Below are 121,896 nucleotides of genomic sequence, written 5' to 3'. Positions count from 1 at the left end.
ACTAAGAAATGGCATCCCCGAGCTAGTTTTCATACATTACATAAATGGCCGTCAGTGTATGCTACAAGTGAATAAATTTTTGAAGAGCTGACTCCTAATTATATGCTTGACTTCTCAAATAATAAATGGATTTAATTTTCATTTCTGTCCCTAAAATATACAATGCTTATCTGTATAACTAGGCATGAAAGATGCCATGAGACGTGTATAAAAGGACTGGAGGTTACGGTAAGTATCCATTGCATTGTGGCTTAGAAATTTGGATCATTGGTGAATAGCTAAAAGTTTTAGGGATGAAGAGCAGGCAGTTTGTTTTGTTGTTGTGTTTAGTTGGTTTCTGTTTAATTAGGGTCTGCCAAGCAGGTAATCTAAGGAAGAAATTCTACAAGGACACATGCAGTCGTGCTGAGGACATAATCAAGATTAAGACCTGGCAACATGTCTCTGCCAATCTCCAGTTGCCCGCGAAGCTCCTGAGACTGCATTTTCATGACTGCTTTGTTAGGGTAAGCTTAAATCATATGTACTTTCTTACGCTTTCATTTCAAGTATAATTTTTACTTAAATGTGGTGTGCATAACTTAATTGAAAATTATATTTTCAGGGTTGCGATGCCTCTGTTTTGATAAACTCAACAATAAATAACACTGCAGAGAAGGACGCAATTCCAAACCTCTCTTTGTCAGGATATGACGTTATCGAAGATATAAAAGCAGAGCTTGAGGCTGAATGTCCAGGAGTTGTATCTTGTGCCGATATTCTGGCTTTGTCCGCGAGAGACTCGGTTTCATTTCAAGTAACTTAACCAATCTAACTTTCTAAAATGATATTATTTATCTGCAAATAGAGCACATAACTATGGATCATATCTCATATATAAGTTGCATGTAATAACAATTGCAGTTCAACCATACAATGTGGGAAGTGCTTACTGGTAGAAGAGATGGCAGAGTATCCCTAGGTTCAGAGGTCTTGACTAATATTCCTGCACCTTTCTTCAACTTCACTCAGCTTAAGCAGAACTTTCAAAACAAAGGTCTCACTGTCCATGACCTTGTTGTCCTATCAGGTATATAATTATTTACATCATTAATTACTCAAACTTAATTTGTAATGCAATGGAGCTAGCCAAAATTTGACATTATATATTTAGGTGGACACACAATCGGAGTAGGCCACTGCAACCTCTTCAGCAGCAGGCTGTACAATTTCACTGGAAGAGGAGATCAAGACCCTTCACTGGACCCAACTTATGCTGCATTCTTGAAAACTAAATGCCAAAGCCTTAGCGATACAACAACTACAGTAGAGATGGATCCTGGCAGTTCTCTAGACTTCGATACCGATTACTATGCTATTCTGAAAGGGAATAAAGGTCTCTTCCAATCCGATGCTGCCCTTCTAACCAATAAAGGTGCAAATAACATCGTCTCAGAGTTAACTAATCAAACCAAGTTCTTCACTGAGTTTGCACAATCAATGAAGAGAATGGGTGCCATCGAGGTTCTTACAGGCGAAGTCGGGGAAGTTAGGAAGAAGTGTGGCGTTATCAATTAATTCTTTATTATTATTTTGTTAATTTATGAATTTTGTTTGTGTATCGATTAAATTGAAGATAGAAACCTTATTTTCGATTAAGGTTTCTATAAGGGTGTGTCTGGATCGGGGTCATATAAGATAACAGGGTAATCTTTGTTTATTTTGCAAGATTCCGTTGTTTGATTTGCAAGTAATAAAATATTATGGATATCTTTTATTGCAAATAGTGTTTACTATATGAGTTAAATAGGGGTAATCACATACCCTCCCTAAGTGATGTTATTAAAAGATTACCAGTTAATATGATTTTTATACATATTTTGCCCTTAATTAATTACCATTTCGGATACAATTGCCTGCAAATGTCTACCAAATAACCATTAGCGAGCCCCTCTACATTTGAGAATTTAGCTAAAACACCTCAGTCACAAAAAAGTTTAAAAGTTAACAAAATACCACGAACTATCCAAGACCACTGCTAGCTAGCACTGCCAACCGCTGTCGGCAGTTGTCGTAATGTCGCACAACCGACGGGATTTGGTCGGTCATGCGCCGATAAGGCCATTTCTGGATTGCAAGATCTGGCCGTTTCTATGGCCATGGATCTATAATCCATGGCCGAAAATGGCTTTGCCGGTACACGACTGGCCATATATGATTGGTCTTGCACCATTCCGTCAATTGTCAGCGGTGGCCAACGGTGGTGGCTCGTTGTAGGCAGTGGCTTGGCGTGGGAGAGAGTGATTTTACTACAAATTAAAGTTCTATATGACTAGGGTGTTTTAGCAAAATTTCAAATGTAGGGGTTAAAAGAAATGATTCAAAAAATAATATTATATTGATATTTAAAAAGGAGAGCAATTTAGTAATCTACATAATATACCCACTCATTTATCCTCTCAATCAAACGTATAAATATAACATACTCACCAATTTATTTAAACCAACTAAACATATTTCTCTAAATATTCTCAATAATTTTTAAAATAATTTATCTTTTCATTAATATAACATCCCCTATAATAAAATATTATACTATGTAAATGCAACTTAATTGTAACTGTAAATTAGCTTTGTTATTGAAGAATTAACGTGGCGTGTAGTGAGTTGAAAATTGAAATTATATGTCCGTCCAGTTTTTTAATATAGATCATCTTAATTTATTCACCCAAGGATTTAGATTCTTCAGCTTTACTTCACCAACCAATATAGATCATGTCAATTAATCATAATATTTTATTAAAGTATAAATCCTTTTACTATTTATGACTCTATGTTATAAAACTTCATCTAAATTGATGAAAAAGAAAAATTATGAAGGCAATTATCTTCCAAATTATGAAGGCAATTAGCTTTACTCGAAAAGGCTAATGTACCGTGTACACAGTACACCCACCTCCTGTTTCTCGAATTGCTCATAAGTTGATTTGTTTACGACCCCATTGTCAATACTAATTTATTACTGCTAGTAATTATCATACACCGTGCTTATGACGTTAAACCTCTACACAAAACTATCAAATGTGTGTATCCAATAAATATAAACGAGCAGTCAACTTAAAATTTATTTTGAGAAATATCAAAATCAAAAATCATGTTTTCATCTAGTAATTCCTTGGCATATGAGAATGCATGGTGTAGGATAAGTTTGAGTTAAATATTATAGATTATACTTTGAGGTGGTTCCATTGCTTTAATTATTTCAGTAATATATGTTGGCATTACTTTTTCACAAGTCTTATAATCAATGCCATTTGCGTACTGTTCTATTTTTTTAAAAGATAATAAAACATGTGAAAAAACAAATCAAAACAGCAGGTAGCACTGCAGAGAAAGATGCAATTCCAAACCTATCTTTGTCAGGATATGATGTTATTGAAGAAATTAAAATAAGAGCTTGAGGATGAATGTCCAGTGAGTTGTATCTTGTGCCGATATTCTGGCCTTCTCCGCTAGAGACTCGGTTTCAATTCACGTAACTTAACAAATCTAACTTTCTAAAATCATAATATTTTTTTTATGCCAATACGGCACATAACCATCGATCATATTCATAAATTGCATGTAAAAACATTTGCGGTTCAAAAAACCAATTTGGGAAGTGCTTACTGATAGAAGAGATGGCAGGGAGTCCCTAGCTTCAGAGGTCCGCACTAATATTCCTGCACCTTTCTTCAACTTCACTCAGCTTAAGCAAAATTTAAAAAACAAAGGTCTTGGCTACGTTTGGTTCAAGATTGGGAATACTTCTCTTAGTATTCCCAAAAAAGTTAAACAGTAAAATACCTAAAAACTCTCATTTTTTGGAATACTATTTTTAATATTATTCAATTTTTTTTTAAACCCTCTAAATTTGTTAATTTAATTAAATACCCCTAAATATTTTTTTTTAAATTACAAAAACACTACAATAATCCACATTTACCAGATTCCGGCTACCACCATCGGAAAATGGCCGAAATCTGGTAGGATGGCACACTACCGGCTGAATCTGGCCGGTAGTGCGCCGATCTAGTCTTTTCCGGCCAGATCCACGGTGGATCTGGCCAGAAAAGGCCAGATCTTTGGCCGTAACAGTCGGTCACGATGGCCAACAAACGGTCGTTGTTGAGATCTGGTCCGTTGTTGAGAGCAAATACGGCCAGATCTGGCGGTTGACGGCCAGATCTGGCCGTAGATCTGGCCATAGATCTGGCCTTTGCCGGCCAGATCCACCGTAGATCTGGCCGAAAAAGGCCATATCGACGCATGACCGGCAAGATCCAGCCGGTCATGCGCCCATAAGGCGACTCCAGCCACCTCCGGTGGTGGTGGCCGACTGGGGGTGTTTGAGGGTGGGTTAGGGGTATTTTTGTTAACTTTTAATGTTTTATTATAGGGGGTATTTTGTAAAAAAACAAATATATGGGGTATTCTATTAATTTATAAATCCTACATCGTAATACCTGCCCAATTCAACTTTTTTTTAACTTTTTTCAAAAAACTTTTTCCAAAACCCCCAAATTTTGAACCAAACGGAGCCCTTATTGTTTATGACCTAGTTATATGTGCAATGCTAGTCTTACAAAGACAAATACAAAGAGGGCATACAAAGACAATTGTTACTCTTCATCTTCATGATTTCTCTCTCTCTCTCTCTCTCTCTCTCTCTCTTTTTCTGTTCTTTCTTTGTTTTTTCCTTCTTACTGATGTCACTTTATACCTTTTTGAATTGTCTTTATAAGGATAGCATTTTTCTAGTTTTATATACTGACAGGTATATAATTATTTACTTTAACTTACTTTGCAATGAAAAATTTGACATAATTATTATGGCATGACATTTAATTAGGTGGACACACAGTCGGATTAGACCACTGCAACCTCTTCACCGGGAGGCTGTATAATTTCACAGGAAGAGGAGATCAAGACCCTTCACTGGACCCAACTTATGCTGCATTCTTGAAAACTAAATGCCAGAGCCTTGTCATTGTCCTGGCGAACAACGGCGTAGATTAAAAAGGCGGAGAAATCTAGTTGTTGTGAGGCCGAGTCATTGTCAAATGGCCATGTGTGGCTCAAGGTTCATTCGCTGGCCATTTGAAATTTTTTTTTTTTTGGTTAATTTGTTTCTGTTACATTTGGGAGGCTTGTGAGTAGTAAGAGAGGTTAGTTATTTAGGTTTACCAGGCGTAGAAATTTTTTAAAGCTTAATATATGTTGGGTAAAAGGAAATAAATGCCGTTTTACAGTTAAGTTAATGTTTGAGATTAATAAAAATGGGTGGAATATTGATGGTTTATATATATATATATATATATATCCCATTAATATATATTATCAATTAGATATTAATATATTAATTGTAGGTTTGAAGGCTTTATACGAAAAGGGAAATATATAACTACCCTGGTTTCTGGAATTGATAATTGGTTTGTTTATTTGCGATGGAACATTCGGCCCCATTTGTCAATACTAATTTATTACTAGTAGTAATTATCATAGGTCATGCCATAATTCATTAAAATATGATAAAGCAAGTAAAAAACAAATAAAAATATACAGATACTGGAGAGCCGTTAATTAACTTTTATTATAAAATAAATAAAATGTCTTGATGCAGGGGGCTTCAAGTTAGCTGTTGGTTTTATGTAATTAAATATGAAGGTGACATTAGCACCAATTCTGCTAAACAATAACACTATGGACACCAAAATATTAGCACCGAATTTCTGTACCGACTGACGTGGAATGCGTTCTCCCATTTCTTTATAATTTTTTTCTAGTGAACGGCCATCCATAAAATTTGGACGCCCGTCCATATTACATGAACGCCCGTCCATATTATATGGACGGGCGTCCATATGCAAGGGACGGCCGTCCATATAATATGGATGCCCGTCCCTACTAAAATAAAATAAAAAAATTTGTAAAAGTTTAGGGACGCCCGTCCATATAATATGGACGCCCGTCCCTATTAAAATAAAATAAAAAAATTTGTAAAAGCTTAGGGACAGCCGTCCATCCATTATGGACGGCCGTCCATTAATTTTGGACGGGTGTCCACAAATAATGGACGCCTGTCCTTTACCCAAATATGAAAAAAAAAATTTCCATTATGGATGGCCGTCCATAAATTTTGGATGGGCGTCCGTAAGTAATGGAGGCCCGTCCAAAAGTAATTCGTAAAAAAAATTTAATTTTTAACACTGGACGGCCGTCCTTAACTTGTGGACGGCCGTCCATTCATTGTGGACGGGCGTCCATATTGAATGGACGCCCGTCCATTAATTATGGACGGCCGTCCTCCATAAGGGTTGGACGGCCGTCCAACCATTATGGACGGCTGTCCATACTTAATGGACGGGCGTCCATTAATTATGGACGGCCGTCCTCCATAATGTTATTAAAATTTTTTTTTAAAAAAAAAAATTTCGCGTTTTAGGTTAAAACATTTGGGGAAGTTTAAAGTTTTTTAACACCCAGGCAACCATTACCATCTTCTTCGTCTTCCATCTGCGTTACTGCGTCTTCGCGGTGTTTTTCTTCTGGACTCCTGTTCTGCGCTTGTTCTTCGTCTTGGTAATTAAACACTTTCCTTTTTCAAGTTTTTTTTTGAATTTTTTTTTTTTTTGTTTTTGTGGATGAATGTGTTGAATGGAGTTGAGTTGATGAGATAAAATCCAGTCAATTTGGTGGGATGGTTTGTGTGATTGATGAATAGAAGTGTTCTGTATTGATAAAGATAATGTAGTTTATTTTACATGCTGTTTGTGGGAACTACCGTGAAAGAAAAAATGATTTAGGCATATTTTAGGAAAATTGGTTGTGGAATTCTGGAATTTTAGATTAAATGTAACATCAAGTATAACACACAGATATTAATTGAGAAAATTTAAGATTAATAAACAGATTCAGATTCTCATCCGCTAATATATGAGATGTAATTTAAAGTCTCAATTATATACCTGAATGCCTCACACACTCAACCAGAGTTTCATCAACTTTTCCTCAGTTGAGTCAATTTCAGACTTAGTTTTCTGAATTTCTTCTTTGAGGTGACGTTTCTGAATTATAAGCTCCTTCTCTTTCTTTTCGGCTCAGCTTCAGCTTCAGTCTTCAACTGTTCAGCAGTGAGAGAGAGATTAGTTGCAATTGCTTTAGCCTTTTTCAGCTGCAGAAACAGCTTCCAACTTAGATTTTGTCTGATTTGATCTGGGGAAATTTACCCTATGATTTGATATTGAAGTGATCGTGATCGTGATTGTGATTGTGAGCAAGCAATTGTTATTCAATTAAATATTACAGCATTATGGGAGAGGTTAGGTTTAAAGTGCTTACACAATGTCAATTAAATAACATGATTTGGAGTAATAGTATAGACTTAGTGTATTAATTTGAGTGAAGATGTAAATAAACCAAACAAATCCTGTATTCGAGTGGAAAGAAAGCCTTATCCTTCATGAATCACCCTCCATTCACATGTCTACACTTTGTTATATAATTTCTCTGTTTCAGCTGACACACCCACTCATTTCACCGTTTCTTATTAAGCTCACCAGCTCTTGCTTTGATGCAACTACAAAAGCCCCTGCACTTTCCAAGTCACTCTGCCCATCTAAACCCTTTATAAATCTTACCTGTAAATACTTACTACTGGAAATGAAATCAACCCTTTTTGCTCGGCTGCTTCAAATCAACCCTTTCTTATTTATGACAAGAAAAATAAATATTGGCCACAGTTTTACTATAGTGCTTAGAAAGTTACACTATTTTCAGGAGAGAAGTCTTAAACAGTTAAAATGAATTTTAAACCTTCAAGTTTGAAACTACCTGATGTTGAATATGAATATTCTGGCCGCCTGACAAATTGAACAAGTTCTTGTGCTTGAAGAAGAATCATTACCTTCTAAATTTTGGACTTGTTGAATGATTCTGATACCTTTCTTTGTTAAAGTTATATACTTTTTCATCTCAATACCAGAAGAAGAAGAAGATAAAGTAAGAGTAGAAAGGTGCAAATAAAGTAGAAGCCTTTAAATATTCGATTCTCTTTTCACCTTCAATTCCATTATACCAGAGAAGGATATTAAATTAATTTAATTAAGTAGTGTTATACCCCTTGATGACTATATTTTCTTCTTAGCTTCAATAATTCTGGCTGCCTACTTATAATGGGAATAAAAAAAGCAAAGAGATATGAAAGAATATCTACATATAAAAAATCATCTCACCTATCTAACTGTTTGAATATTTTCATATTGCTATTGTTTTTTTTAGCAAGTGGAAATGTTGGTAGCCCACTTTTGAGCTGTGTTTGACATCTCTTAAGGTACTATTCAACCTAACAAAAAAATCAGCAGCCAAATTGTAAAATGATGAATATACTGTATCAATCCTTATCTATTGCACATAGAATAACTGTCGGAGCTATAAAATGGATAATTCGGAAGCAAACTGTGTTGTGATTGTTATGAGTAATTTAAGATTATCCCAGTTGTATGTTTTTCAGATAATCCTGTTCAGAGAACCAAGAAAACATATTTTTTAGAATGTTGTACAAATTTTACGACTGTTATTGAAAAATACTTTTCATTTTCAGTAGTAAGCTTTCTGGCATTCATCACAGGATTTTATTTGAACAACAAGCTTAATTTGGCTATGTGTCTTTGGCAGATTATGATGACGATTTTTATGTATACAGGTTTTAGAAGAAAGCAAAAAACGGTGAGGGCAAAAAATACAACCATTCCTCAGGAAGGCACATCCTCATCTGCACTTCAATTTCGAGACTAGCGACATAAAAAACAATACGAGGACGTGTCGAAAAGAGATGCCTTGGAAGAAGTTTGGTTTAGGACTTCTAACAAGTTTAGGTTAGGTGATGAAATCAAGGGTGGATATCATTTGAAATGGGACCGTTTAGTCAGTATGAGATATGATGGATATAGGCATTTGATATAGAGTTTTTTGGTAGTTTGGAAGTTAGAGACAGACAGTGATGAGTTTCAAGTGTAACAATGTTCTTTAAATAAAGATCAGAACTTTGTAGTGACACTACAAGATTTAGCAAATGGATAGGATTTGATTGTGAAGGTTTGGAAAACGTACCTAGAAACTGGGATTTCAAACAAGCTTGGATTGATGCTTCCGAAATAGGGACTTACCATCCACTAGGTGTAAATCTACAAGTTACAGAATCCTGCTATGAGAGTATTTCACAGAAATTGACTTTCACATTTAATGATAGGAAAGAGACAAATGAAATGTGACGGTTAAGGATTTATTGTTCATGGAACCAGCAGTAGCAAGGGGCAAGTTAATTCAGCAAAGTTATTGATAGAAGTTGGGAGAGATCTCTACAGAGAAAGGAGAAATATATTGGGGGATGCTGGTTACGTAATATGTGAGAAGTTGAATATTGATATCACCCTGATGATGCAACAAAAAGATTACATTTTCTACAACTAATGTGTTGGGGATGTGACATTGAATAGAATGGGTTTGATAAAAAGAATGTGACAGGACAATGGTATCTTATAGGGATGAAATGGAGGGAGATGCAACGGTTCAAGAAGGTCAGTATTCCAGAAGGGGTTATCGAGGACAAGTATGTGTGCAAAAGAAGAAGAACGGGTACTGAACCTGGACCATCGAGAATGTAGAAGATATGGCTTCTCATACTTTACAGAAATAGAAAACAGATTTGAGCGGATAGAAAAGTTTCAAGAAGAGCGTTCACATAGTGAGAGGCAAATGCAAGAACGCAAAGTGATTTCAACACGTTTGCATCAAGAATTGAAGAAACAGTTGACCTCATTGGAGACTGCATGACAGAGATTTTCAACATGATGAAGAACTTCTCAACAGCCTCCTACTCCTCTAGTCAACCCACCCCCTGCACCATGATGAAGAATTTTTCCCTTTTGTTTATAAATAGATTGATTTGAGCGGATGTTGTTAATAAAGATTGTAGTTTGTTTATAAATAAAGTTTTCTTTTGTTTATAAATAGATTTGTCTTTTGTTTATATATGCTACACTCTTTTCAATGTATATGTAATACTAGACATACCCAAAGACATAAAAATCACACTGAAAAGAAATGCATATCCAAAATGCCATATACATTAAGTCATTATCATGAATTCACTATCACACAATCAATGACGAAAATACAAAAAATAAAACAACTGTATAAGCATACACAATCAATGCATTCGGTAGAAATTAACCAAACATGAAAAATTTCTACCAAATACAATTCTATATGCTTAACTTGGCAAAAATATCAAACATCTCCAACGAGACATGTTCATCATTTACAAACTCCTGTCAGTATAGAAACTACTTTGTCCTACGAGATTTGGAACCGGACCAGTTGGCATCTGTCATTGTTTAACAACACAATTTAGCACACAGTATAGAAAACTTAAGGCAATTACAATTATACAAGATATATAACACATACTTGTGTAGTAACTACATCATGGACAACACTTGAGTTTCCGCATCGGTCAAGGAAGTACACGAAAGAAACTATTCTTGTTGTCGCCTGTACCGATGCTTTTCTTAAAAAGTATCATAACACAAATAATCAAGTCGATATTATTCTAAACTTCAAATAAGTAAATAAGTTTCAAAAAAACTATTGAAATAATGTATATTTCTGTAATTTTTTCTTTTTAACCCTACGTACAATTTCTTCAATCTTCGATGCTTTCTCTACATGGAGGACGACCTTGTACGACTGCCTAGGACTAATGATTAGGGTATTCCCCTCTTTAGGAGGACTGTTCCATCTTGACTAGTCAAACTGGTTTCAGAAGAGATGTTCACTGTTGTACCAAGCCTCCCTCACTTTCCTTTTGCTCCAACTGTTTCCTCAGTCAATCATAAACTTGTCATATATTATAATCTTCCTCATTGTTGATGCCAGATCACTACTGTCGAATTAATAGACAACTATCAAAACGTGTCCTTCAATGTTGGTGCTCCACCTATTATAACTGACCTTAATTTTCATATGACATCTGTTCACATTCTTCCTCCAACGCCGTAAGTACTTTTTCGGAACGTGTGAAACCCTTTTATGAATCAACACCATAATGACATGTCTGCATAAATCCCCTGAACTCAAACAAATGACAGTAACAACGAATATCACAACGAACTTCATCAAAGTATAAACATGAGGAACACAGCGACTATTATCTCCAAACACAACATCTTCCCAAACTTGAAACTCCTGCATGAATCACATTTTTCAGAAAAGATAACTCACAATAAATCTTCCGGCAATCTCATCTTGAGCTCTTTAAATTTGCAGTTGTGTATGCACTTTGAAATTGTCTCAATGGGGTAATTAGTTATGCATGGTATCCAAGATTTAAAAGATCTAAAATCAGCCTCCCTTTCTTTTTCCACTTTGGCTCGCAATGCATTATCATATGTTCCACAATTGTTTCAAAATGGTTTTGGATGACATACTCATCAAAAAATGCATGCATCCTTTCACTACGTTGGGTAGTAGACATACTGCCCAGAAAGTACCTTTAGAATGCAGGACCACGTACTCTTCTTTATACAATCCACTAACCATGCATTATCGTGAAGGTTGTGCACATCAACAAATGGTTCCACGCGCTCTTCGAACTCTTCACGCGTAAAGGAATACTACCAACATTTTGCAACTTAAACTTGATAGTTTCATATTCCTTATACCCCCTTAACTTTCAGGTAGTTTCTTCATTTAATGCCACAAACACACCCTATGTCTTGTACCAGGGAAAACAATCTCATTGCATTTTGCATGCCTTATCTTGATCAGTGATTATTCTACAGGAGTGACATCCATGATTCAAGCCAAGAATGAAATAGCCATACAAGTCTCAGTGTCTTCATGAGAAATTAACCACAACCTAACAACGTTGAATGTCCATGATGATCACCCCCCACAAAAGCAGCAAATGGCATGTCATACTGTTCGTCAGATACGTTGTGTCAAGGTGATAACATTACCGAATTCTTTATATGACCCCTACATCTAGCATCAACCCATAAAATTCTGTAATCGACTCTCTCATCTACATCAATCATGTACCAGAAAATTGAATTTCCTTTGCATTTTCTAAAATACTCAAGTACTGCAAAAGCATCTCCAACTCCAAGTTGTAACTTTCTCACTTTTTCAATGTAGTTCCTACAATCTTTTTCTAGAACGTCAAATTCTCTACACCTCTGCTCAAATGAACGTGACTGAAAATTCTTACACGGTCTAATCCCAGCCCTATCATTAACTTCAAGTCGCCTTCACATAGAGTGTATCGTCCGGTTAACCTTGAAATATCTCTTTTTGTCGGACTGTGAAGATCATGGTTATGTTCAAGTACAACTGATTTAATCCCATTTGCATTCACCATTCAAAGCTGCACTATCGACTCTTACAATCTGTTTTGGCAACAGGTTATTTTTTCAAGGTATTTGGACTTACATCTCTCCTTTCAGAACAAGAACATGCCACTGTCACATATCTCATCTCCCATCTTCGCTTTCTTTGATGTATCATTGCTTCAAATCATTTTGTACCATACCGTTTAATACTTCACCGGACTATCAACTGAATCAAAAACCATTCCAATATGAGGCTCTACTTCCCTCTGCACATCCCATATCTTCTAATTCACGTTCATTTTCCTGATTTAATAGTTTTATAATACATAAATAGAGTACTAATACAACTCAAAATAAATAAACAATACGATACAATAAATTTACCAATATCATTGAAATGAGGAAACTGGACTCTTCCATATTTGAGGCAAACTGGACTTCCATATCTTGAGGCAAACTGGACTCTTTCATATTCTGAGCCAAACTGGACTCTTCCATATTCTGTAATTAGCAATCCAATACTAGTGTTCACGTTCACGAAACTGATTCAAAAATCCGCAACAAATTTTCTGTATCAGTGTTTTTCTATTGTAACATATATTCAATCCAAAATATAATACAAAACTAAATAAATGGATAAGTTATATAAAAATGTTCACGGTAAAAAACTAAATAAATGTAAAATTATATAAAAATGTTTATGACCTGCACAAATCTCTCTAATCTCCCTTTCCTGTAAAAAATGGATCTCTCTTTCGACGTAAAAATGGCTATGGTTTGATGAAATGAACAGATGATAGCTTTCGTATTCACACGGTAGTTGGAAAATGAGGAGAAAACGTTTGTTGCGGGAATAATGGCTGAGGAATGCAGACGCAACACTGAGACGAAGAACAGACGGCAACGATGAAGCAGAAGGGGACGACGAATTTTGGCACTGGTTTTCTTTCGCTCGGAGAATTTTAGCGCTTGTTAGAGGAAGCGTTTGGAGAAGCTAATGTAAACAAAAAACAATATTATTACTAAAACGCGAAAATGTTTTTTTTTTTTTTTAAATTTTAATAACATTATGGACAGGCGTCATAAATAATAGATGACCGTCCATTAGTAGGACGGTCGTCCATAATTAATGCCCGTCCATAATGGATGGACGGCCGTCCCTAAACTTTTACAAATTTTTTATTTTATTTTAATAGGGAGGGTGTCCTATTATATGAACGGCCGTCCTCGCATATGGACGCTGTCCATATAACATGGACGGGCGTCCATGTGAGTGAACGGGTCCAAATTTGATGGACGGCCGTTCACTAGAAAAAAATTATAAAGAAATGGGAGAACGCGTTCCACGTCGGCCGGTACAGAAATTCGGTGCTAATATTTCGATCCCGTAGTGTTATTGTTCTACTAAATACAATGTTTCCCTAAAATATGTACAAAGGAGTTATGTTTTACAACCTTTGCTTTTACTCCATGGGTCCTATTTTATTTTTATATATTTACACTGCAAACCATGAAACCAAAAAGCTGAGTATTTGCCAATGAAAAAAAAAAAAGACTTTTAATTCTAAATTGCATGATATTTACAACATTTTAATAATTTATAACAGTAGCTTAGGCAGGATTTTATCTCATATTTTTGTATTGTTTTTTCCTTCATCAACATCAATGTTTTAAGAAGCTACGACTGATCGCATTGCCAGGAATGGATCAACCCATGCATTGAAATAAGAGGCAAGGGTAGGTTCAAGAGTAAACTGGTCATGAAATTTGTACGATCTATTCATTTAATCAACAAATGCGCTCTCTATATATCCACCACCTCTCTATTGTTAATCCATATAACTCTCACTCCAGTCTTTCCTTCCTATTTACACTGTCTGTCTTTCTCTTCAACCTTTTCTTGAAAGCTATTTAAGTTTCATAGTTTTTTCGTTGATTTGCTCCAAGAATGGATAGTTCTGCATGTTACGACAAGGCGGGTCTGAGGAAAGGGCCGTGGACAGCTGAAGAAGATCAAAAACTCTTGGACTACATTAAACAACATGGCCATGGAATCTGGCCTTTGTTGCCTGCAAAAGCTGGTAACCTTCAAGGGATTTTAACGGAGAATGATCAAAGCTACGTAGCTCAGTTTTATAAACTCTTTATTCATTTGGTTTTTTCTCTTTTGGCCTATTACAGGACTCCAAAGATGCGGGAAGAGCTGTAGATTAAGGTGGATTAATTACCTAAGCCCCCATATGAAGAGAGGAAAGTTCAGCATGCGGGAAGAACAGACCATCATTCAACTCCATGCCCTTCTTGGAAACAAGTAAACACTTTAAATAATTGCTTTGTTAGAATTTAGTACCTTTGAAAAGTTGCTGAGCTATGAACTTGTCATGATAATGTGTAGAGCTTACAAACATTTCTTCTTGTTATAGTAGAGTATCTTTTGGTTGAGTTGTCAGAGCACACCCACAGAAGGAATAATGGATTGCGTTACCCTACAGTTTACTTCTGTTAATGGAAAACTGAGCCTAATAAATACTTTATTTGTTTTGTGACTTTTGTCATCGTGCAATTGATGTACATGTAGTATCATAGCATGTTAATATGTAAAGTATATAAGAGTAATTAGAAACGGGTCTCGCATTACTATTGTTACGTTTTTTAGGTGATGATAGGTCTATTTATCATTATTAGGTGATTTTTAAAAAAAAAAAAAAATGCTCATTTATATCTTTGTCTGTTATTGAGAAAATGATCGATTTCTAATCATGAATGGAATACTTTCGTTCAGGTGGTCCGCCATAGCAAGTCAGTTACCAAAACGAACTGACAATCAAATAAAAAACCACTGGAACACACATCTTAAGAAGAGACTAACCAAGATGGGAATCGATCCTGTGACCCATAAGCCCAAAACCGACGCACTCGGTTCGGTCATTGATCAGTCCAATAAGCACGCCTCGAACCTTGGCCACATGGCTCAGTGGGAGAGTGCAAGGGTTGAAGCCGAAGCTCGATTTGTCAGAGAGATGAAATCAGTGTCAAAGCCTCCATTAGACTCTTCGCCAACTCAGCTAACGAACAAAAGCAGGGTTGGACAAGCTAGACAAGAGTGTCCTGATGTCCTTAAAGCATGGCAAGGAGTGGCTTCCGGCATGTTTGGGATAACTAAAGACAGCCTTGAGTCGCCAGCCTCAACATTCACTATCCAGGAAACAAGCCAATAAACCCAACTTTTGGATTAATAGGCGATAATGTTGTCGTAAATTTAACTCCATGCTTTGAGGAACCGAACCATATGCAAGGATGGAAAGAAAATATGAGTAAGTCAATGGCATTGCATGAAATGATGTACTCCACGGATCAAGCATCGATGGCTGAGAATTTCATCTTCGGAGGTTTGTCAGACATAATGGATTGTGATTCTGGTGCACAGAGTTCGTCTTTGAATGGAGAGTGCTCCAATGCTGCACCTGCATACAATGGAAGTTTTGAGGACGACAAGAATTACTGGAATAGTTCATCTAAGGCCCCAAAAAACTTTTTTAAATTTATATAGTAGTTTATCAATTTCAGAATTTAAATTTAGTTTGAGTGCAATATTGTTTGAAATGAAAGATAAATTATGATGGTAGGACTATTGAACCATTTTTTTTTTTTTTAAATTTTACAAAGAGTAATGTTATATATATAAACTATTTCTCACGAACTGATGTCCCAACCTTACATATTTGATATACATTTATCCTAATTGATTGTTAAGTTTATCTCTAATGCAAGTCACCAATTCACATTAAAATCTGCCAGTTTATATAGACGAGTTTGTATTATTTAGGAGATTTTATCCTTTTACAAGACAAAAAAATATTATAACCTAGGTTCTCTTTTTGTATCGTTTTCTTTCTACATTTTATCACGCCTGTATGAGATATATATGTTTATCTATCTTTATAATGTCTAATAGAAATGTATTACTATAATCCAAAGTGTTTCCAGTTTCATATTCATCAAAAGGGCGGATGTTAAATATTCCATTCCAAACATGAGAGAATAAATAGACCCTTTGGTTGTTTAATTCAATTAAGCAGTAAATATATTAATTAATGTGGATTTTTTTTCATAATTATATAGCTTGGTTAATTAAATCCAAGATGCATTAATTGATGGACCTCACTAAATAAAAGGCACTTGTCTCAATCTCTGCTTTATTTTAATCAATGCCCCAGCTGGATAAAGAAAACCCTAGTGTGTGTGTGCATTAACAATCAAAATTGTAAGTAACAGAATATAGGATTTACAAGATCAAAATTGTAAAAAAGAAGATGAGCTCATTAATTTTAATTTCCTATATACTAATTTAGTACTGAATATAACAGATTGTTACTGTGTTGTCGGAATCAGTGACGAAATAAAAGCTGAAATTGGAAGAGGCATTAATTGATGAATCTAAGTGAAGTGAATTACTTGTCCTAATCCTACTTCTTAGAATGCTCTGCCCATGACAAAATAGAGCAATGTTAACCTTATTCACGAACTTACTAACCACCTTACTCACTTTTATAAATATAAAGTATAGTACAGGTACCATAATCATAGTATGTGTACCATATGTAATTTTAACAAAAGTGAGTAATGTGGTTAGTAAGTTCGTGAGTAAAGATAGTATTTTTGTGACAAAATAATATCTACAAGGGATTCTCGCTAACCTAGTTAACTGTCATGTTTCTCACACACGTGCAAAGAGAATGTCTGAAAAACTTGTAAGTAGGCATTTGAAAGTGTGAAACTACCATTAACATTGATGTATACTTACGTCTGGCCATTTTCGGTCAAATCTCTGGCGGAAAATGGCCATACGACGCACAGAGGTCATTTCTTGTCTTCTGTGCATCGTTAGGTTGTCGACTGCCGGCTGCCGACGATGGTTGCCAGCAGTCGGTTGTGGTTGGGTTGGTGGAGGTGCTTTGTTGATTTTCCAAACTTTTATTATGGGATTATTTTTGCTAAATTTTTAAATGGAGGGGGTTATAATAATCCAAATAATAATCAGTATTAAAAAATAAGATAATAATAATATTTAATTAGAGGACAATTTAGTAATTTAAATAACATACTCACCAATTTATTCCTCCCAACCAAACATATTAATATAACATACCCACCAATTAACCAAACACATTTTTCTAAATATTCTCAATAATCTTTAAGATAATTTAACTTTTCAGTAATCCAACATCCCCTAAATCAAACGTCCCCTTAATAAACAAAAGTAAAAGTACAAAACCCCTTAATTAATAACTAATTCTATCTATAATTAACTATTAGCATATATAAAAGTAAAAGTTGTGAGACAGACAGAGGGATCAAGCACACAGGAAATGAGAATATGGGTATTTTGTTTATGCATCATATATATTTGATAAGAATGGAGTGGTGCTACTGCTGTCAACGAATTCCTGATTATTATTTAATTCATGGTGTCATAATAATGCTGACAGGTATTTTGTTTATGCATCATATATATTTGATAAGAATGGAGTGGTGCTACTGCTGTCAACGAATTCCTGATTATTATTTAATCCATGGTGTCATAATAATGCTGACATGGGTTTGTGTGTTTGTAATGAATACGTTTATTAATAAGCTGAAGATAGAAAACTATTTTTGCCAGTTAAGGTTTTCTATCAATTTTATTATAAATTAATTAATGACAATAGCTTTGTTATTGAAGAATTTTCATGGTATGTAATAACTTGGGAGTATATGTCCGTCAGATTTTTTTATAAACATTCTCCTATCTTATCGACAAATTTAGATTCTCATAATTTAATTTTTACTTTTCCATAATGCCATTGCTTAAATGGATCTGACTTTACACGAGTATAAAAGAAGGGCTTGTGAATCAAGTGCAGTATGAGTAAGAGATTCGGAGTAGGGTTGCATTTCCTTATTAGGAAATTGTTGATGCGTGATTTTAGACACCAACCAACCGACACGTGTACAACGTTGATTGATCAAGAGGCACACGTGATTGTGAGTAAAAAAAGAAATAAATGCAATAAAAGCGTTTTAAAGTGGTTCGGATGCTAAGGTAGTAAGTCCTACATCCACTGATTTGTATTAATAAAGTCGGTCAGGTCGCAGCAGTGGACTGACTTACAAAATGATTGACAAGAAAAATAAATACAATGTTGACCGAGTGAGAGAGAGCTAATTCCAAGTGTAAAATAGCCGAATCCCTTTAATGAATGGGTCTTCCTCTTTTTATAGTGAGGTTAGTGTAAGTAACCATCAGTAAATCCATGGGTTGGTGCGAATGTCAGGAGTAAATCCGGCTTTATGTCACATTTCCCACCTTCCAAACTGATTTTACGCGATTTGGAGCAGAGAAAAGGACGCGTGGGAGCTCCATGACTGCTGGCAGGCCTGACGTGGGTTTACCGTTCTGACAGGAGCAGGTCACCCTCCCATCACATGATCTCTTACGTCAGCCCTTGATTTTCCAGTAATAACAAAAGTCCCCTAGTTTTTAAGGTTTGAGGATTGAACCTTGGAAACTAAACCATTCCGGGATTGGAAATCTGGGTAGCTTTGACCTGAAGAACAGGAGCTCGGGTCAAAGCCTTTTGCGAATACATCCTTGCGCGAACTTCGCCTAAGCGACCTGAAAATCATCCTTAGGCGAGCTAGCCTCATCGGGCACCCCTGACTGCTTTAGCGATGAACCAAATGAGGTTATCTCTGCACTGACAGGTGCTCTGCGCGTGTCAGGTGCGTGTCAGGCGCATTAAACGAATTGTGTGCTGGCCCATAATTGCTTTGACAAAGCATTAATTGTGCAATAAATTCGAAACGACAACTCTCATCTCAGCATTGAATGCAGCGTGGGGCGCATTTAATGCGGGGAGAGAGAGGCGCGTCGCTTCGACTCTAGGGTGGTAATCGTCGTTTCGGAATCCATATAAAAAGTTGAATTTTTCAGATGGTACCACTAGTATCTTTTTGTCTTCGAGTGAGAGACTTTTGCAAAACGGAGACTTTCTTTTTACGATCGGCGTTTTTCCGATATCTGAAGCAGGGATTATCCTCGGTCACGCGACCCAGAAGGTAAAATCTTTTTCCTTTCCCCCCTTTTTGTTTATTTTGGTGTTGCAATGGCGTTGGGTCTTTTGATGTTTCATCAGAGACGTGACGCCGGAATCAGGTTCGGGTCGTGAATGGCGGCTCGAGCTACTGTTAGGGTTTAAGGACTATTCCACGCCGCCGTGCTAGGCGACATCCGATGGCTAAAATGACCTTGTCTGTCGGTATTGCAGACCTTTGGAATGGAACCCTCAACATCTCGACCTGAGGAAGGAGCTGGTTCGTCTTCGCGGGATGTCCCCGCGAACGTATCCCTCGATGTCTTCTTGGTTCTCACCTGAGAAGAGTTCGATTAGATAAAGAGGCAGTTCGACATCCGAGCAGAGGTGTTCCTCGACGCCATCAGGTCGTCGCGACATCCTGCCGACGGCCTAGCTGCGATCTCCGAAGAGATCTTCAAGGGTGGGGGAACGATTCCTTTCCACCCTTTTGTTAGGTCGGTCTTGGACCACTTCGGGATTGCACCGATGCAGTTGATGCCAAACGCGTATGTCATCGCAGTCGCGATGTACATCGCGTGCCGCGAGTGCGGCTTGGGCGAGCTAACTGCAGTGGAGCTCGGCGTCGCGTACTTCCTCAAGAAAAGCAAGGACACGGATTCTTACTACCTGTCCCGGCGACCTACCATCGCTGCAGGGATACATAGCTATCCCAGCAACGCGGGGGCCTACGAGATGAAGTTCTTCTTCTTCTGCTACGACGGCCACTGCCACTTTCAAAACCCGAGTAGGTTTCTCTTCGCTAGGTTTATTGGCTGTAAGCCTCTTTTGCTCTAACGACCTGTATTATTTTGCAGTTAACAAGACGACCAGCCAGGACTTGCTCTCCGACCCGGACAGGCTCGTCTCATTTGGAGTTCTTCCCGAAGAGAGCCGGGACGCGAGGAAGCTTGTAACAACTGCGAACTTGCGGAAATACGGCTTTCTTAGTGAGAGGGCATCTTTAGAGTCCCTAGAAGGTAAGTTACGCTGATACTCCTGGTCGCAGAATAGTTTTCGTTCGATTACTAACATATTCTCATGCAGCGACCATGCCTCCGAGAGAGTCCGGGCAGACCCGACGAGCACCGTTCAAATTCCCCCGCTCGAGGAGAGAGAGGGAGGCCGAAGCTGCTCGCCCCTCAGTGGTTCAACCGACGCGACCTGCCGTGCCTCCCCAGACCCGTCCCGAGCAAGAAACGACCATATCAAAACAGGTCGCTCAACCTTCTGCTCGCACAAAGCAGAAGGCCCAGCGATCGAAGAAGAAACAGATTCAGGCCGAAGAGTCTGGGACTGAAACTGAAGAAGAGCCACTGAGGTGGAGGCGAGAGGTTAGGAGGAGGTCGGGCAAAGAACCCGAAGAGGAGGTGGTGGCCGCCGATAAGGCGAAGGACACACTGGTGCTGGACGAACTTGGGGACCTGCCTGAGTACCTGCAGCCGGTAGTCTACTCTCTGCTCGAGTGTGGGCTATCGGAGTTGTACGATCAGTTAGCAGATTCGGGCGACGTTGACCTGATGACCACGTCGTTTCAGCACATGAGCAAGGTAAACGACTTCTTTCTTTTCTTTTCTTCTCTTTTTTTTTTTTTTTTTTTTTTTTTTTTTTGTGTGCTAACTCTTTTTGCTCGTAGGCTCTGCTCGCTATGAGGATGTCCCTGGAAAAGGCCCGGCTGGGGGCCGTGAAGGGAGAAAACGACCTCAAAGATGAGGTTACGAAGCTCAAACAGAGCCTGAGCGACGCTGAATCTGAAAGAGCTTCGTCCGCTGAGGCAGCGAACAAACACCTGAATGAGAAGTTGGCTGCCATGAGGACAGTCGACTTTCAGAAAGCAGAGCTTGAGCGACGTGCGGAGGAGATAAGAGAGCTCTAGAGGACAACAGCTAGGCTCTCTAAGGAGGTCGGGGAGAAAGAACAGGAGCTCCAAACGACCTTCATACGAGCTCAGGAAGCGGAGCAGGAGAGAGAGGCCTTTCAAAACGAAAAGATAGCTCTCGAGGTCGAACTCCAGGAGAGTCAAGGGAAAATTGCTTCCCTGACTGAGGAGATCCAGAACCAGTCCGAGGAGATTGAGGACAAGGCCGCCGACTGGGCGATCGGGTCTATTTACACGCTGCGACCAAAGAACCCAAATCTGGACATGTCCGACCTCCCACTGGGTTGGCAAGAGACCTTGCGGATCTTGGCAGAGGAAGACGACGAAGCAGCAGCAGCAGCCGCCAGGGGGTCCGACCAGGCAGAGGGTTCGGGTGTTGCTTCGAAGGATCCCCCCACCGACCAGGCCTAATGTAATGAGGCCCCCTTTTTTTGAATTAACAGGGTCCTTAACTTTTGTTGTAAATAAATGACAATACATTTCTTTCAATTGTTGTTCGCTTTATCATATATGAGTGCTATTCGCAATTTCAGTTCGATTACATAGGCAATATTACACATGAATTAAAAGCGAACAGGGTAAACTTGAACTGTTAAGCGAACAGGATAATACTTTACAATTACAGGGAACTTAACAAAATCGAACTAATTTATAACAAGGGTTGAGTTCGGGATTACTGATAGTATGGTCGAAGATGCTCGGCATTCCAAGCTCGGGGTACTTTGGAACCATTCAACCTTTTGAGGTGGTAAGTCCCCGGTCTGATCACCCTGTCGACCCGGTATGGACCTTCCCAGTTAGGTCCTAGTACCCATGTATTTGGTTCCCTGGTTCCGAGGAGAACTTCCTTCAGCACAAGGTCCCCGACCTGGAAGTCTTTTCGCTTGACCTTTGAGTCGAAGAATCTTTTCGCACGTTGCTGGTAGGCTGCTATCCTTAGCGAAGCCTTGGTGCGGTGTTCTTCAATAAGATCCAGGCTCACCCTCATAAGTGCTTCGTTTTCAACTTCATCGTACAAGTCTCTCCGAAGAGAACCAGTTCCCACTTCCACGGGAATCATTGCTTCGCAGCCATAGGCTAGCGAAAAGGGCGTCTCTAAGGTGGAGGTTCTTGGAGCTGTCCTGTATGCCCATAGGACTTCGGGGAGATTGTCGGCCCAATTTCCCTTGGCCGCCCCGAGCTTGGCTTTTAGAGTGTGCTTGATGGTCTTGTTGACAGCTTCAACTTGACCATTTGCTTGCGGCCTGGCGACTGAGGCGAATTTTTTGTGAATGCCTAGCTCGTCGCAGAAGAGCTTGAACTCCTCGTTGTCGAATTGTTTCCCATTGTCTGAAATGAGGGTGTGAGGAATTCCGTAGCGGCACACTATGTTCTTGAAAACGAAGTCTTTCAGCTTCCTGGTCGTGATTGCGGCCAGTGGTTCAGCTTCCACCCATTTCGTGAAATAATCTACCGCTACCGCGACCACGGCATATTTAACTCCTCCCTTTCCGACCGGCATGGGGCCGATGAGGTCGATCCCCCACATAGAGAATGGCCAGGGACTAGACATCGTTACCAGCTTGTGAGAGGGGGCTCGTGCAATGCTCGCGAACCTCTGACACTTGTCACACTTCTTGACAAAATTCTGTGTAGCTTCCTGGATCCGGGGCCAATAATATCCCTGGCGAACCACCTTGTTCGCTAGAGACCGTGCGGCGGTGTGATTTCCGCATATCCCTTCATGGATTTCTCTCATGATATAATCTGCCTCTTCGCTGGTCACACATCGGAGGAGAGGGGCACTGAATCCCCTTCTGTACAGTTGATCCCCGATGAGCGTGTAACGAACAGATCTTATTCGCAGGACCCGTGCCTCGACCTTGTCATCGGGCAAGATCCCATTTTTAAGATACCTATAAACGGGCGTCATCCAGGAGTCCGATTGTGTTACATTCACGGCCTGTTCGGTTGCACTAGTGCTCGGGATCTCGATAAACCGAACCGGAATGCTATCAGGTGCCCTAGAGTCCAACGACAAGGCTATTTTTGCCAAGGCGTCGGCCACAGAGTTGCTATCTCTGGGGATCTAAGTGATTGTGAAATGCTTGAACTGTTCCAGCGCGGCCTTGACTTCTTTTAGGTAACAGACCATGTTATCTTCCTTGGCTTGGTATTCCCCTAGGATTTGGTTGACGACTAGCATAGAGTCGCTGTGAACACATATTGCGGTTGCGCCCATTTCTCTGGCCAACCGTAGTCCGACGAGCAGAGCTTCTTACTCAGCTTCGTTGTTGGTCGCCTTAAATCCAAACCTCAGGATGCCGTGGATACGAGCCCCTTTGGGGCTCAACAGGAGGAGACCTGCTCCTGCCCTTTTTCGGGTCGATGATCCGTCGACATAGAGATTCCAGGTCGATAGGTTCTGAATGTTCCCTTCGATGACTTTGTCGGGCTGTTGGTCCGACTCATTTGGGAGGTAGGAGAATTCTGAAATAAAGTCGGCGATAGCTTGCCCTTTGATGGTTGACCTAGGCTTGTACTTTAGGTCAAACTGGCTTAATTCCATTGTCCATTTGAGCAGTTTACCTGAGGCTTCCGACTTCTGGAGGACCTGCCTGAGGGGGTAATTGGTCATTACATGGATTGTATGGGCGTGGAAGTAAGGTCGTAACTTTCTAGAGGCGATCAACAGAGCATAAGCCAACCGTTCCATTTCAGGATACCGCATCTCGACATCCGACAGACGCTTGCTCGCGTAATAAACAGGCCATTGAACTTTCTCTTCCTCTCGAACTAGAGCTGCACTGACCGCGAACTGCGAGACGGACAGGTACAGGGGCAAAATCTCTTGTGGGTGAGGTTTAGAGAGGATAGGCGGTTTCCCGAGATGCTCTTTTATACTCTGGAACGCCTGTTCACATTTGGGAGTCCATTCGAATTTCTTATTGGCCTTCAAGACATTGAAGAAAGGCAAACAACGATCTGTTAGTCTCGATATGAAGCGGCTTAGTGCCGCTATTCGCCCATTTAGGCTCATGACCTGCTTTTTGCTGGTCGGGCTCTGCATATCAAGCAGGGCTTGAACCTTCTCGGGATTTATTTCTATCCTTCGCTGATTAACCATGTATCCCAGAAACTTTCCTGATGATACCCCGAATGAACACTTGAGAGGATTCAATTTCATTCTGTAGAATCGGAGGATGTCAAACATCTCAGCGAGATGTCCTATGTGTTCTGAGGCGACCTGGGATTTGACCAGCATGTCGTCCACATAGACCTCCATTGTTCTTCCGATCTGGTCAGCGAACATCCGATTAACCAGTCGCTGGTAGGTTGCGCCAGCATTCTTGAGGCCGAAAGGCATAACTTTGTAACAGTATAGCCCCCAGTCTGTAATGAAGGACGTGTGCTCCTCGTCTGGGCCATACATAGGGATCTGATTGTACCCCGAGTATGCGTCCATGAAACTTAGCAGCTCGTGCCCCGAGGTGGCGTCCACGAGCTGGTCAATTCTTGGTAGAGGGAAGCTGTCTTTCGGGCAGGCCTCATTGAGGTCGCTAAAATCAACGCACGTCCGCCATTTTCCGTTTGGCTTCTTTACTAAGACCGGGTTGGCAACCCACGTCGGGTACAATGCCTCTCGGATGGATTCGCTTCGGAGGAGGTTTTCCACTTCTGACTTCAATGCAGTATACCGTTCCGGATCCATTGCTCTTCTTTTTTGGTGAACTGGCTTGGCTTCACTGTCGATATTTAACGCATGGCAAATAACGTCCGGGTTGATCCCGACCATATCTACATGCGACTAGGCAAATACGTCGATGTTTTCCCTGAGAAAACCTTTTAGTTCGTTAGCGAGTTGGGAGTTGAGATTTTTACCGACTCTTAACACCCTGCTCGGCTCTTTCTGGTCGACCTGGACTTCAGTCAGGTCTTCAACTAGCCCACTGGAGGGGCAGTCTTGAATGCGAGGGTCTAGGCTATCCTCAACCGGGCCAGGTCGTGGATCGATCCTGTTGATCGTCATGGCCTGGCGAGGTGCATCTCGCGGAATGCCCTTCCCCTTGTGCGCCATCTGGACTGCTTTTACATAGCAGTCGCGCGATGCGCGCTGAGAGCCACTGACTTCCCCGATCCCCGTCGGGGTGGGGAACTTCATTTTCAGATGATAGATCGAAGTGACCGCCTTGAACTGTCTCAGCAGAGGTCGCCCAAGGATCCCGTTGAAGGCTGACGGGCAGTCCACCACCAAGAATTCAACCATTCTGGTCACTTCGTCAGAATCGCCCAGCGTGACCGGGAGTGAGATTGTTCCCTTAGGGAGTAGATGATCTCCCGTGAATCTGTATAGCCGGAACGAGGCAGGCTTCAGGTCGGCCTCGTCCAAATTCATCCTCTCAAAGGTAGATGCGAACAGGATATTCACAGCACTCCCGTTATCCACCAGCATTCTCTGAGTGTTAAAGCGCCCTATCAGGGGAGTGATTACAAGGGCGTCATCGTGGGGATGGTGCAACCTGGTTGCATCCTATTCGGAGAAGGAAGTTTCTTCCTCCCGGCGAATCTTTTGAGGTCGCTGATCCGCACTCATTACTCTAATGGGGTCCTGATGAGCTTCACGAGCATACCTTTCTTGGGCACCTCGTGAATTTTCAGCAAAATGTAGTCCCCCGAAAATCAAATTGAGACCGAGCACCCCTTTCTGATCGCGACGCTTCCTACTTGGCTCCCCCCGATCTTTTTCTTTCGAGGGAGCAGAGTCATCGATGTACACCTTGAAATGCCCCTTCTTGATAAGTTCTTCGATTGCTTGTTTCAGGGCTCGGCACTCATCAGTATGGTGCCCATTGTCCCTATGATAGCGACAGTACTTTTTATTATTTCTAGCTGTCGCAGGGGTTTTCATGGGTTCAGGTTCTCCGAGCAGACTGGCTTCTTCGGACTTATCAAGGATGACTGATACAGAGGCGTTTAGCTGGGTGTACTGGGGCCTGTCGCGGTCACGACGAGGAATCGGGGCATAAGACTTCTTGTACTCGTAGCGGGGTTTCTTTCCTTTTCACTGGTCGTCACTATCTCCTTTGCGATCAGCTCTTCTACCTTCTCCCCGACCAGACATACTGCTCGAAGCTCCGTGATCGCGATGTCGCAGTGCCGCCAATGAATTCTCTATGCGGAGGTACTTTTCCGCGAGGTTATAGAATCTGGTGAGGGAAACATCGTCCTCAGCCTGTAATTCTTTCCACAGGTCAGTTTGCGGGCGAACTCCGGCTATGATGAGAGTTCGTATGGACCCTTCGGGGGCATGAGCCACCTTGTTGAGTTCCCTGTGGAAATGGTCGATATAGGATTATAGGGACTCGTCCCTTTCTTGTCTTATATTGCTGAGATAACTCAAAGGCATCGAGAACTTTCGATTTGCTTGGAAATGCTGCATGAACGTCGTGCTCATCTGAGGCCATGAACTGATCGTTCCCGCTGGGAGCGACCTTAACCACCTTTTGGCATGAGAAGTTAGCGTCACAGCCAGGCAACAACATTTTGCAAGATTCGAAACCTGGTGGAGCTCCATCAGGTCATTGAACTCATACAAGTGGTCTTGCGGGTCATGGTTCCCATCGAACGGCCGCATGTCAGGCATTCTAAAACCTGGCGGGAGTGGAGCAGCTAACACTTCGGGAGAGAAGGGGGATGCAGAGGCGACTTGGGCCTGTTCGCTCTGCTGCTCTCTCAGCCTGTCCAGAGCTCGCTGCAACTCCTCAATTTGTGGTAACGGAGCCAGTTGGGGATTACTTTCCCCCACGCGAGTCCGACCCTCGCGATTACGATTTAGGAGAGTCCGGAGGTCCCACTCCTCTTCGCCCTGGCCGGCGTTTCCGGCCGCTCTCGACACACTCTGGTTGGAGGCGTGCGAAGGCGATGGATGGTGTGGGGTATTTTCACAACCCTCGCGGTGGTACGAACCGCCCCGCGAGGTGTGAGGAACATCCTGACGATAGCGATCAGGATCGTTCCGCTGGCGGTGATAAGAATCACCCCGTCTAGCACTTCTGTTCGGGTTCACATGCGACGTGGCATGGGACAACTCGAGATTTATCTTTTCGCCGAGTCTCAGTTTTACTAGAACCCTGCTCGGGGCACGGTTTGTGTTCGCTGGCCCTCTAGAGCCTGTATGCTTGCTTTTTGCCACTTGCTTACCCTTGCGTCTACGCGCTGCAGTGCTCGCGGCATGAGCTATTTCCCTTTGCCTCGCTTTCGCGCGACCTGCAGGCGTTTTTGGCGGTTGCACCGCCCCAACTGTTCTAGAGGGCACGCCTTGGTCCAGACGATCCAACCTTTGGTTGACCGTCTGGAGAGTATTGTCGAACCTCTCCAGGTAACCTCTGATGGTGGAGTCAAGTTGCGAAGTTGCTGGGATATCCATCGCAGCAATTTGTAGGGATGGAGGTACTCTGGAAGGGGTATCCCCTTGGGTCTGGGGAACTCCCTCAACGCGCTAGTTAGCTTGTTCAGGTTCAGATTGGCGGGCCATCTGTTGCTGTAGGACCAGTAGGTTAGAGATTCTCCTGATGAAGGATGAACACTAAATCTGGCCCTCCTTCTAGCGCCAAACTGTTGATGCGTGATTTTAGACACCAACCAACCGACACGTGTACAACGTTGATTGATCAAGAGGCACACGTGATTGTGAGTAAAAAGAGAAATAAATGCAATAAAAGCCTTTTAAAGTGGTTCGGATGCTAAGGTAGCAAGTCCTACATCCACTGATTTGTATTAATAAAGTCGGTCAGGTCGCAGCAGCGGACTGACTTATAAAATGATTGACAAGAAAAATAAATACAATGTTGACCGAGTGAGAGAGAGCTAATTCCAAGTGTAAAATAGCCGAATCCCTTTAATGAAGGGGTCTTCCTCTTTTTATAGTGAGGTTAGTGTAAGTAACCATCAGTAAATCCATAGGTTGGTGCGAATGTCAGGAGTAAATCCGGCTTTATGTCACATTTCCCACCTTCCAAACTGATTTTACGCGATTTGGAGCAGAGAAAAGGACGCGTGGGAGCTCCATGACTGCTGGCAGGCCTGACGTGGGTTTACCGTTCTGACAAGAGCAGGTCACCCTCCCATCACATGATCTCTTACGTCAGCCCTTAATTTTCCAGTAATAACAGAAATAGTTTTAGATTGAGAGTTAGTGAGTGAAGTTTTATAGAGATGAAAGTGAAGGGTGAGTTTGTTCTCTTGGTGTGTGTAATTGCCTTTTGTTTTAATGGTGTTTGCCAAGGAGGCAGTCTAAGGAAGAGACTCTACAAGAAAACGTGTCTTCGTGCTGAGGACATCGTGAGGGATATGACCTGAAAACATGTTTCAACCAACCCCAAGTTGCCGGCAAAACTTCTCAGATTGCATTTTCATGATTGCTTTGTTCGGGTATAATTCAGCCATCTCATGATTTTAGTTATATATAGAAGCAAAAATAAATCAATACGCTAATTCAACTTGCAGCTTAATTTCAGGTTCTGATGCACACACACATGTACATATATGCTTACTTTCGAATCATTTTGCATCTAACTTCTTATATATTATTTTTATTACTTAAATAAGCTATCTTACTACTCAAAACATTTCAGGGTTGCGACGCCTCAATTTTGATAAACTCAACCGCAAACAACACTGCAGAGAAGGATACATTTCCTAATGCCATTTTGTCAGGTTTTGATGTCATCGAAGACATAAAGGCAGAGCTGGAGAAGGAATGTCCAGGAATTGTATCTTGTGCCGATATCGTGGCTTTGGCCGCAAGGGACTCGGTTTCATATCAAGTAATCACTTAAACTGTTAACAACACTAAATATTTATGTACATCTCTCTGTGTGTAAACAGTACACATATGTCTGCATATCACTGCTTTAGAGAATCAAACCCTTTATGTGTGTAATAACAACATTACTTAAATTTGCAGTTTAAAAAACCAATGTGGAAAGTGCTTACTGGTAGAAGAGATGGCCGAGTGTCCTTAGCTTCCGAGTTCTTAGATAATATTCCTTCACCTTTTTTCAACTTCACCGAGCTCAAACAAAATTTTAAAAGCAGAGGTCTCACCATCCATGACCTGGTGGTACTATCAGGTATACAACATACATATATAATTATAAGTTTAGTTAAGCTGTCCAACTTTGCATTTCAACATATTATTACTCGGTTAAGCGTTTTAGACGAACATGAGAGCTGACATGTTTGGCATCAGGTGCACACACATTCGGTATAGGGCGGTGCAAACTCTTCAGCAACAAGCTCTACAATTTCACAGGAAAAGGGTTAAAAGGAGATCAAGACCCTTCACTGGACCCAGTGTATGCGGATTTCTTGAAAACCAAATGTCGGAGCCTGAGCGACACAACCACCACTGTCAAGATGGACCCTGGAAGTTCTCTAGATTTTGATACTAATTACTACGTTACTCTTAAACAGAACAAAGGTCTCTTCCAATCTGATGCCGCCGTTTTAACAAATAAGGGCGCATCAAATATCGTTTCGGAGCTGATGAATCAAAACAAGTTCTTCACTGAGTTTGCGCAATCGATGAAGCGAATGGGTGCCATTGGGGTCCTTACAGGCACCAAGGGGGAGATTAGAAAAAAGTGTAGTGTTGTTAATTAAATAATTAATTCATTAATATTATTAACGTCGAAACAATGATAGATTGATGAGTTTTAGGTTTTTGGGATTTTTCATGATTGTATTATTGGTTTACATCCGAATAAGTTGTAGTAGACGTGTTACTGCTGCCGGTTAATAATACTTTCTATTTCTAAGCTATCCTCGTGATTGTAAATGTTGATTAATAATTAATTTACATGACCTGATTGAGTTGGGATTATGTCCATTCCATTTATGAGTTTAGATTGTTATATTTATTTTACCAATGAAAATAAATATGCCAAACTGAAAGGTGTTTAACTTTGACATGTATTCATTGACAAAGTGTAAATAAACAAGTTAGATTTAAAGTAAAATTGTGTAATTCATTGTTGAGAAGGATAATTATTCAAAGGATTAAAGTATAATGGTAAGAGCATTTCCAAATGACTCTTTATATGACCTAAACTCTTTATTATAAAGAATTTATCCATAAAAACAAGAGTTTTATCTTTAAAATATAAATTAAAGAGTGAGTTTAACTCTCCACATTTAGAGAGTCAAATTTCACTTTCTATCCTAATTTTAATTAATAAACTAAAAATTCTTATGTATTTTATTTATTAATTCTTTCTCTCATTAGGTTTCTTTTTTAAAAATAAATAGCATCTTCGTTAAATTTAAAGAATCTATTGGATTTGAATAAAAATTATATTTTTTATATTTTAAAATAAATGAAGACGCTCTTTATTTATATGAAAGATACTCTTCAAAATAAAGAGTATCGTTAAAGATGCTGTAACAATACTATCATTAAGAGATCATTAATCCATAATCCTTATATACATTAAACACAATTTAATTTTGACTATAAGATAATGTTAATCAACCATAAAAGTTACGGCGTGGAAGCCCAAATGAACAAGGAGTCCATTATCTAAATGAACAAGGAGTCCAATCCATTATCTAAACGAAGTGTTTCATTACGATACACTGAAGACTCTTCACCTGACTGTAAATGGGAATCCGCATCCCAAACGACGACGTATGCTTATAGATGGCAGTAGTATAAAATTTTTGTGTCCCTTCCACCTTCTTCCAGTCTTTCTTCCCAAGAAATCCCAAAAGCTTCTCTCACCAAATTCCCACTCTTCACTCCAAGCACTTGTTCTCCCAAGAGTTGTTAAATTCCCACACAATTTTCAATCTGATCGATCACCTCTAATTCTCGAGCAAACATGCTGCTTCGTATACGCAGCAGAGATGGCCTTGAGCGCGTCACAATCGACAGCGCAAACATCACAGTATCCCAGCTCAAAACCCTAATCCAATCCCAGCTTCAAATCCCCGTTCAAAACCAAACCCTTTCAACTAATCAAAACCTATTGTTAGCCAAATCACCGTCCGATCTCCAAAAATTCACCGATATGTCTAACTCAAACACGCCCTTATCTTCTCTCAATATCTCCCACGGCTCAATAATTTTCTTGTCTTACGAAGGAGAACGCAGCATCAAGGGCCCTGCTATCCAGCCGGCCGGATCTTTCGGCCGCAAGATGACCATGGACGACCTGATTGCCAAACAGATGCGAGTCACGCGGCAGGAGAATCCGCATTGTGACTCTGTCTCTTTCGACCGCGATTGTGCCGACGCTTTTCAGCATTACGTCAACGAATCACTGGCGTTCGCGGTCAAACGCGGGGGATTCATGTATGGAACGGTGTCGGAAGATAAAAAGGTGGAGGTGAATTTCATCTACGAGCCGCCGCAGCAGGGGACAGAGGAGATGCTTTGTCTGTTGCGTGATCCGGAGGAGGAGAAATTGGTGGATGGCATTGCTGCTGGATTGGGGATGAAGAAAGTAGGGTTTATTTTCACACAAACGATAATGCAGAATAAAAAGGATTACACTTTATCGACCAGGGAGGTTTTGCAGGCCGTTGAGTATCACGCGGAGAGCAATATGGAGGAGTGGGTAACGACGGTGGTTAAGTTGGAGGTGAGTGAGGATGGAACTGCCGCAATTCATTTTGAAGCGTTTCAAATGAGTGATATGTGCGTCAGGTTGTTTAAGGAGGGATGGTTTGAGACTGAGATTTCGGAAGGTGATGATCCCAAATTATCGAAGATGAAGAAGGAAGTGGTTGTTGGTGTGAAGGATGTTAAGGAAGTTGATAATGATTTTTTCTTGGTGGTGGTTAAAATTTTGGATCACCAGGTGCGCTTTTGTTAACTGAATTACTTTTGACTTGATGATTGCAGATATTTTAAATTGTGTAGTAACATAATTGACAACTTATATGTGCATATGATAGGGCAATTTTTATTATATAGATAACAAGGTAAATGGAAGAATTAAGGCTTGAGATTAAATTAGAGGCCATAGTTGAGGTTTGTTTCATCTCCACTTAGAATGCTCAGTGCCGCTTAGTAAGTTTTAGCATGGCTCTTTTGAGAATTCTGAGTCATTGTTCTAGCTTATGGTCTCTGACATGCTGCTCATGAATCTTTTTTGCCAATAAAGCTGTTATCTGTTGTTCATTGCAGTGGGTCCATTTAAGTTTTATTTGAGTCGCGTTTTCAGTTCTATTTCTCTTTGAAACGCAATTGTTCAATAACTTATTTAAGAATCAAAGAATGAGCATCTAAACATCAAATATTGTTGCTCTTTTTCTCTTATGAGTGAGGACATGAACCATACACTATAATTTTCCAATTTGAAGAGTTGACGTTTGGTTTAGTTTCTAAAGTCAATATTTTATCAGCAACTTGTGGTGTTCTGGTGCCTGAATATTGATAGGCATCTGTAGATTAGTTATAAGTATAATAATAGAGATGTTATTTCCTACCTAAGGTAGGCCAAAAAGGCAGGCGGTCCCTTAGTGGAGAAACCTAGTATGACACTGTATATGAGGTTATAAGTCATCCTTAGGTTTAGGTTAGGGTTGCTTCTCGGGTAATTTTTTTTTATAACTATTTCTAGAGTAACTTGAAGAGCCTCCTGGTTTAATATGTCGGTGTTGATTTATGTATTTATACAGCCCAGGCTTGCATGGGTGGTTACATATTTAGTTTTTTTAGAGATGGAACTGATATGTTGCAAATTGAGATATAGGTGTAATTTGACACATGCACTAAAAAGATGAAATTATTTTTAATGGTTGGGGAGCTCTTTTCTGCTAGTCTTACTTTGGTTGAGAAGCTTTCTGATTTTATTATTTACTGGATCATTGTTAACTTCTTTTTACGACATCCTAAATGTTCATGTGCTTCACTACTTAATGCTGCCATTGCACTAACTTTTTATTTTGGTACAGGGCCCTCTTTCATCTACTTTTCCCATTGAGAACCGGAACACCCAATTAACAATGAGGGCACTTAAGAGTCATCTGGACCGCTCACCGAATCTTCCACTAGTCAAGCGAATTTCAGATTTTCATTTGTTGCTATTTCTGGCAAGGTTTCTTGACCTAAATTCTGATGTCCCTGCATTGACACAATGTGTGCTGACACAGGCAGCAGTACCAGAAGGTTATAAGCTCCTAATTAACTCGATGGCTGAAACTGCATGATATCAAGATTGTGATTTGGCTTTGCTCAGTTGTGCGCAGTTGGTGGCTGTGTGAACAATTTTATTGCTTTTCAACACCATGGGTGAAGGGGCCCTAAGTCTCATTGAAGTTACAAATGGTTATGTGCACCATCACTTTGACCTTGTGCCATAAATTAAACTGTTATATTTATCAATTGGTCTGCTTTTCATGTCTGGCTGTAACAAGGCTGTGTTTATAATTAAATGTGTTTTAGTACTTTAGGCATCTGGAATCGTTGGCTTTGCATATTAGGAGGTAAATTATATTGCATACTTTATTGTATTTTCAGACGAATAAAAATCTCACTTTTACAGCTTTGAAAAGTGTTGGAATGTTTAATAACTGAATACTCCTGAATTTAATAGTCTGTCTAATAAAACTGAAGAAACAGTGACTGTTTGTTAGGGTCTGTGTAACCTTTCCGAGGAACAGGAGTTGAACAAACGATGTTCAACACGGCTTCAGCTCAGCTCAAGCACATTTCCTCCGTTTATGTTGGGTATTCAGGCTAAGATATCAATGGCTAAATAATTTGAAAAATGATGCCATTTATGATTGTATTTAGTGAAATTTACTTAAACAACCCTTTTAAAATTTGTTATCACTAAACAATTGCATTAAAAAAAAAATAAAAAAAAGTAAAACTTTATAACTCAAAACTTGTTGACGGCTACGGTTCTAAGATTGGCGTTTTGACTTAGAAGTCACCCAATTTCAGGTATTGCATGTATTGTTCGGTGGTAGTTTATAGTCAAAGTGAATATATTCTAAATAAGGTAAATGTTGAGTATATTATTATGAATAATATTACACTTATAAATAAATTTTACAAATATCACTATATAAAGTGATGTGACAAAAAATAAATGAAAGAATGAATTTAATAAGTTTAACTTTTTGTTTCATTCTTCTATTAATTTTTTGTCACCTTACTTTATATGAAAATCTTTGTAAGATTTTTTTATAAGTATAATATTATTGTATTATTATTAATAACCAGTAAAATTATATTAAATAAAAAATGAGTATATATGTATATTCGAAATGCCGATCTGTGATATGTTTTTGCAATTATTTAGGCTTTTACTGCCGCCCCAACTTTTTAAAACATTATATCAGTGTTGTATATCGTAAAACATGAAAGCATGTAATAGAATGCAACACTGTACATATTGCAAGTATTACAATATAACAACAAGGTTTTCTAATGAATGTTCTTAATGTCACGAATAAAATTAAGTAAATAATACCCTTTTCTAGAATACTGTATATGGGTATATAATTTTGAAATAAAAAGGCGATATTTATTATATAAAATTTGAATTAATATTATGCGACGAAACTCCCTTGCACGAGTGGTCTAGCGAGTGAACAGCGTTGAAGTTAAAAGAGGCTAGTTGCCCAGTTAAAAAAATGATTTTTATTTTAGTGTGAAGAGAGGATCTAGTGCATCAAGAAACGCGGTCAGCGGCTATAAAACGCCGAATTTTCACTTGGCGGGAGAGTCATTAATTCCCCCTTTCTCTCTCTGAGTGTCTCTCATTTCCTTCGCAAATCTAGGGCAAAAATACTTCTTCAATTCTTCTTCTATACTCTTCCTCCGTGTAAAATTTCACTGCAACTTCTCCGTTTACGTAAACCCTAGGTCGTGGTGGCCCACCTATGGCCCCCGGAACTACAGTACGCCGCTCAGTGAGTCTCTACTTTCTCTCTCGTTCTCTCTTTCTGTCACTTTACGTTTATAATATTTTGGCCTGTACAGAAAAGGAAGGGAAATGGTGCCACTGTGGAGGACCATGACCGGACCAGTGATGCAAGTGACCAGAGCCCCAACCGAGTGGACCCAGAGGGTTCGCCCGACGATCTTGACGAAATTCGTCCTAGAACTAAGCGCAGTCGTGCTTCGGAAGGGACTTCGGGTTCAGCTCAGAGAGGTCAACTAAGTTTGATGGGTAAATAAACCAAAATCTTGCGCTTAGAATCTTTGTATATATTTATGTCATTTACTCGCTGAATATGCGTATGCGATCTTGATAACGTGTTTAGTTTTGAAAATACTGTTGAATTTTAACGAGAGATCACAAGCTGATTATATTGCTAACTGAATTTGGCCGTTACAGAATTGTTTAAGGGGACTTATTTAAGTTCGATGTTAGTTATATTAATAATGTTTTTTTTTTAATTTAATTTTTTTTATCAATGTAATTATTTTATGGATGAATATCTTCTACTCTATAATCGGAATATTTTAATTAAGGTGGAGAATATACTCTGTATGCACAACTGTCTGTAAACCTTATAATTTTGTACAATTTTACTGACTACATTAGTATGTGGCTCCTTAGTAATATAGAAATGTACTAAAAACTGAGGAGCAATCTTTTATTTTTCTCCTTTTATTAGGCGAGGTTTTTCAGTTCGTTGATGTCACTCCACAATGTGTTATAATGAATGAGAAAAGGGGAACTGAATTGATTGAGATAATTTTTTTCCTATGAGATTAGGAATATTTTACTACCAAATCCACTGGGTGGACTTGTTTGAAGCATTCAGCTCCATTGGTACACTACAATAGATTTTTAAGTTTTAGGTTCGGGTTTAGGACTGGGCAGTGGTAGCCTTGAGAGATCTGTGAGCTACTTGTGGAGATCTTTTGTATGCTATTGTTTGTTTGTGGACTGCTAGTACTTATCAACCGTATCATTGCAACACATTCCTACCATTAGATAGGTCAAGAAAGGTTCTTATAGAACTGTGTTGATTTTGCTTTGAGATGTTAAATTATGAAGCTTATTTAGCTGACATGATACTTTGTCTGGAAAGTGACTTTACAAATTTGACTATTCTCAGACTTGTTATCTAGATATCAGTTCATTCATTCTTTAATTGATCTTTGTTATGTATGTCATAGATGGCCTAATCCTTTATTAGGATCTGTTTTTATGTCGTATGATCTTCTGCAGAGCTTATCAAAGGAAATGGAAAAATTATTCCTCAAGTGGTCAAGCTTTGGGTTGAGCAGTATGAAAAGGATGCAAAACCTGCTATGGCTGAACTCTTGACGATGCTGTTTGAGGTATATGAAAATTAAAAAAAATGAAATGCTAAAGAAACTTGGAGAGAAGCAAAGTATGAATCAATAAAATGACTGGATGTCATAAAAAATTCACTCAGAGAACATCCTGAAGACATAAGATGTTGAGTTGATTTTGTACTCACTGTTTCTTTAAGTTTTTGAACCATTACAGCAAAATATTGCAAGTGCATCTGAGTTATTATGAAACTTTTGGATCTTGAAGTTGTTTCTAATGAAAGTACAATTGTATAGGCGTGTGGAGCTAAATATTATATTCAGGGAGAGTCGCTGGATGAGATTGATGTGGATGATGTAGTGATTGCTCTTGTGAATCTTGCTAGAAGAGTATCCTTTTCTTGATTCCCTTTTTGCAGCTACTTCTTCTATTGAGCTAACTATCATTTTGAGTGATTTTTCATAGAATTCTTATGTAGTAATCAATATAATTTATGTTAACTAACCTTCATGCATCAAGATTTTGTGCCCAAAGTGTTTACTTAACTCTTGTGGAATCTTAGGGAGAAGTTGAAGATTATCAAAGTTCGAAGAAAAAGGAATTCAAAAACTTTAAGGATAATCTTATTTCATTTTGGGACAACTTAGTTGTTGAGTGCCAAAATGGACCATTGTTTGATAAGGTTTTATTTGACAAATGCATGGACTACATTATTGCTCTGTCATGGTTAGTACTCCATTATTATGAGGATATAAAATTGCAGAATTTCGTAAAGTTACTTGCTTTAATTAAAATTTACCTGGTGTCAAAACTAAACAGCACTCCTCCGAGAGTTTACCGTCAAGTTGCTTCATTGATGGGCCTTCAACTTGTAACATCTTTTATATCTGTTGCAAAAACGCTTGGTGCACAGCGAGAAACCACTCAGAGACAGTTGAATGCTGAAAAGAAGAAACGAGTTGAGGGGCCTCGTTTGGAGTCTCTAAATAAAAGGTTGTCAATGACTCATAAGAATATAACAAACCTAGAGGATATGATGCGGAAAATATTCACTGGGTATGACCTATGACCATATTATTATCATGGATTAGAGAAGTATTATCATCTTTTCTTCTTTCTTATGCTGTATATTTCTTTTGAAGGTTATTTGTGCATCGGTACCGAGATATTGATCCCAATATTCGAATGGCATGCATACAATCACTTGGTGTGTGGATTTTGTCATATCCTTCATTCTTCTTGCAGGATCTGTACTTAAAGTATCTTGGGTGGACTCTGAATGATAAAGTAAATTTTTTTACCAAATAATACTGTATTTGTTTCTGCTTATGCACTATTCCAATCTAACGTTTGCTTTTGATTCTGATGCATCTGAAGAGTGCTAGTGTACGAAAAGCATCTGTCCTTGCATTACAAAATCTTTATGAGGTGGATGATAATGTGCCAACTCTAGGTCTATTTTCTGAAAGGTTTTCCAATCGCATGATTGAACTTGCTGATGATATAGATGTTTCAGTGGCTGTATGTGCCATTGGGCTTGTGAAACAATTACTCAGGTACTTGCCTCTTAAATGTTTTTCCCAGTCTTAATATGTTATTGCTGAATTTATGTATAATGGCTGGAGCATTAAAGTGGATCATGTTGCTTCTTGCAGACATCAGCTTCTACCTGATGATGACTTGGGCCCTTTATATGATTTGCTCATTGATGATCCACCAGAAATTCGGCGTGCCATTGGGGAATTAGTGTTTGATCACCTGATTGCTCAAAAATTTAATAGCTCCCAGTCTGGCTCAAAAGGTTCTGATCCTTGGGACTCTGTCACACTATGTGTGTTATGGTCATGTCAAGTAAAGCACTTAGCTGATAACAATACTTTTTCCAGGAAAAGAAAGTGAGTCTTCTGAGGTCCATCTGGGCAGAATGTTGCAAATATTAAGAGAGTTTTCAGCAGATCCAATTTTAAGTGTCTATGTTATTGATGATGTTTGGGAGTACATGAAGGCCATGAAGGTATGTTATAACTCTGAAACATGGAAACGTGTCTTGGCTTTGATAGAATGAAAGGTGGATTTGCCCAACAATGCCAGTTGGTTGGCTCTGACTTATGTTTTAACATGCAGTTGGGATGTTACAAAATTTTTGTTTGAGCTAAGGTTGAATGGGACTAGGGACCATGCCTTAGTATCCTAGTCCAACCAACCTGGCTTAATTGAAGGTGATGCATTGATGTTAATCAGAAAAACTGTTTGAATAGTGGGTTAGGAAAAAGTTCCTGTGAATTTCTGACATAATTGAAGAAGAGACTGCAAAAATATTTATATCATCATCAACAAGAACTCTAAAATGATTTTAGATGGAAGTTAGGTACTAATTTCTCTGCATGTAAGATATGTTTAATTGATTAAGATGAAAACTCTTACTTGCAGGATTGGAAGTGTATAATCTCTGTGCTCTTGGATGAGAACCCACTGATCGAGCTTAATGATGACGACGGAACAAACTTGATTAGACTTCTTTTTGCATCAGTCAGAAAGGCTGTTGGGGAGAGGATTGTTCCTGCTTCTGATAACCGAAAGCAATATTACAATAAAGCTCAAAAGGTGTGTTATCTATAATTGTTTCTGTTTTGGCCAAATGAAATTTCTGAATTCTAATAGTTTAATTTTCTTTTTGTAAGTTCTGATCGTTTAAAAAAAAAGAATAGTTTGTAGGTAAAAGTGCTTGTGAATGCTGGAAAAAATATTCAAATTGTGTATGATTGTAGGTTTTAGGCTTCTTTGGGAAAAAATATTTCAAGGAGAACTGTGCTTTCTCGAATGAATTTTCTTACTCGAATTCTTTTTTCAGCAAATATTTTTGGATTTGATATTGAAAGATTGTTTATGCTCAAAATTTTAATGTGCTTATGTATATTTATTAATCCGTCTGTGCCTGCTCCAGTAAATTGTCTTCTCTGAAAATAACCCTTCTTTTGGTGCCACTTTAAAGAATATTACAAATCAAATTTTGTTTCAAATTTTTAGGAAGTATTTGACAACAACAGACGGGACATAACTCTTGCCATGATGAAGAACTATCCTCTTCTATTACGCAAATTTATGGCTGACAAGGCAAAGGTGCCATCACTAGTTGAGATTATTGCATATATGAATCTTGAGATTTATTCCCTGAAGAGACAGGAGCAGGTTTGTGACAGAATTTCTTGCCAGTTCAAGTTATTTAATTTTTACAACCTTGTGTATAGGGAATGCTGATCTAATTGTTCTTGCAGAATTTCAAAACCATTCTTCAGCTCATCAAAGATGCATTTTTTAAACATGGTGAAAAGGAGGCGCTGAGATCCTGTGTAAAAGCTATAATGTTTTGTTCTAGCGAGAGTCAAGGAGAGTTGCAAGACTTTGCCCGCAATAAATTAAAGGATATTGAAGATGAGCTTATTGCTAAGCTTAAATCTGCACTTAAAGCAGTAGCGGTAATCTCTGCCTTGACCATTTTTTATTTCATTGTGGGCCTAATATATAAATGTAATGTGGTTCAAACATGCAGGGTGGTGATGATGAATATTCTCTTCTTGTAAATTTGAAAAGGTTATATGAGCTTCAGTTGTCCAAGGCTGTGCCAATTGGAAGCTTGTATGAAGATCTTGTCATGATTCTCCGTAGTTTCAAAAACATGGATGATGAGGTGTGTAAAATAAACCCTTGATAAAAGATTTGTGTTATGTCTTCCCCCCCTCTTCATTATATTTCTTTGTGCATGCTCATGCTGGCAGGTAGTCAGTTTTCTGCTTCTCAATATGTATTTGCATATAGCATGGTCTCTGCACTCCATTGTAAATTCTGAAACAGTGTCTGAAGCATCCTTATCTTCTCTACTGCTGAAACGTAACACCTTATTTGAGGAACTTGAGTACTTCCTGAATACCACTTCTGGAGTTAATGAAGAGAGTAAACTTGGAAATCAGCTGGCTTGCAGAGTGAGCACTTTTTACTCTGATAAATGAATTTTCACTATAGTTCTGTTATATTTCTGCTGAATTTTTCTTGTCCCGTTTGATCTGCTGATGGCTGTTGTCTACCCCAGGTTTGTGTTATACTTGTAGATATGTGGTGCTTGTTTAGAATGACAATTTTTTCATCAACAAAGCTGGAAAAGTTAGGATATTGTCCCGATGCACATGTTCTCCAAAAGTTTTGGAAACTTTGTGAACAGCAGCTAAATATCTCAGGTGTCTATTTTCTTTATGCCCCCTAAGGTTTATAATCTTTGATATTTTAAACTATTTCTGAGTGAAAGATAATGACAGCATCTGCAGAAATTCAAATTTTGACGAACTCGCATGATTTACCCTTAGTTTCATTCTAATGTTTCATGTTGAGTGCTCTTTTAGGTATCATTTTTAAAAGGAAAATTTTATGTTATTCTTCCAATATGTACATTGCAGATGAGACAGAAGATGAAGATGTGAACAAAGAGTATGCTGAGGAGACCAATAGAGATGCAGTCATGATTGCTGCTGCAAAGTTGGTTGCCACTGATACTGTACCTAAGGTGAAAAAGCATGAAATTGCAATCTTTTACCTGTTGGAAACCTAATGAGAATTTTTTATCCAGAGGGACCTATTGTAGTTTTCCAAACAGTTTGATCAAGTAATTTTTGTTTTTAGCTTTTTACCCTTCTACTTGTTGGCTGTGGAATCTTTTTGGCTTTGGTTTACATCTCTCAATTTTGGGTATTACTTATAGTTTTGTTTCTATTTCCTCTAAAGATATTTACATGATACAATTGTCAATGCAGGAGTATCTTGGTCCTGAAATCATTTCTCATTTTGTGATGCATGGAACAAATGTAGCAGAGATTGTTAAGCATCTGATCACTGTTCTGAAGAAAAAAGAAGATGACATCCCCACTATCTTTCTAGAAGCTATGAAAAGGGTAGGGCTCAAGTTCTGGGTGGGTGGGGGAATGGGAAGCTGAGGAATTGTGTCTGGTCAAATATGCTGTGTTTTTTGTACTACTTGTTTATCACCTTTTAATCTGCTTCCTTATGATATTCATTTACTTATTATATACATCAAACATAGTGAAGGTTATCCTGTGATTCATAGGAAACAATCAAATGCCTGGGTAGTTAGTTCTTTTTTTGCAGTTTACTACGTTTGCTTTGATGCTTAACTCAGCCTTCCAAATGCTCTATAGTGTTATATATTCTTTATTTTATATTATTATCATTATCAGCTGTTCTTATAAGGATAAAATATTTAAGTTGAAGTTATACCTGATAAGGAAATTTCTCTTGGATTTAATATATTTAAATCCGCTTGTAGATGGACATCTGTCATCAAAATTTCTTAGGAAATAGAAAGCACAATTGTCCTTCATGATTTTCAGTCTTTCAAGTTGGGTATGTGTCTGCGTTTTGAAATCTTTGACATGTAAAACTTTTTCCTCATGTTGAATTTAACTAGGCCTATAATCGGTATGCGGTGGAACTTTCCAGAAGCGTTGATAAATCCTTGACAGACAAGTCTTTCGAAGAATGTAAGGACCTGGCTATTCGACTTTCAGGAATATTTATCGGTTCTGCTCGGAATAAGCATAGATCAGACATCTTAAAAATTGTCAAGGAAGGAATTGAATATGCATTTGAAGATGCTCCAAAACAGCTTCCTTTTCTGGAAAGTGCTGTGCTGCATTTTGTCTCCAAACTTCCTACTCCTGATGTCCTGGACATGTAAGAGTTATTTTCTGATATCGTCATTGATTTCTAAGTTGCACCTTAACTTATTGTTTTATTGATCAATCAGCCTTTTGGCACCATTTAATACTTTTGTACTTTGCATGTAGACTAAAGGATGTCCAAAAACGAACAGAGAATATAAACACAGATGAAGATCCCAGTGGCTGGCGTCCCTATAGCTTGTTTGTTGAAAGCTTGCGTGAAAAATATGTAAAGAACGAAGGCATAATAGGTACCACTGTCTTGTCAATTTCATTAGACTTTTTAACTTCTGTGGATCTGAATGAGAGCCATTATTTCCTTAATTCCCTGGCCCCTTCTTGTGGCTTTTCTAGTACGCATTGTACATTTCACTCTTCTCAAGTTCAAATGCCTCTTTGTGGGAGCAAACCATAGGCTTGACCATCTGGTATTTACCCCCTCATGGGTATCTACATATGGCCAATGGCCATTGTTTTCCACTTTCCAAAGATTGTAGGTTTGGAGAGGGCTCCAGTTTTAAACTTGGGTTTGCAAAGCGAGTTTGGGAGATTTCTAGGTTATCTATGTTATATTAAAATCCCTTTTGTCACTCTCCCTGTTTGTGCCTGTGCATGCATGCCTGTGTGCAAACAAATGTGATATGGTGTGTCTCCTTTTGTGTGTTTTTCTTTTTGCTTCTTTTTGGATGGAAAGTGTTTTCTGTAAAAAAATTCTGTAGTCAGGCTTCTGTGCAAGAATCCAATCATACTTTTGCTGTGACAATTCTTAGTTTTTCCTCTGGATGTTGTGATGAAATCCAAATTTTATTTAGGATTTATTTCATAAAACCATCCCAGAGTTCTGCTTCCTCATGGCCTGTTTTTATCGGAGTTGCTTTCTCATTGCCTGTTTTTCTTGGATTTTTCTTTTTTTCATTTTGTTCTTTTCTTTTTGCCCCCATTTTGTCTGGACCAGAACGCAGAACTTGAGACACTTTTTTACAACGATAACAATTTAAGAACTATCAAGTAAATAGTCCTTTATGTTGGGTGATGATCAAAATTGATAAATTTTTATGTAGCATGGGAGATAGTTATGGGCTCTTGCAACACCACGAAAACCTTAAAAAACTTTCTTGAATGGCAATTTCTGGATTTGATTTGAAGGTGTTTAAAAAAATAGTTTATCTTTTGGTGTTTCATAAGCACCTGGATATTTGGATCATGGCTGGCCAACTTGCCATCTTTTCATTTATTGGTCATGTCATCATTAATGTGTCTGATAGGAACCCACTCCAATAACTCAACAATTTGGGATGGGCCATGGGTCTTTCATGGGCTTGGGTAGAATTCTCCTTGGAAAACCGGCTTGCCAAGGGAGGGTGCCTAAGCTTTTATAATCCACATGCCCACCCTTTTCTCTTTCAATGTGGGATCTTAACATTCCATCACACTTCCGCAACGGACGTCCACGTCGGCCTCCCCCGTCGGCCTCTTTACCCCTTGGGTGACTACGCAGATCCCCTTTTCCTCGGGCCTCCATGCCCTTTCTCGGGGTAGCAGCTCGAGCCCGAGGTCAGTCTGTCACGCGTGCGCTGCCACATAGGCACAAGATCATGCTCTGATACCAATTGATAGGAACTCACTCCAATAATTCAACAATTTGGGATAGGCCATGGGTCTTTCATGGGCTTGGGTAGAACTCTCCTTGGAAAACCAGCTTGCCAAGGGAGGGTGCCCAAGCCTTTATAACCCACATGCCCACCCTTTTCCCTTTCAATGTGGGATCCTAACAGTGTCACTTGTCCTTAAGCCCCGTATTTGAGAACTAATATGTTTACCTTTTTGCAGATGAGAAAGAAGGGGCTACTGTAAAACGCAGGGGACGTCCACGAAAACGGCAAAATATTGAGGGAAAGAGACTCTTTGAGGAACACAGTTCTAGTGAAGAAGAAGATTCAATTAGTGCATCAGACCAGGAAGTTGCTCGAGAAGAAGAGAAGCAAGATGATGACGAAGAAGAAAATGCTCCTTTGATACACTCAATTAGGTCTTCAGCCAAATTAAGGCAATTGAAAATTTCAAGAGAGGAAAAAAGAGTCCAAACAAAGTCTGGAACCTCCAGAAGAGCTACAGATAATTAACCTGCTTCCGGAACATCAGGTATGAACTTCGAGATTCCTGTTTCTTCATTCATTTAAATTAGGAGGGAGTTTTGGGCCACGTTTATCTTTCGATTGTTGGGAGCTCCTGGCTGATTTTTTTTAATCATTTTTTGATGTTCGTCATTTTTGGGCTGCCAGGATTAACTTGAATATATATAGAATCTGGGGAATGCATGTCGTGACTTTGAATTAGGGATTTGCATTCTTTCAGAAATATGACAATCCATTCGACTCTATTTCAGAGTAGAACCATCTGCAAATGTCAGTATGAATTGAGAACTCACTGAAAACTGTCTGCCCCAAATGTTATGGTGTGTTTCTAATATGAGACCCTATTCAGTGCCTCTAGGTGATTGCACTTAACTAGAGTGGACAAGCTTGACATGAGACCTAACAGGGTTCTGTAGGCACTAAATGTGCAGGGTACTCTTAACTACATATGGAGTTATCTAACTATATATCATTGACATGGTACAATTTTGTAGTTGAATATCCAGAGTATATCTTTATCCTGTTAACTTCACCCTTTTTCTTTTGCTAAGACCTGATTCTTGTGATCTTGGTCTGATTTGGGAATTGAAACTGGCCTGTCTTTTACTGGTTCTTTCAGCTGGAAACTTCCATGAATGGATTTTATATTGGGAAATGGGTTGCTTGCTGCAAGATGTTACTCTGTACACAATATATATATATATATTATTCAGATGTAGTTAGTGATACACTAAGCAAAGCCTTAATTAATATGAGAAAGCTTATATCTTTTCAGGGCATTTGACGATTTAATTTTTCACTTTGCAGGGGCATCTAGCTAGTGATTGTTAATCATCTGCATAACTGTACATTTTTATGGCAGGAGGGCATTGCTCATATGTGGTGGCAAAGGTTTTTGGCACTATATTGTTTATCTCATTGTACATGTACTGTCTTCTTCAATTCAGCCAAATCCAGTTGGAAGTTTCTTGGCTCTGTTGTAGTTCCTGTTAGGTTCTGTCCAATCCTTGCGCTCTGTACAGTTGATCACTGGTTTAAATGAAGCAGCAAAAGACTATCCATAAGCATTGAATCTTTTATTAATTAACATCTTGTTATAGACTCTGGCCTATTTCGTAGCTGTAGATGGTGAATATTCTGATTAGGGATTTCATTGGCTTATGCTATGCAAATATGTAATTGAGGCATGAAGCAGCCCTGTGTTTTGGTTCTGTAGTTGCAGGTCAGACCATTTAAGCTAACCAGTGATGTCTGTTGCCTTCTAGAATGTTAATGATCCAACTGAGCAGTAGAACAGAGATTGGACTATGATCTAGATATAATCCTTATACATTCTGCATTTCAAATTCTTACAAATACTGTTTACCACATACCAATGTCCCGTATGTGCAATTAGAAGAAGATTGCTGGAAGTTTTATGTACTTGGATTTTCAACCCTTGGAAGTTTTAAGTTCTAAATCTCTTAGGTTGAAGAAAATTTAATTGTTTAAAGTAATTTCACCAGCGGTCAAAAATGAAAAAACAAAGACGGCCATATTTACATTTTAATATACAAAGATATTACGTTGAGGTTATCGAACTGAAATTTTTGTGAACAGGATATGCCACCATTTGTAACACTCACTCACTCATTGCCCACTGTCGGCAACGTTTGTTACACCATTTGCTTGATTGTCAAATACTATACAATCCAATAGGCCTTGTCTGAAAATCAGTCAGATAAAATATAAACTTGGTTGGCATTTTTTACCTGATTATTCCATAATTAAATAAATAAAATAAAACAGCATTTAACCATATTTATCATAGACCAATAGAATAGCTTACTTCCACTAAACTCATGTTTAAAATAACCAATCTGAAAACATACATTTCTTTCTGATTAAACAAAATTGCAAAACTTTCATCTATCATGCAGAGCTCGTTAAAAAAAATAAGAAAAGTACCTGATAAATAAGAAAAAAAAAGCTATTAATTCATTTTCTTCCAGCAATTCTCAATAAAGGGGATATTATACCCTGTATCTCTTGCAATGACTGTTGTATCCTTATCTCTTCTTCCACCGAACGCTTCAAATTTCTAATATGACTCTTCAATATATCAGAAGCTTTAATATCTTCAGCCCGCATTTCAAGAACCTTCTTCATTAACCCCATCAACAACCCTGAGTATCTTGGAATTGTGGAGTGCTTCTGCAAGAAACTCAAAAGCAACCCAAGCTCTTCATTATCCAAATTTGAAACACATTTCAATAACTTCCTCCTAGCCACCAACTCCTCCATTACAGCCACGACATTTTCTGGATTCTTACCACTTAACACACACACCAACGCTTCCTTATGCCTAAACTTCTTCAACAACTTATCATGCTCTCCCAATTTCAACTTCTTTGGTCTCACAACCAAAAAATCACTTTCACTTGGCTTCTCAATCTGCCCTCTCTGAAAATACCTAAAATAAGTAGGCCTCAACAACCTCTTTTGAGGCTCCTCTACTCTCCCTAGACTCCAAAAATTCACTAATCCACTCTCCACATTTTCCCTCTTCTTCCTACCAGCAAATATGCTCCCATTTGATGTCCCGATAACTCTAGTCATACCATCAGGTGAAAAAGCAACAGACATAAGAGGAGCTGGAAACCTCATAGAATGAGTAACCTTCATATTAACATAATCAAATACCTTCATATACCCATCTAAAGCCACACTTAAAATCCTATACTGCATTGCCTCCTCTCCACTTTCATTCCCAAATCTCCCCAAACAAACGGAGGTAACAGTCTTATTATGACTTTCCATGGAATACAACAACTTCCCTCCTCCAATCAAATCCCAAATCTTCACACTGTTCCCACCCGCAGTCGCCGCCAATCCACCTGAAGGTAAAAACATTACATCCTCTATTGGTTTCCCATGATTGACTTCCATCACTGACTTCGAATTCTCAACTCTCACATCCCACAATTTTACAGTATGATCATAAGAACCCGTAACGAACATCTCAGCATTCACAGGAGAACAATCTCCGCATCTAACGTAATCCTTGTGTCCAAACAAATCCAAAACCACATTCTCACTAGAAACATCCCAGTACTTAACTATACCATCATCACCACCCGACACAACATGTAACTTATCAAGAAATGGGTACTGAACAAAATGTACCGGACGAGAATGAGACCTCAAGCGACGAAGTGGGGTCCGCGTTTTGACGTCAAATACTTGAATGAGTCCGGAGAGATCAGAGGCGGCAAGGAGGGCGCCATCGGAGCGAAACGAAGAGCAGGAAACGACGTCTTTGAAGGAGGAAATAACGGAGTGTTGAGAGAGGGTTTGGGAGGAGAAGAGAGTGAGAGAAGCAGAATGAGCGGCGGCAAAGAGGTGAGGTGGGATTTGAGAGAAAGAAATAGAATTAATGGAGGAGATGAGGTTCTGGATTTGTTGGGTTTTGAAGGAGGACCAGTATTTTGATTCCGGGGTTTGAGAAAGGGTTCTGGCTTTGGGTTTCAATTTAGGTTTTACTGGAAAGCTTTTGCCCAGAGTTGTTTTCGGTTGAAGCTCTTCTGCCATTGAATTTGGTTCTGGTTCTAGAGGAGGGGAGACTGGAGAGGGTATGATTAGTACTCACAACAAATGAGCTTTAGGTTAGGGTTTCTCAGAGGTTTTGTTAGAAGGCTATAATGTGGTAATGAAGGAGAATACGGTGTCGTTTAAATGGCGTCACTCAAGGGCGCACAAACTGTACTGAATTATATTTAAAATGAATTTTCTTTATTTTAAATATTAAACAAATACATGATGTCCACAATGATAATTTAATCGATTCATTAATATTTTCATGAAAAATTTGTCAAACTAAATGGTAAAAAATAAAAACTTTGAAAGGAAAAAAATTAATTTAGTTTGTGGGTATATTCATTAGTAATAATTTAAAAAATTCATATTTACATTAATAAAAGAATAATTATAATTGACAAATGTATTTGGCCAGCAATTAGAGCACTGAACTAAACTCACTTTTCATTCAGTCTAAAAATAAACATTTTTTCATGAAATTATATGTAATCTTCTATTAATGATAAGCTAATAATTTATCTTTTAAAGTTTTAATCACATCATATTTATTAACTCATAAAAGTGTATCCGAAAATTAAATTTATAAATCATTTATATAATGTTATATATAAACTTTAGTTTGCAACCTGAGGTTTTAGATTATGAAAAAATATATATATACCTATCATAAATTTTAAACATTTTTTATATAGGTTTTTGAAATTAAAATTAATGAACATATATATATTTGTAAAGATAGAAGCGACGTGGATGTAGCTGGAGAGGTGGAAGTAAAAGATTAGGCAAAGCCCAAAGGTCCACGAAAGCACGGTCGTCAGTGTCAAAAAGCAAGGCTATATTTTATTATTAAAAACGCTCAACACAACACCGTATTTCGCACCAACGTAGTCTTCCTTCAATCATGTATTTACATTTCTATAAATTCGATTTTAGACGTGTACATTAAACTCCCAAATAAAGAAAATAAAAATTAAAAGACCCGCGAAATTATTCCTCTTTTTTTTTTTTTTTTCATTTTCTTTTTGGCGCTTACATTTTTCTTTGGTAGCTCAGCGATACAGTTTCCAGGTCAGTTTTACCACTTTGATTTAACAGTCACATAAGCTTTTTATTTTTTATTTTTTATTTTTTATTTTCATTTTATTTTTTCAGTATATGATTAATGTGTTGTATCTGGAACGCTCTGTGATTTTAGGGTTTCAATGTCTAATTTACTCTGTTTTCATGAAATCTAGGGTTTTTATGTTGGAAGACATTAAAACCGTGCAACGATAATCCAAATTGATTTGTATACATATATACATGCAAATGTATTTGTACATTGATGGCTGTGTTAAATTCAATTCAATAAGAGAGTTATCAACTTATGAGTGGTGCTTGTAGGTCTATTTGCATCAGTTCATGTAATTGTTTGAAAATCATGCAGATGTATAGGGATGGTTGTGTTTGATTGTTAGAGCGTTTGTGTTAAGGAGTAAATTGAAAATTAAAAAGGCAAAAAACTGGAGGTGCTGTCTACTCTGGTGGTAACTGGTAAATCTATGTCAGCATCCTATTAGAGAACTCATTTTATTTTTATTTTATAACCGACTAATATTTACCAGTTTTTGAGCTAAAGAAGAAAAGGATATGATAAATCTTGAAAATGAAGAGAAGTTGATACTTCATTTTCCAAAAGGTCTTTAGTACATAATTAGTAAAACTTGGAATTGGATAGTGCCTCTCTGCATTTTTTTTTTTTTAAATAATGTCATCTCATTTCTTTATTTTTATTTTGAGTGGGTAGTGTCTCTCGTACAAGGTGTATTTTATTTGATTCTGTTGGCTGTTACTTGTTTCAGTTGTCTCCTCTCACCTTCTTGCTCCAAAAGAGCTTTACTTTATTCAATTATTGCCAGCATTCAGTCTCTTAGCTTTCTTGAAGGTTTTTATTGGTAGTTATTTGTTCTCATGAACTCTTGTGCAGTTGTGTTGTTTTGCAATGCTATCTCAGTAGCACTATATATTCCTGCATAAACATTTTCCTTTTTGTTCTAGATCCTCAAAAATGAAAAATGATAAGGAAGAGCCATCATCTAGTGCTGAACAAGTAAGAACTTTCAACTCTAATAAAGCTGTATGTGGAAATTATTTACTTCTAATCTCTGTTTGCGAATTTGATTTAAAGGATTTCTTTTCTCTTTTATGGGTGGTGTAAGTAACTTGATTAAATTTATGTTTATATAAATAGAAACAGGCGATTGACTTGATTTCAGCAGTGAAGGAGTTGCATGGGTTTAGCTCTCAGGAGCTTAATAAATTACTAAAAGACACTGAAAATTTTATCATTCAATGCCATACTGAGAAAGGATCACCAATAAAGGTACATGGGCAGCATTACCGTCATTATCATTGTGACACTATCTTATTTTTCTAAGTTATACATTTCTCTGCTATTAAGACATTTTATATTAATTTGTGTTGTGTTTCAGATTGATATGGAAAAAGTTGCTAGCTTTCTTCCCTTGCACCTTATTGCAGTGCTCATATCATCTGATAGAGATGAAGAGCTATTCAGATATATATTACGTGGTATTCGGCTTATGTATTCCTTGTGTGATCTTGCGCCTCGGCACGTTAAACTTGAGCAGGTTACTTATAGTACTCCTTGCTAAAAGTTCTGTTTTATTCAGTATCTATTACATATTTTTTTCTTCAGTTTTTTAGGCATGATAACAAAGCTTAGCTCACCCGAGAATTTTAACTTATATCTGGAATTAAAGATTTGGGGTCTTAAAACCAAACACAGGGTTTTTATTTGGATTCTTATTGAAATCGGAAATGTAAGACACTAGAAGCCATCTTATGGTTTGGGGGTAGGAGTGGCAAAGTCTGCATGCTTGTATTTAAGCCTATTGCTTTCCAAAATGATTCAGAAGTCTTACCAGCTTCTCTCAACTAGAAACCCCCTCCTCCATTTTTGGGGAACACCATTTTGGTTACCTGACCCATTTGCATGGAGGAGGAACCATTGCTGTTTGAACTTTGAACTGAACAAAAGGTTTTTCTTGCTTTGGTTCCTGGCCATTGTTATTGTGGTTTACCACAGATTATTATTTTGAACCAATTTTTTGACTCACACAGGGCCACTCATGCAAGCCTATGCCCTATATTGGATGTTTGGTGGGGATTTTTTCTACTATTCTATTTCCTATGCACTTTTATACATGTATGTATGCTCTGATAAGGGGTGACAGGCTTGGGTTGCTTTACATAGTTTTTGTCAGTTGATTGAATTTATCCTTATTCCATCACCAGTCTTGCTTGCTCATGGGCATCTTTATGAATTTGGATGTTTCTCTCTCTCTCTCTCTCTCTCTCTCTCTCTCCAATAGGTTGAATGCTATTTAGGATTAAGAAAATTTTGGGAATTTTATATACTGCACTTGTCTACTAATACTTCAGTTTCTTGATAATGTTTACAGATTTTGCTTGATGATGTAAAAGTTTCTGAGCAGCTACTTGACTTGGTGTTTTATATGCTGATTGTTCTTGGTCGTTGTAGTCAGGTTCTTTTTTTATTCACTTTTTGTTTAATCTTCCACGCTATTTTTTTTGGGTAAAAAAAAAAAAAAATACATAAAAACAATAAATTCACCATTGTTGGGGATCGAACCCAGGTCGCCCGTATGACAGTTGGGAATACTCACCACTATACTGCAACAACTTGTTAATGATCTTCCATGCTATTTGTCTGTACTAAGATTGGTTTTCCTTGTTCCAAATGTAGGAGTACCACAATTCAAACACCATTCTCCTCATGCAATCAACATTGGTTGCATGCAGTCTATGTTTACTAACAGGATGTCTATCTTCACAATGGCAAGATCTTGTTCAAGTATTACTTGCACATCCTAAGGTACAGTAAGAGAATCAAGGTCTGGCTAATTGCATGTTATGTATTTTTTTACTAGATCTATGAGTTAAACTCTTTTTTCTTGACAATTTATGCTCTACAATCATTCAAAAGTTTTGAGTTCCTCCTGCCAAGCCATAAACGTACTTATGTGATTATGAATTTTATGTTGCAGGTTGACATATTTATGGATGCAGCTTTTGGAGCAGTTCATGTGATTGTCATGTTTCTCCAGATGAAGCTGTCTGATCAACTTACTGATGAACAAGTGGTTAACTATATCTGCCAGCAATGCGAGGCTTCTTTACAGTTTCTTCAGTCATTGTGCCAACAGAAAAATTTTAGGGAGCGGCTACTCAGGAATAAGGTTTTTGAATTAGAATTCTTCTCATATAGATGTTTGAGAATACATATGAATATAGTGGATTGATATCTTGACCTAAAATTTCAGCTATTTGATCCAATGGTTAAATTCAAATTCAAAAAGTCACATTTAATGTTACCGACTGATCAAGTCTTGGCACCAATAATGATATCACTGAATGATTGAAAATTGAAAGTCAAAATGTTAATTTGAAAATTCCTGCCCTATATATGTTTGAAACAATATGAGATACCAAGTTTATAATTTTAGTGTCCAAGAAAGGTAGATATTCTCCAATTCTCAGTATTTTGATTGTCCAGAAAAATCTTGCTTATATTTGTTGCAAACTAGCAATTATGGCTAACGTGTAACGTCATCATTAGTTGTTATCTTGCGGATATGTGCATGGAAGATCTCTTTGGTCCATTCTCTTGATTTTGCTGATTGCCTGTGCTGGGATATATCATCAGATATTCTTACAAAGATAGGTTACTTTATTTAACAAAATCTCTGATTGTGGTGCCATCTTCAGGAATTATGCAGCCAGGGTGGTGTTCTTTTTCTCGCACAATCCATCTTGAAATTAAACATCTTGCCACCTTTTGTAGAGTCTTCTACAGTTGTGGCTTCTGTTTCCAGGCTGAAAGCTAAAGTCCTATCTATTGTAAGTCCTGGTACTGAAAATAATCATGTGTACTTTAGGGCTTTAGCTGCTTTTTAAAGGGCATCAGCTATGTTCTGTATCGTACGCCATTGTCTGTTCATCCATCATGACTACCTTTATGCAGCTGTTGCACTTATGTGAAGCAGAAAGCATTTCTTACCTGGATGAGGTTGCCAGCTCCCCTGGAAGCCTGGATTTAGCAAAATCTGTTGCTTTGGAGGTTGGTTTTTTGAAATCTGTTAGATTTTACAAAATGCATGCTTTCCCCCAGAAAATCAATAGTGACACTGCCAGCTTGTTTACTTGTTCTGTGGAGGCTGGCAGATAAGACCTGCCACTTTAATTGTTATTTCTTGAAGTTGTTTTGATGAATTATTGTTGCCATCGGTTTTGTTTCCTCGGTGGTGTTGTAGGCTTGCCTGGTGTTAGATGCCTTTTTAGATTTTCAATGTGATAAGCCTACTACTCCTAGATTCCTCCTTCTAAATGTGAAGGGCTCTCTTACTGTCAAATGTGCTTGCAAATAAATTTTTTATTTTTTTTTTGTCATGATGTAGGTGCTTGACTTATTAAAGACTGCACTTATTAAAGATCCAAAACACACCAGCTCTTGTTCAGAAAGAACCTATCCAATGGGGCTTTTGCAACTTAATGCAATGCGTCTAGCCGATATTTTCTCAGATGATTCAAATTTTCGTTCGTACATTACAATGTGCTTTGTAAGCTATTACTCCAAACTACCTCCTGTTTTAAAATTGTTATAATACTTCTTGAAACTATCTTCTTATGTATCATAAATGACCACAAACATTATATTTTCTTGATTTGTGTACATTCTCATGATTAATTAGGAACCATGCTGTATTTTATGTTAATATTTGTGAAGTCTCTGCTGGATTGACAAGTAATTTAAATATGTATATACATTATCTATTACGGGTTTGGGGCATCTGCCATGGCAAGACTTGTGACTATGTCTCTTCATATGTAACGACAGACTGAGGTTCTGAGTGCAATATTTTCACTATCTCACGGAGATTTTCTACTTGTTTGGTGTTCTTCTGAATTCCCCGTAAGAGAAGAAGATGCTAGTGTGGAGTATGAGCCATTTGCAGCAACTGGATGGGTTTTGGATACAGTTTCATCGTTGAACAAGTCAAATGCAACAAAAGTAGAATTTTCATTAATACCAAATAGTATGCCCCAGGCTTCATACGCTCATCAAAGAACATCTTTATTTGTCAAAATAATTGCCAATCTTCACTGTTTTGTTCCCAACATCTGTGAAGGTGAGGTCACGGCTCCAAATTTTGTTACATTATCATTGCTTTCATAAGATTTCCACAGTTGTCTTGATTACTTTTTTTAAAGCTTCTTCTTTAATCCACAGAGCAGGAGAAAAATCTCTTCCTTAACAAGTTTTTGTTGTGCTTACGGATGGATCCATCTAAAGAGTTGCCTGGATTTTCGTTTACCTCTGGTGCTCAGAAAGCTGCCACTGTCTGCAGGAACCTGCGTAAGTATCATTTTCTTGTTATATTCTTGGATAGACATAATTACAGTAGTTTGTGTTCCTTATGAGTAACTTGCATGTGTAGGTTCATTGTTAAGTCATGCAGAATCACTAATTCCTATATTTTTGAATGACGAGGATTTGCGGCTCTTAAGGTGACCTGGACTGAAACCATGCTTATTATTTTTTAAATTCTTGGCTAAATTGTAGGAGAGTTTCAAGACAAAGTTTTTACCCTTTTTGCTATGAGTTTCATTTATTATTTTGTATGCAGCAGATATGTTTCCCAGTCATTGTCCTTGTTATGTCTGTGTGTTGTGTGTGTGAAAGATAGGTGCTATATTGTTGATATCATCTGATTTCACCTGAAATGAGGCATAGTTAACCTTTTTGAAGTTTCAATTTTTTGTTGCAGGGATTTCTTTGAGCAATTAGAATTATTAATCAATACTGCTGAACTTGAAGAAGATCGAGTTCAAGTAAAGCTTTTTGTACTTTTGACATTTATCATTACTTTTTTTTTGTTTTTTTTTCACTCTATTCTGCTTTAGAAACTACTTTTATCTGTTGTTAATATTTAATTTTCTTCAAATCAGATTCAGGGAAGCAAATGTGAGGAATCACTTTCTTGTGATAAGTTCTCTAAACTCAATATCAATGAGAATCATCAGGTAAATACTGATAGCGATTCTACTCACTGCTATTGATGTCAATCAGAGGATGTTGCAGTCAATAAGTAATATGGTCTAATAAGTTTATTTGGTGTTTAAGCCAACTAGGGAGGCTTGGTGTTTGGAACTTGAAAAAGTGGGGCCATATGGTTTTGGCTTAGAGACCGACCAAGAAATGATGCAGGAGCATCCAAGTTAAATTAGGAAAGGGTTTCAGTTTTAGTTAAACTAGGAAAGAATTTCAGTTATTTTCTCAGTTTTCCTTTTTATTTAGGATTCCTATTTAATAAGAAATTGGGATAGTTTTCAGTCTAGAATTAAGATTTGTCCTAACTAGTATAAATAGGACAACATAGTCAATTTATTGTATCTTTTCTATAATTAAGAATTTTAATTCAAAGGTTTTCTCTAAACCTAGTTAATTTCTATTGTTCCGACCACAATCACCCTATTCTAGCCCTAATTGTTGAAGATCTAATTGCCCTACAACTCTTCTGCTATGTCAAGTGGTATTAGAGCACACAAGATCCTAATCTAGGATTTCTTTCTGTTTCTAAACTATGGTTGGTCGAGGCAGAGGTCAAGGTAGAGGCAATCAGTCCCAACAAACTGAGTTGGCTAAGATGCATAGGATGATTGAGGACTTGACCCGGGCTATACAAGCCTTGCAGCGTCAGGAACCTGTGGAAACCCGAATGGAGAATCCGGAAGGTGACCACGAATAGCTCGAGAGTCAAGAAGATCTTGAGACTGAAGAGGAAATTGAGGACGTGAACCCTTTTCATGAAGCTGGACCCACAAATTGAGCGGCACGAACGGGACTAGAAGAGAGGTTATTACACGCTCGTGATTTGAATGGTGGAGTAGTAAAGATTGATGTAGCTGATTTTCATGGAAAGTTACATACGGAGGATTATTTGGATTTTGAAGCTAGTTCGGAGAATCACTTTGAATGGAAACCCATGGCTGAAAATTGAAAGGTGCTATTTGTAAAGCTTAAGTTGAAGGGTACTACACTTCAATGGTGGAAGAGAGTTGAAGAGTAGCGTGCACGACAAGGCAAGCTTAAAATCAGCATTTGGGAGCACATGAAAACTAAGCTACGGAAGCAATTTTTACCTGCTGATTATACAATGGAATTGTATGAAAGGCTCCATTGTTTGAAGCAAAACAACATGTCAGTTGAGGAGTACATTGCAGAGTTTAATAACTTATCAACTCGCGTTGGCTTATCTGAAAGTAATGAACAAATTACTTCTTGCTACCTTGCTGGTTTGAATCAGTCTATTAGAGACGAGATGGGAGTAGTTCGTTTACACAATATTGAGGATGCTCGACAATACACTTTAGCAGCTGAAAAGCGAGTTTCGCGTTATGGTGCGAGAAAACCCATATATAGAACCAATTGGCAAAACAATATGGGACCTGGACGTGGGTGTCAAACAGGCCAACAGGGGTGGAAAGAGACTGCTACAACTAATAAAACCAACAGGGGTGCAACCAATGTTGAACAGAGTGATAAAGGGAAAAGTATCATACCTTATGGGGGATAAAATAATTATAGTTCATCAGCAGCTAAAGGGGGCAGCAATTCTCAGGTTCGATGTTTTACTTGTGGAGAGAAGGGACATATTTCATTTGCTTGTCTACAAAGGAGGGTGAATTTAGCTAAGTTCGAGGAAGAGTTAGAGCCAGTTTTTGATGAATATGATGAGAAGATAGAGGAAATTGATGTTCATGCGGTTGAAGGTGAGTCTTTGGTGGTACGAAAGGTCATGACAACAACAATAAAAGACGAAGAGGAAGACTAGAGGAGGCGTAGCATTTTCCGTACACGTGTTGTTTAGGGAGGGAAGGTTTGTGATCTTGTCATTGATGGAGGAAGCATGGACAATATAATATCTAAGGAGGCTGTGGACAAATTAAAGCTTCCTACAATAACACATCCTCATCCATACAAAATGGGTTGGTTAAAGAAGGGGCATGAGATACCAATAACTTCTTAATGTTTGGTGAAATTCACCATGAGAGGTAACTTGGAAGATGAAGCTTTATGTGACATTGTGCCAATGGATGTGGGGAATATTCTTGTTGGAAGACCTTGGTTGTTTGATCATGATATGGATCATAAGACAAAGCATAGTACTTACTTCTTCTACAAGGATAACAAGAGGTACACTTTGTATCCTCTCAAAGAAAAGGCAAAGCAATTGGCAACTAAGAGTTCTACAACCAGCAAAACAACTAGGTATTTAAGTGTCGAAAAATTTAATGCTGAGCATGGTGAGATGGGGATCATGTATGCTTTTAATAAACAAAATTTTGGAGTGTGACCAGGTTGAAAAATCACCCCAATATCCCATTGAAATCCAACAGTTATTGGAGGAATACGAAGAGCTAGTTAGTGAGGATGTGCCAAAAAGCTTACCACCTTTAAGAAGCATCCAACATGTTATTGATTTGGTACCAGGAGCATCTTTACCCAATCTGCCTGCATATAGAATGCCTCATGTGCAGCGAGTTGAGATAGAAAGACAGGTTAAGGAGTTATTAGAGAAGGGTTTGGTGTGTGAAAGTAAGAGTCCTTGCGCTTGCCTAGCTTTATTAGCCCCTAAGAAAGACGGTTCATGGAGAATGTGTATGGACAGTCATGCTATAAACAAGATTATAATCAAGTATCGCTTCCCTATTCCTCAATTGGAAGATATGCTTGATCAACTAGCTGATTCCAAGGTGTTTTCCAAGATTGATTTGAAGAGTGGGTATCACCAAATTAGAATGAGGCGCGGAGATGAATGGAAGACAGCCTTTAAGACACCAGATGGGTTATTTGAATGGTTGGTGATGCCATTTGGCAATTTTAATACACCAAGCACATTCATGAGGGTTATGACGGAGGTACTTAAGCCTTTCTTGAATTCTTTTGTTGTAGTGTACTTTGATAACATTTTGATCTATAGCCGCTCTAAGGAAGAGCATTTAAAACACTTGCGACAAGTGTTGGAAGTACTTCAAAGGGAACAATTGTATGTAAACTTAAAAAAATGCAGCTTCCTATAGTCAGAAGTAGTATTTCTTGGGTTCATTGTGTCGACAGAAGGTTTAAAACTAGATCCGGAAAAGGTTCGTGCAATTACCGAATGGTCAGCTCCTCAATCCATTAAAGAAGTTCAAAGTTTTCATGGTTTGGCATCTTTTTATAGGAGATTCATTCGGAATTTCAGTTCTATTATGAGTCCTATAACTGAATCTATGAAAAAAAAGTGAATTTGAGTGGTCCCATTCTGCACAAAAAGCCTTTGAGCGAGTGAAAGTGTTGATGACTGAAGCACCAGTTCTTACACTACCAAATTTTGAAAAGTTATTTGTTGTTGAATGTGATGTTTCACATGTGAGAATTGGAGTAGTTCTTAGCCAAGATGGAAAGCCTCTAGAGTTTTTCAGTGAGAAGTTGTCGGATTCTAGGAGACGTTATTCGACTTATGACCTAGAGTTCTACGCTTTGGTAAGATCTATTGTATTCATCATTGGCAGCACTATTTAGCTTACCGAGAGTTTGTGGTTTATTCTGACCATCAAGCTTTGAGGTATTTACAATCTCAGAAAAAGCTTAATGATTGACATGTTAGGTGGAGTTCTTTCCTCGATGAATTTAATTTCTCGCTGAAGTATTAGTCTAGACAGTCTAATATCGTGGCTGATGCCTTAAGTAGGCGATCTTTACTATTGTCAATTATGAGCACTCAAGTCATAGGTTTTGAGGAACTAAAAAATCAATATGGTTCTGATCCTTATTTCAGCAAGATAATAGCTGATTTGCAAGATTCCTCACAAGCTGAAAAATTGCCGTATAGATTGCATGAAGATTATTTGTTCAAAGGTAACCAATTATGCATTCCAGAAGGGTCTTTAAGGGAGCAAATTATTAGAGAACTTTATGGAAATGGTTTGGGAGGACATTTCGGCAGGGACAAAACTTTTGCAATGGTTGTCGACCGTTACTATTGGCGAAAAATGCAAAGAGATGTGAAGAAATTAGTGAAGAGATGCCCAGCTCGTTTATTAGGCAAAGGAAGTGCTCAAAACACAAGTTTATATACTCCTTTACCTGAACCAGATGCACCATGGATTCATTTGAGTATGGATTTTGTTTAAGGACTTCCAAAGACAACAAAAGGATTTGATTCTATCTTTGTTGTGGTAGATCGTTTCTCAAAAATGGCACACTTTATTCCATGTTCTAAAACCTCTAATGCAACTCATATTGCCGAATTGTTCTTTCGAGAGGTTGTAAGACTACATGGCATTCCAACTTCTATTGTCTCTGACAGAGGCGTAAAGTTTATGGGGCATTTTTTGAGGACTTTATGGAGGAAATTTGGGACAGAATTGAAGTATTCTAATACCTGCCACCCACAAACAGATGGTCAAACAGAAGTTGTAAATCGTAGTTTGGGAAATATATTAAGATGCCTTATTGGGAACAATGCAAAGACTTGGGATTCAGTCATACCTCAACCTAAGTTTGCCTGTAACAATTATGTTAATAGAAGCACAAAGAAGACACCTTTTGAGACTGCTTATGGGTTGAAGCCTCAACATGTGCTGGATTTGGTCCCTTTGCCACAAGAAGCTAGAGTAAGTGATGAAGGGGAAGCATTTGTTAATCACATTCGGAAAATTCATGAAGAGGTAAGAGCTGCCCTAAAAGCTAGTAATGCAACATCCTCTTTTTCTGCCAATCAACATCGCCGTACGTAGGAATTTGAAGAAGGGGATCAAGTTCTTGTGCATTTGAGACAAGAACAATTTCCTAAAGGAACTTACCACAAGCTGAAATCTAAGAAGTTTGGACCTTGTAAGGTGTTGAGGAAAATTAGTTCAAATGCCTACTTAATTGAACTTCCACCTAAGATGCAAATTAGTCTGGTCTTTAATGTTTCGGACTTGTTTCCTTTTTATGGATTCGATTGTGTTCCGTCTTTGATTGAAGCCCAAATTCGGCAGCTGCCCTGCCAATTGCAAAGGCTGATGTTATTGAAGAAGTGTTAGATGTCAAAGAAATTCGATCTAGACGAGGCAACCCATATAGATGATTCTTGGTAAAGTGGCTTGGTAAACCAGCAAGTGCAAGCACATGGATTTCTGAAGAAGAGCTGAAACAAGTTGATCCAGCCGTATTTGAGGAATATGTCAAGGCTTACTCGTTGGGGTCGAGTTCTTTCTAACCTGGGGAGAATGATGCAAGAGCATCCAAATTAAATTAGGATTTTAGTTAAATTAGGAAAGGGTTTCATTTTTAGTTAAGTTAGGAAAGAATTTCAGTTATTTTCTCAGTTTTCCTTTTTATTTAGGATTCCTATTTAATAAGAAATTGGGAATAGTTTCAGTCTAGAATTAAGATTTTCCTAACTAGTATAAATAGGACAACATAGTCAATTTATTGCATCTTTTCTTTAATTAAGAATTTTAATTCAAAGGTTTTCTCTAAACCTAGTTAATTTCTATTGTTCTAACCACAATCACCCTATTCTAGCCCTAATTGTTGAAGATCTAATTGCCCCACAACTCTTCCGCTACGTCAAGAAATCAAGTGAAAATTTTTTAACTTAGAATTACACAATTCTTACTTACATTTTCCTGTGGTATGTGTGGGATATTTCAAATATCTCAAGGGGAGATAAATAGTCAATTCTCAATTTTGCTTTTTTGAGCTGAATAACAATGTTGTGTAGCTTTATCTTTAACCCAATCCAGTCGCCTGAATGATAACATTTGACTTGTGATAGGAGGTGCAGAGTACAGGAGGATGCCCATCGCCTTTACAAAGAAAAGAACCTCCCAATCTTAATAATGCAAACGGTAATCTGAGAGAGGAAATGTCAGAAAATTCTGCGTTCCAGGAAGAGGAGAAATTTGATGTTGGAAGCAACCTTATGGATCAAGGGGATGATGTAATGAGGCAAGACAGCAAGGAAGATAAAGATAAATCAGGTGTGCCTGGAGGCTTGAGGGAGAAAGACAGAGATGTTCAGATTGTTGTTAGTAGTGGTTCTGATACAAGTCCCATGGGAGGAAAGAATTTTGTTGATCAAATGGACAGTGGTGAGTTTCCAAAAGTAAATGAGCCAATCAAAGAAAGTGGGTTTGGAGGAGTTCAAGAGGTGGAAAAGGTTGAAAGTGTTCAGGGTGAAGAAAAACAGCAGAGGAAACGAAAACGAACTATAATGAATGATAAACAAATATCGCTTATTGAGAGGGCCCTATTGGATGAACCTGACATGCAGCGAAATACAGTTTCAATTCGGTCATGGGCTGATAAATTAAGTCATTATGTACGTAACACTCACTTCACACTGTTTGAATACTGTAATTTAGTTTTATATCCACTTATAAGTGGTCATACATTGTGTTTTCCAGGGTTCGGAGGTTACAGCTTCACAGCTTAAAAACTGGTAAGGACTCCTCATTTTCATTTTAGTTAATGGTTTCTCTTTAGGTATGAGATTTTGTCTGAAAATGAATGAAATTTTTAGCCGTCTAACAGTTCAGAATTGGAGTGATTGATGTTAGGCTGAAAATGTCGTAAGATACTTAACGAGTGTAACTTTGAGATTTACTTGGGAAACTTGATATGTCCTCACTCTTCATAAATTTGATGGGTTCTCGTTTTGAAACTTATGACATATGCATCTTCAACAGGTTGAATAATCGGAAAGCAAGGTTAGCCCGTGCAAGTAAGGATGCTCGTGCACCTTTAGGGGCTGATACTTCTTTTCCCGGAAAAGGTGTGGCAGGACACCGGCAAATACATGACTCACCTGGTAGTCCTGGAGAAGATCATCTCCCATCAAATGTAAGAGGCACTCGAAGCACATTTAGACAATCTCCAATACCAGAGTCTGGTGAGTTCAAGCTAGGTCAGTATGTTGTGATTTTAGATGGGAAAGGAGAAGAGATTGGCAAGGGAATAGTAAATCAGATGTATGGTAAATGGTACGGAAAAGAGTTGGAGGAATCAGGGACGTGTGTTGTGGATGTGGTTGAGCTAAAGGCTGACAAATGGACTAGGCTTCCATACCCATTTGAAGACACAGGTTCCACATTCGGTGAGACTGAAGAAATGCTTGGGGTAATCAAAGTTTTGTGGGATTGCAACAAAATGTATCACTTGCGGACTCGATGAAACATAAATCTGACGCTATAAATAGCTGTGGAGGTAGTTTTTTTTTTTTTAGCTGAAATCTGTAAGATGTATAGCCCTGGTAGTTTAATCATCTTTTTAGACTCAAAACAATTGCACCACCAAGTTTTTTTTTTTTTCCCCCCCATATTTATTCTTACTTGTAAACAGTAAACCAGAAAAATATGAGATAACAGTGGTTTTAACCTATAATACTAGATTGCTTGGTAGGAGCGGCCAAGTACTACTATAGGAACTAGGAAGGTATCATTAATTAATTAAACTTGATAATTTTCATTTAGATTTTGACATAATGAAGTTTATGATTGTCAATAAATTAAACTTTTGTTCTGGTTTTTCATTTTATTGATTAGTGAGATCATTTTTTGCAACATTTACTCATTCGTGCCTTAAGAAGTGTTAACTGTTAAGCAGAACAGTAGTGAGATCAAAAGGGAAAAGGGAACTTGTTAAATCTTATACTGGAAAACAGTAATCAATTACCCAAGTATTAGGTGGGATGGTCTTTTATATTTTTTAAAGAATTCTCAAGGCAGTTATTTTAATAATTTTCAAAATATTTTTTTTTTTTATCTTTCCAAATTAATGAACTATTGAACACATTGATGTTAGAGAAATTATAAAAATTAAAAAATGACCAAAAATTGGGGTGAGAATTGAAAACTAGCCTAAGTATTTTATAATTTCTCTTGATCGTATATAACTATTTTATTATTTGTCAATTATTTAGTTTTATCAAGTATTTATTGAAGTGATTTTTTATATGTCTGTTTTTATACATTAAAAAGGAACATTCCAAATTTGATTTGATATGTCTTATTTAATGACGCAGATGAAAACAGTAAATAAATAAATAAATATTGTTTGAACAGGATATTTTCTCGTTACTGCACGCTTAAACAATAAGGCGAAGGCGCGCACCTCGAATTCTGATTGCAAATGCTGCTATACAAATTCGTTTCAGAGCAAATTCGAACACCAGGCCGTCCAAATTACCTACCGTATGTCTCTCTCTGTCTTCTTCCCCTTTCTTCACTTCCTGCTTGCCATGCTAACCCTTATTTCTTCTTCTTTTTTTTTCTTTTTTTACAAAATAATCGAACAGATAAGACTCTCTGCACACTCCCGGAAACAAAATAAAGGCAACTCAAAATCCGGATTTCTTTCTATTCTCTGTAAGCATCCTTCTCTTCTCTTTCTAGTTTTTCTCTTCAAAAAGTATAAAGTATGCATCTGTTTTCCCTTCCTTCGTTCATTTTTAGATGACTATTTCTCCTGCTTCTGAAATGGATTCCGCGAGTGCCATACCATACTTATGATTATTGCTCCTACCATTGTTGGTACAGATATGAGTTTCGTATTAGGATTAAGATTTATAAGGATTAAAGACTTGTTTGGTGTCAAATATCTTTTTGATTTCTTTGTTTAGCCATTCTCCGCAAGGACAAGGGCTTTTTTTTCACCATGTTTCCAACAGAGATTAGAGATTAATTAATAATTGTTCCTCAAGATGTTTGTAGAAATGATCGAATGAAATTTGAAACGAGTGGAGTTGTGTTTTTATTGTAGGTAAGTAGAGAATAGAAACAAGTATGGTATCTCTTAAAGATATAGCACCATCAACTCAAAATAACATAAACACGCAGTTCATAATCCTAGACAAGAGCAAAACAACGACAATGGAAGGGCAGTACAAAACCTGTTTGGGGGTTGTAGCCGACGAGACAGCTGCAGTTAACTTCCAGTTCTGGCAAAATGAATGTGAGGCGTTTGAGGCAGGTGACATTGTACGCTTGACTAATGGCATATTCTCATTCTCACGTCACAACAATCTGGTGCTAAGAGCAGGCAAGAAAGGGAAAATAGAAAAAGTAGGAGAGTTTACAATGGTGTTTGTGGAGACACCAAATATGAGTGAAATTAGTTGGGTTCGTGATCCTAATAATTCTAACAAGTATGTACAGCCGCAGCAGGCTGTTATTATTTCAGCTTCAATGCCTTAATGTTATGTTGTGTTTCAAGATTCCTCATCAATTTTTGTCTATTGTGCCTTACCAATTTAGGCCGAGGAGGTAGAGGATTTGTCATTAATTAAAAGTAGCAATTATGACTATTTATTCCCATCTAAATTGTTTAGACTAAGAATTTTGTTTAGAAGTATCAGAAAACTCTTGAGTGATGAGTGATGACAATGCCAAAACAAATTTTAATGGGACAAGTCACCAATAATTTTTCAAATGATCCGTTTAATTTAATGACATTAAAAACCGATGACTTTGATCTGATGATTCTGGACCCATTGCATTATATTTCTTTCAAAACAGATCTGAATCCAACTATTTACCATAATTAAAAGCGTGATCATGCCAAAACGACTTAACCCATATTGTTTGTTAGCATAAAATTATATTATCTTGAGAAACAAACCCAATACTGACATACAACAATTTTAGAAAAAAGTTCTGCAGTTGAGAATAGCTCAAAATTGAAAATCGGTTTCAAAATTATTATCACAAGACATACCCATAACACCATTAACTAATCAGCTTATAAAGAAAAAAATCAATCAGAATTTACGTTACAATACAGAGGACGACCAACCAACCCCTCCCCTTGCTATATGATCTGTCCAGAAGCAGAAAATTCTCTACTTCAGACTAAAATTTACATATATTACACTCAATTGGTTGAAAGCTATAACTTCTACCAAAAACTCTAAATCTATGTGTACACTAATAAAGGCTTCTGTTCAGCAACTTATATCTCAAAGATTACAACAACGGCACCATACCTCGTCCCTGCCTGGCAGGTGGCCACTATGCTGCTTGACTTCCGACGGACTGATGATCAAGCCAGCCAAAGAAGGAAATACACAAGAAGGTACCATAAATTACAACAATCAGTCGGCTATCATCAAATATACGCAAGCGAGCTCCGGTCAAGGTCAGGCTGTGGACGACCACGTGTAGGAGTTGGTGGTCTTTGAATGTTGAGCTCCTGCAGGGCAACAATGACATACCATTGTACAACGTGAATGAAGTTAGTCAAAAAAATTCATAGTTAAAACATCAAAATGCATGTATTATACCTGCATCCATGTGTCATCCATGGCTCGCTCTGGAGATGTCTCAGGTGACTGAAGGGGTGGTGGCAAGGGATGAATCAATTTTGGAACCACAACCAATCCCCTGCCCACCACCAATATAGCTCCAGCATTATTTGCAGTTCCTGAATGCATATACCCAATTAGGTTGCAAAAGCTAGCACAAGATGTGGAGAAAGCCCAATCTATTATGCTTACCGCAATAATTGGTCGCGGAGAATAGAGTAATTAATTGCCCCTGAGCAAATCGCTCAAATCCATCCATCACACATTCATGTGCCCTAATAATAAGTTGTAATTTATTTTTCTTACAGAACTCCGTAACTCGATCAGGCTGCAACATAAAAGCAAGGTAAGGTCAGAGTTCAAAGAATAAGAAAAATAAGATCATGCAAATGATTATGAAAAGCATCCTGGAAAGAAAAAAGTTCGTTGATAAAACATGTAGTAGTAAAATAACAAACAGTTGAATTTGAAAACATTGGAACTAAATTAAACACAGGTGTGCGCAAAAATGATTAATGATCTACAAAAGCATTTTGAAATTAAAATTCACAAGTGAGGGCCAGAAATATAATCAACTTTGATCGTCATTGGCTCATTCAATAGTTTGGTTATTTTATGCAATTAGAAAAGTAGTACAAGTAATAGGCTCATTTGAATCCCTTGTTTCGAGTTGCCTTCTATTTGCTAAGGTTTTTGGCATGGATAATAATACATGGTACATGATGCATACTTTTATATAAATTATAACAGCTTCAAGTCATAGAGGTAAAACTCTATTTATGTAGAAATTTTGAGGAACGTACTGATATATTCCTTTTTAACAGATAGAAGTTGTGTAACCAATACCCCATTCAGCTTTTAAACACTGAATAATCAAACTTACCCCAAAAGTGACCAGACCAGGCCCTCTTGCATTTGGTCTCAAACCTTCTATGCTATCATTTTCTGTTGGATCAGACCTGTTTTAAAAAAAAAAAAAAAAAAAAGCAAAACAAAACAGTTTAAGAAAAATAGAAGCAAACAGAGATTGACCTAAAATGAGGGATAGATGGGAAAAAACATACCATAGAAGGTCCATCAGAATTATAGATCCAGCATCCATAGTTATGGGTCTTTCGAGCTTCTCAATCTGCTCCACTGAATGTATAGATCTTCCTATGCCACCATGCATACAGATGATTTTCTTTTCAATAAGCGCCGCAAGTGGAAGATAGTTGAAAAGTTGGTTGAAGCGTGTCCATGCCCATATTCCATCATTCTCTCCCTGCAAATACATATTTCATCAGTGCATCTTAACTTTCACATGACAAAGATGTGAAATGAACATATGTATACTAATCCAAACCATTCTCTCAATGCATTCCAGACGAAAACCAAACAGCGCATTTATGTCAGCAGCCTCATGGTTTCCACGTATCAAATGAACATTCTCAGGATACTCAATCTGCAAAATCATGACAAAAAGGACAAGACAGTCAACTAGGTAACAGACCAGAATTATACTTCACACCAAACTTGTCTTTGCAGACAAAAAGTAATTATACAAATGAATAAAATCAGCAATGTTCCAAGTAGAAAACCACTAAAAAATTATTCAGCCTACAGTCAAGGCAGAAGCATGCCTTTAGAGCAAGGAGCAAAGTAATGGTTTCCAAGCTGTGCTGCCCTCGATCAACATAATCTCCCAAAAACAAATAGTCAATATACCTGAAACATAAAATAGATTGCTGATGAAACAACTGCCGAGAAAATTAAGGAACTTGTTTAATAGTGGTAATGGCCAGTGCCCTCAAGCAATAATTCTTTCATTTTCCCTGGTTTTATGAAAACTTCTCTAGAACTAGAAGTGTTATAGCCACGAGACCAACAAGAAGAAATATAACTTCCACGTGGATCAAGACTGAAGGATGCAGAAGGAAGCTGGTTCTAGAGTAGCATATTCAAAGGACACTTTCAAATATATTTAGTGCAAGGAAGCCCCCGTCACATCCATCTCCCTTCATGCACAGTTTAGATTTTATATTCACATCCCAAATCACTATAAGAGACCCAAAATCAGGTTTTTAAAAGGAAACAGCACAGTCCTACAGCTATTTGGACAGAAGAATATCAATTATAAACAACAATGGGCTTAGATTTTTACATGGGGGAGCATAAGCATAGGGTATTAACTTGTTGTACATCACATCCATAATGAGGTCATTCATAAAAATGGGGCAGTTTCAAGCATAGGGTATTAACTTCTCATACATCATGTCCATAAATAATGCCATTCACAAACATACTTTCCATGCATCAAGAATTAGTATCTTCCCATATCTCATTGATTATATCCAAGGACATGGTCTAAAGATTCACTAGCTGACCCAGTATAGGCTATATACCATTAGTGTAACTATATTAGAATAATTTAAAGAATTTAACTCTACCATTTCCAGCGAAATTTTGCAATCAAGTTACAAGATAGACAGCAGGTGAAATTAACTTACAACTTCATAGATATTTGCAAATTTAATTTTATAAGTAATGGGCCTTACAATAAAACATATATAAAATAAAATAAAATAAGTCAAAGCCTTTCCAGCCTAGATCTCCTGTCACTCTCATACAGTACCAACTCCAAACTTTTCATCAGAGTTCCCACATGATTATTGCGGAAATTTTAAAAAGATGTCAATCAAGCAGCCAGGCTTATTACTTTTTACCAGTTCAGCCTAATCTAGACTTTTCTACCTGCTTTTTTTAAACCTTCACTTTCTACTTTTTCACATCATTCTCAACCTTATGTCTCCCACATAGATCATCTTACGTCTTCCCTTCCAATGAATGAAGACTAGCAAAATCTACAGCCAATTTTAAAATTTAATTTATCAATAAGAAATTTTTAGATTTCAAGGCACACCTCCAACGTTCTAGATTGAAACCCAGTAGTTTGAACTTTGATCAACAAAAAAGAATGGCACTAAAATCAATTAATTTATATATCAAATGTAGGTATATTGCATCAGATACATCTTTAAATGGAATTCCATTATAAATTAAGTATGAATTATTAATATATAACACCTTGATTCAGAATATTGAAATCCCAATACGGACCACTGGGTTTCTCTTTTAGACTCAAAAAGGTTCTTTGTAATTTTCACCCCAAATTTTCAATAATGGATCAACAAGCCTGAATTATAATTAATTTCCTAAATTACTTATTCTTACTACGACAAGGTGATTCTAAGGAAGAGGTCCATAGCAAACTTACGTTATGTCTCCTGCAGTGGAAGGAAATCCATATTCATCAAACAACCGCATCAAATCACCAAACTGTCCATGCAGATCACCAAAAACTTTAATCGGTGCTTTCAACTGCAGAACTGTGGGCTCATGCATAAAAATCTGTTCAGCTGCATAACAGAGCTCACCCACTTCATATGAATCCAAGAAAAACCTCCTATTAGCAGGAGCTTTCCAGTTTCGAGGCCTAAGCAATGTAGAAATAATCTGCAAGAACAAAAAATTTTTAACAACCATTATATATACATAGCGAAAAAACAAAGATAATTTTCGTAACACTTGCCTTCTTATGCAAGCCCTGAGGAGACCTCTGCCTGGTGAACTTTTTAGTAGGATATGACAGGTCGTTAGATGGCATCATTCGCCTGCTCTCATTTTCAAACTGGTCCAATGATAACTGCCTTACCATCCCACCCAGATTCCCTACAGCCTCTTTGGCAACGACAACCTATAGAAAAGAAACATTATGATACTAGAGTCTGCCGGAAACCCCTCAGGACATAAGACATTGATGAAAAAGACATACAGCTCTAGGATGAAGGCGAACATCTGCCTCAGTGTCACTACCATCTGAAATTGTTTCAGCAGCTTGTGAATTATCATCAGATACGGATGTTTCGTCGGCAGGATTGGCAGATGCCGCCTGTGCCGCCTGCCAGACAGCATTAGCTGCCTCAGCTTCAGCAGCAGAAGCCTCCCTAAGTTTCTCCATGGAATTCTTGTCCATGCTGCTAAAACAAATACACAATACTGACTTATGATAATTAAGCTGAGTCAAAATCCCATTTAACAGAGAGAGTTGTGAAAACAAAACCTCAGGCCTCCAGATGAAGGATTCTCTGCTCCGTCTGAAGTCATTGTTGAAAAAGAACTTAAATTAGATTGATTAAATTTGGGAATAGTTATGGTTGGAGACCTCTCGGATGTTAATATAGGAGAATTACTGTCAGACTGAAATGGCGAATTTTCTGCAACCAAAAAGTCATCTAGCAGAATATCTGCATAGATAAAAGCAGTTATGTTACAAAACAAGTAAAAGAAAACAGTTGACAAAATGTAATATTACAATATAGACAAACTTAAACCTTTGTATTACATAAACAACTTTAAAAAGCTGAATACATGGTCACAGCAATCAAAGATCCAAATTCTCATTTCTTTGCAGAGTTGATATGAATTCATCTACTGTTAAAAGCGTGTAGAAATTTAATTACCCTTACCCAGATCAAAAACTGTGACTTGAAACTACCTAATTACAGGGATAACTTGTAAGTGAAAGTTAAAGCCTAATACCTATCATTACTAAGTGGAAAATCTACCAGAAGAATTAAAATTTCCAATGAGCCTTCATTACTGAAATTGCAACTTTTGTTTCTATCAAAAATCTAGATTCGGTACCAAAGGTCCAACCATATAATAAAAATATGTTAAATAATGTTTTTATAGTCTTCCCGTTTTCAGTTCCAATTCAGAATCTTTACCTCCTTTGAGACCACCATAAATATATATGCGAACTCCAACAGATGCAGATGCATGACGGCAGCGACGCATAAGTTCCAAAGAAGGCTCATGTTCAGTATGTCCCTTGCTGGTACGTGAGGAAGTCACAAGTCCATTTCTATCCAACCAAACTCCAGCAGCAGTGTCCAACACTACCAAATAGAGATAACATTGGGGAATAAGAAACAAAAAACAAAAAGTAAAAATGACAAAACAAAGAGTTATGTTACAATTAATTTCATAATGACAGAAAATACAAAAACAAAAATTACCAGCAACAGCTGCTTCGCCTTCTACTGAACGTCCCCCTCTAAGAGCACCTCCTGTAACATGCAATCTTGCACCAACAAAAACCTAACAGCAAACAATGCCAGGTCCATGATAGGAAAAGGATCAAAGTAAAGAACTGATTACGAGACAGTTACGCAAACTGACAATACCATCTTTCCAAACTAAATCACTGCTTTAAAATAAAATGCAGTCTCCTGAGAAAATTTTATTAGAATTTGCAACAAACAATGTGGTATAGTGGACTCCATAATAATCATCCCTTACCGCAGCATGTTGATATCTTGGCGAAGGAGACACACCAGGAGCTAGAGTCCACTCCCATTGACCGTTCCTATGCATGAGCAGCCCATAAGCATCTGCCAGTGGCTGTGGAAGATTAAAAGTAATCAATAAACTCAATAGAAAGCTTCTCAATACAAATCTTGACATGGAATTAGATTACACGACAGCATGGTTGCCTATCACCAATTGTAGCTTAAGATAAATAAGTTACTTCAATGGATATCTGTAACATTAGGTTCATTAAAACAAGAGATGTATTTTGAATCTTTAGCTGAAAGTGACAACTTGCAAAATCTAAGGAAACATTATTTTGAAATGCTAAGAGCAAGAAATATTTCTTGCCAGTACAAGAACATTGTTGAACTGCTTAAAAGATATACTTCTTGCTCATGCTAAGGAGATGCCATAGATATGTGTTTCAACATTCATCTATGATATTTTCAAAGCCTTCCATACAAATTTTACAGAAATTTTAACATTTTTCTTCAATTCTTTAATGTACATTCTCATTTCACTTCTTTTAAATCCATTTAAGCTAAGTTTCTCTGTGAGTTTCCCGTTCAATAAAAATATCATTCCCCCTCTTCAAACTTGCCATAGTAGTTTGAAATTTATTTCTTCTGATAAGCATATAAAAGATGAAGTTTGTATGAGCTTTGAAAGCAATGTAGCTTTAATGTGGGACAAGTGGTGCTTCTACATGATTCCTGGTACAGATCCATTCTGGAATGCATGTCCAAGGGGTATAAATAAAAGTTATAAATAAAAGTTACTGAGCAAAAGCAACTAGTAAACTGGAACTTCAAAATTCCCTAAAGAAAATAGAAAGACAAAAAATAAACTGGGGAAGAAACAACAGTAAGGAACTACTTAAACTAATATGTTTACTGCAGTGGATAGACTAAACTTATATAATACTTAAGAAAAGACTTCTAATTCCTAAAGTAAGCTCCAGAAAAGCCGGATTTGGAATAAGAATTCCGACTCTTGTGCATCAGTATTGCACAAGATTAGCAATATAATATCATTCTTTATTGTGACTATGTTAATCTAACAGCACTTTTTTGTGTTTGTAAATATTATATTTTACTCCCATCAGGATGCATGAATCATAATTCAATTTGAACTAAAACCCAGAGTTATGCATGCATACAACATATCAATTGACTGCTTTATTTCTCCTAAAGAAAAAAAAATACCATACCGCACCAGATGAGTCCCTTCCACCACAAAGCAAAAACATGCCATCAGAGCGAGCACTAGCAGTAGCATACCTGCAAAGAAATGTTGTAGGATGTTAGAATGAAGATTGTTGAAATAGTATAGGGATTAGTATTTATGTAATTGTTTTTCAACTAGAGACTCACATTCTAGCAGAAGGTCTATCACCTTCCGGGCTCAGCCTCTGCCATGCATATGGTTTCTGGGCAGTATCCAAAGCCCAAGCATCAGAGAGTACTCTTTTGCCTGCAAAAAATAAAATATTGAATACACAAAATCAGGAAAACCAATCATAATCCATTTTTCTGGCTAGATGACATCAATTACATTAATTACGATTCAAAGACAATAGAATTCAACAATGTGAACTACAAAAGACTGAAATAACATACTAAATGTTATTATCTTTTTTCTGATCACTCAAGCTATCAGACCATAGCTTCAGCAACACAAAATGATTAAAAGAAACACATGGACAAAGATAAAAAAAGAAGAGCAAAATGTTTCACCATCATTGCCACTGACAGTAACAAGATATCTTTGGCCAACCAAATCCATTACATGGCCATAGCGAGGCCCAGGACCTTGTCCTTGTACCACCACTCTACACTCAAATTAAACAGCAATCAGATCAGCATTCATAAAACAGCAAAAATGACTGTTAAAAGGGAAAATAAAAATAGGCAACAAGAAATGACCTGTGCCATTTGAATTTGTCATTAGTCAAATCAAGCACATAAAGATCATCAGTGGAATGACCAGCAGGACCTATGCCGCCCTAACGACACACCAACATCCATGAAAATATTGAGTTACTAATATTAAAAGAATCTTCTAACAATAATAATTTCCCAGTAATTACCTGAAAAACCACCATTGTACCAACGGCAGCTGCAGCGTGTGCAGCCCTAGGAGATGGCGGTTCACCAGCAGGTCTAATTCTGCAGCACAAAGAAAATAACAGCTGAAATGTTAATCAAAAGTCAATTGAATACAAAAATTGAAATTAACATAGAAGATAATACACTAACCTGGTCCATTTTCTGGTAAGAACGTCATAGGAATGAACTGAATTGGTGACGCCAGCCAATCCTACAACAAAATTTTAAAAAAAAATAAATAAAATTGAGTTCAATTAAAGAAGATTGAATTGGAGAAAGAAGGAAAGAATGATGATAACTGATGCCGGGAGCAGAGGAGGCAGCTCCGCCCTCAATAGCAGTGGCGCCACCAAAGAGAATAAGACGAGGACCAGTAGTCTTGGTGGCAGCAACGGCAGTAAGAGTGTGACCGCATCGGGGACCAGGTGCATCCTCCTCCGTATCCCAATAGGTCTCTAAGGCCCGGTAGGTGGGAGCCGGATGTAGCCAAGGCTTGGAGTTCATAGACATGGAGACAATTCTAAAGAATGAAAGAATTTAAAAAATTGAACCCTAAAAGATCGGAATACGACAGTAATGTTGTTGGTAGCAGTGGTGGTGGACGGGCCCGGGCAAAGGCTCCGGACCCTCTCCTTTTCCTCTAATTGTCTCTTTTTAATAATTTAAATAAATAAATAAAAAAATAGAGAGAGTATGGTGGTGAGGCCGTGATTTTGACTATGATTTGGAGAAAGGAAGAGAGGTAGAGCTTGGTGCAGTGGAAGAGCGACAGAGAGAGAGAGAGAGGAGGAAAGGAAATGGAGGGTGGTGGTGGGGTGAGTCTAAAGTTACAAGTGCTTTGCTGGTTTGTGTTTTGGAGTTGTAACTTTAAAGAGTCAACCGTTACATACAAAATCAATCCCCTATATAATTGGTGTGGTGTGGTGTGGATTAAATTTAATGTTGAAGTGTACTGTAACTACTCATGCCAGCCTTTTGCCTTTTGTGAAACGAAAAGGGGCCATTTTCGACCAAAAAGAAAAAAAGCCATTTATAAAATGTCATCATGCATTTCCACCTTTTCCTCACCTTTGAAGATTTTTAAACATTTATTTTGAAAATGGAATCGGACTTGGACTTGGACTTGGTCCTGAACCTGGACCTGGCTAATTGCCTTCACTGAAATCATTATTAGGCATCTAAAGCTGGCCGATAAAAGTTTAATTAAAGGTTAAAAATCATACCGGAGTTCTTATAAAGTGGAAGCAGCTGGCTACCACCACCTCCAATGAGTGTCTTCTTAAACCATGTCCTCGTTAGTCATTTATTTAGAGAGGTAATCTTTTAATGCGAGTTAAGGTTACTATTGAAAGAACAAGAGCTTTCATTCATAATTTGAATCTCAAATTCTTGACCATTTTCAATAAGAATGGCAATCCATTGGCATTAGTTTCAATGTTGACTTTTAAGAACACGTTTTCATAGGATGGTCGATAACCCCAATTGAACGCAGTTGGAATTACATATGCATTTGTTATATTACGTCTTTGACAAAACTAGCTCTTTGTCCTTCTCCAGACCAAAAAACATTCTCTTTGCATTTCTTAGAAAGTGCATGAGATAATCTGACCTGACCTGTGCTCATTCATCATTCAAACCAATTAAATTATGTAACAGTGCACTGCCTGTTTTAAGGCCTACGCTCCACTGGCCCATCACCATACCTTCAACAAATCCACTCCAATGAAACAACACTATGACATGACAACCCACGCGCATGCAGCGGCTGCTTCATTTTCATAATAATCATTTTATCTCTTGTTACATGAATAACAATCAAGATTCAATGCATGCTCAAAATTTTCAAAATCACTCAGATACTTCTTTTCTATCCATGCTTTCTTCCAAGGGAGTTGCCTTGTGCTTTTCATCAATACAAGTACACAAGTCTATACAAGGAAATCAATCAGGGACACGGATTAGGAAACCTTGCATGGATTCCATTGATTTCTGCGACAATTTCGGCTGTGAGCTCAACCTGGCATGCATTTATAACCTCCTGAAGCTGGCTTGACTTGGTAGCTCCAAATACAGCACTTGCAACAAGAGGGTGTCTCAAAACAAATGCTGCCCCGTGAAAAATCACAAGATGAAACAAATGTAAAATCCAAACCAAGAAAACAGCTACTCAAGGGCATTAAGTAGAAGAACACATGACAAGTCTTCCACAGTAAAGATACACAGGCCTATGAGCATACATTTCTTGAAACCTGTAATTAAAATTAGTGATATCCATTTGTATATGGCTTCAAATAAGAGAAAAGTTACATAGTATTCAACTAAAAGCAGACATAAAACCTCATTTACTAGCATGGTTAAAATTGTTCTTCAAAACAATTCTTTGGCAAACCAGGCTCATGGACTCTCCATTTTTCTGCTTCAATTTTGTTACTTGTTAATTTAAATGATAAAATCCAGACCCTAGCACCCCATGATACATGACTGAGATAATTGTAGATCAAATTGGCTTGTAGTACATTCTTTCAGGAATCAAAAAAATGAAAACCAGAAGGAAAAGAATCAGAGAGAACAAAGAAAACCTGATTATGGTATCCAATTCCAGACTATATGCAATTCTATCTTTTAAAACCCTCTCTCAGTTCTACCCTTAATAACTTAAACCTCTAACTACCCCCTATGAACTTGGGTGGCAAAATATTCATGAGCATCTGGGTATGGGCAAAAGTTTCCACTATCTCAATACAACCCATGAGTATGAGACTGCACACATTAAAGAATAGATACTCAATAATAAATCATCTATTGCATTAGACAGCAGACAGAAGCTCATAATTGAATATTTCATATATCAACAATGAATGTAACAGCTTTTAGCAAGAAACTATTTTAAACATGAGACACAAAAATAAAAAAAAGGTTACAGAGATAAATCACCATCAACATTTTCAAGACAGCACACTCACACACAAATACATAGAGAGAGAGAGAGGTTATACCAATTGCAAGAGATACGGGATGAAGACCATATCTTCTAGCAACATCAAGATACTCCTGCAAAAAAGATCAAAGGGTTTGATTAGTCATAGTACAGTGAAACAGACAGTAACAAAGATGACTAGACCACACAAGGCATCCTTCCCAAGGGAACCCCACCCGTCTCTACTCAAAAGTTTTCCTGACCAATGCGATAATATTTTGTACCCACTTAAGAATGGAACCTTAAAACTGCAAGCCAAATACATCTCGCACACAAACATACACAATCAAGTTTAGAAATTTTTTCTTCACATTGTTCCCCATATCAGAAGAGGCAATAGTGTATGCTCCATCACTAATAAAATCAGATTGATAGAAAGTGAAAATAGTGAGTAAAAGAGCATTCTCCAGCTACTAGGTAAAAAGGTAAAGATAAACACTGAAAAGGAAGAGTAATTTTTCTGGTCAGATTATTCAAGTTTCTTAATGAATTTGATTCTGCAACTTAGATATATTAAAGTTCCCCCTTCTTGGCTCCTGCAATCTATCAAAACTACCGTCTCAAGATATTGATAAACTTCAAAACTGAGAGAAGCCCACTTACCATGGTAGCTGCTTTTACCATGCTATTAGACAGATTGTATCGGGATTCCCCTTCCAAATACTTCCCTGAGAATGTTAAGTGAGCCAAAAGCTTAACTGAAAAATGTTGTTCAATTACCATTTACATCATCAATACCTAAAAATTAACCAAACAATTGCAAATTAACCTTTAAAAAGATTCAACCGAGCATCTGCTGGACCCCCATCAGGTGAAAAGTATTTCCCAGAAAGTATGCCCATTGCTAGAGGGCTGTAGGCCAACAACCAGATCCTAAAAAATTCAATAATGTTGAAAAGGAAAATTCATGAGAGAGGAGAAATATAGGACAAAAACCTCAAAAACGAATTCCAATAAGTCAGGTTACAGGTACATATATCATTTCAACTGAATGTAAATGAATGACATACCTCTCATGATGACAGCATTCAGCTAGTCCAGAATCAAAAGTTCGGCAAAGTAGGTTGTAGGAGTTCTATTGTACAGAAAAATGAGTCATATCAGCCCTGGAGTGAAAGAGAGAAAATGGAGATGAAGGAGAAAAGGCAGAGAAAGCCTCACTAAGAGGAGCAAGAATGACCCATACAACCTGCACAGATAATATTTTTGGGTAATGGGGAACCTTTTCAGCAAACCGGAGAAACATCATGACTCCATATGGAGTTTCATTGCTCAGTCCAATATACCTGATCTTTAAACAGGAAATAATTCATTTTACTATATATGGCCTTAGCAAGAGTACAACAATTAAGCCAAACTGATATCATCAATTACCTTACCAGCATCAACAGCTTTGGCAAGGGCAACAAGTTGTTCTTCTACACCAATTGAAGTATACTGTTTGGTTGGATCATACTGAGTTTCTCCAAACATGGGAACATATCTACAGAAACAAGCCATGATTTACCAAACAATAATTGGTTCACGTTCAAGGAAAAGAAATTGCAAAGTTATGATATGTCATGTGTCGCTCGCCCCCGTTCCCACCCCCTCCCAAAAAAAAAAAAAAAAAAAAAAAACCAAAAAAACAAAAGAAAGAAAGAAAAGAGAGAGTGTAAGAGGAAGAAGGAAAACTTTGAAAGTAAATGTAAGATAGACATACAAACCGATCAGGCCAATGAATTTGATAAAGATCAATGTAATCCATTTGAGTTCTCTCCAAACTGCGTCAATTAAACAAAAAATCCAAATTGCAGATATATACAAATTGTTCAAGTATAATAGAAAATGCTCCCTAATTCTCTTTGTACAGAAATTTTCACAAACATATTAAGGCAATGCTCCAAATAACAATAATAAAATCAGAACTTAAATTCTGAGACTTTTCCCACTACGGGACATGAAGTGTTGTATACTATAGGTACATGCACCATTTGAATTTTCAAGTGGAGAAGAAGAATGTTCAGATTATTTGGGAACCGTCATTGAAATTCCCAAATAAGTCTACTTTGAACGAATTCAAAATGATTGATAAGTTATGAATAAGTGTACTTTGAATGAATTCAAAATGATTTGATAAGTTATGTTAATAGAAACAATAAGACGAACAAAGAAAGAAGTTTTGAGCAGTAACAAACAAAGTCCCAATTTTGTAGTTCAAATGATTATGACACAACTAAAATGCATCAAAATCAGCTAATCGTATGGCAACAAAAGCACATTAAAATCGACCTATTGTCAATGGCCTCTGTAATATTCCTAGCATCCAAACACTCTGGCCCACCACGAATCCAAGTCATCTGCCCAGAAGGTCCACTAACCTGGACGCATAATATGATCCATTCAATTTGAATGCTTAGTAAAGACTACAAATGATGGAAATTAATTCATACAGAAAATTCAAATTCATAATAGCCTCAAACTGACTTGGTTTGCAGTGTTAAAGAAGTTCCATGAAATCAAAGCAAAAACGCAAAACAGCATCATAATTCTCAACATTTCTGATAATTCAAACGCAGAATCATAACAAAAGTAATGATACCTGAGAGAATTTCAGATAATATGAGCCAAAAAAAGGGTGCTCCTAAAACAAACAATATAGTTATTGAATCTCAACAATTCTAGCAAAACCATTCTAGTCAATATCTACAATTTACATCTTGATGCACGTATATTTGTGAACTATATGCTATTTGTTTTTTGTACAAAGCAAATGAGTTAGTCGACTATACTAAAAGTCGCATGAGAAACTTGAAAACGAAAGAGTGTAAGATAAAACAACCAAATAACAAACAAAATTTTCAGAGTTAACCTTTGAGGCAAAGACAATTTGATCACGAGGTATCTTCCTCTCTCTAAACCAACGGCCAAAATACTCCTCACTCCTGCCCTGACTCTCAGCACGCTGTGGCACTGGATACCTGTAGTTGCAAAGTTCCCAATAAAATCACCAAATAAATATGTTTTAGGAGGAATTTGAAATTCCAACATAGGGTACGTACATCTCGGCAGAGTCGAAGAAGTTGATTCCGGCATCGAAAGCTTGGTCAAGAAGGTGAAATGACTGAGACGCCGAGTTTTGCTCACCGAAAGTCATGGTTCCTGTAAGAAAACAAAACAGTGTTCGTAGTAGATATGATTGGTTGGAGATAACATTGTGAGAGTAACAGCCAAAGCGACGAAATCTAACCAAAGCAAAGCTTCGAAACAGTCAAATTCGGAGCAAGCTGAACCAGAGGGACCGACATTGCCTAGGAGAACCACCGCTGAAAGTACTTCCCGTTTTGTCGGAAAAAATGGATAAGAAAGAGCCTAGGGCTAGGAGAACCGCCACTGAAAAAGTTTAGAAAAAAAAATTAGATAAAGTACTTCGCGTTCAACTCGAAGAGAAATTAAAAGCAACTTGGAGATGCAGGGGATCGAACCCTGTACCTCTCGCATGCAAAGCGAGCGCTCTACCATTTGAGCTACATCCCCTCATGAAATCACTATCTACATATAAAATATAAATCGTGTAGTAATAAGCCAAGGTATTTAGAATACCCAATGCTCAGACTCGTTGTACTTGATCAAAAAATTGCAGTGATAAAGTTGTTCAAGGTTACGCAAGTCCCAATCACAGAAAAATGCCATGAAATTGAACGATTTTGAGTGTTAAAATTGAGGGTACAACCCTGTCAAAGAGCTTCAACAACTATGCCAATCAATGGAAAGCATGGCCAAACTTCTAAAAACACCACAGACAACAATGGAGAACTGGAAGTGCTTCATTGTACTTTCCCAAAGGCAATGTATGGCAAGCAAACGCAAGCTCTCATCAAATTATTCGCACGAATAAAGCTATATAACCGAAAACACAAAACTTCGTAAGCTTTTCATTTCATTGATGGTATGAATAGCAACATCACATAACAAAGTTATTGTTTCAGCAAAATTGAGGCCAAAAAATACCCAAAATCAGGGTTTATAGTAATCAAACCGATCAAAACTTTGCAATAAAGATACAATTGATCCTACAATTTACCATATTAGAATTCAAAACCATTAACACTTTAAAATTCTTGTGAAGCACCAACATCGTCTCTTCCTTTCCCCGTCTTTTTGGGTAGCAAAGTCTGATGAATGTTCGGTAAAACACCTCCATTTGCAATGGTGACAGTGCCCAAAAGCTTGCTCAATTCCTCATCATTCCTCACAGCAAGTTGAATGTGCCTCGGGACAATACGATTCTTCTTGTTATCCCTTGCAGCATTACCAGCAAGCTCGAGAACCTGATATGGACGAAACATGAATCAGACCATAACTTTAAAAGAACGTTTCAAGTTGTTAATTATTCTAACAAAAAAGCTGTTATAATTTCGATTTCCCTTCGTTTGTAATCATTAAAGTATTAAGAATTCAATTTTAAAAAAACTAAAAACTAAAAAAGTTTCCAGAACCGAATTTCTACGTTGTAAAATCAAAGCTCCGGTGGAGTATTTTCAATTACGGCTTCTCCATTTTCTTCTCATAGAAAAAAGCAAACCAAGATCGAAAACTGGCGAATGGCATAGGCAACCAATTCCTACGATCCCACAATGCGAAGAAAAAAAAACGAAAATAAAAAATATAAACATCCCCCAAACAATAAAATCCCAACATTAAAAAAGACCACCATTTTCTATAACATTTTTCAAAACAATCAAAGATATATAAGAACAAAATGAAACAGAAACTAACCTCAGCGGCAAGGTATTCAAGAACGGCCGACAAGTAGACGGGAGCACCGGCACCGACACGATCGGCGTACTTTCCAGCTTTAAGGAAACGAGCAATACGGCCGACAGGAAACTGGAGACCGGCCTTTTGAGATCTGGACACGGATTTTGAGGACTTGGGCTTGCCTCTGCCACCTTTCGTTGATCCTGTTGAACTCATTTTCAGAATGACAATCCTTACTTCTTTTTCTTGTTGCGAAGACGCTAGACTCCCAGCCTAAGCAGGGGGAAATCGATTTATATAGGGAAGAGAGAAAACACGTAGTCTATTTTGATTGGTGGACATGACGCTCCGTAGATTGCCAGCCTGTAAATTCTTTTTAATTATTATTTATTAGACAAAATCTTGCACGTGACGTGTTTCAGTAGCGTTAAAACTAAGAGGCGTTTTGTCCGGGGTTATATGACATTATAAAGTTTTGAGTAAACGACATATTGCCACCCAAGGTTTGACGAAATCTCAAGTGAGTACCACAGGTTCAATTTATTCCAGATTCCCACCCTTAAAGTGACGGAAAAACGTTTGATATAACGATAAAGGGGAAAATTGGTCATTTTACATGGGCGGCGCAAGTTAGCAGACCACCGCCGGTAAACTTTTTCGCTCTTTTTTCCGGCGATTTTTTCACCCAAAATCACCCTTGTCACCACCATTTGACTCCTCCAACCCTCGCCTACAAAACCCCTAACGTTTCCAGCCACAACAGCTCACCGTTTGCCGTCCACCGCTTCATCGAAAAACGGCCAAAGAACACAAACTCTCGGCCGGCGAATGACGACGAGACGGCTGCTGGGGACATGGGGATTTTATAGATCTGGATACGGTGGTTTCATTGGTGGTGTCCAATTGGATTTTCACCGCCGGAATCGACCGGNGAAGCACCAACATCGTCTCTTCCTTTCCCCGTCTTTTTGGGTAGCAAAGTCTGATGAATGTTCGGTAAAACACCTCCATTTGCAATGGTGACAGTGCCCAAAAGCTTGCTCAATTCCTCATCATTCCTCACAGCAAGTTGAATGTGCCTCGGGACAATACGATTCTTCTTGTTATCCCTTGCAGCATTACCAGCAAGCTCGAGAACCTGATATGGACGAAACATGAATCAGACCATAACTTTAAAAGAACGTTTCAAGTTGTTAATTATTCTAACAAAAAAGCTGTTATAATTTCGATTTCCCTTCGTTTGTAATCATTAAAGTATTAAGAATTCAATTTTAAAAAAACTAAAAACTAAAAAAGTTTCCAGAACCGAATTTCTACGTTGTAAAATCAAAGCTCCGGTGGAGTATTTTCAATTACGGCTTCTCCATTTTCTTCTCATAGAAAAAAGCAAACCAAGATCGAAAACTGGCGAATGGCATAGGCAACCAATTCCTACGATCCCACAATGCGAAGAAAAAAAAACGAAAATAAAAAATATAAACATCCCCCAAACAATAAAATCCCAACATTAAAAAAGACCACCATTTTCTATAACATTTTTCAAAACAATCAAAGATATATAAGAACAAAATGAAACAGAAACTAACCTCAGCGGCAAGGTATTCAAGAACGGCCGACAAGTAGACGGGAGCACCGGCACCGACACGATCGGCGTACTTTCCAGCTTTAAGGAAACGAGCAATACGGCCGACAGGAAACTGGAGACCGGCCTTTTGAGATCTGGACACGGATTTTGAGGACTTGGGCTTGCCTCTGCCACCTTTCGTTGATCCTGTTGAACTCATTTTCAGAATGACAATCCTTACTTCTTTTTCTTGTTGCGAAGACGCTAGACTCCCAGCCTAAGCAGGGGGAAATCGATTTATATAGGGAAGAGAGAAAACACGTAGTCTATTTTGATTGGTGGACATGACGCTCCGTAGATTGCCAGCCTGTAAATTCTTTTTAATTATTATTTATTAGACAAAATCTTGCACGTGACGTGTTTCAGTAGCGTTAAAACTAAGAGGCGTTTTGTCCGGGGTTATATGACATTATAAAGTTTTGAGTAAACGACATATTGCCACCCAAGGTTTGACGAAATCTCAAGTGAGTACCACAGGTTCAATTTATTCCAGATTCCCACCCTTAAAGTGACGGAAAAACGTTTGATATAACGATAAAGGGGAAAATTGGTCATTTTACATGGGCGGCGCAAGTTAGCAGACCACCGCCGGTAAACTTTTTCGCTCTTTTTTCCGGCGATTTTTTCACCCAAAATCACCCTTGTCACCACCATTTGACTCCTCCAACCCTCGCCTACAAAACCCCTAACGTTTCCAGCCACAACAGCTCACCGTTTGCCGTCCACCGCTTCATCGAAAAACGGCCAAAGAACACAAACTCTCGGCCGGCGAATGACGACGAGACGGCTGCTGGGGACATGGGGATTTTATAGATCTGGATACGGTGGTTTCATTGGTGGTGTCCAATTGGATTTTCACCGCCGGAATCGACCGGAATCCAGTGAAGAACATCAAAACCCTAAGTCTAACGGTGCCGGCGATTGGAGGGGCAAATGAGTAGGGAATGAGAGGGGTTTTGGACGATGGAATACGGGGAAGGTGATGGAGTGACCAGGACATTCGATGTCGTCAGAAACAGCCCAGATCGGGCTGTTTCCGATGAGGGTGTGTAATGACCGGGGGTGTTTTTGATATAATTTGAAAATAAAATGGTAAGTTATAATTCTAATAAATTAGGGGTTAAAAATAATTTATTAATTTAGGGTTAGGGGCATTATGGTAATTGCACGTCCTAAACCCTAAAAGTTCATAACACTGTTACTTTAAGGGTGAGAATCTGGAATAAATGGAACCTGTGGTACTCACCTGGGATTTCGTCAAACCTTGGGTGGGAATATGTCGTTTACTCTAAAGTTTTTATATTAGTTGATTACAACGTTTTATTGTTATTAAGTGATATTAGATTTTAATAATCATTTAATACAAATAATAATTATTATTAGTAATATTTAAGGTAATTTAATAACTTTTATTTTCTTAAATATGATAAGATTATTAATATAATCTTAATCTTATTTTTGTTATAATTCTATTTTTTATTAATAAAATTTTAAGATAATAAAATTTTTATTTTAAAATTAATTTATATAAGTATAGCTTTTACTATTTCATCCTAATTAATTAATTTTTTGAACAAAATTACCCTTGAACTCAAAACAAATTGTAACTCACCCAAGCTAACACCCCAACCAAACCAAACCATCGTCGATCGCCACTGGAAGTCACCAAAAGAAGCTGGAAGTCACCGTGAGTTGTCCACCATCACCTGGAGGCTCTGATATGTCCGTTTTCGACCAAATCCATGGCTTTTATCAGCCATATCTGGATGAGATATGGTCGTTAACAACTATAGATTATGTTGGAATAGATCTGGCCGTTAACGACCATATTTCACCTAGATATGGCCGTTAAAGGCCATGGATCTGGCTGTTAAAGGTCATAGATCTAGTTGTTAGTGGCCAAATCCATCAATCTAACTGGAAATTACCAAAATAGATCTGGCCAATATGACATTTTTTGCCATCAATATAGCCAGAAACGGTCATATCGGAGCCTCTTGGTGTCTCTCAGCTACTCACAGCAACTCCAGGCGACTTCCAGTGACTGCCAATGGTGAATGACAGTATCTTGGGGTGGTGTGGGTGATTTTGTTATAAATTAAAATTCTATATAAGCGCGGATGTTTTAACTAAATTTGAAATATTGGGGGTTAAAAAAATTATTCAAAAATTAATAATAAAAATAATATTATATTAAATTTAAAAAGAGGGCAATTTAGTAATTTAAATAAAATACCCATCAATTTATTCCTCTCAACCAAACATATTAATATAACATATTTACCAATTTATTATAACTAACCAAACACATTTTCCTAAAAATTCCCAGTAATCTTCAAGGTAATATAACTTTCTAGTAATCTAACATTCCCTAGACCAAACGCTAAGTGATATACTATGACCAAATTTAAAATATAAAGATATACAAGTGAAGTATTTTGTCGAAAATTCATTTTCAAGGCTTTGGGAAAATAATAAGAAAATTTTGATGAAATTTATGATTACAATTAATGTTTATTCTATATAAAAATACCATTAAAACTTATATAATTCATTGAACGTATAAAAATAATGTGGATGAATCTGGCTTTATCGATATCCTTCTACAATTTAGGAAAAACTATTATAAGACGATAAAAGTTAACTAAAGCCAATAAATCTGGCTTAACAATTTCATTTTGAAAAAAATCTCAATAAATAGGGAACATTTTGGTCATTTTACAAGGAAATATATGTCCTAAAAGAGTAAACGACATATTCCCACCCAAGGTTTGACGAAGTCTCAAGTTAGTACCATTGGTTCTATTTATTCCAGATTCTCACCCTTAAAGTAACAGTGTTATGAATTTTTAAGGTTTAAATGGTGTAATTATCATAATGCCCTTAACTCTAAATTAATAAATTATGTTTTAACCCCTAAATTAGTAGAATTACAAAACTCACCATTTTATTTTCAAATTATATCAAAAACACCCTCGATCACTACACACCCTCGTCGGAAACAGCCCGATCTGGGCTGTTTCTGACGACGTCGAACCCCCTGGTCACCTCCATCACCTTCCCCGTAGTCCCCTCTGGTTCCCGACTCATTTGCCCTTCCAATCGCCGGCACCATTAGGCTTAGAGTTTCGGTGTTCTTCACCGGATTCTGGCTGTGAAAATCCAATTGGACACCACCAATGCAACCGCCGTATCCAAATCTATAAAACCCCTATGTCCTCAGCAACCGTTTCGTCGTCATTCGCCGGCCGAGAGTTAGTGTTCATCAGCCGTTTTTCGTTGCCGCGGCCGAAGATCAGCAAATGATGAGGGGTTGTGAATGGTATGATTTTGTAGAGGGGAGAATGGGGGTTCAAATGGTGGTGACAAGGGTGATTTTGGGCGGAAGAATCGTCGGAAAATAGCGAAAAACATCAGGAACGACAACTGCTAATGTGCGCCGGAGGACTGTTAGAGGCGATGGTCTGTTAACGTGCGCCGCCCATGTAAAATGACCAATTTACCCTTTTACCGTTACATCAAACGTTTTTCTGTCACTTTAAATGTGGGAATCTAGAATAAATGGAACTAATAATACTAATTTAGAATTTCGTCAAACCTTTGGTGGGAATATATCGTTTACTCATCCTAAAATTAAAACAAGTAATAATTCGTAAATTCAGTATCAAGAAATTCCGATTGATTTAACTTGCTTAGTTGCTTTAAGGGCTCCCTTTGCCCATTGCAATTTGATATTCATTCTAACCTATAGTTAACACAAATTTTTAACTTTCTAATATAGTTTCAAAAATCTTCTTTTATTAAAATCTAATACCCCAATTAATTTGACACAACATTGTTGCTATTTAATCCTTCAAATTTCGCGAAAACTCAAATATAATTGTTATTAACGAGATAATGTTAATATATATGTATATCATCAAGGCATGCACTAAAGCTTAACATTCCAAACAGATCCAATAATTATAAAAAATGAAAAGAAAGATGAGATTTTTACTCATTAGTCCAAAATGAAATTTACACATTGAAGAATGAAATACAACTTTCACTACATGCTTATCAACAAAATCAACCTAAACTATTCTTGTAATCCCTAAAACTCCTGAGAGACAGATCCGATCTCTCCCTTTTTAGTCCCAACTTTCTTAGGCAGCAGATTCTGATGAATATTCGGCAAAACACCTCCATTTGCAATTGTCACAGACCCCATCAACTTTCTCAACTCCTCATCGTTCCTAACGGCCAACTGAATGTGCCTAGGTATAATCCTGTTTTTCTTGTTATCCCTCGCTGCATTCCCAGCCAACTCCAGAACCTAGAGACACCAAAAAAAGCAAACCGCTTAATCGTCAAGAAATACAAGTTATACAACAGAATTTTACAAAACAAATACAATAGAAGAAATATGCGAATACCTCAGCAGCGAGATACTCGAGAACAGCAGAGAGGTAGACTGGAGAGCCACATCCAACACGCTGCGCATATCGGCCTTTCTTGAGGAAGCGAGCGACTCGGCCAACCGGAAACTGGAGACCAGCCTTATGTGATCGACTCACCGATTTGGTGTTCTTGGACTTGCCTCTACCGCCCTTCGTTACTGCTCCTTGTGAACTCATAGTAGTTTTTTTTCTTTTCAAGATGTTGGCTGAAGAAGGGGAGTGAGTACGTTTGAAGAGTTTGAAAGGCCCTGTGAGAGTGGCTCTGTTCTTTTCGTTTAAATAGAGCATAAGGATGCATTCTGATTGGTAGTTTGGGATTCTCGCGGATGGGTGACGTGTCTAAAAAGAGTGGTTTTTGTTTCGTGGTTTCTCGTTTTAGACAGATTGCCAGCGTGGCTAGGCAGGGTTTTCTTTGTTGACAAAAGATTGAGCGGGAAATAAAAATTTTGAACTACTGACCTTCTACTAATTTCCGTTTGTCTACGATGTCGTTTTAAAAAGAAAATCAAACGAATGACCAGCCCATTTTGTTATATCGCGGCCCAGATTAGCTGCTTACAATGAAGTCCTCAGATTAAATTTACTTTTAAATTATTTTTATTAAAAAAACATTTTATATGATCAAAACTCTTTATTATAAAAAATCTTTTTATAAAAATAAGAATTCAACACTCTTTATCCTTTAAATATAAATTAAATAATGAGTGTGACTCTCCACATCTAAAAAATCAAATTTCACTCTTTAATCTAATTTTAATTAATAAATTACAGGTTTTCATGCATTTTATTTATTAATTCTCTCTCATTTTAAGTCTCTTTCTTAAAAATAAAGATCATCTTCATTAAATTTAAAAAGTCCATTAGATTTTAATAAAAAAATTATTCTTTATATTTAGAAATAAATAAAGATCATTTTTATTTATATAAAAAATGCTCAATAAAATAAAAAACATCATTGGAGATGTTCTTATAAGCAATTTTGACACCCCTCTTATTATGTACAAACCTTAAAATTCTTAATATTCTTATTCAAACCGTACTTTGCTAAAATATTTTTGAAAACTTAAAAAAAAAAAAAAGTATTTTTAATGAAGAAATAAGTTTTGCTTGAAAATATAGACATGTTATACCAACAATATAAAGTTATAAAATTATAAGTTTGCAATTCTTTTCTGAAAAATAAGTTATATCTTTAATTTTAGAACTTTACAGCATCTATACTCGTAGTCGTAGATCCCACTTTCTAGGCTTATTTTTTAGGGTAAAACTATGTATATAAAGAGAGTTTGTACAAACCAACGAGGCAAACCAAATAAGTGTTACGGGACATAAGACATTAAGTTATATAGTCCCCCAATGCCATGTGGCCCAATGTCATGTGACATGTCATTTGATGTTTCACATATTCTTAAAAGTTGGTACAAATATCATTATCCTATTTTTTAATGATTGTTCTTAAAAGGCTATAAATCTACAACTACCTGTCCCAATCAATAACATGACTCACATGAGTCAATTATTTATAAAGATTTTTTTTTCTTTCTTCCAGTTTTAATTTATTTTCAACACTTAATTTGGTCCTTTGATTCCTTAAATTTTAAGAGCATTCATAGAATTTATAAATTCTAAGGGGGGTGGCTTGACAGTAAAAAAAATTTACTTCTTTTATTGAGTTTTTGGACTTAAAGTTTAAACTACATAGAGTTCATCTTCCACCACACAAGTTAGCCTAAACATTCTTATTATTAAAAAAAAAAAACAGTCATAGAATTTATAGTGTTTTTAAGGACAAAAAATATATTTTATGTTTTAAGAAGTGAGGCATCTTTAATTTGATTATATAGCCTGTAGGGAGTAAATACATCTCGCTAAATCCGTTGCCAACTGGCTACCTCCGTTTTGTGTTTCCAAATCCACACTAATGCTCAATACAATTTAAATGCTACATTATATGGATTTCACTTTTGGTATCATTAGTTATACCTTACGTATAATATCTGTGATTCCATAGTTCTTATGTGGTCTCTAAAATATAACTGCAACACTTTGGATGCATAAAAATATCCGCAAAATTCAATAACTTATTGTCGAAGTGACAAATTTTCCCTTGTAATGGGTCATATGCCCCTTCGGGCTTTAGCACCCATTAACACAACATTACGGCAAACCCATTCTCGGGCAAAATATTAAATCTATTAAAATGATAAAATCCACCACAAGATTTGGAGTTGCAAGCTAAATGAAGTTATGAAGGTGAAGAAATGCTAAATAAACATATTCGCTACTAGATTAGCCAAAATGAAATGCCTAAAATTTAAAACTTTCCACAACATTTCTCATATGAACCCGATACTAAGCAAGAACATCAAAGCAAAATTTTAGTTCGATCCTCAATACACAAGATGACAGTAATTGGACTCCATTATACAGTTAGAAAATCGCGAACGTATTTACAAATTCGATTCAAGTTCTTTCTTGCTCATGACACAAAGGTTGAGCAAGCAGAGTAAGAGAAGCATGATTCTTAAAACAATCCAAATTCAGAGGAACCAAACGTTTAAGACTTTTTACATTGGCTCTGGCCCCATGGGCAATCAACAAAAGCGCAACTTGTACATGTCCCGCCATAACAGCACAGAGCAGTGGCGTGTACCCAGCATCATCAACAAGATCAACATTGGCCCCATGATTAAGCAAAAGTTTGACGCTCTCAATTTTACCCTTAAACGCCGCTCTATGCAACGGTGTCCATCCATTTTGATCTCTTCCATTAACCTTAGCCCCTTCTGCGAGGCAACTCTTCAATCCATGAATATCCTCCACTCTTGCTGCACGTTGCAACACATCACCCAGTTGCAGCAAATCGTAAAGATGCGTGTGACCGTTCTCAACTGCAACTGTAAAAGCAGTCTTTCCCTCTTTGTTAAGTATGTATTTAACATATTCCGAACAATCTAACAAACACTTAACAGCTTCTAAACGACCATTTTCGGCTGCTAAGTGAAGCGGAGTTGACCCGGTTTTATCAAAAACAACAGTTTGAGCTTCTGCAAGAGACGCACAAAACTGAATCACCTGAGCGTGTCCTTTACTCGCTGCGATGTGAATTGGGGTTCGCCCACTTGAATCAACCGAATTCACATCGATGGTATTACCAAAAGCAGAGATCAAAACCTCCATTAAGTCAACTCTATTCATTGCGGCTGCATCGTGTAATACGTGAACAATTGAATCACTGGCTTTACAGCCTGAAGCAATCAACAACTTAACAACATCGCTATGGCCCCTCTTAACCGCTAAAGAAATCATGGACCGTCCATCAGAATCTTTGTAATTCACATCTGCACCATTATCGATCAAATTCGTGACCAAGTTTTCATTTCCTGACACGACGGCGGATTTGAGTAACACAGAGAGCTGGTACCCAGTGCAAGCAGAAACTGCTTTGTTGAAAATGGAATTGAGTTCTGGGATTTGCGTATGTTGAGAGATGAGAAACTCAATCACGTGGGGACCCACAAAAGAGATGGGAATCGTGGCGTCTTTAAATACATGTGGACCAGGTTTGGAGAACAGACGGCGGAGATCGTCCTGGTGGGCTTTGCCCGTCGGAAGCATCGAAGATTTGACAGTGATGGCATGAGGGGGAAAAGAGAGAGCGGGTTGATCGGACGGCTGAGAGAGGATCAGAGTATATGATGAAGAAGAGAGTGGTGGAATTATGGAGTAAAGCTGATTAAAAGAGAAGAGAGATGGGTTTGTTGTGGTTAAAGAAACTGCAACAGACATGGTGTGCATCAAATTGGTTAAACGAAAACTTGTGTTGCACTTTTGGCCCTTTTTGAAGGCTATTTCTACTTCTTTAACATCTGCCTTCACCAACCTATCCATGACAGTCTTGATGGAAACAAAAATTGAATGAAGGAATTGAAGAAGATGAAGGACGGTGGGAAGGTCTTCTAGTAATTTGTTTCAATTGTTTATTATTGATGATAAATAATATACATACATATATTTATTGGAGGTTTTGTTTAATGTTGAATAATTGGTTTAGGTTTGGCTGAGAAGGGGAGGTGGGGACTTTGACAAGGAGAGGATGTAGAATAAGTCATTGTTGGGGTGTTTGAACTTTGAATATGGAGTATTACTTTATCGAGGAGGACGACAAACAGGTACTTTTTATTGCGTATTGAATTGATGAAAGATCAACTACTCCAACTTTCTAATAAATTGTTCTTTAAATTAAGAGTGAGACCATTTTGCTCAAGCATATATATTGGATTGTCAAGCTCAGCAATCCATGAATGGAGTAGTTGTACTAGAATTCTGGGTATAATATAGAAAAGCACTGGCAATAATTTGCTTGACTTAAAAACAGTTGATTTCTACCGCATTTGTTGTTCCTAGTTATAAGATTTAATACCACAGACACCAATGTTTATCAGGATGTGGTCTTTGATGGAATTAAATATTGCAGACTCTGGGGAAAGACTTCCCCATATATATCCTTTTAGTAGTTTGACATGAACACCAAATGGTTTAAGCATGATGTGATTTATTGAGAGCAGTCGTTTTGATTGCCCAACAGCCCTCTTTAATTATTTCTTATTAAAAGAAGAAACAAAGAAAGGAAAAGGATACAGTTTTGCCAGGCATCACTGTCATGACGTGAGAAAGGGGGGAATTTTCATAATTTATAGATCAATTAGGCCAATGCTATATCAGATGTTCACTTAGTATGTGACTTGGCTGATTTAAGTTGGGACATTTTGTTTAGGTTCCTTGGACATTTACGAGTTACGACAACCAATTGCTATTAGAATAATGAGTAATGTCTGTGGTTGTGATTCAAAAGATTATATTATAATTCAAATGAGCTTATACCATCTTTTCTCATGGCCCATTTCTTGGATGTGTGTACCCTAAAGACATTCCTCTGCTTTTATTTACTGAATATTACTACTCATCATTACTTTAATTAATGATTCCTGAGTTCATTGCGTAATACTGTTAAATTTGCTGCTTGTTGTAATTGAAACACTCAAATCATTTTCATAGGTGTCTTGTCAGTTCTGAAGTAACGATGGACTAACCCAAAAAAAAAAAAAAAAAAAAAAAAAAAAAAAAAAAAAATAGTATTATTGTAGTTACCCAAAACTATAGATGTTAGACATAAACGAAAAAAACTTACCATTTCACTATTTTTTTTTTAATGACAAGTGTTTGAGTCAATTTAGGTGCACCTCGATTAGTCTTCAAGGTTTATTGAACATTATATAAATTTAATATTTCAAAGTAAGTCACAAATGTGATACGTGATCCCAATGTTTGAATCTACAAAATTAATAAATAAAACAAATATTTTTCTTAACCGTCTAACCAATCCCTTGAGGATCTACTTCACTAATTATTTCACATATTTGGTTGTATTTAAGTTTTTGTTATCTTGTGGAAGTGAAAATTTTACATAGAAATGATTTTGTTGGACTGCTTTTTAGCAATGTTTTAAAACCCAACATGGGGTGAAACCCGGCAAAGTTGTCGAGTCCTAGGTTAACCGGTTTGACCGGCGGTCAAACCAGTTGATAAAAACTTCTAAAATTTAGCAAATACACCCCTAAAAATTACAATTAAGTCTCTATAGATTTGAAATTTAGCAAACACACCCCAATACAAATCGACCGGTAACTGGTTGGCAACGACGACACCCCAAATGCAACCCCAATCGTCCCTTTAGCCAATTCCCCTTAAAATATACTCAAGATCTGGCAGAAATAGGTTCGATTTCAGTCAGATCTCACCGACACCAATGTCGGCATTCCAAGCCATATCTCATCAACGCCGGCATCGACAACCCTCCCCCATCACCCATAAATTACTCCATTCTTCCTCCCGACCAAAACCCACCTCACCCCACGCCCATTAGCCTCGCCAATCGCCGGCAAAAGTCAGTTGTTGCCGTTGCTAGTTTTGTTCGATTTTCGGTCAATTTACTCACCGAAAATCAACTATGTCACCACCATTGCATTTATCGACACTTTTTCTTCGAAAGCCCCAACATCTCGGCGGTCAATTGTTCACCGATCATCCTCCCAAATCCTAGGGTTTTGGGTGAATAGGAAATATATAAACCCAGCTCATTGAAGCTTTCAGGTCCCAGTTAAACCGGTTGAGACGGGTTTTAAAACATTGCTTTTTAGTTAAAAGACATCTCAACTCAAGATAGAATAGTCCCAAGTCCCAATCCTAACCTATGCTACAAATTCATATTATATTCACCCATCTATTAAAAAACCAGAACATATAATATCATGAAGAACAACCAAATGCATTTTTGAACGTTTGTCCTTTTAATTGGCGTAATTTAAACTAAAAGAGTGGCATAGAACACAGAAATTTTTATAGTGCCAAGTTGTGAATAATATAGTCCAATGCTAAAGTCACTTTTAACCCTACCGGCAAAATGTTTGATTGCCCAATCGATTTAAAAGATAGTCCCCAAATTACAAATGACTGAACTATAAAGCAATACAAATTGCGATTATGAGTCACATCAAACTCTGTTATTTGAAACATTATTTAAAAAAAAAAAAAAACCTTTTATTTTTATAGTAATAGTTAATAAACCATCATATTCAGAGAGAATATTATATATAATGAGAGATATTCAATCAGCTTTTGCCGTTATGCATATTATGTGACTTATAAATGCATAATTTACAGTGTAGTAAATACACCACGCTAAATCATTTTCACATTGCCAACTCCTTTCCCTTTGTGGTTTAGCTAATGTTGAGTCTGTTACACCCTTTTTGGATCCATCCTTTGTGCATCCTCTCCATGGAAAAAGCAAGTACTTCCCAATTGATAAAAAGGTTTTCAATAATATCATCTGATAGTTGCGGCAAATTCACTGATGGACTAGACAGGATCTTAACTTTGAAAGGGGATGAGATGACAGACAAACTTGTCTAGTTGTCTGATCAAAGATAACTGCAGCAAACAGAATATGTTATATATTTGAGAAATTCAATAAAAAGCATTATGGTGGTGGAGCACCATCAATGATTTTGAGAAAACTCAAATGTAGATAGATGCTTTATAAACTCACATAAAGATTTCATACTGCATGGCTAGAAAATTGTTTTGCGTAAAAATGGTAAAAGAAAATTGAAACTATACAGTAAATTAAAATTGCCACGTGACTAGTACTTTAAACAGTAATAAAAGAACGAAATTTTAAAATCATTTTGTGAACAATAATAATCCTACCATGTTGTTATCTTAATTGACATTCACATGGAAGCATTAATGAAACAGTCATCACATTTTTATTTTTATTTGTTGTGTCGATGAAGCGCACTTCAGCCTCTGACCTTTGTTGCAGATTTACATTACAAATTAAAGGATGATTCTAACCCTGGTTTAAGTTTTGTTCTTACAAAAACATAGTTAAAATAGAAATTAACAGGACCTATTTCTTCTTGGAAAGTTGGGCCATTTTTTAAGTTGGTCGGCCCAAGTTAAAATTTGGGAGGCTTGTTTGGCTCAATACGAGATCCCGTCAGTGTTTTAGTTCATAAAAGGAGCAGTGCTCAGCAATATATTGATTGTCAAGCTCAGCAATCCATGAATGGAGTAGTTGTACTAGAATTCTGGTTATAATATAGAAAAGCACTGGCAATAATTTGCTTGACTTAAAAACAGTTGATTTCTACTGCACTTGTTGTCCTTTATAAGATTTAATACCACAGAACCCAATGTGATCAGGATGTGGTCTTTGATGGAATTAAATATTGCAGAATCTTGGGAAAGACTTCCCCATATATGTGCTTTTAGTAGTTTGACATGAACACCATGGTTTAAGCTGATGTGATTTATTGAGAGCAGTCGTTTTGATTGCCAACAGCCCTCTTTAATTATTTCTTATTAAAGAAGAAACAAAGAAAGGAAAAGATACAGTTTTGCCAGGCATCACTGTCATGACTTGAGAAAGGGGGGAATTTTCATAATTTATAGATCAATTAGGCCATGCTATATCAGATGTTCACTTAGTATGTGACTTGGCTGATTTAAGTGGACTTTGTTTAGGTTCCTTGGACATTTACGAGTTACGACAACCAATTGCTATTAGAATAATGAGTAATGTCTGTGGTTGTGATTCAAAAGATATATTATAATTCAAATGAGCTTATACCATCTTTTCTCATGGCCCTTTTCTTGGATGTTGTACCCATAAAGACATTCCTCTGCTTTTATTTACTGAATATTACTACTCATCATTACTTTAATTAATGATTCCTGAGTTCATTGCGTAATACTGTTAAATTTGCTGCTTTGTTGTAATTGAAACACTCAAATCATTTTCATAGGTGTCTTGTCAGTTCTGAAGTAACGATGGACTAACCCAAAAAAAAAAAAAAAAATCATAGAATTTATTGAGTGTTTTAAGGACAAAAAAATATATTTATGTTTTAAGAAGTGAGGCATCTTTAATTTGATTACATAGCCTGCAGGGAGTCAATACATCTCGCTAAATCCGTTGCTAACTTGCTACCTCCGTTTTGTGTTTCCAAATCCACACTAATGCTCAATACAATTAAATGCTACATTATATGGATTTCACTTTTGGCATTATTAACTATACCTTACGTATAATATCTATGATTCCATAGTTCTTATGTGATCTCTAAAATATAACTGCAACACTTTGGATACATAAAAATATCCGCAAAATTTTCCCTTGTAATGGGTCATATGCCCCTTCGGGCTTTAGCACCCATTAACACAACATTACGGCACGCCCATTCTCGGGCAAAATATTAAATCTATTAAAATGATAAAATCCACCACAAGATTTGGAGTTGCAAGCTAAATGAAGTTATGAAGGTGAAGAAATGCTAAATAAACATATTCGCTACTAGATTAGCCAAAATGAAATGCCTAAAATTTAAAACTTTCCACAACATTTCTCATATGAACCCGATACTAAGCAAGAACATCAAAGCAAAATTTTAGTTCGATCCTCAATACACAAGATGACAGTAATTGGACTCCATTATACAGTTAGAAAATCGCGAACGTATTTACAAATTCGATTCAAGTTCTTTCTTGCTCATGACACAAAGGTTGAGCAAGCAGAGTAAGAGAAGCATGATTCTTAAAACAATCCAAATTCAGAGGAACCAAACGTTTAAGACTTTTTACATTGGCTCTGGCCCCATGGGCAATCAACAAAAGCGCAACTTGTACATGTCCCGCCATAACAGCACAGAGCAGTGGCGTGTACCCAGCATCATCAACAAGATCAACATTGGCCCCATGATTAAGCAAAAGTTTGACGCTCTCAATTTTACCCTTAAACGCCGCTCTATGCAACGGTGTCCATCCATTTTGATCTCTTCCATTAACCTTAGCCCCTTCTGCGAGGCAACTCTTCAATCCATGAATATCCTCCACTCTTGCTGCACGTTGCAACACATCACCCAGTTGCAGCAAATCGTAAAGATGCGTGTGACCGTTCTCAACTGCAACTGTAAAAGCAGTCTTTCCCTCTTTGTTAAGTATGTATTTAACATATTCCGAACAATCTAACAAACACTTAACAGCTTCTAAACGACCATTTTCGGCTGCTAAGTGAAGCGGAGTTGACCCGGTTTTATCAAAAACAACAGTTTGAGCTTCTGCAAGAGACGCACAAAACTGAATCACCTGAGCGTGTCCTTTACTCGCTGCGATGTGAATTGGGGTTCGCCCACTTGAATCAACCGAATTCACATCGATGGTATTACCAAAAGCAGAGATCAAAACCTCCATTAAGTCAACTCTATTCATTGCGGCTGCATCGTGTAATACGTGAACAATTGAATCACTGGCTTTACAGCCTGAAGCAATCAACAACTTAACAACATCGCTATGGCCCCTCTTAACCGCTAAAGAAATCATGGACCGTCCATCAGAATCTTTGTAATTCACATCTGCACCATTATCGATCAAATTCGTGACCAAGTTTTCATTTCCTGACACGACGGCGGATTTGAGTAACACAGAGAGCTGGTACCCAGTGCAAGCAGAAACTGCTTTGTTGAAAATGGAATTGAGTTCTGGGATTTGCGTATGTTGAGAGATGAGAAACTCAATCACGTGGGGACCCACAAAAGAGATGGGAATCGTGGCGTCTTTAAATACATGTGGACCAGGTTTGGAGAACAGACGGCGGAGATCGTCCTGGTGGGCTTTGCCCGTCGGAAGCATCGAAGATTTGACAGTGATGGCATGAGGGGGAAAAGAGAGAGCGGGTTGATCGGACGGCTGAGAGAGGATCAGAGTATATGATGAAGAAGAGAGTGGTGGAATTATGGAGTAAAGCTGATTAAAAGAGAAGAGAGATGGGTTTGTTGTGGTTAAAGAAACTGCAACAGACATGGTGTGCATCAAATTGGTTAAACGAAAACTTGTGTTGCACTTTTGGCCCTTTTTGAAGGCTATTTCTACTTCTTTAACATCTGCCTTCACCAACCTATCCATGACAGTCTTGATGGAAACAAAAATTGAATGAAGGAATTGAAGAAGATGAAGGACGGTGGGAAGGTCTTCTAGTAATTTGTTTCAATTGTTTATTATTGATGATAAATAATATACATACATATATTTATTGGAGGTTTTGTTTAATGTTGAATAATTGGTTTAGGTTTGGCTGAGAAGGGGAGGTGGGGACTTTGACAAGGAGAGGATGTAGAATAAGTCATTGTTGGGGTGTTTGAACTTTGAATATGGAGTATTACTTTATCGAGGAGGACGACAAACAGGTACTTTTTATTGCGTATTGAATTGATGAAAGATCAACTACTCCAACTTTCTAATAAATTGTTCTTTAAATTAAGAGTGAGACCATTTTGCTCAAGCATATATATTGGATTGTCAAGCTCAGCAATCCATGAATGGAGTAGTTGTACTAGAATTCTGGGTATAATATAGAAAAGCACTGGCAATAATTTGCTTGACTTAAAAACAGTTGATTTCTACCGCATTTGTTGTTCCTAGTTATAAGATTTAATACCACAGACACCAATGTTTATCAGGATGTGGTCTTTGATGGAATTAAATATTGCAGACTCTGGGGAAAGACTTCCCCATATATATCCTTTTAGTAGTTTGACATGAACACCAAATGGTTTAAGCATGATGTGATTTATTGAGAGCAGTCGTTTTGATTGCCCAACAGCCCTCTTTAATTATTTCTTATTAAAAGAAGAAACAAAGAAAGGAAAAGGATACAGTTTTGTCAGGCATCACTGTCATGACTTGAGAAAGGGGGGATTTTTCATAATTTATAGATCAATTAGGCCAATGCTATATCAGATGTTCACTTAGTATGTGACTTGGCTGATTTAAGTTGGGACATTTTGTTTAGGTTCCTTGGACATTTACGACAACCAATTGCTATTAGAATAATGAGTAATGTCTGTGGTTGTGATTCGAAAGATTATATTATAAGGACCTTGCTACACTTACTGATTAGATTACCGATTTTGCTATACCGATCCACTGCCCAATTATTGACTTCTCAAAATTTATCTCAATTCACCAAAAGTCAGTATGTCAAATCGGTTGTTGACTCGGTAGCTTTAGCATTATTGATATTATAATTCAAAAGAGGTTATATCATGTTTTCTCATGGCCCATTTCTTGGATGTTTGTACCCATAAAAGACATTCCTCTGCTTTTATTTACTGAATATTACTACTCATCATTACTTTAATTAATGATTCCTGGGTTCATTGCGTAATACTGTTAAACTTGCTGCTTGTTTGTTATTGAAAACACTCAAATCATATTTCATAGGATGTCTTGTCAGTTCTTAAGTACCGATGGATTAACCCAAAAAAAAAAAAAAAAAAAGTATTATTGTAATTACCCAAAACTAGATGTTGACATAAATGAAAAAAATTACCAATTCACTATTTTTTTTTTTAATGACGAGTTTTTGAGTCCATTTGGACGCATCTCTACTAGTTTTAAGACTCATTTAATATCATACAAATTTAATATTTTAAAATAAATTACAAATATAATAAATAATCTTAAGGTTTAAATCTAAAAAATTAATGAATGAAACAAATCTTTTTAACCATCTGACCAATCTCTTGGGATTTATTTCACTAATTATTTCACATATTTTGTTGTATTTAAGTTTTGAATAATGCTATAAACACCGATACTTTATATTAAATTTTTATATCAAACGACGTGTTCACTAAATCAGACAAATCACATATCACATTAACAAATATTTTATGAATGAGCAACCATCCATCCAATATGAACAGTCATCCATTATTATTGGACGATCGTTTATTTGAAATAAACTCTTATCTATATTTTAAATGGATGACCATTCACTTAGAATAGATATCTGTTCATAATTTAAACTAAAAAAATTTAATCTAAATTATTTATATACATCGTCCTCGTGGGAGGGTGGGCGTTCATCTTTTAATATTAATAAATTTTAAATTTATTTAATACATTAATTTTCAATCCTAATTGAGTTGGTATTAAATAAGAGCGAGCTGAATGCTGTGGTAATAGTGTAATATAAAATTAAAAATTGCATTGAATTGGGGAAGAGGACAAGCAAAAAGGAATAGTGAATTTAGCAACAGACAAATAAAAATGAAGCAGCCAAAAGGACGGGTGTCCATTGTTTTGGTTTCAAAATTGGTTGAACGGGCGTTCATCTCACAGTAAAATAGGAATCTATTAAATATGAATAAACGTTTATAAATTTTAGATGACCGTTCATTTACAAAAGACTCTAATATAATTACGTTTGAGTTTTAACTAACTGTCATATTCTTTGATACAAAAATTTCATATTTGGTATATGTAGTATTACTTTTAAGTTTTTATTATCTTGTGGAAGTGAAAATTTTACATAAAAATGATTTTGTTGGACTGCTTTTAAGTTCATACTTCCTTAACAGTAAAAGACATCTCAACTCAAGATAGATTAGTCCCAAGTCCCAATCCTAATCTATGCAATAAATTCATATTATATTCTTCCATCTATTAAAAAACCAGAACATATAATATCATGAAGAACAACCAAATGCATTTTTGAACGTTTGGCCTTTTAATTGGCGTAATTTAAACTGAAAGAGTGGCATAGAACACAGAAATTTTTATAGTGCCAAGTTGTGAATAATATAGTCCAATGCTAAAGTCACTTTTAACTCTACCGGCAAAATGTTTGATTGCCCAATCGATTTAAAAGATAGTCCCCAAATTACAAATGACTGAACTATAAAGCAATACAAATTGCGATTATGAGTCACATCAAACTCTGTTATTTGAAACATTATTTAAAAAAAAAAAAAAACCTTTTATTTTTATAGTAATAGTTAATAAACCATCATATTCAGAGAGAATATTATATATAATGAGAGATATTCAATCAGCTTTTGCCGTTATGCATATTATGTGACTTATAAATGCATAATTTACAGTGTAGTAAATACACCACGCTAAATCATTTTCACATTGCCAACTCCTTTCCCTTTGTGGTTTAGCTAATGTTGAGTCTGTTACACCCTTTTTGGATCCATCCTTTGTGCATCCTCTCCATGGAAAAAGCAAGTACTTCCCAATTGATAAAAAGGTTTTCAATAATATCATCTGATAGTTGCGGCAAATTCACTGATGGACTAGACAGGATCTTAACTTTGAAAGGGGATGAGATGACAGACAAACTTGTCTAGTTGTCTGATCAAAGATAACTGCAGCAAACAGAATATGTTATATATTTGAGAAATTCAATAAAAAGCATTATGGTGGTGGAGCACCATCAATGATTTTGAGAAAACTCAAATGTAGATAGATGCTTTATAAACTCACATAAAGATTTCATACTGCATGGCTAGAAAATTGTTTTGCGTAAAAATGGTAAAAGAAAATTGAAACTATACAGTAAATTAAAATTGCCACGTGACTAGTACTTTAAACAGTAATAAAAGAACGAAATTTTAAAATCATTTTGTGAACAATAATAATCCTACCATGTTGTTATCTTAATTGACATTCACATGGAAGCATTAATGAAACAGTCATCACATTTTTATTTTTATTTGTTGTGTCGATGAAGCGCACTTCAGCCTCTGACCTTTGTTGCAGATTTACATTACAAATTAAAGGATGATTCTAACCCTGGTTTAAGTTTTGTTCTTACAAAAACATAGTTAAAATAGAAATTAACAGGACCTATTTCTTCTTGGAAAGTTGGGCCATTTTTTAAGTTGGTCGGCCCAAGTTAAAATTTGGGAGGCTTGTTTGGCTCAATACGAGATCCCGTCAGTGTTTTAGTTCATAAAAGGAGCAAGATCTATGCNAACCGCCACTGAAAAAGTTTAGAAAAAAAAATTAGATAAAGTACTTGGCGTTCAAGTCGAAGAGAAATTAAAAGCAACTTGGAGATGCAGGGGATCGAACCCTGTACCTCTCGCATGCAAAGCGAGCGCTCTACCATTTGAGCTACATCCCCTCATGAAATCACTATCTACATATAAAATATAAATCGTGAAGTAATAAGCCAAGGTATTTAGAATACCCAATGCTCAGACTCGTTGTACTTGATCAAAAAATTGCAGTGATAAAGTTGTTCAAGGTTACGCAAGTCCCAATCACAGAAAAATGCCATGAAATTGAACGATTTTGAGTGTTAAAATTGAGGGTACAACCCTGTCAAAGAGCTTCAACAACTATGCCAATCAATGGAAAGCATGGCCAAACTTCTAAAAACACCACAGACAACAATGGAGAACTGGAAGTGCTTCATTGTACTTTCCCAAAGGCAATGTATGGCAAGCAAACGCAAGCTCTCATCAAATTATTCGCACGAATAAAGCTATATAACCGAAAACACAAAACTTCGTAAGCTTTTCATTTCATTGATGGTATGAATAGCAACATCACATAACAAAGTTATTGTTTCAGCAAAATTGAGGCCAAAAAATACCCAAAATCAGGGTTTATAGTAATCAAACCGATCAAAACTTTGCAATAAAGATACAATTGATCCTACAATTTACCATATTAGAATTCAAAACCATTAACACTTTAAAATTCTTGTGAAGCACCAACATCGTCTCTTCCTTTCCCCGTCTTTTTGGGTAGCAAAGTCTGATGAATGTTCGGTAAAACACCTCCATTTGCAATGGTGACAGTGCCCAAAAGCTTGCTCAATTCCTCATCATTCCTCACAGCAAGTTGAATGTGCCTCGGGACAATACGATTCTTCTTGTTATCCCTTGCAGCATTACCAGCAAGCTCGAGAACCTGATATGGACGAAACATGAATCAGACCATAACTTTAAAAGAACGTTTCAAGTTGTTAATTATTCTAACAAAAAAGCTGTTATAATTTCGATTTCCCTTCGTTTGTAATCATTAAAGTATTAAGAATTCAATTTTAAAAAAACTAAAAACTAAAAAAGTTTCCAGAACCGAATTTCTACGTTGTAAAATCAAAGCTCCGGTGGAGTATTTTCAATTACGGCTTCTCCATTTTCTTCTCATAGAAAAAAGCAAACCAAGATCGAAAACTGGCGAATGGCATAGGCAACCAATTCCTACGATCCCACAATGCGAAGAAAAAAAAACGAAAATAAAAAATATAAACATCCCCCAAACAATAAAATCCCAACATTAAAAAAGACCACCATTTTCTATAACATTTTTCAAAACAATCAAAGATATATAAGAACAAAATGAAACAGAAACTAACCTCAGCGGCAAGGTATTCAAGAACGGCCGACAAGTAGACGGGAGCACCGGCACCGACACGATCGGCGTACTTTCCAGCTTTAAGGAAACGAGCAATACGGCCGACAGGAAACTGGAGACCGGCCTTCTGAGATCTGGACACGGATTTTGAGGACTTGGGCTTGCCTCTGCCACCTTTCGTTGATCCTGTTGAACTCATTGTCAGGATGACAATCCTTATTTCTTTTTCTTGTTGTGAAGACGGTAGACTCCCGGAGGGGAAATCGATTTATATATAGAAGAGAGAAAACACGTAGTCTATTTTGATTGGTGGACATGACGCTCCGTAGATTGCCAGCCTGTAAATTCTTTTTATTTATTATTTATTAGACAAAATTTGCACGTGACGTGTTCCAATAGCGTGAAAACTGGCGTTTTGTCGGGGTTACGTGATCCTAGAGTTAAGTTATTTTATATTAGTTGATTATAAAATTTAATTGTCTTATCGTAATCTTTTAATACTAATAATAGTTATTATTGGTAATATTTGAAGTAATCTGATGACCTCTATTTTTTTAAATATTATAAGATTACTAATGTAATTTTATTTTTGTTACAATTCTATCCCTTATTAATAAAATTTTAGAACAATAATACCCTTATTTTAAAATTACTTTATATGAATATGGCTCTTATTATTTCACCCCAATTAATTAACTTTTTTGACAAAATTACCCTTGAATTCAAAACAAATTTTAGCTCACCCAAGCCAACACCCTTACCCACTTGTCGCTGGCCAAACCACCGTCGGTTGCCACTAGAAGTCACCGAAAGAAGCTGAAAATCACCGTGAGTAGTCTACCATCACTGAGAGGCTTCGATATGTTCGTTTTCAGCCAAATTCATGGCCTTTATCAGCCATATCTGGATGAGATATGGCCATGGATCTGGTCGAAATAGATCTAGCCGTTAAAAGTCATGGATCTGGTTGTTAATGGACAGATCCATCGATCTAGCTGAAAATTGTCAAAATAGATTTGACCATTTCCAGCAAGATCTACTCCAATATGACATTTTTTGCCATCAATATGGTAAGAAACGGTTACATCAGAGCCTCTAAGCTACTCACAGCAACTCCAGGCGACTTCCAGCGATTGCCAACGGTGAATGGCGATGGCTTGGGATGATGGGGGTGATTTTATTATAAATTAAAATTTTATATAAGCGCAGATGTTTTAGCTAAATCTGAAATGTTAGAGGTTAAAAAAATTATTCAAAAAATAATATTATATTAATATTTAAAAAGAGGGTAATTTAATAATTTAAATAAAATACCCACTAATTTATTTATCCCAACCAAACATATTAATATAACACATTTTCTTAATAATCTTCAAGGTAATATAATTTTCCAGTACTCTAACATTCCCTAAACCAAACGCACACTAAGTGATATACTGTGACCAAATTTAAAATATAAAGATATACAAGTGAAGTATTTTGTCGAAAATTCATTTTTAAGGCTTTGGGAAAATAATAAGAAAAATTTGATGAAATTTATGATTACAGTTAATGTTTATTGACTTTATTCTATATAAAAATACCATTAAAACTTAAATAATTCATTGAACGTATAAAAATAATATGGATGAATCTGGCTTTATCGATATCCTTGTACAATTTAGGAAAAACTATTATAAGACGATAAAAGTTAACTAAAGCCAATAAATCTAGCTTAAAAATTTCATTTTGAAAAATATCTCAATAAATAGGGAACATTTTGGTCATTTTACAAGGAAATAAATGTCCTAAAACCAAAACCTCAAAATTAAAACAAATAATAATTTGTAAATTCAGTATCAAGAAATTCCAATTGATTTAACTTGCTTAGTTGCTTTAAGGGCTCCCTTTGCCGATTGCAATTTGATATTCATTCTAACCTGTAGTTAACACAAATTTTTAACTTTTTAATATAGTTTCAACAATCTTCTTTTATTAAAATCTAATACCCCAATTAATTTGACACAACATTGTTGCTATGCAATCCTTCAAATTTCAGAAAAACTCAAATATAATTGTAATTAACGAGATAATGTTAATATATATGTATATCATCAAGGCATGCACTAAAGCTTAACATTCCAAACAGATCCAATAATTATAAAAAATGAAAAGAAAGATGAGATTTTTACTCATTAGTCCAAAATGAAATTTACACATTGAAGAATGAAATCCAACTTTCACTACATGCTTATCAACAAAATCAACCTAAACTATTCTTGTAATCCCTAAAACTCCTGAGAGACAGATCCGATCTCTCCCTTTTTGGTCCCAACTTTCTTAGGCAGCAGATTCTGATGAATATTCGGCAAAACACCTCCATTTGCAATTGTCACGGACCCCATCAACTTGCTCAACTCCTCATCGTTGCTAACGGCCAATGAATGTGCCTAGGTATAATCCTGTTTTCTTGTTATCACTCGCTGCATTCCCAGCCAACTCCAGAACCTAGAGACACCATAAAAAAGCAAACCGCTTAATCGTCAACAAATACAAGTTATACAACAGAATTTTACAAAACAAATACAATAGAAGAAATATGCGAATACCTCAGCAGCGAGATACTCGAGAACAGCAGAGAGGTAGACTGGAGAGCCACATCCAACACGCTGCGCATATCGGCCTTTCTTGAGGAAGCGAGCGACTCGGCCAACGGAAACTGGAGGCCAGCCTTATGTGATCGACTCACCGATTGGTGTTCTTGGACTTGCCTCTACCGCCCTCGTTAATGCTCCTTGTGAACTCATAGTAGTTTTTTTCTTTTCAAGATGTTGGCTGAAGAAGGGGAGTGAGTACGTTGAAGAGTTTGAAAGGCCCTGTGAGAGTGGCTCTGTTCTTTTCGTTTAAATAGAGCATAAGGATGCATTCTGATGGTAGTTTGGGATTCTCGCGGATGGGTGGTGACGTGTCTAAAAAGAGTGGTTTTTTTCGTGGTTTCTCGTTTTAGACAGATTGCCAGCGTGGCTAGGCAGGGTTTTCTTGTTGACAAAAGATTTGAGCGGGAAATAAAATTTTTGAACTACTGACCTTCTACTAATTTCCGTTTGTCTACGATGTCGTTTTAGAAAGAAAATCAAACGAATCACAGGCCATTTTGTTATATCGCGGCCCAAATCACCTGCCTGTAATGAAGTCCTAAATTAAATTTACTTTTAAATTATTTTTATTAGGCCACTTTCAAAAAAATATTTATATGATCAAAACTCTTATTATAAAATATCTCTCTATAAAAACAAGGTTTAAAAAACTCATAAATATAAATTAAATAATGAATGTGACTCTCTACATCTAGAAAATCAAATTTCACTCTTTAACCTAATTTTAATTAATAAATTACAAGTTTTCATGCATTTTATTTATAATTATCTCTCTTTTTAAGTTTTTCTTGAAAATAAAAAGTATCTTCATTAAATTTAAAAAGTCGATTGGATTTTAATAAAAAATGTATTCTTTATATTTAGAAATAAATGAAGATCTTTTTATTTATATAAAAATGCTCTTTAAAAATAAAGAACATCATTAAAGATGTTTATAAGCAATTTTGACATCCCTCTTATTATATACAAACCTTAAAATTCTTAATATCTTATTCAAACCGTACTTTGCTAAAATATTTTTGAAAACTTAAAAAAAAAAAAAAGTATTTTTAATGAAGAAATAAGTTTGCTTGAAAATAGACATGTTATACCAACAATATAAAGCTATAAAATTTAAGGTTGTAATTATTTTCTGAAAAATAAGTTATATCTTTAATTTTAGTATTTTCAGCATCCATACTCGTAGATCCCAATTCTAGGCTTATTTTTTAGGGTAAAGCTACGTGTACAAAGAAAGTTTATACAACTGATGAGGTAAACCAAGTGTCACAAGACATAAAGACCTACATGACATTAGTTATATGGTCCCCTAATGTCACGTGACATGTCATGTAGTTTATAATATCATTACCCTATTTTTAACAATGTTCTTAAAAGGCTATAAACCTACAACTAACTATCCCAATCAATAACATGACTCACATGAGTCCAATTATTTATGAAGATTTTTCTTCTTTCTTTCGGTTTTAATTATTTTCAAGACTTAATTTGGTCATTTGATTTCTAAATTTTAAGAGCATTCATAGAATTTATAAATTGTAAGGGGTTGGCCTGATAGTAAAAAACATTTGCTCATTTTATGATTTTTGGATTAAAGTTCAAACCACATAGGGTTCATCTACTATCACACAAGTTGGTCTAGACATTATGTTATAAAAAAAAATAAAAAAAATCATAGAATTTATTGAGTGTTTAAGGACAAAAAAATATATTTATGTTTTTAAGAAGTGAGGCATCTTTAATTTGATACATAGCCTGCAGGGAGTCAATACATCTCGCTAAATCCGTTGCTAAATTGCTACCTCCGTTTTGTGTTTCCAAATCCACACTAATGCTCAATACAATTAAATGCTACATTATATGGATTTCACTTTTGGCATTATTAAACTATACCTTACGTATAATATCTATGATTCCATAGTTCTTATGTGATCTCTAAAATATAACTGCAACACTTTGGATACATAAAAATATCCGCAAAATTTTCCCTTGTAATGGGTCATATGCCCCTTCGGGCTTTAGCACCCATTAACACAACATTACGGCACGCCATTCTGGGCAAAATATTAAATCTATTAAAATGATAAAATCCACCAAAGATTTGGAGTTGCAAGCTAAATGAAGTTATGAAGGTGAAGAAATGCTAAATAAACATATTCGCTATAGATTAGCCAAAATGAAATGCCTAAAATTAAAACTTTCCACAACATTTCTCATATGAAACCCGATACTAAGCAAGAACATCAAAGCAAAATTTCAGTTCGATCCTCAATACACAAGCTGACAGTAATTGGACTCCATTATACAGTTAGAAAATCGCGAACGTATTTACAAATTCGATTCAAGTTCTTCTTGCCTCATGACACAAAGTTGAGCAAGCAGAGTAAGAGAAGCATGATTCTTAAAACATCCAAATTCAGAGGAACCAAACGTTTAAGACTTTTTACATTGGCTCTGGGCCCCATGGGCAATCAACCAAAAGCGCAACTTGACATGTCACGCCATAACAGCACAGAGCAGTGGCGTGTACCCAGCATCATCAACAAGATCAACATTGGCCCATGATTAAGCAAAAGTTTAACGCTCTCAATTTACCCTTAAACGCCGCTCTATGCAACGGTGTCCATCCATTTGATCTCTTCCATTAACCTTAGCCCCTTCTGCGAGGCAACTCTTCAACCATGAATATCCTCCACTCTTGCTGCACGTTGCAACACAATCACCAGTTGCAGCAAATCGTAAAGATGCGTGTGACCGTTCTCAACTGCAACTGTAAAAGCAGTCTTTCCCTCTTGTTAAGTATGTATTTAACATATTCCGAACAATCTAACAAACACTTAACAGCTTCTAAACGACCATTTTCGGCTGCTAAGTGAAGCGGAGTTGACCGGTTTTATCAAAAACAACAGTTTGAGCTTCTGCAAGAGACGCACAAAACGAATCACCTGAGCGTGTCCTTTACTCGCTGCGATGTGAATTGGGGTTCGCCACTTGAATCAACCGAATTCACATCGATGGTATTACCAAAAGCAGAGATCAAAACCTCCATTAAGTCAACTCTATTCATTGCGGCTGCATCGTGTAATACGTGAACAATTGAATCACTGGCTTTACAGCCTGAAGCAATCAACAACTTAAACAACATCGCTATGGCCCCTCTTAACCGTAAAGAAATCATGGACCGTCCATCAGAATCTTTGTAATTCACATCTGCACCATTATCGATCAAATTCGTGACCAGTGTTTCATTCCTGACACGACGGCGGATTTGAGTAACACAGAGAGCTGGTACCCAGTGCAAGCAGAAAATGCTTTGTTGAAAATGGAATTGAGTTCTGGGATTTGCGTATGTTGAGAGATGAGAAAACAATCACGTGGGGACCCACAAAAGAGATGGGAATCGTGGCGTCTTTAAATACATGTGGACAGGTTTGGAGAACAGACGGCGCAGAGCGTCCTGGTGGGCTTTGCCCGTCGGAAGCATCGAAGATTTGACAGTGATGGCATGAGGGGGAAAAAGAGGAGAGCGGGTTGATCGGACGGGCTGAGAGAGGATCAGAGTATGATGAGAAGAGAGAGAGTGGTGGAATTATGGAGGTAAAGCTGATCAAAAGAGAAGAAAGATGGGTTTGTGTGGTTAAAGAAACTGCAACGACATGGTGTGCATCAAATGGTTAAACGAAAACTTGTTTGCACTTTTGGCCCTTTTTGAAGGCTTTCTACTTCTTTAACATCTGCCTTCACCAACCTATCCATGACAGTCTTGATGGAAACAAAAATTGAATGAAGGAGTTGAAGAAGATGAAGGACGGTGGGTTGGTCTTCTCGTTGTTGTTTCAATGTTTATTATTGATGATAAATAATATACATACATATTTTTATTGGAGGTTTTGTTAATGTTGAATAATTGGTTTAGGTTTGGCTGAGAAGGGGAGGTGGGGACTTTGACAAGGAGAGGATGTAGAATAAGTCATTGTGGGGTGTTGAACTTGAATATGGAGTATTACTTTACGAGGAGGACGACAAACAGGTACTTTTATTGCGTATTGAATTGTGAGAAGATCAACTACTCCAACTTCTAATCAATTGTTCTTTAAATTGAGAGTGAGACCAATTGCTCAAGCATATATATTGGATTGTCAAGAGCAGCAATCCATGAATGGAGTAGTTGTACTAGATTGTTGGTATAATATAGAAAAGCACTGGTAATAATTTGCTTGACTTAAAAAACAGTTGATTTCTACCGCATTGTTGTTCTAGTTATAAGATTTAATACCACAGACACCAATGTTTATCAGGATGTGGTCTTTGATGGAATTAAATATTGCAGACTGGGGAAAGGACTTCCCCATATATATCCTTTTAGTAGTTTGACATGAACACCAAATGGTTTAAGCATGATGTGATTTATTGAGAGCAGTCGTTTTGATTGCCCAGCAGCCTCTTTAATTATTCTTATTAAAAGAAGAAACAAAGAAAGGAAAAGGACAGTTTTGTCAGGCATCACTGTCATGACTTGAGAAAGGGGGGATTTTTCATAATTTATAGATCAATTAGGCCAATGCTATATCAGATGTCACTTAGTATGTGACTTGGTGATTTAAGTTGGGACATTTGTTTAGGTTCCTTGGACATTTACGACAACCATTGCTATTAGAATAATGAGTAATGTCTGTGGGTGTGATTCGAAAGATTATATTATAAGGACCTGCTACACTACTGATTAGATTACCGATTTTGCTATACGATCCACTGCCCAATTATTGACTTCTCAAAATTTATCTCAATTCACCAAAAGTCAGTATGTCAAATCGGTTGTTGACTCGGTAGCTTTAGCATTATTGATATTATAATTCAAAAGAGGTTATATCATGTTTCTCATGGCCCAATTCTTGGATGTTTGTACCCATAAAAGACATTCCTGCTTTTATTACTGAATATTACTACTCATCATTACTTTAATAATGATTCGGGTTCATTGCGTAATACTGTTAAACTTGCTGCTGTTTGTTATTGAAAACACTCAAATCTATTTCATAGGAGTCTTGTCAGTTCTTAAGTACGATGGATTACCCAAAAAAAAAAAAAAAAAAAAAAGTATTATTGTAATTACCCAAACTAGATGTTGACATAAATGAAAAAAAATTACCAATTCACTATTTTTTTTTTTAATGACGAGTTTTTGAGTCCATTTGGGACGCATCTCACTAGTTTTAAGACTCATTTAATATCATACAAATTTAATATTTTAAAATAAATTACAAAAAATAAATAATAATCTTAAGGTTTAAATCTAAAAAATTAATGAAGAACAAATTTTTAACCATCTGACCAATCTCTTGGGATTATTTCACTAATTATTTACATATTTGTTGTATTTAAGTTTTGAATAATGCTATAAACACCGATACTTTATATTAAATTTTTATATCAAACGACGTGTTCACTAAATCAGACAAATCACAAATCACATTAACAAATATTTTATGAATGAGCAACCATCCATCCAATATGAACAGTCATCCATTATATGGACGATCGTTTATTTGAAATAAACTCTATCTATATTTTAAATGGATGACCATTCACTTAGAATGATATCTGTTCATAATTTAAACTAAAAAAATTAATCTAAATTATTATACATCGTCCTCGTGGGAGGGTGGGCGTTCATCTTTTAATATTAATAAATTTTAAATTTATTTAATAACATTAATTTCAATCCTAATTGAGTTGGTATTAAATAGAGCGAGCTGAATGCTGTGGTAATAGTGTAATATAAAATTAAAAATTGCATTGAATGGGGAAGAGGACAAGCAAAAAGGAATAGTGAATTTAGCAACAGACAAATAAAATGAAGCAGCCAAAAGGACGGGTGTCCATGTTTGGTTTCAAAATTGGTTGAACGGGCGTTCATCTCACAGTAAAATAGGAATCTATTAAATATGAAAAACGTTATAAATTTTAGATGACCGTTCATTTACAAAAGACTCTAATATAATTACGTTTGAGTTTTAACTAACTGTCACTATCTTTGATACAAAAATTTCATATTTGGTATATGTAGTATTATTTTAAGTTTTATTATCTTGTGGAAGTGAAAAATTTTACATAAAATGATTTTGTTGGACTGCTTTTAAGTTCATACTTCTTAACAGTAAAAGACATCTCAACTCAAGATAGATTAGTCCCAGTCCCAATCCTAATCTATGCAATAAATTCATATTAATTCTTCCATCTATAAAAAACCAGAAACATATATCATGAAGAACAAAACCAATGCATTTTTGAACGTTTGGCCTTTTAATTGGCGTGAATTTAAACTGAAAGAGTGGCATAGAACACAGAAATTTTTATAGTGCCAAGTTGTGAATAATATAGTCCAATGCTAAAGTCACTTTTAACTCTACCGGCAAAAGTTGATTGCCCAATCGATTAAAAGATAGTCCCCAAATTACAAATGACTGAACTATAAAGCAATACAAATTGCGATTATGAGTCACATCAAACTCTGTTATTTGAAACATTATTTAAAAAAAAAAAAAAACCTTTTATTTTATAGTAATAGTTAATAAACCATCATATTCAGAGAGAATATATATATAATGCGAGAATATTGAATCAGCTTTTGCCGTTATGCATATTATGTGACTTATAAATGCATAATTACAGTGTAGTAAATACACCACGCTAAATCATTTTCACATTGCCAACTCCTTCCCTTTGGGTTTAGCTAATGTTGAGTCTGTTACAACCTTTTTGGATCCATCCTCCCATTGGAAAAAGCAAGTACTTAATTTCAAGTATTTTCGAATCCCATTGATAAAAAGGTTTTCAATATATCATCGATAGTTGCGGCAAATTCACTGATGGACTAGACAGGATCTCAACTTTGAAAGGGGACGAGATGACAAACTTGTCTAGTTGTCTGATCAAAGATAACTGCAGCAAACAGAATATGTTACATATTAGAGAAATTCAATAAAAAGCATATGGTAGTGGAGCACCATCAATGATTTTGAGAAAACTCAAATGTAGATAGTGCTTTAAAACTCACATAAAGATTCCATACTGCATGGCTAGAAAATTGTTTTCGTAAAAATGGGTAAAAGAAAATTGAAACTATACAGTAAATTAAAATTGCCACGTGACTAGTACTCTAAACAGTAATAAAAGAACGAAATTTTAAAATCTTTTGTGAACAATATAATCCACCATGGTGTGATCTAATTGACATTCACATGAAGATTAATGAAACAGTCATCACATTTTTATTTTTATTTGTTGTGTCGATGAAGCGCACTTCAGCCTCTGACCTTTGTTGCAGATTTACATTACAAATTAAAGGATGATTCTAACCCTGGTTTAAGTTTTGTTCTTACAAAAACATAGTTAAAATAGAAATTAACAGGACCTATTTCCTCGTGGAAAGTTGGGCCATTTTTTAAGTTGATCGGCCCAAGTTAAAATTTGGGAGGCTTGTTTGGCTCAATACGAGATCCCGTCAGTGTTTTAGTTCATAAAAGGAGCAAGATCTACGCCAATAATCCACCTAACACTATTATGAAAAAATTTGGTTGAAAATCAAGTGAATATGGATGATTCAAAATCTATATTGTCGACGTAAAAATCTACCTGTACGGAAGGGGGGGTTGATCCCGTGAGGTTGAGGCCATTAGCGATCCGCTGCAGTTGCACACGTAGAAAAACAAAGGCGTGAAGCGAACTAGAAACAGGGGGGTAGTGTTTGCCGTAGGCACTCCGACACTCAAGTCAGTAAGGCTGAATGAGGCTAGTATAGTGAGGGCTAGGGAATAGAGAGGTTACCGGAAGTCTAGTCGGAGACTATGACTACGGCGGTGATGTAAAGCTCTCAAGTAGGAGCTTCAGGTGTGAAGGTGTAATATCGTCTCATGTGAGAGGGCTCTGTTTATATAGTGACTGTCTGGTCTCCCAATCCTGATGGGAGTAGGAGTCCTAATGTGACTCTAATGCGAACCCTAGAAGAATTAGGGTCGTGGTATGCTGTCTTACCAGTGTCTGGATAGGAAGGTGATTTTGATCAAGAAAGTAACTTCGAATAGGGAAGTGTTCTGAACAGGAAAATGACTTCTAGCAGGAGACTGATCAGGAACTGGAATGTGATTAGTGGGCCGTGGGCTCGAAACTCGCCTATAGGCCCATGAAATGAACTGGAACTGGGAGGCACGTGCCTAGACGATTTAGGCAGACCATATCTCGTATCAAATGGGACTAATTTGGCTTGGGCCTCTTTGGGATTGGGCCTGGTCTCTTCTTTATCGGTGGTTCTGTTTTCCTATTTAGGTTAAGGACGATTTTTGGCCTTAACATATATTAAAAGTTTAAAATTTTATTGAAATTTTCTATTATCTTACATGTGATTTAGTTTAAGAAAAATGCTACATGATCAAAATCTTATACCAAATTCCCAATTTCAATCAATGTGTTATTTTATGCAGTAGTATCATATCATTTATCACATAAATACTATTGTATAAAAATATGTATATACATATATTAATGAATTATTTAAAAGAATTAGAAGCTTATAATGTTTGTCCGAAAGGGATTGAAACAAGAACGTTGAGCTTGTGGTTGGATTATGTTTAAAAAAAACAAGAACAAAAATGGAGAATTTTTTTGTTGATGGTAAATTGATGTATTTAGTTGGTGACAATGTATTGTAATAGTTAAAAAGATTGGGTTGGCATGGATGTGGGCAGACATTTAGTAAAACCAAAAGCGAGGATTGCATTTGCTATCGCCAGAGGGAACCACATAATGTACCCATCCATTCATCATTTCGTCATCGCTGTCATCACTCTAATTCTCATTTCTACGACAAGTTGATAACATGCACTCTGACTCAATCCATTATCCATTTAACACTCAAACTCAATTTTATTAATTATCTTGGGATAGGAGTTTGAGTTCTGATGGGATTTCAATTCAAAAGTGCTTATCCAATCAATTTATAGTTTGATTCCATTACTTTGCTATATTTTTCCTAATTTTCTAACTACCACATGTTCAGTTTATCAAATTATTGGATTTAATAACTTCTTCCACAACTTATGACATTTAAATTTTGGGATATTGTAACATTGACTTTAGAGCTATGGATACCAAAATTAGATAAAGGTACACATATTAGGTTTCATAATTCAACCCATATTCATGTTTATCCCTATATGGGTGATTTCCACTTGGCGTTGGCATATTTGTTAGAATGAACTGAAGGTGGAAAATCAAACAATGTGCGGTTCAAAAAAAGCCAAACATGAACATTGCTTTCTCATCGACCATTTTGAGGTATGATTGAATATTGATAATTACAACAAATTGACCACAATCAAACCATACCGATACACGATAAGATTTGGCCTAATCTTCAATACCACTTTTGACACGCAAAAGGACAAAAACAATGTATATTCCCAACTGCAGACAAGAAAAGTAAAAAAAAATGTTTATGAACGAAAAGCTTGACCAATTCAAACCATTTGTCAAAAAAAAAAAATAAATAAATAAATAAAAATTTTAATAAGCAACGCATCATTCATGCTTGCTGATGTGACTGATGATTATTCTTTTCTCAAAGATAAAAGAGTTTGGTGGAATTTTGTTTGTTTTACTTATGACACAACATAATCATCCTCACATTCAATGTACATTATTAGTCTTTCATACCCATCTGGTGGAGGTAAAAACATTTTATTTTTTAGTCATTTTTTATTCGTTAAAGTTACGCAAAAAGAAATTGAATCTAGAAACTCAATAAATGAAAAAAACTTCCTTGACACAATAGGAGAAGAAGAACAAAAATGATGGTGTATGAAAGTAGACAAAAATACCATGTTTAGAACAAAGTCCAAAGGAGGGAGCCAAAACCCAAGCTGAAGAAGAAAATGTATGGTTGAAAATTCTAGGGTTGTAGAAGCCGACGAGAAATATCAAAGGGTGTGTTTCCTGTAATGGTTGGATTGACCCAAGTGGCACAAGAAGCCAAAAGCTGTTCCTAGTTGTTGACCTAACTCACAAAAAGCCAAAACCCAAAAGTGGGCCGCACGTTAAATTAGGCAAATAAATTTTGTAATTGCAATAACAGAGAAAGACACATTTAAAGATAAGAAAAGAAAAGTAGTATAAAGCAAGCGGAGAAAAAGAGAAGGTGCAAAGCAACACGGCAATATGTTTGGTATGGGACGTGTGTGCCACATGCTTTTGCCACATCCTTCCAATCCCCACCCTCTCTTCATACCCAATTACAATTTTGACCTTTATTATTCCTATTACATACTTGTCTCTCTTTCATAAATTTTCTTACCAATTCTATATTTCTATCACTTTTCTAATCATAGTAAATATCAACGGCTCTCATTATCCCTAACTCCTCAATAAAGTTTTTTTTTTTTTTTTTAATAACCGAGACATCCGAATCAATTTACGTATACTTTAATTAATTCTCAAGACCCATTAACATCCTATGGTCTCAATATTTCAGATAAATTACAAATATGATAGATAATCTTAAGATATTTTAAAAAAAAAAAAAAACAATGAAGGAAACAAATGGTGCGTTTAGTTTGTTATTTTGGATAAGATTTTGGGAATAATATTGGGTAGTTGAATAGAGTGAGTATTACGAGGTAAAATTTAAAAATTAACAAAAAAAACCCCAGAGGTTTGCTAATTTAACTGAACACCTTAATATATAATTTTTTTGTAAAATGACAAAAACACCCCCACTCACCCATAGTGCCACAGGAATCTGGCCAGAAAATAGCGTTACGATGCAGACTGGTTGGATTTGACCAGTCATGCGTTGATATGACTTTTTTCGACCAGATTCACCACGGATTTGGCCAGAAAATGCCAGATCTGGCCGTTGACGGACGTAAAAGGCCAGATTTGGCCATCAGCGACGACCAGATCTGGCATTTTCCAGCCAGATCCATTATAAATCTGACCGAAAAAGACCAGATCGGTGAATTATCGGTCAATTTCGGTCGTTTTTACCCGGTTGTAACATATTTCGGTAATTGCCGACAGTGATTACCGGAATTTGACAATTATGGGTGGGTGGGGGTGTTTTTGTTAATTTTTAAATTTTAATTAAATTAATAAACTTAAAGAATCTAAAAGTAATTAAAAAAATTAGAATAGTATTTCTCAAATAATTAAACAAACATGGGCTTCGTTTGGTTCAAAATTTAGGGGTTTTGGGAAAAGTTTTTTGAAAAAAGTTAAAAAAAAGTTGAATTGGGCGGGTATTACGATGTAAAATTTATAAATTAATAAAATGCCCTTTATGTTTATTTTTTTACAAAATACCCCCTATAATAAAACATTAAAAGTTAACAAAAACACCTCTAACCCACCGTCAAACACCCCCAGCCAGCCACCACCATCGGAGGTGGCCGGAGTCGCCTTATGGGCGCATGACCGGTTGGATCTTGCTGGTCATGCGCCGATATGACATTTTTCGGCCAGATCTGGCCGTATTTGCTCCCAATAACGGCCAACAAACGGTCGTCGTTGATGGTCAACGACGACCGTTTGTTGGCCGTCATGACCGAGTGTTACGGCCAAAGAACGGCCAGATCTTTGGCCTTAGATCTGGCCTTTTCCGACTAGATCCACGGTGCACTACCGGCCAAATTCAGCCGGTAGTGCGCCATCCTACCAGATTCAGGCTATTTTCCGACGGTGGTGGCCGGAATCTGGTAAATGTGGATTGTTGGGGTGTTTTTATAATTTTTAAAAAAATATTTAGGGGTATTTAATTAAATTAACAAATTTAGAAGGTTTTAAAAAAATTGAATAATATTGAAAATAGTATTCTAAAAAATAAGAGTTTTTGGGTATTTTACTGTTTAACTTTTTTAGAAATATTAAGAGTAGTATTTTCAATCATGAACCAAACGAAGCGATGTATTTTGGGAATAGGATTAAGAATATGATCGGGAATAATAAAACGAACGTCCCAAAATTTCTTAACCATCTTACTGACCCTTGAGGTTATCTCCACGGTAAAGTAGCCTACCACTTCATTTATAGGTATTCTCATGATGCCACGAATCTTTTTCGTCAAACAAATTAACGGTTGGATGATCCACCATTGGCCGATACTTGATATGTAAACAGAAAAATCTAATCAATCACTCCCCAAAGCAAGCTGAATATAACACGTGTCAATTGTAAAGTGTTAGAGAGGCCAAAAAGATGGTCCCACAAAAAGAGTGTTAATCATCGTATCAATTTGTTTTGAGAATAAGACTTTTGAGGGAAGTGTGTGAATGTAGGACCCATCACATAATGTGTGCACTCTGAGAGAGACACGTGTCCGTATTCACCATTCATTGGATATACACGCTCCATAGAATACGACAAAATCAAAAGCCCACTTTAGGTGGAGCCCAGTTGAAAAAAAATGAAATAAAACAAAAAAAAGAAAAAATAAAAAAGGGAAGCTGAAGCCTCTTCTCTCTCTCTTTTCTTCTCCTGCTCTCCAGGCTCTGACAAAAAACATGCCGTCACGCGCTTTCCGCTAGCGGACAAAACACGTGTCCTGCTGAGTGGCAGTTTGGTGGTCTGGTAGGGAATGAGGGTATTTTGGGAAATAGAGAAGAATGGGTTTGGCAAAAGAGTCGAGACGGAGCCCTTTGTCGCCACGTGCCTTGGCGTCGGCCGCACGCAGGAAAACTCTGTCTGCTTCTTTTTATTTGTTTTTAGAGACAAATTTCTAATCACTACAGCTATTGCCAGAACCTGCTTTTGGCTACTTCCACTACTGTTTACATTAATATACAATACTTTATTTTGTTCGTCCAAGTCAAACTTTTTTTTTCTTGAAAATGTTAAAGTTTATCGTTATTGAAAAAAATAAATTGAAATTGAAATTTGCTTGTGGAACATATTTAAAAAAATCTTTTACCTATGTTATAAATATTCGAAATAAACAGGAATATAATTTACAAGATAATATAAGTTAACGAGATAATAATATGAAATACAAAAGGGATAAAATGGTGATAAAGAAGACAAAGTTTAGATTTAATGAGACATAATAATGTTATTAATTAAAAAAAAAAAAAGAAGAAAAAAACAAATTTCATTAAAAGTGAGCAAAGCATAGAAATAAATAGAGTTTGGACTTAGGAGATGGGGAGAAACACACAAAAATAGTTAAAAAAAAAAAAGCAAAGGTTAGTTAATATAAAAAAACGAAACGGGTAGGTCCCACCATAAACAGTTTAATTCGGCCGCCTGCTTTGTCGTCTCTTTCGTCTCCGTTCTTCTCCGTCGTTCTTCTTTCATTTCTCTTTGACTCTCTCTCTCCCGCTTTTAATTTATTTATTTGGACTGTACTTTCTCTATCTATATCTGTGTAACGTAGATAGCTTCATAAATCTCTCTCTCTTTCTTTCTTCTTTCCTTGTGTCTCTTTTATCCCCCCCCCCCTTTTTTTTTTTGTTTTTTTTTTTTTTAATTTCCTCGTGAAACAAGTGTCTTTTCTTGTTCAGAACTCTTAACGAGGAATCAATCCATATAAACCATTTCAAAGTACAAAAAAGAAAGGAGAGAGAGAGGGGAAGGTTTTCTTGCTTACAACTCCTGTTCAATTATTATGACGGTGGTGCTTCTTTGAAGATCACATTCATTTGTGAGTTCTTGCAAGGGCTCTGTTAGCTCTTGGCTTTTTTTGCTTATTGTTTTTCAGCTATGGCTGGTAGTAATGAAGTCAACCTTCATGAGTCTAAGGTGTTTTCTTTCTCTTTGCTTATCATTCTCTCCCATCTTCTTCTTCTTCTTCATTTCATTGGAAGCTAAAATGTTGATTTGATTTGATGGGTTTGTTTCATCTTGTTAAACTTATACATAGAAAGCTCAAGTTTATGTGGGTTTGATTTGATTTGTATGCGAGTTTTTTTGTAGGATTCGAAGAATTTCGCTCTGTTTTTACCACTATAATTCTTTAAATTTCTGTTATCTTTTCGTTTTTTTTATTTTTATTTTAATGTTTTAATGAATCACGATGAATTAGATTTTTTTTTTTTTGGGTTTTAGCTTATTGAGATGTGACTTTATTGTGTTGGAAAGTCCATTTCCATACATGAATTTGTGTAAAAGTTATAAATTTTTCTATAATGTGATTTGTATTTAGGCCCACGCTTTTTATACCCTTTTCATTGGCTGTTTGTAATTCTTTATCCAACAATTCTCTTGTTGTTCTCTGGGTTTGGTTAGCCTTCTTTCTTAGATTGAAATATGTTTTCATCATTCTCATGAGATTTAATGTATGTGATCTATCTTGTTCTTAATATTTATATAGTGCTAAAGCTTTGTAAAATAGAGTGCAAAACTTCTAATTCCGTCTCTCTTTTCATCTTCTTTTGTAGAGGGTTGTTCCACTTAATACATGGGTTCTCATTTCCAATTTCAAACTAGCTTACAATCTCCTTAGACGACCTGACGGAACCTTTAACCGGGATCTGGCGGAGTTTCTTGACCGTAAAGTCGCAGCCAACATCATTCCTGTGGATGGAGTTTACTCATTTGATCATGTGGATCGAACTACTGGTCTGCTTAATAGAGTTTATCAACCTGCCCCAAAGAATGAAGCTCAGTGGGGCATTGTGGAGCTAGAAAAGCCCTTGAGCACCACCGAGATTGTGCCTGTTATTGTCTTCTTCCATGGTGGAAGTTTTACACATTCTTCTGCCAATAGTGCTATTTATGACACTTTCTGCCGTCGCCTTGTTAGCATTTGCAAAGCTGTAGTGGTCTCTGTAAATTATCGTAGATCACCAGAGTATAGATATCCTTGTGCATATGATGATGGTTGGACTGCTCTTAAGTGGGTTACATCAAGAAATTGGCTTCGAAGTGGAAAAGATTCGAAAGTTTATGTTTATTTGGCTGGAGATAGTTCAGGCGGTAATATAGCTCACCATGTTGCGGTTAGGGCAGCCGAAGCTGAAGCAGAAACTGAACCCAAGATTGAAGTACTGGGGAATATTCTACTTCACCCAATGTTTGGTGGAGAAAAGAGAACCGAATCAGAGAACAGATTGGATGGCAAATACTTTGTTACAATACAAGACCGCAATTGGTATTGGAGGGCGTATCTTCCTGAGGGAGAAGATAGGGATCATCCGGCATGTAACCCATTTGGCCCTCGAGGTAAAAGCCTTGAAAGCATTAAGTTTCCCAAAAGTCTCGTTGTTGTGGCTGGTTTGGATCTTGTTCAAGACTGGCAATTGGCTTATGTTAAAGGGCTAAAGAAAGCTGGTCATGAAGTGAATCTCCTTTTTCTGAAAGAGGCCACTATTGGGTTCTACTTCTTGCCGAATAACGATCACTTTTATTGCCTCATGGAGGAGATAAAGAAGTTTGTGAATCCTAACTGTTAATACTCTTCTTAACCTTAACTACAGGCAACCTTACATAACAGAAGTTTGACATTTCACTCGGGTTTTTTTATCCTTTTGCAGTGACGTTGTGTAGTTATAAGATTGTGTTGTATTATTACTTCTTACCGTGTTACCATTTGTGGTGGAGGTATAAGAGTTCTGCATCTTAGGCGACTGGTTGTTCTTGTTGTGGAGAAGAGGGCTTATGGTCTGTCATTTAGGTGGGGAAAGGAAATCTATCCAGGAACTACCAGTTTCAGTGGATCAGAATTTGTTCATTTGATTTGGCTGAACCACCAGGAGATACAGCTTACCCTTTTTAACTTCCGGCCACCAATAACGGGGACAGAGAAAGTGTGGGGTACTATTTGGTGGTTAATCAATTGGTTATAGTATTGTTGGTAATTGTAAGCACTAATTTCAAAACATGAACTGGAAAAATATGTCCATCTTGTTATGGATTTGTATGTTATACTTGTGTTATGGAATTATATAAAGAAAATTGTTTGTAGTATCAATTGTTTAACTTTTCTAGCAGGGCCATTGTTTTTCTGTTCTGTTGTCCTTCCCTTTTTTTCCGAAAATCCTAGCCTGGTAAGTGGTGAAGATGATGTAGTTTTTGCTCTTAAGGAATCTGCAGAATGTTGCCATTGTTTTTGCTTCAGGCCAGTGAAAATGTTTAAATTAATTGGTGGTACTGGTGGCATTATACTGCCAAGGCAAGTTAATTCCTGGGTAGAGGAGCAGTTAAATTGGTTGAGGATATAGACGAAAATATTGCTTCATAAAGCCAAAACCAAAATGAGCCTTTAAAACTGAAGTATTGTTTAGTTTACAGAAAATCCAGAAAAGAGAATGGAAGTGGTGTGGCATGGCGGACCATTGCATTGTGTCCCAAAGGGAAAACCAAATCCCATTGACCAAAAGGAGAAGAGAAAAATGATGATTGGATACAAGTCTAAATCATGGATTTCGACATCTCTTTGATTAATTCAAGTCATATCATTATTATTTGGAGTTAGGGATAATATCAAAAGCAGGAAGTGAAGATAGGAAAACCCAATTCCATTCATCTAGCAAAGTGGTTGAGAATTTTGGAAGTATTCTAAATACCAGCACCACCAGGTCCAGGACCACTTGGAAATTCTACAAGAAACCAATTGTAATATTTTTATTAAGTGGTAGAAACAGCTAAGCTTTGACAAAGACATGGAACCCTGTCTTTAATTGACTTTTTAGGCCTTTGTATTTTGTTTGGTTTGAATGAGATGCTTTGTTTTTAGTTTGCTGTCAA

General features: G+C 36.9%; 15 protein-coding genes, 2 non-coding genes and 2 pseudogenes across 28 annotated transcripts; 8 read left to right on the top strand and 11 right to left on the bottom strand.

The window, feature by feature from the left end:
• The first annotated feature begins 293 nt into the window (after positions 1-293).
• Positions 294-1,745, top strand: LOC116108830 (peroxidase 3-like). Its single transcript, XM_031395064.1, has 4 exons — positions 294-506; positions 605-796; positions 904-1,069; positions 1,154-1,745. Exons 1-4 carry the CDS (start codon positions 294-296, stop codon positions 1,555-1,557), a joined length of 975 nt encoding a protein of 324 aa, XP_031250924.1. The 3' UTR covers positions 1,558-1,745.
• Positions 1,746-14,358: 12,613 nt separating this feature from the next.
• Positions 14,359-15,628, top strand: LOC116108780 (transcription factor MYB106-like). Its single transcript, XM_031395016.1, has 3 exons — positions 14,359-14,491; positions 14,592-14,721; positions 15,193-15,628. The coding sequence occupies exons 1-3, from the start codon at positions 14,359-14,361 to the stop codon at positions 15,626-15,628; spliced, it is 699 nt and encodes a 232-aa protein (XP_031250876.1).
• Positions 15,629-28,595: 12,967 nt separating this feature from the next.
• LOC116108779 lies at positions 28,596-30,044 on the top strand (annotated as a pseudogene).
• A 1,016-nt stretch (positions 30,045-31,060) lies between these two features.
• Positions 31,061-33,786, top strand: LOC116108818 (NPL4-like protein 1). Its single transcript, XM_031395045.1, has 2 exons — positions 31,061-32,242; positions 33,342-33,786. The coding sequence occupies exons 1-2, from the start codon at positions 31,262-31,264 to the stop codon at positions 33,594-33,596; spliced, it is 1,236 nt and encodes a 411-aa protein (XP_031250905.1). The 5' UTR covers positions 31,061-31,261; the 3' UTR covers positions 33,597-33,786.
• A 1,273-nt stretch (positions 33,787-35,059) lies between these two features.
• On the top strand, positions 35,060-45,593 carry LOC116108802 (sister-chromatid cohesion protein 3). 2 transcript variants are annotated; one of them, XM_031395030.1, is made up of 22 exons: positions 35,060-35,309; positions 35,380-35,569; positions 36,581-36,693; positions 36,946-37,038; positions 37,212-37,375; positions 37,469-37,705; positions 37,792-37,936; positions 38,027-38,205; positions 38,305-38,450; positions 38,536-38,663; positions 39,080-39,253; positions 39,677-39,838; positions 39,925-40,125; positions 40,200-40,337; positions 40,426-40,629; positions 40,737-40,881; positions 41,098-41,204; positions 41,452-41,589; positions 42,123-42,388; positions 42,502-42,626; positions 44,206-44,517; positions 45,373-45,593. In XM_031395030.1, the coding sequence occupies exons 1-21, from the start codon at positions 35,280-35,282 to the stop codon at positions 44,496-44,498; spliced, it is 3,378 nt and encodes a 1,125-aa protein (XP_031250890.1). In that variant the 5' UTR covers positions 35,060-35,279; the 3' UTR covers positions 44,499-44,517; positions 45,373-45,593. The 2 variants fall into 2 exon arrangements, with proteins under 2 accessions (XP_031250890.1, XP_031250889.1); XM_031395029.1 differs by having other exon boundaries at positions 35,061-35,309; positions 45,318-45,593.
• Positions 45,594-46,354: 761 nt separating this feature from the next.
• On the bottom strand, positions 46,355-48,155 carry LOC116108808 (protein SLOW WALKER 1). The gene has a single exon (XM_031395034.1). The coding sequence runs from the start codon at positions 48,078-48,080 to the stop codon at positions 46,488-46,490; it is 1,593 nt and encodes a 530-aa protein (XP_031250894.1). The 5' UTR covers positions 48,081-48,155; the 3' UTR covers positions 46,355-46,487.
• Positions 48,156-48,954: 799 nt separating this feature from the next.
• On the top strand, positions 48,955-62,500 carry LOC116108773 (nodulin homeobox). Of its 5 annotated transcripts, XM_031395007.1 has the most exons (19): positions 48,955-49,154; positions 49,928-50,020; positions 50,124-50,175; positions 50,317-50,448; positions 50,558-50,716; positions 51,551-51,634; positions 51,856-51,984; positions 52,157-52,348; positions 52,878-53,009; positions 53,134-53,229; positions 53,567-53,728; positions 54,007-54,298; positions 54,400-54,525; positions 54,608-54,677; positions 54,938-55,001; positions 55,119-55,193; positions 60,983-61,528; positions 61,614-61,648; positions 61,896-62,499. In XM_031395007.1, exons 3-19 carry the CDS (start codon positions 50,134-50,136, stop codon positions 62,377-62,379), a joined length of 2,820 nt encoding a protein of 939 aa, XP_031250867.1. In that variant the 5' UTR covers positions 48,955-49,154; positions 49,928-50,020; positions 50,124-50,133; the 3' UTR covers positions 62,380-62,499. The 5 variants fall into 5 exon arrangements, with proteins under 5 accessions (XP_031250867.1, XP_031250868.1, XP_031250869.1 ...); XM_031395008.1 differs by lacking the exon at positions 49,928-50,020; XM_031395009.1 differs by lacking the exon at positions 48,955-49,154 and having other exon boundaries at positions 49,861-50,020; positions 60,992-61,528; positions 61,896-62,500.
• A 972-nt stretch (positions 62,501-63,472) lies between these two features.
• Positions 63,473-64,510, top strand: LOC116108775 (SOSS complex subunit B homolog). The gene is made up of 2 exons (XM_031395012.1): positions 63,473-63,572; positions 63,967-64,510. Exon 2 carries the CDS (start codon positions 63,990-63,992, stop codon positions 64,398-64,400), a length of 411 nt encoding a protein of 136 aa, XP_031250872.1. The 5' UTR covers positions 63,473-63,572; positions 63,967-63,989; the 3' UTR covers positions 64,401-64,510.
• Positions 64,511-64,917: 407 nt separating this feature from the next.
• LOC116108766 (serine/threonine-protein phosphatase BSL1) lies at positions 64,918-73,774 on the bottom strand. Of its 2 annotated transcripts, none has more exons than XM_031395001.1 (21): positions 73,269-73,774; positions 73,120-73,180; positions 72,951-73,029; positions 72,787-72,866; positions 72,598-72,692; positions 72,235-72,334; positions 72,072-72,141; positions 70,850-70,951; positions 70,567-70,648; positions 70,276-70,446; positions 69,609-69,792; positions 69,321-69,525; positions 69,078-69,242; positions 68,763-69,001; positions 67,129-67,213; positions 66,852-66,950; positions 66,571-66,770; positions 66,390-66,465; positions 65,699-65,834; positions 65,486-65,625; positions 64,918-65,394 (listed from the first exon to the last, which is right to left on the bottom strand). In XM_031395001.1, the coding sequence occupies exons 1-21, from the start codon at positions 73,477-73,479 to the stop codon at positions 65,311-65,313; spliced, it is 2,664 nt and encodes an 887-aa protein (XP_031250861.1). In that variant the 5' UTR covers positions 73,480-73,774; the 3' UTR covers positions 64,918-65,310. The 2 variants fall into 2 exon arrangements, with proteins under 2 accessions (XP_031250861.1, XP_031250862.1); XM_031395002.1 differs by having other exon boundaries at positions 69,321-69,522.
• A 936-nt stretch (positions 73,775-74,710) lies between these two features.
• LOC116108850 (protein tas-like) lies at positions 74,711-79,437 on the bottom strand. Of its 6 annotated transcripts, none has more exons than XM_031395085.1 (14): positions 79,418-79,436; positions 79,176-79,318; positions 78,988-79,087; positions 78,798-78,906; positions 78,528-78,569; positions 78,218-78,306; positions 77,653-77,709; positions 77,321-77,429; positions 77,136-77,237; positions 76,957-77,021; positions 76,716-76,819; positions 76,550-76,644; positions 75,966-76,020; positions 74,711-75,075 (listed from the first exon to the last, which is right to left on the bottom strand). In XM_031395085.1, exons 2-14 carry the CDS (start codon positions 79,231-79,233, stop codon positions 74,915-74,917), a joined length of 1,146 nt encoding a protein of 381 aa, XP_031250945.1. In that variant the 5' UTR covers positions 79,234-79,318; positions 79,418-79,436; the 3' UTR covers positions 74,711-74,914. The 6 variants fall into 6 exon arrangements, 4 of the variants coding, with proteins under 4 accessions (XP_031250945.1, XP_031250946.1, XP_031250947.1 ...); XM_031395086.1 differs by having other exon boundaries at positions 76,550-76,614; XR_004124689.1 differs by having other exon boundaries at positions 74,966-75,218; positions 76,550-76,639; positions 79,418-79,437.
• Positions 79,390-79,462, bottom strand: TRNAA-UGC. Its single transcript has one exon. It is a non-coding gene; the product is annotated as a tRNA-Ala (tRNA).
• A 368-nt stretch (positions 79,463-79,830) lies between these two features.
• On the bottom strand, positions 79,831-82,473 carry LOC116108765 (histone H2AX-like). The gene is made up of 3 exons (XM_031395000.1): positions 82,273-82,473; positions 81,626-81,824; positions 79,831-80,057 (listed from the first exon to the last, which is right to left on the bottom strand). The coding sequence occupies exons 1-3, from the start codon at positions 82,468-82,470 to the stop codon at positions 80,038-80,040; spliced, it is 417 nt and encodes a 138-aa protein (XP_031250860.1). The 5' UTR covers positions 82,471-82,473; the 3' UTR covers positions 79,831-80,037.
• Positions 82,474-86,403: 3,930 nt separating this feature from the next.
• On the bottom strand, positions 86,404-86,988 carry LOC116108776 (histone H2AX-like). The gene is made up of 2 exons (XM_031395013.1): positions 86,726-86,988; positions 86,404-86,625 (listed from the first exon to the last, which is right to left on the bottom strand). The coding sequence occupies exons 1-2, from the start codon at positions 86,924-86,926 to the stop codon at positions 86,404-86,406; spliced, it is 423 nt and encodes a 140-aa protein (XP_031250873.1). The 5' UTR covers positions 86,927-86,988.
• A 2,023-nt stretch (positions 86,989-89,011) lies between these two features.
• On the bottom strand, positions 89,012-90,711 carry LOC116108759 (poly [ADP-ribose] polymerase tankyrase-2-like). Its single transcript, XM_031394995.1, has one exon. It carries the CDS (start codon positions 90,638-90,640, stop codon positions 89,213-89,215), a length of 1,428 nt encoding a protein of 475 aa, XP_031250855.1. The 5' UTR covers positions 90,641-90,711; the 3' UTR covers positions 89,012-89,212.
• Positions 90,712-95,630: 4,919 nt separating this feature from the next.
• LOC116108770 (poly [ADP-ribose] polymerase tankyrase-2-like) lies at positions 95,631-97,347 on the bottom strand. Its single transcript, XM_031395004.1, has one exon. The coding sequence runs from the start codon at positions 97,274-97,276 to the stop codon at positions 95,849-95,851; it is 1,428 nt and encodes a 475-aa protein (XP_031250864.1). The 5' UTR covers positions 97,277-97,347; the 3' UTR covers positions 95,631-95,848.
• A 3,868-nt stretch (positions 97,348-101,215) lies between these two features.
• On the bottom strand, positions 101,216-101,288 carry TRNAA-UGC. Its single transcript has one exon. It is a non-coding gene; the product is annotated as a tRNA-Ala (tRNA).
• A 368-nt stretch (positions 101,289-101,656) lies between these two features.
• On the bottom strand, positions 101,657-102,758 carry LOC116108771 (histone H2AX-like). The gene is made up of 2 exons (XM_031395005.1): positions 102,531-102,758; positions 101,657-102,082 (listed from the first exon to the last, which is right to left on the bottom strand). Exons 1-2 carry the CDS (start codon positions 102,726-102,728, stop codon positions 101,864-101,866), a joined length of 417 nt encoding a protein of 138 aa, XP_031250865.1. The 5' UTR covers positions 102,729-102,758; the 3' UTR covers positions 101,657-101,863.
• Positions 102,759-104,674: 1,916 nt separating this feature from the next.
• Positions 104,675-105,315, bottom strand: LOC116108803 (annotated as a pseudogene).
• Positions 105,316-118,619: 13,304 nt separating this feature from the next.
• LOC116108762 (gibberellin receptor GID1B-like) lies at positions 118,620-121,159 on the top strand. The gene is made up of 2 exons (XM_031394998.1): positions 118,620-118,950; positions 119,589-121,159. Exons 1-2 carry the CDS (start codon positions 118,912-118,914, stop codon positions 120,600-120,602), a joined length of 1,053 nt encoding a protein of 350 aa, XP_031250858.1. The 5' UTR covers positions 118,620-118,911; the 3' UTR covers positions 120,603-121,159.
• The last annotated feature ends 737 nt before the right edge of the window (positions 121,160-121,896 follow it).

Source organism: Pistacia vera, unplaced genomic scaffold (assembly GCF_008641045.1).
Source record: "Pistacia vera cultivar Batoury unplaced genomic scaffold, PisVer_v2 Contig57, whole genome shotgun sequence".
Lineage (NCBI taxonomy): Eukaryota > Viridiplantae > Streptophyta > Magnoliopsida > Sapindales > Anacardiaceae > Pistacia > Pistacia vera.
This window is presented reverse-complemented; position numbering and strand designations above follow the sequence as displayed.

Excerpts from the sequence above, each read along its gene's own strand:
- LOC116108830 (XM_031395064.1), top strand. The coding sequence starts at position 294 with ATGAAGAGCAGGCAGTTTGTTTTGTTGTTGTGTTTAGTTGGTTTCTGT. Across the intron at positions 507-604 it reads TTCATGACTGCTTTGTTAGG|GGTTGCGATGCCTCTGTTTT; the intron begins GTAAGCTTAAAT and ends TTATATTTTCAG. Across the intron at positions 1,070-1,153 it reads TGACCTTGTTGTCCTATCAG|GTGGACACACAATCGGAGTA; the intron begins GTATATAATTAT and ends TTATATATTTAG.
- LOC116108780 (XM_031395016.1), top strand. The coding sequence starts at position 14,359 with ATGGATAGTTCTGCATGTTACGACAAGGCGGGTCTGAGGAAAGGGCCG. Across the intron at positions 14,492-14,591 it reads TTTGTTGCCTGCAAAAGCTG|GACTCCAAAGATGCGGGAAG; the intron begins GTAACCTTCAAG and ends GGCCTATTACAG. Across the intron at positions 14,722-15,192 it reads CATGCCCTTCTTGGAAACAA|GTGGTCCGCCATAGCAAGTC; the intron begins GTAAACACTTTA and ends ACTTTCGTTCAG.
- LOC116108818 (XM_031395045.1), top strand. The coding sequence starts at position 31,262 with ATGCTGCTTCGTATACGCAGCAGAGATGGCCTTGAGCGCGTCACAATC. Across the intron at positions 32,243-33,341 it reads TTAAAATTTTGGATCACCAG|GGCCCTCTTTCATCTACTTT; the intron begins GTGCGCTTTTGT and ends ATTTTGGTACAG.
- LOC116108802 (XM_031395030.1), top strand. The coding sequence starts at position 35,280 with ATGGCCCCCGGAACTACAGTACGCCGCTCA. Across the intron at positions 38,206-38,304 it reads CTTGTGAAACAATTACTCAG|ACATCAGCTTCTACCTGATG; the intron begins GTACTTGCCTCT and ends TGCTTCTTGCAG. Across the intron at positions 40,338-40,425 it reads TCAAAAACATGGATGATGAG|GTAGTCAGTTTTCTGCTTCT; the intron begins GTGTGTAAAATA and ends TCATGCTGGCAG.
- LOC116108808 (XM_031395034.1), bottom strand. The coding sequence starts at position 48,080 with ATGGCAGAAGAGCTTCAACCGAAAACAACTCTGGGCAAAAGCTTTCCA.
- LOC116108773 (XM_031395008.1), top strand. The coding sequence starts at position 50,134 with ATGAAAAATGATAAGGAAGAGCCATCATCTAGTGCTGAACAA. Across the intron at positions 52,349-52,877 it reads AGCGGCTACTCAGGAATAAG|GAATTATGCAGCCAGGGTGG; the intron begins GTTTTTGAATTA and ends TGCCATCTTCAG. Across the intron at positions 55,002-55,118 it reads TTGAAGAAGATCGAGTTCAA|ATTCAGGGAAGCAAATGTGA; the intron begins GTAAAGCTTTTT and ends TCTTCAAATCAG.
- LOC116108775 (XM_031395012.1), top strand. The coding sequence starts at position 63,990 with ATGGTATCTCTTAAAGATATAGCACCATCAACTCAAAATAACATAAAC.
- LOC116108766 (XM_031395001.1), bottom strand. The coding sequence starts at position 73,479 with ATGTCTATGAACTCCAAGCCTTGGCTACATCCGGCTCCCACCTACCGG. Across the intron at positions 73,030-73,119 it reads CTTACCAGAAAATGGACCAG|AATTAGACCTGCTGGTGAAC; the intron begins GTTAGTGTATTA and ends TTTGTGCTGCAG. Across the intron at positions 69,793-70,275 it reads TTATGGTGGTCTCAAAGGAG|ATATTCTGCTAGATGACTTT; the intron begins GTAAAGATTCTG and ends TTATCTATGCAG.
- LOC116108850 (XM_031395085.1), bottom strand. The coding sequence starts at position 79,233 with ATGTCGGTCCCTCTGGTTCAGCTTGCTCCGAATTTGACTGTTTCGAAG. Across the intron at positions 78,570-78,797 it reads AAATTGTCTTTGCCTCAAAG|GAGCACCCTTTTTTTGGCTC; the intron begins GTTAACTCTGAA and ends TGTTTGTTTTAG. Across the intron at positions 77,238-77,320 it reads AAGCTGTTGATGCTGGTAAG|ATCAGGTATATTGGACTGAG; the intron begins GTAATTGATGAT and ends TCCTGTTTAAAG.
- LOC116108765 (XM_031395000.1), bottom strand. The coding sequence starts at position 82,470 with ATGAGTTCAACAGGATCAACGAAAGGTGGCAGAGGCAAGCCCAAGTCC. Across the intron at positions 81,825-82,272 it reads TTGAATACCTTGCCGCTGAG|GTTCTCGAGCTTGCTGGTAA; the intron begins GTTAGTTTCTGT and ends CGTCCATATCAG.
- LOC116108776 (XM_031395013.1), bottom strand. The coding sequence starts at position 86,926 with ATGAGTTCACAAGGAGCAGTAACGAAGGGCGGTAGAGGCAAGTCCAAG. Across the intron at positions 86,626-86,725 it reads TCGAGTATCTCGCTGCTGAG|GTTCTGGAGTTGGCTGGGAA; the intron begins GTATTCGCATAT and ends TGGTGTCTCTAG.
- LOC116108759 (XM_031394995.1), bottom strand. The coding sequence starts at position 90,640 with ATGGATAGGTTGGTGAAGGCAGATGTTAAAGAAGTAGAAATAGCCTTC.
- LOC116108770 (XM_031395004.1), bottom strand. The coding sequence starts at position 97,276 with ATGGATAGGTTGGTGAAGGCAGATGTTAAAGAAGTAGAAATAGCCTTC.
- LOC116108771 (XM_031395005.1), bottom strand. The coding sequence starts at position 102,728 with ATGAGTTCAACAGGATCAACGAAAGGTGGCAGAGGCAAGCCCAAGTCC. Across the intron at positions 102,083-102,530 it reads TTGAATACCTTGCCGCTGAG|GTTCTCGAGCTTGCTGGTAA; the intron begins GTTAGTTTCTGT and ends CGTCCATATCAG.
- LOC116108762 (XM_031394998.1), top strand. The coding sequence starts at position 118,912 with ATGGCTGGTAGTAATGAAGTCAACCTTCATGAGTCTAAG. Across the intron at positions 118,951-119,588 it reads TCAACCTTCATGAGTCTAAG|AGGGTTGTTCCACTTAATAC; the intron begins GTGTTTTCTTTC and ends CTTCTTTTGTAG.